Source organism: the organism of the source record quoted next, unplaced genomic scaffold, assembly GCF_019419815.1.
Source record: "Pyrus x bretschneideri cultivar Hongxiangsu unplaced genomic scaffold, Pyrus_bretschneideri_v1 Contig80, whole genome shotgun sequence".
Taxonomy (NCBI): Eukaryota; Viridiplantae; Streptophyta; class Magnoliopsida; order Rosales; family Rosaceae; genus Pyrus; species Pyrus x bretschneideri.
In genome coordinates this window covers 1,028,705-1,172,883 of record NW_025999821.1, presented here as the reverse complement: position 1 = coordinate 1,172,883, position 144,179 = coordinate 1,028,705, and the positions used below count along the sequence as shown (strand labels likewise).

Below are 144,179 nucleotides of genomic sequence, written 5' to 3'. Positions count from 1 at the left end.
TGCTTGAAGGAAGGAACTCAAACAAACATTACAACCCTGAGAGACTTGAGCTTTAAACATTCTTTGGAGCGTATTAATCAGTGATTCTTGTTTTCAAACTCGTTGCATGATCTCATTATTCTTGCTTGGTTGCTAATTAGAAGGCGTTTCATCATTTAGTTCCAAATGCTAGAACTTGCATCCATTCCAGTCAAAGCATGATTGCATAATATATATCAAGATGAAGTGTGTAGTGAAGCCGTCAACCAAACAGCCAACCCATGCACTATATATATATTGAAGGTCATAACTGATAGGAGCATATTTATACGACTTAGTTAGCTTATTTTCTTGCATTTAATTAACTAAACTATGTTAATTATAGTGTTTAAAGTTATTTTCGTGCAATTTCAGGTTTTAGTGTCAAAGTATGCAAAAAGAAGCAATTTGGAGCATTCTAGAGCATTTTTGGGCCAAGATTGGATAGTGCAAGCATGGAGGCATGAGGATGGACGAATTTGAAGGCTTGAATTCAGTTAGGGAGCTGCAAGGGGGCCTAAAAAGCTTATTTCTAGAAGGCTTTATCTATTCACACATGGTGCCTAATTCCTACCTTGTCTCCTAGCCGTCCTACCTTGTCTCCTAGCCGTCCTACCTTCTCCTAGCCGTCCTACCTTCTCCTAGCCGCCCTACCTTGTCTCCTAGCCGTCCTACCTTTTCCTAGCCGTCCTACCTTGTCTCCTAGCCGTCCTACTTTGTCTCCTACCTTGTCTCCTACCTTTCCTAGCCCTATAAATAAGGCTTTGCAGCAAGGCACTAAGGGGGATCACTCATTCACCCAATTTTCGTCCATTCATCTAGCCACACCATTCTACACATCCTAAAATCCCAGAAACACAATTCCAGCCACTTTTACCACCTTTGCCGCAACCTTCCATCCAAGCAACCATTCATCCACCATAGCCACACCTTCCCACCACCATAACCACCTTGTGCCGCCACCATTGAAGGAGAGGAGGAGTAGTGCCGTGCAGTCCAAAGGAAGGAAGAAACCTTGCACATGCAATCTGCAACTATTGGAGTGTTTGGAGTTCTTTCTTCTATTGTTTCTGTTTTCATGTTTAATTTAACTTGTTATTCAATTATGTTAAACATGTGGAACTAATTTCTTTTTAGTTAGAGGCGAATTTGAAGCCATGGACATATGTTGGTTATGATTTGATTTACTCCAGTTATGAATTCATGAACTTTAGATGTGGTTTACTTTTCTGTTTTGATTAAGAACTTGTTTATGTATGTGGGTTGAGGGTCGACACTTAATTTGCATGCCTAAACTTGATGCTAGGATATAAGGGAATTTCACTTAATCGTTATGAACTTATATTCATGAGTAGTAAAAATCGCTAGTCACGATTGTGTTTAGTAAACCCTAGGCTGGATTAACATGCGTATTCCATAGTTATGAATGCCTAGTCGATGTTTATGATTTCCGTTGAACTTAATGATCGTTGTTGAATGTCTCTATCATGCGTATTCCATAGTTAGGGACTTTGATTAGGAATAATTTGGTTGTAATGCGTATTCCATTCAATCCAATGAATCTAGGGAAATCTGAAAGTTAATTTAAGCGGACCTAATTAACTTGGAGCATTGTCATTCATCGTTTGTTGAAGTCATAACTGGGAATCAAATTATATGCATATGGTCATGTGTGGATAAGGAACCCTCTAACTAGTTTCTCATCCTTCTATTTCATCAAATCGGTTTTAGAATCTGTTTTGTTTCCAAGTTTCTATTTTAATTTTAAATTCGTCAAAACCAATCCCCCATTTATTTTAAAGTGTTAGATTAGTTAGAAATACATTTAGTTTGTGTTTTTAAGAGTCTTGAGTCAAGTTACAACTTAATTTCGTCCAAATTTGTGTTTGTACTCAAAACTGCCCAGAAAGTGGTTTTTAGGCAGATTTGAGTGTGTTTGTGCTGTTTTGAGTCTTTTAGTTTGTTTGAGTGTTTTAAACTTTAGGTTTGCATTCATTAAGTCTAGTTTAGTGTTTTAAACTTTGTTTTTATGTTTCTAAGTCATTTTAGAGGTTTTAGCAAGCCCTCCTAATCCCCGGTCTAGAACGATCCCTACTTGCATCCTTACTACAATTTGACAACAAGAGGGTTTAATTTGTGTGTCAAGTAATTCTCACATCAATAACCCCCATTGAGCCATTGTTAGCCTTTGTTCTTTGTTTACCCATATCATCCCCACCTAGCCTAGATTAAGACCACCCATACCCTTGTTCTTGAAGCATAGTAAGCATGACTTAGAGGGAATCCTTTCGAATATGCAAAACAACAAGTGTGGGGGAATTTGTGTGTGTGTGTTGATATGCCACGAAAAGAAATAAGGCATGAAAAAAAAAAAAAAAAAAAAAAAAAAAGCATTCGTGAAAAGAAAGAAAAAGAGGATCACATGTTTGTGGTAGTTGAAGAAAGAGTCCAAAACGTTGAATATGGCCCTAAGAGTTGTGTGAATTTTCCCCTTCTGTGTTTAAGTGAGTTTCTACTATCATAAGTGGTTCTAAGTGTCAAATTTCATTACTTTGCTTGCTATTGCTTAAAGAACGTTTGTTATCCTTACCTTTCATTGTTAGCCAATCACCCTTACCCCGTTACAATCCTTATGCTTCAATCTTGATCATTATGTTGTCAATAATGTGGAGTTTGGAATTGATGTAAGCATATAGTGTCCCTGGTTCTCGCATCTAATTGGTAGCATTCCATTCATGAGATCATTTCTAAACATGCTTATTAACTCCAGAAATTGCTTTCTTTGCGATTCATATATGTGAGTGTTTGTTTTCATGTTTACATCAATCTTCTCACATATGACTAGATTAGGGTGTGTAGTTAGAAAATCTGAGTGAAAATTGAATGCATATCTTGTAAGGAATTGAGCAAATTCTCTAAGGCATGTTACTACATTCAAAACATGGTTTTAAATGCTTAATTGTGAACTAGTATGTGGTGACTATGATTAAGAATGTACTTAAGTGTGAAGATGACTAAAATTTGTGGGGATAATGAATTTTTAACATGTCATGTGCATTGGAAATCCCTGAGGCAACGTTGGAAGGTTTAGATTATCTTTTGTTTGTTTTGTTTTGTTTCGTTTTGTTTTGTTTTTCTGTTTTGCTCGAGGACTAGCAAAAGCTAAGTGTGGGGGAATTTAATAGGAGCATATTTATGCGACTTAATTGGCTTGTTCTCATGCATTTACGTTGTGTTTCTTTAGTTATTTTAGTCCTTTATGCCATTTTCGTTTGTTTCTAGGTTCATATGGCTAAGGAAGCAAAAAGGTGCATTTTGGAGCATTTTGGAGCAAAATTGGGCTTGGAATGGATAGCATATGCTTGGAGCAAAAGGAATGGATGAAATTGAAGACCTAAAGATCTTATGTTTGAGCAATATCAAGGACTCCTACCTATTCTAGGTCACAACACAATGGCCCTAGCCCAATTACACTACCTTGCCGTGGGCTCAACCCTATTTCCCTTCCCTTGCCGTGCAAGGGGGAGCATTTTAGGTCCATTTTATGCACTTAAACCCTAGCCCTTTAACCTTTACAGCCCTATTATGATTTATTCACTTTCATTCATATTTTATTTCACCCTAATTCACCCTAGCAGCCACCATAATTATTACAGCCCTAGCCGTGCCTAACCATTCATTTCCAGCTTTCCCCCTTCATTATTGCAGCCACCGTTCACTCTTTAATCCACATGCATTCATCATCATTCACACTAATACACAACCTGCCATCATTCACACCATCTTCCCCTTTGAAGCCGTGCATCACACACCCATTCAACATTTCCAGCTTTTCTTCATCATTGCAGCCACCATTCACTCTTTAATCCACATGCATTCATCATCATTCACCCTAGCTTTAATTCACATGCAAACACATTCATTTCCAGCACCAAACATCACCTTGCCGTGCATCCCATTCCATTTTCCAGCTTTTCTCCTTCATTGCAGCCACACTTCCACATGCATTCCTTCTTTAATCATTCTTTTCCTAGCTGTTTTTCCATCATTATTTCAGCCACATGCACTCTCAATCATAAGAGCCACATGCACTCTTAAACAATCAGCCACATATTCTCCCATTCCCCCTATAAAAACCCATGCATTCATACACAAAAACAGATCCTTTGGCATGCAAAACAACACCCATTTCAGCACCAACTTCCTTTTGCCGTGCCTTCCCTTCTAATTCAAGCATCTTCCCTTCCAATTTCACCACTCCTCATCCCTCCAAAACACTACCCAACCATTCCCCAATCCATTCCACATACAAACACATCCCAAAACCTATCCTTAGACCTTGTGCCGCAACAAAGAGGAGGAGAAGAGTGCTTAAACGTTCATACAATTCAAGTTTGAGTTGTTGGAATTTTTAGGTGCTTTCCTCTCCTTGATTTCAATGGTTAAAATTACTTATCTTTGTCTTGTACGTATGAGGAACTAAACCTCCCTTGGCTAAGGGGGGATTCGAAATACATGTTTATGCTTGCAATATGATTTGATTACTTCCAATTGCGTTTCATAAGTTGTGAATTCAATTTACTTATCTATGTGAGTTACATTGATTTGTGTATGTTGGTTGAGAGTGCATGCTTAATTATCATGCATAAATTGGATGCTAGGATATAAGGAAATTTCACCTAATCGTTATGGAATTATATCCACAAGTAGTAAAGGTTGATGATCTCAATCGCGTTAAGTAAATTCTTGGCATACGTTTCATGCAATCATAGTAACAAGTGCTTCGTCAATGCTTATGGTTTTTATAGAACTTAATGATTCTTGCTTGTATCTCTATTATGCAATCATGTAGGGGACTTGTGGGGAATGTTTTGGGTTGTCGTATGCAATCATCCAATTCAATAACGTTAGGAAAATCTGAGGGTTAATTAGTGCAATTCACGGTTAATCTGGGGCGTTGAGAATTCATGGTTTATTGAAAAGCAATTAGAAATCGTTTTGTGTGCAAGTATAACATGTGTGGAGATGAACCCCTTAGCTAGCTTCCCATCCATTCAATTCCATCAAATTCGTTTCTACAATCTGTTCGTTTTACAAAGTATTAAGTTTTGTTTCCAAATTCGTCAAAATCAAAATCCCCCTTTACTTGGAGTGTCAAATTAGTTAGAAATCAATTTAGTTTGTGTTTTTAAGTGTCTTAGGTCAAGTTAAAACCATTTTTTGTCCAAAGTTGTGTCTAGTGTTCAAACTGCCCAGATAGTGTTTTTAAGGCAGTTTTGAGTGTTTTGGTGATGTTTTGAGTCTTTTGGTTTGTTTTGGTGTTTTAAAGTTTAGTTTTGCATTCTTTGAGTCCAGTATAGTGTTTTATATTGTAAATTTACGTTTTTGAGTAAAATCCAAGTGATTAACAATCCCTCCTAATCCCCGGTCCAGAACGATCCCTACTTACATTCTTCACTACAATTGATAAAAAGAGGGTTTAATTTGTGTGCGTATAATTCTCGCATCAAACGTTCAGATCTTCCAGATTGAGTTACATAGGGTTATGGACCCTACTGTCGATCTTTGACAGACGGTTGACTTTTAGTCAATGGGTCTCATATTATTCTAGAAAGTCCTTGGGGATGTGTTTTATGTAAGTTACATATTCTATCAATAAATTTTTTGAGACATGATTTGATAATTGTTCTGGGCGCCGATCGTTCGTGATGCCTCGATGTGTGTGCTAGGGAGTGTAGCGCGGAATCCAGATGAGTGGGCTTTTGGTTTTCTATATATATGTATATACATTTTACATTTTCCTAGAAACTATTTTAAATGTATCTATGTTTTAAATGCCATGTCAAATGCATCACATTTTTATTTATACATTAGTATATATATGCATAATGTTGCATGACACTGCGGATGCTCAGGTAAGTTTTAGGTGAGTATATGTTGATGATAGAGATTGCGGTGTATATGATTGTGATTAGATACATTTAGTACTCATTATCCTGCAACCCGGTGTTAGTGCTCCGCTCGAGGCGAGGGCCTAGCCTTCACGTGATCGTTCACCTCCCGCACCACATGCTCACCTTGGATGCAAGGCAGGTGCCAGCCTATCGTACAGACCACAATAGGTAGTTCCGATTCGTAGGTGACTTGCGATACTTCGCACAGCCGTCACGTGATCGTAGCACTTGAGCATACTTATTTACACCCAGCCTATCGTACAGACCACATTAGGTGGCTCCGACTCGTGTGCAGGAATAGATTTATGAGTTATTACTGAGATATCATGCGGTTCTGACTCGTGGTTCTGACTCTGGCTGACATATTATTTTACATTGGGTTATTTCACCTGGCTTGCATATTTATTACTAAGATACTCGACATGGCAAATACTTGGTTTTCAGTGCTATCGAGCATGATTTCTATATACGTACATATTGTTATTTTCTGAGAAATTATACAGGTTTTACAGTGATGGGTTATTATGTTTAGAAAGAGAAATGTGTTTTCAAAAGCTTTGTTTTTGCCTACTCACGTTTTCTATTTTTCACCCCTCTAGGCTTTAGCTGCTGAGCGATCGTATTGACGAGGATTCTTGGCTAATCTTAGCATAGGTGGCTACCTCTGAGGGTATAATCCTTATATACTCTACTGTACTTACTTATGCTCTGATGACACATGTGAAGTGGGTTCATTCCCGCTCACCCGCGCACTCTGGTGTTTAGGCACTCTTAGGTTTAAATTTATTCACGTTTTCCACATCACTCCACTTATTGGCTTTGTCACCTTCCATGTGTCAGCCATCACAGCTCGATTCGGAGTCCTAGTGAACATTCTGGGTCGGGATGTGTCAATAGTGGTGCTCTTAACCGTCATAAAAAATACTGTCATGTTCTAGTGCTTTTATCCGACAAGATTTATTTTTATTTTCAAACTTCCCACTTGTTTTGCATACGGAATTGGTAGTGTTGATTGTAATTGATGCAATTAGGAACTGGCCAAGTGATGTCAGTTGGTGTAGAGTATTATTGCAGTGTGTCAGATATTGGTATTGGTTTTTTCCAACATAATGGTCTCTTCCCCCTCCCCGTTTCCTTCTTCCCCTGTTTAGTTTTCGTCAGTTCTCCTTTCTTTCTCCTTCTCCCTTCTCTTCTCCTATTCTTCTCCTTCCAACAGCCTTCACCACACCTTATACCTTTTTATGTTTAGCCTCCTCCTCTTCCTCCTCCAAGTCCTTCTCCTTCAACTCTTCAACCCTTTTCCAAAAACCCAATCTTCTCTCGAAATCCAATATTTTGCTCTCCAAAAGATCCATTTTTTAAACTCAGAACATTCGATGTATGCAAATGGAGATAGAATCTCATCAGCGCTCTGGTAAGATTCACGTCATCATCGGCTCCATGTTCATCAGCAAGGCCACCATGCTACTTCGTAAAGTTCAATCCGAGAAAGGCGACGACAAGTTTGACTCCCCCACTTATTCTGTTGCATTTTTTAGTTTTGAAGTCTGAATGTTTGATAAAAATAAAAAGGTATGAATTTTCATTTGTGCTGAAAAGAAATAAATTTGTTGACTATTTGAGTGGCTATTAAGATGTTGAATGTTTGGGACGAGGATCCTCTCCGGATCTCTCTACGGGGATCCTTTAATCTTGGCAATCCACAGAAATCATGCTATCACAATTAATTTTTGTTTTTTTACACAAGCCCATGTAATCCTTCTGCCTTTGTGTCAGTTCACCCGCCCTACCGCCATCTTCTTATTCTTCTTCCATATTTGCCAACATATCCTTCAATTCTTTTATTCCCAACCATTTTGGGAAAAATACGAAGCTACAAACCATGTTTTTTTTTTTCTTTTTAAGTCTAGGAAAAACTGAACAACAATCCAAAAGCCGTCGTCGTGTTGGCTGTATACGTTGGGTTCGGCGGCTCTGACGATGGCGACACTTGCGTGTTCGCCAACCCTGACGAGTTCGACCCCACCCCTCGCTTCTGCCACCTAATCCCCATCATTTCTCCCTTTACCTCTCTGTCCCGTCGTTTACTTTAACATTAAAATCTGCAGGTCGGAGGAAGAAGGAAGAAGAAAGAAGAAGTGAGGGAGGTGAGTGCCTCATTTGGTGTGAAAGATGATAAACAAAAATTGAATTAGTTTTTGACCTGCCCCTCTATGACGTGCGATAATGATTCCTCTGACGTTACAACCTTTACCACAGCGATTCTGTTCATAGATCAAATTATTTCGTGGATTGAATTTCACTTGACTGTCTATGGCTCCATTGCATGTGCTCGGGGTAGAAGTTTTTATAAATGTCACAGACGATCTAGATTGAAGGATCCCCACAGAAAAATTTGAAGTTTCTTATATTTTATTAATGGTTTTTATATACTTTTTTAATTATTAAGAGTTAGTGGTGTCAGTTATGGGAGTATGGTATTTTATTTTGTTTATTCAAAAACTGAAATATATTTTTTATTATTAATGGTTAGTTGTGTTGGTTAGAAGTGAGACAATGCTGCTCTATCCTACAGTCTTTCTTAGTATCCAATGTTTCCTGTATCCGACAGGAGTTTCAATGTCACTTCTATCCAACACTACTATCTTTTTTTTTTTTTTTAATTTTAAAAGCTTTCTTTTTTCTTAGTGGATTAAGGGAACTAACCGACAAAGAAAGCCTTTTTGTGACGCTAACAATGTTGTCAGTTCTTTTATCCGCCATTACATGAATTTCTATCGGATTTTGTCCTTATATCCGACAAAAATGGGGTTTTCTTGTCGTTTTTTAAAACGAGACTACTGGGTACTTTTGTAGTAGTGACTTCTTCCATCATAGGTATGAGGTATAAAGTCTGCTAACTTCTTTGAATCATACCCAACTAGTTTGCCTATTGAACTTAGACCATGGGATCTCCAATCAATTAAATTAAGTTTCCGCCAGTTGATTCATTAGTTATGTTGGTTTTAGCCTCATTCCCCTCAATGATCAACTTACTCTCTATTCTAACCTTTAATAACCTTCAATAATTGGATTCACTACTAGATTGACTATCTTTAATGGAGTGCACAATCCATCTCATGAAATTATATTTCATATGAGAGTAGTTGCTTCAATGTTTTAAGTCCTCAAAACATATGTTAGGACTTACATAATAATTTGCTAACACTAGGATGTAGACTTCCCCCACAGTTAAGGTATTTGTAAGAAGATCTCTAACCTCTTCATACCGTAAAATTACTCAATAAAGGAGATGACATCTTGAATGTCTCATTCAATTAGTAAATTAATTTTAACTGACCCCCACAATTCTTTCATAATTATGGTTGAAATGCAATCTGTATGTAATTAGATGTTATATCCCTCATTTTGTGAAATGATTTGAAGACTTAATCTTCCAAATTTCTCCAAGTATATAGGTGTCTAACTTTTACACCATATTCTAGTGCCTTTCATTAGATGATGCTAAGTGGTACATCTTTTCAACAACCCCAAGCACACAATTTGGTGGAATAGGAAATACAATATTAAAAACCTCCAGGCCCTTATTCCCATTAGATTACACTAGTGTCTTTCTCATGATCAGCGACCTGGACAAGCGCAAGCACTATATGCTTCTTAAATACTCTTGGACAAATTCAAGTATTTACGCATATGCCATGCTCATGCTAATCTGAAATGGGCTAGAAACATGTGGAATATGCAAATCAATCCATTTGATTGATACCAAAATTTAATTTTCTAAACTTGCCACCGCAAGCACAATACTGCTTGGCTACTTATACATCCATTCCAATGGAAATCCATGTTTGTTTTCGGTCGACTACCAAATGCCTTTTCATGTTTGTTCTGCAAAAACATCAACCTGGCATATCAAGCCCAGATATAGCTTCGTTAAATCATGCAGTGGTTTTCATCTTCCGCATGATTTTTCTGGATCATGAAGACACTCCATCTTCAATTTTAAATAGTGGGATTCTTTAAACTAATGTAATATTGCATATCAATTTGATTCTTTTGTAGGACACTTCATAACAACATGGTTAAGAAACCATTTTTAATAGGCGCAAGCAAGACTGGACCCCATGTCTTCATCATCAAAAACAAACAATCATACCAATTGAAAACAACCATACCTCTTCGCCTTGGCCTTGTCATCACGGACCCAAACTATAGAGATCGTATAGTTTACTTTATACAAATTGGTACGTTTTCACCAACAGACACGAGTATCTGCATGAGTCAAATTCCATGAATAGCTGAACCGTTTACCAGTTGTAAATCCATTGTATATAAAACTAATTCACCATTTCTCAGGAACTTTTAACATTCTTCAACATACATACATGTCACAGTTTGGAAGTTCCTCGAAAGGAGGGTTTTCGGTGTGACTTAGGGTTAAGGTTTCTGCAACTTTTTTCGGCGGTGTGTGTTTTCTGCAATACTTTGAGTTGTGCTTCACTGAGCGAGGGGTTGTCGATCTAGTGCGAGTACTATAGTGCCACTAAAGGGCTGGGGTAAGTGTGGGGCGAGTTCGCTGAGTTGATTGTCTGTTGGGATTGCGGCGAATTGTGAGCGAAAGGACTTGGAGGAGTTAGGTTCCAAGTTTGACTCGAAACTACCATTGAAGTTCATTTTGAGTGCAAATATAAGGACAATATAGCGGCACAAGTAAGGGTGTCAAACCACAGAGACTGAGAACTGAGAAATAACTTAGTAAAACTTGACTTTAACAAATTAGCATTAGTTAAAAACTCATGTGACTTAAAATTGTTTTTGTGGTGGGGGGGGGGGGTGTTGAGTAATTTTGGAAAAGAAAGAAAAACAGAAAGAAAAGGGAAAAATTAAAACTATCTAAAAACAAACCTAAGACATGGAACAGGTTAGAAACATTTTTAGGACATAAATCTGACTTCAAATGAACAAAGGCCTTCCCCTAAACATTTCTGAATCAGTGATATGATCTTTTAACTTATCCCTTTCAAATGCACAACTAAGATGTTCACATATCTAGCATGACATATGACTAGATTGTATGAATCCTCTCTTACTTTGCATGTTAGAGGCATGGCATATACATAAAACTTATATTTGTAGGTGCAACCTAGCATGTCATATACTCAAATTTAGCACCTAGAAACTCATTAAGAACAAAGAGGATTATGAACATCACATGAACCCTAGAACATGACATTTATACTAGAACTTCATGGAATCAGCTTGTGTGATTAGTTCTGAACCTAACCACATGTTGCTAAGGAATGAAAGAAGATATGGCAGTCATCCTTATCATTCTCAACATAAAGCAAGCGTAAACAAGGTAGCTAAGCTTGAAAACATGTGCTTGAAATGATTGAAACAGAAAACTGATTCTAGCTTGCAAATGAAATTGATAAACTAAAAATGCATCATAACATTAATTCAATCATGTCTAGGGCTTCAAAGTAGCCCTAAGTATCCATAAACTAAATTAAAAACATAACAAAATACATAAAAAATTAAGAAAGCTAGAACCTAGAAACTGTTCAAGGCTGAAGACTCCTGCTCTCTCCAGATTCTGTGTTTTTCTATTTTTTTTTTCTCCTATGAAAAGGCTTAGGACTTATCTAACATCTAGCACATTTACATCCTTGAATTGACTGTCACATCCCGACCCAGGCCCCCACCACATCTCAGGCTCGACTCCACTATAGCACGATATTGTCTGCTTTGGGCCCCAACCACAATCTCGCGGTTTTGTTTCTGGGAACTCACACGAGAACTTCCCAGTGGGTCACCCATCCTGGGAATGCTCTCGCGCGAACTCGCTTAACTTCGGAGTTCCGACGGAACCCGAAGCTAGTGAGCTCCCAAAAGGCCTCGTGCTAGGTAGAGATAGGAATATACATATAAGGCTTACTGGATCCACATCCCTGGCCGGATGTGTGCCGACAAGGACATTGGGCCCTTAAGGGGGGTGGATTGTAGAGTTCGCGCGAGAGCATTCCCTGGATGGGTGACCCACTAGGAAGTTCTCGTGTGAGTTCCCAAAAAGGACTTGTGTTAGGTAGAAATGAGAATATACATATAAGGCTTACAAGATCCACACCCCTAGGCAATGTGAGATCTTACATTGACTCTCATTTATAGCTCATTACAGCCAACTTTTAGTATTGGAGTAATTGAAAACGAGCTGTTATCAGAATTTGTAACTAAACAACTCTTCTTTATTCTGTCATAACTTCTTGTCGAAACCTCCAAATCACAATCTGTAAAGACCATAAAAAAGAAGACTTTTAGGGCTTTCCAACCATATATGGCTCATTTTCGAATTCGTTCTGAGCACTTCGGGGAAAAGCTCGCAAGTTGGCTGTTCGGCAAGGGCCTTTTTCTGGCGGATCTTGGGCCACTTGTTACAATGTTCAAACTAAGATAATTTCTTCAAGCCCTTACTTCATCCTGAAATACAACACAAACAACAAAATACCTTGTGATGCATAGAGATTTTAAGTCAAAAACCTAAGTAAAAGAGGGCGTAAAAGTATAATTTTAAGCGCTCAACAAATATCCCCAAACTTACATTTTGCTAGTCCTCGAGCAAACCAAAACTAAAAGAAACAAAGACAACACACAAGACAAACATAAGTTAATCTAACACCAATTCCATTGGTGAGACGAATGCATTCAGCTTATGCATCAAGTCTTTAAACCTCTAGGCATCCCTAGTAGGAGGAGTTGTGTCTCCTAAGGGTTTAACAGTGACGGTACCCATAAACATCCAAAACAACCTACAAAACAACGATTAGAGAACTTTTCAAACTAGATAATAAGAATCAAAGCTCAACTATGCCTTACATTCCTAACTTTGACTTTACCTTTCCAGCAATCAAATCTGCATGTTAGTGAGGTGATCTAGCTCAAATTCAACTTGTTACTAAGTTACAAGCTCAAGCAAGGAAGATAAGATTTGTCTCAGCTCTAATCTCACAGATTCACTCTTCACTTGATTCCTAGGGCTTGCTCTCAACAAGTATATGTGAGTGAGGTTATGTAATGGAAAGCAAGATATTCTCACACATAATTCAATTAGAAACAAAAGAACTTTCTGGACAAATCTCATGAAAGGAATCAAATACTAAGAATAGGATAGCACACATACTTACTAACACCCATGAATACATCTTCAAAGATCAGCTAGGTCTTTCATAAGGTTGTAATGTAAGGCTTTTACGGTAAGGGCTATGAAAGGATGGATAAGGAATACTAGAACCTGAGATGTACCAAAGTGTCTTCCTTGCAAAACCAGCATGCTTTCCTCTTGAATTGATCTTCTTTACTTGTTCTCGGCGTTCAGGACCCATGGATTTAGAAATTGCATCTTTTTTTTTCTTCTAAAAACGTTTTCTTTTTCCCCCTTTTATTTTTTTTTTTTAATATTTTCAATTCCAGCCCATGTTACCTTGGTACACGCCACTTTCTTAACTTAAAGCTTGAGCATTTTGTCCTCATCACTTTGGTATCCCCCAAGCTATAAGGATTGGCTATTATGGGGGAAAATGGGTAGAGTTTAATGTGGGTGATGAAAGATGTGGCTGTGTTTGGCTTCAAAATGGGTAATGTCTCTCACAACAAAGGTAGGGAATTAGGCCATTTACTAGTTAAAACATGCACAACCTAACATCATCTCAAGGAGTTCATTCATGGGTGATAATAAGCATAAGTATCCACAAAAGAGAATAACTCTTAGTATTCGATCAAAAATGAATAATGAGATCATTTGAAATGAAGTTTGAAAGAAAATGATAGGAGTAGAAACAGTTTAATCCCTCTAAAAGAAGCAAATAGGCACAAAATTTCTCAAAAGGAAGTCTTCACTATCCTTCTTCTAAGGCTTGAACTAGTAACTTTTCACAAGTATTCTCAGAACTATGAGCAGTGGTATTATATAGTAGATACAACTTTCAAAGCATAGATAAAGTTATGATTTGTTGATTTTCAAGGAATGAATTGTATCTCATTCATTCATTATATTTTGTTACAAGAACAACAAAACATATATAGAGGAACCTATAGAAAACTAAGAGGAAAGCTACGGAAACAATGGAGAGTTAAGACCCCTCCATGACACCTCCACCTAACTTAAACCACTAATTAATCCTTACAATGATGATGAGGTCTCCACTCTACCTAACTAAACATCATCAAGGCTTGCATTATGCCTAAAGTAGATATTAAACTAAGATGCACTAAAGCATCTGATGTGAGAATTACTTGACACTCAAATTAAACCCTCGTTTGACAATTGTAGTAGAATGGATAAGTGAGGGATCGTTCTAGACCGGAGATTAGGAGGGCTTGCTAAAACCATCTAAATTGACTTAAAAACATAAAAACTAAATTAAAACAGATTTAAGACACTTGGGAACAAGGAAATAAAAAAAAAAAAGGGGTTTTAGTTTTGACGAAGTTGAAATAAACAAACAAAATGCAAAAATGGACAGATTGTAAACAAGTGTTGTGAAACAAGATGGTTGGTGAATTAGCTAGAGGTTCTTTCTCCACACATGATATTTATGCATATGAATCAATTTCCAGTTATTCCTTCATTGAATTATGAACGACAATGCCCCAAATTAACCGTGACATCACTAGTTAACCCTCAGATTTTCCTTATATTATTGGATTGGATGGCATCATTCGACAACCCAAAACATTCTCAAAAGTTCCCTACATGTCATCATAATAGAGATACAATCGAAGATCATTAAGAATAATGAAAACCATAAGCATTGACAAAGCATTTGCAACTATGACATCATGTTACTCATGCTAAGAATTAAACTTAACGCGATCGTGACAAGCGACCTTCACTACTTTCAAGTATAAGTTAGTAACGATTATGTGAAACCTTCTTAAAATTTAGCCACATATTCATGCATGCTAATTAAGTGTCGACCCTCAATCAACAAACACAAATAAGTTAATCATCAAATAGTTAAGCCAATTGCATTCACGAATCAAGAGTTCATAACCGGAATTCATCAATTCATATCACATAAATAATCATGGTATTGAAATCACCCCTAGCCAAAAAGGGTTTAGTTCCTCATATTTACAAAACAAAGAGAATTGAAATTAAACATTGAAATCAAAGAAACACCTAAACATTCCAACAACTCAAACTTGAATTGTATGAACGTTTAGGCCCTCTTCTCTTCCTCTTCGTTGTAGCATAAGGTCTAAGGATAGTTGGGTTGGGGGAATGGAAGTGTGGAATGAAGTGAGGAGTGATGGAAGTGGAAGAGGAGTGGTGCTTGGATTATAAGAGAAGGGGACTCACGGCTAGGAAAGGAATGGAAGTGTTTGTGGTGTGGTGTTGTGTATGAAATGAGATGATGAATGAATGAATGAATGCAAGGGTATTTATAGGAGTAGTGGAGGGAACATATGGCTGTTTGTTTAAGCATGCATGTGCTGAAATGTGGTGGAAAATAGCTAGGAAAGCTGGAAAGCACAAGGGAAGCAAAGGGAACCCACGGCATGGATGTTTTGGAGCATGTGTTGGCTGATTTGTTTGTTGGGGAAGCATGTGTTTGCATGTGGATGTTGTTTGTGTGAAGTGTGTGTGAATGGGTGTGGATTAAAGAATGAATGGTGGCTGAAATGATGAAGTAGGAATGTGGAAATGCATGTGAAATGTAAAGGGAAAAACTGGAAATGCTAAAGGAGTGCACGGCATTGATTGTTGTTGGTGTGTTGATGCATGTGTTGAATGATTAAGATTGTGGAAATGCAAGGGAATGCACGGGTTAGGCTTGAAGAAAAGGTGTGTGAATGGGGTAATTGAATGATTAAAATGCATGTGGGTTGATATTAAAGGATGGAATGCATGTGAATTAAGTTGGAAAGCTGGAATGATGAAGTGGGAGTGCACGGCATTGAGTGTTTGTTTGATGATGATGCATGTGATGGGTGGAAACAAAGGGGGAAACATGGCACAAGGGTGCTTGAGTGAATGATTGAATGTGCATGTGGATTAAAAAATGAGTGGTGGTGTAATGATGAAGTGAATGCATGTGGAATTGCAAGGGCCACGGCAATTGTGAAATGTGTATGAATGGAGTTGTGTTGTGTAGGGTTTTAATTGAATTAAAAGCCACGGCAAAGGGAGAATGGGAGAGTGTGGTTGAATGATGAAGGAATTAGTGGTGCATGTGCATGTGTTTTAGGTTGTGAAAGCATGTGGATTAGGTGGAAAGAGGTGGGTGTGCATGTGAGTTGAAATGCATATGTTTAAATGGTTGAAATGTGGAGATGATTATGAGTATGATAAGTGATAATTGTATGGTTATGATAAGTGATAAGTGAATGATATGTGGTGAGTGATAAGTGAATGATATGTTAAGTGATAAATGAATGATATGTGGTGAGTGATAAGTGAATGGAAGTGATAAGTAAATGGTTTGATAAGTGAATGGTTTGATCTTCAATTTCGTCCATCTACTTGGCTCCATGGATAAGCTATCCAATCCATGCACAAAAATGCTCCAAATAGCCCCAAAATGCACTTTCTTGCTCCCTAAGCCCTTAGAACCTGAAAACACACAAAAGAAGCATAAAGGACTAAAATAACTTGAGAAACATAACGTAAATGCACGAGAACAAGCCATTTAAGTCGCATGAATATGCTCCTATCAAACTCCCCCACACTTATCTTTTGCTAGTCCTCGAGCAAAACAGAATAAAAACAAATAAACAAAACGACACTAAACACGTAAAACACAACCTACACCTTCCAACAACCGTCTTAGGGATTTCCAATGCACATGACATGTTAAAAATCATCATTCTCACAGATTTTAGTCATCTTCACACTTAAGTACATTCTTAATCATAGTCACCACATACTATTTCACAATTAAGCATTTAAAACCATGTTTTGAATGTAGTAACATGCTTTAGAGAGTTCCCTCAATTCCTTACTAGGATGCACTCAATTTTCACATAGATTTTATAACTCCACACCCTACACTAGGTATATGTGAGGACATTGATGTAAATATGAATTCTAACACTCACATATGTTATATCAAAGAAAGCATTTTCTGGATTTACGACAATGACATGAATATGATCTCATGAATGGAATGCTACTACTTAGACGCGAGAACCAGTGACACCATATGCTCATACCAAGTTCAAACTCCACAAATTGAAACACATAACACTCAAGATTGAAGTCACGGGTTGTAATGGGGCTTGGGGCGTGTGGATAACAAAGAAGGGATACGGAAAACAAAGGTTTTTAAAGAAATAGTGAGCAAGGCAATTGAATCAACTTAGAATTCACTTTTGAATGAAAACTCAACTTTGGAACAAAAGGGAGAATTTAGACAATTTTGGGCCAGAATTGGTGTTTTGAACCCTTTCTTCAATCACTCATTCTTTCATTTTTTTCAAGCTCTTTTTTTCTTTCTTTCTTTCTTTTCTTTTCTGTTTTTTTTTTTTTTTTTTTTTTTCTTTTGAAACTCAAAACATACTTAAGAACAAGCATTCCTTCCCCCACACTCATTTTCTTGCATAATGTAACTCAAAAGGAATTCATTTAAGTCATGCTCACTATCTTTTAAGAACAAGGGTGTGGATTGTCCTAAACTAGGCTTGGTGAGGATAATGTGGGTTGACAAAGAATAAAGGCTAAACAAAGCTCAACGGGGGTAAAACTTACAACATATACGAAATATGGGAATTGAGGTTATGGTGGCAACTACACAACTTCATCTTGATATATGTTATGTAAATCAATAACATGCTTTGAATGAAATGGGCATGAGTTCTAGCATTTGGAACTATATGATGAAACGCCTTCTAAGTAGTAACCAAGCAAAGAATAATGAGATCATGCAACGACTTTAGAAAACAAGAAATCACAGATTATACTCTCCAAAGAACATTATAGGCTCAAGTCTCTCAGGGTTGTAGCGTTTGTTTGAGTTCCTTCCTTCAAGCATGTTACATAACTAATTTTTTTCTTTTATGATTGCATGTGAAGTCATACATTATAACCATAACCAAGCATATACCAAGAGTAAATCAAACTTTTCTCCATGTTTATAACTCTTTTTAACAGTCATGCAATTAGAAACCAAATCCTTATCATTGTGTTGGAAGGTGACCTACGACACAAAAATGACTCAAAACACTCTTTTTAGGCTTTTCAAAACATGTTTTTTAAATTTTTATGTGATTTTCGAATTTTTAAGTCAAAACACACTAAACACACTTAAAAACAGCAAGAAACAACATTTGAAGTTATGGTGGATAAAACCCTACGAATTTGCATCAAAACACTTTAGAAACTCCCCCACACTTAAATCAAACATTGTCCTCAATGTTTTAAGCTTAAAACCACACTAAACACAAGCAAACATATAAACAGCAATTAAACATACTAAAGATGGCAGAATGTATCTAACAAAGAGAAGAGTTTAGGGATGCAAATCTGGTTATGGAGTGTAAATTCCATCTTCTCCTTGGTGATTGCAGTGAGGCTTCATCTTGAGTTTTTCCACAGGCTACTCTTGAACTGAGCTGGAGATTCTTTTGGTTTCCTCCGATCGTTGATTTTCCTTTGTGCTACTCTTGAACTGGGCAGCAGGATTCTTTTGGTCTCCCCCGAAGGTCTGAGCTTACTCCTTTTATCTGTTTCTTTGTTCAATCTCTCCAATTCGTATTGAAGAGGGTTAGAGGATAGCTCAGCAAAGCTAGGTAAGCAACCAGGGAATAGAGTCTAGATAGACTCCAAGTGCCGGCTGATTGCTTCTTTCACTTTGCCATGCAAGTAATATCAAGGACAAAGGAAAAGACAGGGAAAGAGCATGATATGAGATACCTTTGCTTTCGCCCTTGATGATATGAGATACCTTTGCTTTCGAAGAGGCAGCGAATGAATCCACATGCTTCGATCCACCGTTTCCTCTTCCTCATTCGTACTGCAGGCATTTGGTATCTTCTTTGGGGGATACATCCATGTTTGAAAGTGTGTTCTCAAGAGAAGGAGAAATCTGAGCATGTTTGAGAGGGTTGGTTGCAGCTTACATTTTCGGCCGAGAAGGAAAGTTATGCGCTTCTGGGTGTATGCCTTGCCATGAATGTTCATGTATATAGGAATTGTAATGGAAAATGGCAGTGCGGATGCGGCAATGTCTTCCACGCGTCTTCTGAAAAGCCGGGAGCTTTTGACAAAGTTGCACTCGCTTTCTGGAAAGCCGGGAACTTTCGGCTTTGTCACCCACGTTTGTCGGCTAAAGTGTGCAGCTGATTTCTTGCCTTCCACGCGTCTTCTGAAAAGCTGGGAGCTTTTGACAAAGTTACACACGCTTTCTGAAAAGCTGGGATTGCGTCTGACGAGCTGGCGATCTTTACGCCGGAAATTCCGGTTTTGAAGAGTGGTGTCTCTTCATTTCTGAATCGGTGAACGCCTCTCCTTTAATAGAGGTGATCGATCACCTCTAGCATGCACACTTGAAAATTGCCCAGAAATCGTCTCCGGCCCGTCGAGATTTTTCTCCATCCAACCCTTCTCTTTTAACTTCTTGAACAATGGCTAGCTCATCCAACCCATCGAACATTTGCTTAGATTTGAGTCTAAGCAGTGATCCTGTTGCGCCTCGTCAGGGTAAGGTATGGTGCCCGTCTTTCTTATCTTCTCATGGCCCTCTTACAGATGAGGACTCTGTGATGACGGATGCCACAACGGCTACGATAGTAGCTCGGAACCTTCTCACTCCCAAAGATAGTCAGCTGCTTTCTGGACGGTCCGTTGAGTTGGCCGTTCAAGAGTCCTTGGCTCTTAGCGTTCAGTGCGCTGGCTCTGTGTCCAACATGGGCCAACGCCTTCTTGCTCGCTCCCGTCAGGTTGAATCCTTGATGGCGGAGGTGGAGAGTCTTAAGCAGGAGATCAAACAGCTTAAGTACGAGAACCGAAGTTTGCACGTGCTTGCCAACAATTATTCGACAGGCATGAAGAGGAAGCTTGATGAGCTTGATGATCGTCAACGGTTTGCAGCTTTCTTCCAGAGGCACCTCTTTCCTGGGTCATCCAACGTTCCACCAAGGTTTGGGGCCTTGAATGATCTATCTTCGATTCCTCCTGCTCCTATGCCTTCCGCTCCGATGCCTCCCGCTCCGATGACTTCTGCTCCGATGCCTCTTGCTCTGATGACTTCTGCTCCGATGCCTCTTGCTCCGAGAGTGCTGCCACGTAGTGGGGCCTCACGTACACAACCTTTGTGAAGGCTCCATCTTTCTGCCATGTTTTTTTTTTTTTTTTTTTTTTTTTTTTTTTTTTGTAATCACTCGGAAATCAATGAACAAGCGTTATTCACTGTAATGGGTTGCCTCCCATGAAGCGCTTGCTTTTACGTCTTGCAGCCGGACGAGTACTCTCTTCAATCTTCATTTGAGCCCACGGAATGGAAAGGAATGTCTTCCACCACTTGGCCCACACCATGCTCGTAATATGGCTTCAACCGATGCCCGTTCACCTTGAATTCTACGCCATTCGTTAAGCTTTTTATGTGGACTGCACCATAAGGTAAAACGTTAGTAACAACAAACGGGCCAATCCATTTAGAACGCAACTTACCAGGAAACAAACGTAGGCGAGAGTTGAAAAGTAACACTTTCTGCCCAACTGTGAAGGTCTTGGTTCGAATCATTTTATCATGGAATGCTTTGGTCTTGGCTTTGTACATCCGGGCATTCTCATTCCGAATCTCCTCAAGTTCATTCAATTGGAGCTTCCTATGAACTCCCGCTGCATCTATGTCCATGTTGAAAGTCTTCACGGCCCAATGTGCCTTGTGCTCTAACTCTACGGGCAAATGACATGGCTTACCATAGACGAGCCGAAAAGGTGACATCCCAATGGGTGTTTTGTACGCCGTACGATATGCCCACAGTGCATCATCTAAACGTAAGCTCCAATCCCTCCTTGTTGGTCCAACGGTCTTCTCCAAAATTTGTTTGATTTCTCGGTTAGACACCTCGACTTGGCCATTTGTTTGAGGATGGTAAGGTGTGGAGACCTTATGGTTGACATGGTACTTTCTTAGCAACGCCTCAATGGTCCGATTGCAAAAGTGAGACCCTCCATCACTTATGATTACTCTCGGCATTCCAAACCTAGCAAAAATGTTAGTTTTCACGAAATCTGCAACCACCTTAGAATCGTTAGTACGGGTGGCTTTTGCTTCCACCCATTTAGAAACATAATCAACGGCTAGCAAGATATAAGTGAAACCATAAGATGGAGGGAAAGGGCCCATGAAATCAATGCCCCAAACATCAAAAATTTCAACATTAAAGACAGCGGTTTGCGGCATTTGGTCCTTGGTACCTATGTTACCCATTCGTTGGCAACGATCACAAGACATACAAAAGGTTCTAGCATCCCTAAATATAGTCGGCCAATAAAAACCACACTCTAGAACCTTGAGGGCAGTGCGTTGTGTGCCAAAATGACCACCACATGCATATGTGTGACAAAAGCTTAGAATTGAGTGAAATTCAGAATCATGCACACATCTACGTACAATTTGATCTGAGCAATACTTCCACAAATAAGGGTCATCCCAAACATAGAAACGTGCATCATTTTTAAGCTTATCACGTTGGTGCTTGTTTAATTCATTTGGAAATTGTTTAGCCACCAAGTAATTCACTAAATCTGCATACCATGGTTCACTTACCTCAATGGATAGCAGCTGCTCATCGGGAAAAGTTTCAGGGATAGGTACGGCATGTTCATGCTCCTCGTGGATCATTCGGCTTAAATGGTCAGCCACTACATTCTCGCTTCCTTTCTTATCCCTGATTTCAATATCAAATTCTTGAAGAAGAAGAATCCAACGGATAAGCCTCGGCTTTGCTTCCTTTTTCGTGAGCAAGTACCTCAAAGCTGCATGATCAGAATAAACGATTACTTTAGTACCAATTAAATATGAACGGAATTTATCTAAAGCAAAAACCACAGCTAGAAGTTCTTTTTCCGTCGTGGAGTAGTTCAATTGGGCATCATTGAGAGTCCGAGAGGCATAGTATATGACATGCGGCCGCTTGTCTCTTCTTTGTCCTAGAACAGCTTCTAATGCATAGTCGGATGCATCGCACATGAGCTCGAACGGAAGGCTCCAATCTGGAGGTACAATAATGGGGGCCGAGACTAGCTTCTCCTTGAGTTGGTTAAATGCCGAATTACACTCTTCATCAAACTTGAATGGCACATCTTTTTGAAGCAATCGGCAAAGAGGGTTGGACATCTTGGAGAAATCCTTGATAAAACGCCTATAGAACCCTGCATGGCCAAGAAACGAACGTACCTCTCTAACCGAAGTAGGAGAGGGTAAGTGACGTACAAGGTCTATTTTCGATTTATCTACTTCAATTCCTTTTTTCTGAAACAATATGTCCTAAAACTATACCTTGTTTCACCATAAAGTGACATTTCTCCCAATTCAAGACAAGGTTAGTTTCAACACATCGTTTCAAAATTAAGGTCAGATTATCCAAGCAATTATCAAATGAACTCCCAAACACACTGAAATCATCCATGAAAACCTCAATGATCTTTTCAACAAAATCGGAAAATATACTTACCATACACCTTTGGAAAGTGGCCAGTGCGTTGCATAAGCCAAATGGCATGCGACGATAAGCAAATGTTCCAAAGGGACATGTGAATGTGGTCTTCTCTTGATCATCCGGGGCTATCACAATTTGGTTATATCCAGAGTATCCATCAAGAAAACAGTAAAAAGCATGACCGGCTAACCTTTCGAGCATCTGGTCGATGAATGGCAAAGGAAAGTGATCTTTCCTAGTCATGGCATTTAGCTTCCGGTAATCGATACATACTCGCCATCCAGTCTAAATGCGTGTAGGCACGAGCTCATTCTCATCATTCTTGATAACAGTTACTCCGGACTTCTTGGGAACGACTTGAACTGGAGAGACCCAACGGCTATCGGAGATAGGGTAGATCACTCCGCAATCCAAAAGCTTGATTATTTCCTTCTTCACCACTTCCATCATCGGAGGGTTGAGACGGCGTTGAGCCTCTCGGGATGGCTTAGTCCCCTCCTCAAGAAGTATACGGTGCATGCATGTGGTAGGGCTTATTCCTTTAATGTCGGCCAAAGTCCACCCTATGGCCGTTTTGTGTTCTCGCAGCACCCTCACAAGCTTCTCCTCCTCCATTGCCGTGAGACTTGATGAAATGATGACGGGCAATGTTTCGCCTTCTCCCAAAAACACATACTTTAAATGGTCCGGCAACGGCTTAAGTTCAAGCGATGGTGCCTGAACAACAGAAGGTAGCATCTTTGTGGAAACTGAATTTGAAAGTGAGAGTGGAACCTTACCATATTGTTGTGGCAATGAATCAAGGGCTGCCACAACCTCAATTATTTCTTCACTAGAACCCATGGCAAAGAATTCCTCCTCCTTGCCGTGGCCTTGCATTGGCCCAAATCCTTCATTTTTGCACTCTATAGCCTTAGTGATGGTTGTTTCCAGGGCGTCCTCGTTCAATTCTTCAAGGTATACCTGCGCCAAAGAATCGATAACATCAATGGAAAAACAAGAATGGTCATCAACGGGATATCTCATAGTTTCAGAAATATTAAAATCAATCACTTCCCCATCGAATTCCATTGTCAAGGTGCCTTTGTATACATCAATCTTCGTTCGGGCCGTCTTCATGAATGGCCTACCAAGTAGAATCGGCAAAGATGTAGAATGGGCTGAATCCTCCATGTCTAGGACGTAGAAATCAGCCGGAAAAATTAAATGGTTCACCTGCACAAGCACATCTTCCAAAACTCCTTTTGGATACGCGTTAGAACGATCGGCCAATTGTATAATTACACCATCTTGTTTTAATTCACCCAAATTCATAGATGCATAAATGGAATAAGGCATGACATTTATGGATGCACCTAAATCAAGCATGGCATGTTCAAAACGATTATGTCCAATCACACAAGGAATCGTGAAACTACCGGGGTCTTTGCACTTGGTAGGCAGTTTACGTTGCAAAACAGCGGACACATTCTCGCTTACCTTCACTACCTCTTTGTTTGCCCTTCTTCTCTTTGTATTGCATAGGTCCTTGAGGAATTTAGCATACTTTGGAACCTGTTTGATTGCATCGAGAAGCGGTATGTTCACTTGCACCTTCCGGAACGTTTCAAGAATGTCCTTCTCGCTTTCTTCCTTTTTTTCTTGCATGAACCTGCGAGGAAAAGGTACATTGGGCAGATTAGGACGTGAAGTACATGAATTTGAACTTAAATTACCTGATTTGGCCGAGTTAGGGTGATTGGGGGCCTGCGGCATTGGGTTTTTCACCCTTGCCGTGGGTGAGCTAGACACTTCCTCAGGTTGTGTCGTCTCTTCATCTACTTTCTGGGCAGATTTGGGATTGTTTGGCTCGGTCCCAACTTCTTTTCCACCCCTTAGGGTGATGGCCTTGGCGGATTCGAATCCTCCCTTTGGATTGACTGTGGTTGAGCTAGGAAGCTTTCCTTGCTCTCTAATCTGTCCAAGGAACTCAGAAATCTGCCCTATTTGTTTCTTCATATCCATCATCTCCTTCTCGTTATTTTCTATCCGGTTGTTTTGATTTTGCAACCCCTGCGAAATAGAGGTTAGTAATTGCATAGCTTGATCACTTTCCAAGGACGTACCTGAATGAGATGATGCCGAAGGTTGTTGGGGTTGTTGGAGTGCATACGGCTTGGAATAAAAACCAGGGGGTTTTGGCCTAAATCCTCCTTGTTGGGCAGCTTGTTGTGGCTCCCTCCATTTGAAGTTTGGATGGTCCCTCCATCCGGCATTGTAAGTGTTCGAGTATGGGTTGTTTTGATTTTGTCCTTGGAAACCAATTGCATTGGCAGATTCCCACCCACCATTCTCAATTAGTTGAGGGCACTTGTCGGATGGATGCCCTTGAATTGAGCACACGCCACAAACTTGGTGTTCTTGTGTTTTTGGACCAATCACAACCTGAGAAACAAGAGAAGTAAGATTAGCAAGTTGTGATTGAATTTCAGAAATAGCACTCACCTCATTTACACTTTGTTGCCGTGGGGCTTCCCTTTGGCCCACTCCTTCATATTGTTAAGCGTTGAGCGCTCGGTTGGCTATGAGAATCTTGGCATCCCTTGGTGTTTTGTCCACCAATGCTCCTCCCGCTGATGCATCAAGCATTTGACGTTCGATAGGAAGGAGGCCCTCATAGAAATATTGAAGGAGAAGTTCCTCCTTCGTTTGATGTTGAGGACATGAAGCTACAAGGCCCTTGAAGCGCTCATAATAAGCCGGGAATGTCTCACCATGATTCTGTTGAATACCACTAATTTTCTTCCGTAGGAGAATCACTCTCGAAGTAGGGAAGAATTTCTCCAAGAAAGCACGCTTCATACTCTCCCACGAAGTCACAGTTCCCGGGGCTAGTTCGTAGAGCCAATCTTTGGCCTTGTCCATAAGTGAAAATGGAAAGGCCTTCATCTTCAATATACTCCCATCCACAGTGACGGGGGTCATGCTCGAACAAACCACCTCGAACTCCTTCAAGTGTTTGTTGGGGTCTTCCATAGACAAGCCATGGAACTTCGGAATATGGTGTAACAAACTGGATTTGAGTTCAAACACCTCAGTCTTCCCCTCTGCAGCCGTGGGGTATTGGATACAAAGAGGCAATGCATTATCCAAACCCGAGGCCGAAAGCTCCTTGATGGTTCTATTATCTGCTGCCATGGCTTGTTCTTCTTCAAAAATCTGATCCGTGGGCTCTTCTTCTACACCTACTTTGTCTTCTTCAAGCCCTGGTTGTGGTGGCTCTTGTTGACTCCTCATTCTCCTCAAAGTGCGTTCAAAATCACTGTCAAAGTCGGAGATGTTCTCTATAATAGGCCGAGAGCTACAAGTCATATACAGTACCTGAAAAACAAGAAAACAAACAAACTAAGAATCTGAAATAAGAATGCACGAAAAACAAAAAAAATAAAAATAAAGACAAGGGATTAGCAAAGTTGCTAATCCCCGGCAACGGCGCCAAAATTTGATGTGAGAATTACTTGACACTCAAATTAAACCCTCGTTTGACAATTGTAGTAGAATGGATAAGTGAGGGATCGTTCTAGACCGGGGATTAGGAGGGCTTGCTAAAACCTTCTAAATTGACTTAAAAACATAAAAACTAAATTAAAACAGATTTAAGACACTTGGGAACAAGGAAATAAAAAAAAAAGGGGTTTTAGTTTTGACGAAGTTGAAATAAACAAACAAAATGCAAAAATGGACAGATTGTAAACAAGTGTTGTGAAACAAGATGGTTGGTGAATTAGCTAGAGGTTCTTTCTCCACACATGATATTTATGCATATGAATCAATTTCCAGTTATTCCTTCATTGAATTATGAACGACAATGCCCCAAATTAACCGTGACATCACTAGTTAACCCTCAGATTTTCCTTATATTATTGGATTGGATGTCATCATTCGACAACCCAAAACATTCTCAAAAGTTCCCTACATGTCATCATAATAGAGATACAATCGAAGATCATTAAGAATAATGAAAACCATAAGCATTGACAAAGCATTTGCAACTATGACATCATGTTACTCATGCTAAGAATTAAACTTAACGCGATCGTGACAAGCGACCTTCACTACTTTCAAGTATAAGTTAGTAACGATTATGTGAAACCTTCTTAAACTTTAGCCACATATTCATGCATGCTAATTAAGTGTCGACCCTCAATCAACAAACACAAATAAGTTAATCATCAAATAGTTAAGCCAATTGCATTCACGAATCAAGAGTTCATAACCGGAATTCATCAATTCATATCACATAAATAATCATGGTATTGAAATCACCCCTAGCCAAAAAGGGTTTAGTTCCTCATATTTACAAAACAAAGAGAATTGAAATTAAACATTGAAATCAAAGAAACACCTAAACATTCCAACAACTCAAACTTGAATTGTATGAACATTTAGGCCCTCTTCTCTTCCTCTTCGTTGTAGCATAAGGTCTAAGGATAGTTGGGTTGGGGGAATGGAAGTGTGGAATGAAGTGAGGAGTGATGGAAGTGGAAGAGGAGTGGTGCTTGGATTATAAGAGAAGGGGACTCACGGCTAGGAAAGGAATGGAAGTGTTTGTGGTGTGGTGTTGTGTATGAAATGAGATGATGAATGAATGAATGAATGCAAGGGTATTTATAGGAGTAGTGGAGGGAACATATGGCTGTTTGTTTAAGCATGCATGTGCTGAAATGTGGTGGAAAATAGCTAGGAAAGCTGGAAAGCACAAGGGAAGCAAAGGGAACCCACGACATGGATGTTTTGGTGCATGTGTTGGCTGATTTGTTTGTTGGGGAAGCATGTGTTTGCATGTGGATGTTGTTTGTGTGAAGTGTGTGTGAATGGGTGTGGATTAAAGAATGAATGGTGGCTGAAATGATGAAGTAGGAATGTGGAAATGCATGTGAAATGTAAAGGGAAAAACTGGAAATGCTAAAGGAGTGCACGACATTGATTGTTGTTGGTGTGTTGATGCATGTGTTGAATGATTAAGATTGTGGAAATGCAAGGGAATGCACGGGTTAGGCTTGAAGAAAAGGTGTGTGAATGGGGTAATTGAATGATTAAAATGCATGTGGGTTGGATATTAAAGGATGGAATGCATGTGAATTAAGTTGGAAAGCTGGAATGATGAAGTGGGAGTGCACGGCATTGAGTGTTTGTTTGATGATGATGCATGTGATGGGTGGAAACAAAGGGGGAAACATGGCACAAGGGTGCTTGAGTGAATGATTGAATGTGCATGTGGATTAAAGAATGAGTGGTGGTGTAATGATGAAGTGAATGCATGTGGAATTGCAAGGGCCACGGCAATTGTGAAATGTGTATGAATGGAGTTGTGTTGTGTAGGGTTTTAATTGAATTAAAAGCCACGGCAAAGGGAGAATGGGAGAGTGTGGTTGAATGATGAAGGAATTAGTGGTGCATGTGCATGTGTTTTAGGTTGTGAAAGCATGTGGATTAGGTGGAAAGAGGTGGGTGTGCATGGGAGTTGAAATGCATATGTTTAAATGGTTGAAATGTGGAGATGATTATGAGTATGATAAGTGATAATTGTATGGTTATGATAAGTGATAAGTGAATGATATGTGGTGAGTGATAAGTGAATGATATGTTAAGTGATAAATGAATGATATGTGGTGAGTGATAAGTGAATGGAAGTGATAAGTAAATGGTTTGATAAGTGAATGGTTTGATCTTCAATTTCGTCCATCTACTTGGCTCCATGGATAAGCTATCCAATCCATGCACAAAAATGCTCCAAATAGCCCCAAAATGCACTTTCTTGCTCCCTAAGCCCTTAGAACCTGAAAACACACAAAAAAAGCATAAAGGACTAAAATAACTAGAGAAACATAACGTAAATGCACGAGAACAAGCCATTTAAGTCGCATGAATATGCTCCTATCAGCATCACTTAAGTTTTAGCCGAAAGTTTGAATCCATGCATTAGCTAGCTTTCCATTATTCTATTCTTCCATGATACTCTATGATGCTTCCAACTCTTAGGAACCTTACTTCCAACCCTACTTCAAATAAACAACCATCCAATACTCCCCCTTAAGCTGGATCCAGAAGGTTGATGGATCCAAGCTTGGAGATGAGTCTTTGAAACTGATGAGAGGCCAGAGGTTTGGTGAATATATCGGCCAGCTGATCGGAGCTTTTTACATAATGTGTCTGAATCACCTGCGACTGTACTTGTTCACGAACATAGTCACAGTCGACTTCAATGTGCTTCGTCCTCTCGTGAAAGACTGGATTTGATGCTATGTGCATAGCAGCCTGGTTGTCACAAAATAAGGTCATTGGTTGAGTCGTGAACACACCTAAGTCACATAGAAGTCCTTTTAGCCATATCAGCTCACACGCGGTTGAGGCCATTGCACGATATTCAGCTTCGGCACTTGATCTTGCGATGACTGTTTGTTTTTTGCTCTTCCATGTGACCAAATTTCCACCGACAAAGGTACAGTAATCAGTGGTGGACTTGCGATCGATGGCATTTCCTGCCCAATCTGCATCGCAGTACCCCATGATTTGAGTGTTGTCATTCTTCGTCATGAGGATGCCACGACCAACGGACCCTTTTAAGTAACGTAAGATCCTTTTTACAAGGTTCAAATGCTCGATGGTGGGGGAATGCATGAATTGACTGGCTATACTCACTAAATATGAGATGTCAGGTCTGGTGATCGTTAGGTAAATCAGCTTACCGACAAGCCTCTGATAGGAGCTGATATTCGAGAGTGGTGTGTCTCCCAAGTCAAGTTTGAGCTTGCTATCGAGAGGAGTAAGTGCAGGCTTAGCATCTCTCATATTAGCATTCTTGAGTAGGTCCATGACGTATTTTTGTTGATTAAGAAATAGTCCCTTGTGAGAAGATGCCATTTCGATTCCAAGAAAATACTTCAGCACCCCAAGATCTTTAATCGCAAATCTTTGTTGAAGTGACTTTTTGAGTGTGGAGATCTCTGCAGCATTATCACCTGTAATTATTAAGTCATCCACGTATATCAACACAACTAATTTGCTTGCAGCTCCCGTGCGAACAAATAATGAAGAATCTGCATTACTCCTTTTGAAAACAACACTATGAAGAACTGAACTTAGTTTTGCATACCAAGCACGAGGCGATTGCTTCAATCCATAAATCGACTTATGCAACTTACACACCAAATCAAGCTCCTGGCTTTGAGGGTGTCCTGGTGGCAATCTCATATAGACCTCTTCTTCAAGATCACCATGTAGAAAGGCGTTCTTTACGTCCATTTAGTACATGGACCAACCCTTATTGACGGCAACAGACAATAGGACCCTAACTGAGTTCATTTTTGCAACAGGAGCAAATGTTTCTTTGTAATCTACCTCAAATGTTTGAGTGAATCCTCGAGCCACCAGCCTGGCTTTATGTCTTTCAATTGAACCATCAGAATTAAACTTGATCTTATAGATCCATTTGCAGCCCACTGCCCTTTTTCCTTTTGGAAGTTTTGTGATGCTCCAGGTGTTATGTTGGTCCAGTGCTTTGAGTTCATCTCGCATTGCTTCTTTCCACACAACTTGGTTATTAGCCTCATGAAAGTTTTAAGGCTCACTGTGACTTGAAATGGTATTAAGAAAAGCAGCATGAGATGGAGTCACCTTTTGATACGACACGCAATTGGAGATTGGATACCTCGGTTTATATGTGACAAAATCTTAAAGTCTTGTGGGCGGTTGTCTATCACGTCGAGGGTTGCGTCGAGGGTTGCGTCGAGGTACTGGGAGAGTTGTCTCATCCTCGTTCAAATTATCAGCCACACTTTGAAGATTTTCTTGGTTGCTGCTGTTATCATCATCCACAGAACCATCAGGATGAGTGCCTTCATTGTTGACTTCAGTGAGTGGTGTAGGAGATTCATCATTGTTGTCATGGTTAGAACCTCTTTCGTTTAAAACATCTGGAGTGCTGATTTCATCTGGAGTGCTGATTCTAGGTAAAGGAAGCAGATCAAAGATACACTCCCCCTGACCTGTGGCTTCAAGTGACTTGCTGAAAAAAGGGTTAGCTTCATGGAATCGAACATCTTTGGATACAATGATTTTTCTCAGTTGGGGATCATAGCACTTATATCCTTTTTGTGTTGATAAATAACCAAGAAAAATGCATTTGAGAGCTCTAGGGTCCAATTTATCTCGATGGTGTGACTGAACATGAACAAAACAGACACAACCAAAGGTTCTAAGATGTGAGAGGTCGATTTTTCTTCCTTTCATGACTTCAAGGGGAGATTTAAACCCCAAGACTCGGCTAGGAAGTCTATTGATGATGTACACAGCCGCCATGGCTCCTTGGGACCAAAATCTCTTTGGTACATTCATGTGTAACATTAATGCTCTTGTTTTTTCCAGTATGTCACGATTTTTCCTTTCGGCTACACCATTTTGTTGAGGTGTGCCAACACAGCTTGTTTGATGCATGATACCATGATTGCTCAAATATTGTGACATGAGATGAGACGTGTATTCGGTGCCATTGTCAGATCTTAAAGTTTGAATTTGAGAAGAAAAATGGTTCTTAACAAGGTTGTGAAAATCCTTAAATACTTCCATCACTTCACTCTTAGACTTTAAAAGGTACAACCAAGTGGCTCTAGAGAAATCATCAACAAAGATCACATAATACTTATAACCATCAAAAGATTCAAACGTTGGTCCCAATACATCTGAGTGAACTAGTTCGAAAACTTTACTAGTCCTAGATAAGGATGGGTTAAAAGGCAATCTAGTGTCCTTTGACAAATGACAGGTTTCACAAAAAATTAAATCATTCCCTAAATTTGGAAACAAAGATGACAAAACAGGTTGAGAAGGATGAGCTAGACGTTGATGCCACAATTGACTATCTTGGGATGGATTTGACTTGGCTTGAAATCCCCTAGGACTGCTCTTTGATATGTAATAGAGACCATCTAGATAAAACCCTTCACCAATCGTCTTCTTGGTGAGACAATCCTGAAAAATGACATTGTGAGGAGAGAAGATGGCTAAACAATTCAAGGTATTGGTGATTTTTCCCACAGATAGAAGTTGAAATGGAAAAGAAGGAACATATAAGGCTACTGACTCAATTTTGTCCGACATTAAGTGGATATTTCCCTTGCCTAAAACCTTGGAACTCTCACCATTGGCAGTTGAGACTTGAGAAGGTTGCGAAAATTTTTCAAACTTTTGAAACTTAGAAACATGATTGGTCATATGATCTGTGGCACCCGAATCAACAATCCAAAATTCATGCAACATATTTACATTAAGAGCAGTTTTGAAAGCAGTCATGATACCTTGCATGTCATCTCGGGACATGTGTTGTGTGTCCGTCAGAAAACCAGCGAACTTGCCTAACAAAGCTGTTGAGTTTCCATCTTCAAAAACGACCGTTTGATCACTCTTAACCTCTTATTTCTTGCTTTGAAGATATGCTGCAAACTCATTTATGAGTGCAGCCGGATTTGCTGTGAAGCTCTTCAGTGCGTCAGACCCATGTGAGGTTGAGGTAGATGCATTGTTGGCTCTGTGTGGTGCACGGTTCAGTCTTTGTGAGCCTTTGTTATCCTTCATGAACTCTGGCTTTAATTCTGGATGTAAAATCCAGCATGTCTCCTTAACATGGCCAGTATAATTGCAATGTTGGCACTTCAAGTGTGGATTCTTCACTTTGTATTTTCTTTCGTTGGTTAGGTAAGACCTTGCTTCAGTTACATTGGTCTTTGTGCCAATGTTCATGAATTTCCTTCGTACTTCTTCACGTTGGATTGTTGCACATACACTGGTGAAGGAAGGTAGTTCGGGGTTCATGAGTATGTGGCTTCGTAGGTCTTCGTATCCTGAATCGAGGCTTGACAAGAGTTGGAATATCTTGTCTTCTTCTGCCCTTTTCAGTAGCACGGATGCTTCAGTTGTATGAGGCCGATACATTTCCAACTCATTCCACATGCTCTTCATGCTGCCAAGAAGTTGAACAAATGGTTTTCCTTCTTGTTGCAGGTTGGAAATGTCCTTCTTTAGTTGAAACACACGTGCAGCATAGTTTTGACTGCCATACATCTCCTTGACTGTCTCCCATAGCTCGAATGATGATTCAGAATAACTGAATATTTCAGCTAGTTTACGCTCCATGGAATTTAGGAGCCATGACATAACTAGCTGATCCTTGCAAAGCCAATTTTCATATGTTGGTGAGGAAGCATCAGGAACTTCGATGCTTCCATTTATGAACCCTAGCTTAGACCTTCCACCTAGAGCAAGGCTCACTGCTATCGACCAACGTAAGTAGTTAAACTCATTTAACAAGACTGAGCTTAACCTTTGATTTGGATTGACATCCACCTCAGACATATTTCCGGAAGAAAGAACCGGTGAACTTTCAGCATCTGACCTAAGAGGATTGTCTTCAGCCATCTTGAGGATTGATCACGTTCGGATGAAACAGAAGCAGGTTATTTTTCCTGCTCTGATACCATGTTGATTTTCAAGGAATGAATTGTATCTCATTCATTCATTATATTTTGTTACAAGAACAACAAAACAAATATAGAGGAACCTACAGAAAACTAAGAGGAAAGCTACGGAAACAATGGAGAGTTAAGACCCCTCCATGACACCTCCACCTAACTTAAACCACTAATTAATCCTTACAATGATGATGAGGTCTCCACTCTACCTAACTAAACATCATCAAGGCTTGCATTATGCCTAAAGTAGATATTAAACTAAGATGCACTAAAGCATCACTTAAGTTTTAGCCGAAAGTTTGAATCCATGCATTAGCTAGCTTTCCATTATTCTATTCTTCCATGATACTCCATGATGCTTCCAACTCTTAGGAACCCTACTTCCAACCCTACTTCAAATAAACAACCATCCAATATGATTGCAAGACTAAGTTAAGCATGTATGTTCCCATTATTTAATTGCAAATAGCTCTAATCATGACTCAAAAAGACTAAAAATTCACATGATCACATTCACCTGTGCATTGTTCAAATCTTTTGGATTTGCAACAACTTTACTAGGCAGCTTACTTCGTTCTCTTTGGCTTAGCACTGCTGCAATCTGTCCAAATTGCTTGAAATGATTAAGAGACATGCAACTGAAAACAAAATAAACTAAGTTAGTAAGCAAAACTAAAAGAAAGTTGTTTAAGCACTATCCCTGGCAATGGCGCCATTTTGTTGAAGTTCCTTTCGAGTGCAAATATAAGGATAATATAGCGGCACAAATAAAGGTGTCGAACCATAGGAACTGAGAAACAACTTAGTAAAACCTGACCCTTACAAATTAGCATTAGTTAAAGGCTCTTATGACTTAAAATGGGGGGTTTGAGTAATTTTGGAAAAGAAATAAAGATAGAAAGAAAAGGGAAAAATTAGAACTATCTAAAAACAAACCTAAGACATAGAATAGGTTAGAAACATTTTTAGGACATAAATTTGACTTCAAATGAACAAATGCCTTCCCCTAAACATTCCTGAATCAGTGATATGATCTTTTAACTTATCCCTTTCAAATGCACAACTAAGATGTTCACATATCTAGGCATATAACTAGATTGTATGAATCCTCTCTTACTTTGCATGTTAGATGCATGGCATATACATAATACTTATACTTGTAGGTGCAACCTAGCATGGCATATACTCAGATTTAGCACCTAGAAACTCATTAAGGACGAAGAGGATTATGAACATCACATGAACCCTAGATCATGGCATTTATCCTAGAACTTCATGAAATCAACTTGCATGATTAGTTCTGAACCTAACCACATGTTGCTAAGGAATGAAAGAAGTTATAGCAGTCATCCTTATCATTCTTAGCATAAAGCAAACATAAACAAGGTATCTAAGCTTGAAAACATGTGCATGAAATGATTGAAACAGAAAATTGATTCTAGCTTGCAAATGAAATTGATAAACTAAAACTACATCATAACATTAATTCAATCATGTCTAGGGCTTCAAGGGCCTTTTCTGGCGGATGTGGGCCACTTGTTACAATATTCAAAATAAGATATTTCTTCAAGCGCTTACCTTTATCCTGAAATACAATACAAACAACAAAATACCTTGTGATGCATAAAGATTTTAAGTCAAAAACCTAAGTAAAAAAGGGCATAAAAGTATAACTTTATGCACTTAACAACTATGGCTGACTGAAAAGGAAGGGGAGGTGATTACAATTGATAGAAAGGTTGTGGAAGGGGTTTTGCTACGGTTTCAATATACTTTGGGTGTTGATTCATAATGTTTCGCCATTAAGCATGACTGTTGCGGTGGGGGAATCTATTTGAGGGTATATGAGTTGCGTGCGGAAGGTGGATACTTCGGTGATTAGGGATTGTATTGGTAGGTTTTTACGGGTTAAAGTCAATTTCAATGTTTGTGAGTCATTAATGCATGGGACTTTTGTGAACTTCCTAGATGATGGGAAAGTTTAGGTGGACTTTAAGTATGAGGCTCTGTCGAAGTATTGCCTAATCTGTGGGATTATGGGGCATGCTACTTGAGTTTGTAAGAAATTTCTGGATGCAGATAGGGCATGTGGTATGGTTTTTGGGAACTTGGAGGATAATCTGGTGTACTGTGGCTTGGATGCGGAGACTGATCTTTGGGGTAATCCTCTACGATCCAGATTTCGAAGTGGGGGTTCTATAGGCTCGAATGAGGGCCGACGTAGCCTAATGAGATGGAGGGAGATGAGGAGTGATGAACGAGATGGGTCACGGAGAGGTTTGCATTCTTCATTGGTACCAGGGATGAGGGGAGATGGCAATACTGGGAGTAAGGGTTCATTAAGTGAAGGTCATAGTGTTGTTAGGGAGAAATACAAATTGTCTAATGCTGGTGGTTCCTCGAGTAAGTTCCGGGGTTTTTTGTGTCAGAATAAGATTAGGGGTACACCTCTGGCGGACACAATTTGTCGTCAGAGAGAGGAAAAAGAAATGGTAATGAAGGATAGGGAGATAACCTTTGATGCAGGGTTAGTTGCCCCAGGGGGTGTGGTTACGGAGGCAACAGTAAATGTTATTCTCAAGGAGTTGCCTGCAAGGGAGGAGCGGTTTAATAGGGTGTGTATGTCGCAGGAAAATGCCAGGGAAATTGACTTGAATGTGGATGTGCAATTACCTGATGGTATTGTAGGGGATATGGAGGACATGGTGGTAGGGGTGGGAATGCAGGTAGTGGAAGATGGACTTGATGGAGGACATGGAGTGTTAGATGATGATCATTTTGACTTGGCAACCATTATTGAGGCTGCAATGAATGAGAAAAAAGGGGGAAAATGTTCATTTTTAGAGGTAGAGTATGTGGAGCTTGTGATGTGTGTTGAACAAAAAACCAACCGACCACGAAAGATGCTTTTATTTGAGGCGGATGAGACCAACCTTGAGGGGTCTCCTAAGTCCCCATGAAGCTAATCTACTGGAACTGTCAAGGTATCGGGGCTGACTTGACAGTTGATGACTTGATGGAGCAAAATAGGCTCCACACCCCTGACATAGTGATTTTATTAGAGACAAAAAATTGTAGTTGCTATGTTTATTTAAAAAGATGGCTTGGGATGGAGTTCATGCATGTTGTTGAACCAAAAGGAATTGTTGGTGGTATGTGTATTTTTTGGAAGGACTATGATCAAGTGTTACTTGTTAAGTATGTGGATTTTTTTATTGAGGTAGGAATTTTTTATGGCATAGAAAATGAGAAGTGGAGGTTGTTTGCAGTTTATGCAAGTACTGATGATAGGAAGAGAAGGGGTCAATGGAGGTTGTTGTCTTGACAACTCAAGGCAGATGGGGATAAATGCTTGGTCATTGGTGACTTTAATGACATTTTGGATGATTCGAAGAAGGAAAGGGAAATTATAGATCTGTGGCTAGTATGAGGGATTTTAGTGAGTTTACTGTTAATAATGGGCTGCTTGACTTGGGACTTGTTGGTTATCCGTTCACTTGGAGGAATCGAAGGGATGAGGGGCCTATACAAAAATGTCTGGATCGTGGTTTAGCAACAAGTGGATGGGTTAGCGTGTACCCAGAGGCAAAAGTTTTACATGAAGTGTTAAAAGGGTCCGATCACGCTATGCTTATTTTAGATATGGATGTTATGCCATTTAAACGACAGAGACGTTTCATTTATGACCCTCGATGGGATAAAGAGAAGGAGTGTCATGGCATTGTGATGGAAAATTGGAGGCATGGTTTTGTGGGCTCTCGTCCTCTTTAGGTGGTGGAAAATTTGAAATGTGTACATTGGGGTTTGTAGAATTTGGAGGCGAACTAATTGTGGTAACTCAAAGGTACGTATTCAGTCCCTGAAGAATGACCTTCAAAATGCCTATAAGTCTTCAATATTTATGAATGATGAGGTGCGGTGTAAGGAAAGGGAGTTAAAGGCTCAGGTAAATGTATTAGAAGCTTAAATCTCGAACCTAATAGATCTAGGTGGGGATAAGAATACTAAATTTTTTCATGCCCAAACAACGAAACGCCGACAATGTAATAAAATCTTGGGATTAAAGGATGATCAGGGTGTCTGGTGTACTGACCATAGTAGGGTGGATTCGATTGCTGTGAATTATTTTAAGAACCTTTTCCTCACTTGTAATCCGAGTAGGGTTGAGGAGATAACAGACTGTGTTGAGGCTCGGATATCCTTGAAGGATAAGATGAGATTGTTGCTATCGATAACGGATGAGGTGGTATGGTTAACTATGTTTCAAATCCCTGCTGATAAGTCTCTAGGCCCAGATGGATTTACGGGGAGTTTCTATCATGAATATTGGGATGTGGTCGGTCGTGATATAGTGGAGATGGTGAAGGCATTTTGGTTCTTTAGAAAACTCCTTAGGAAACTAAATCGTACTCATCTTGTTCTTATTCTGAAAGTTTCTAGCCTGAGGAATATGACTCAGTTACATTCGATCTCGTTATGTAACGTGGTTTATAAGGTAATTCCAAAGATTCTTACTAATCGCATGAAGTTGGCTTTGCCGCATATCATTAGTGCGAATCAGTCGGCATTTGTGGCTGGAAGGCAGATTCAGGATAATGTTTTGGTGGTGCATGAGATACTCCACTCTCTAAATCAACATGGTGATGTGGATGAGGTGTCCGTCGCTATGAAGTTTGATATGGCGAAGACTTATGATCGAGTTGAATGGAGTTTTCTTTTGGCCATGATGGAAGATTTGGGTTTTCCGGGTGAGTTTCGAAATAGAATAACAGAATGCATCACTACGGTTACTTATAGTGTGTTGATTAATGGTGCCTCCACTGGGTTTATTCAGCCACAGAGAGGGGCTACGGCAAGGGGATTGCCAAGGGGATGCTAAGTCTCTATTTCTATTCTTAATTTGTGCTAAAGGATTTTCAGCTTTGCTTCGGAAGAGGGAGGAGCAGGGTGTGTTGTATGGGATGCTGGTGGTGCTTGGGGGATGCCATTATCTCATTTATTTTTTGTCGACGATGCTGTAATCTTCTGTAGAGCAGAGGAGGAAGAAGTTCGAGAGGTCATGGATGTGTTACAGTGCTATGCGGAAGCCTCGGGGCAGGTTATAAATAGGGAGAAGAGTTCTCTATATTTTGGGGCTCAATGTTTGCGAAATTGAAGGAAGGCACCTACTATTTGTACAAATATTACGGGCAAAGAAAAATTTGGGAAGTACTTAGGGATAAAGGCCAATTTTGGCTCTTCGAAGAAAGCAGTTTTTTAGGGGGTTCGTGAAGCGTTGGAAGGGCGAAAAAATGGGTGGGTGAAGCAATTCCTTTCCCCTGTGGGGAAGGAAGTGCTAATTAAAGCAGTCGTTATGGCATAGCCAAACTATGCGATGTCATGTTTTAAACTTCTGGTGAGTCTGTGTAAGGAATTGGAGTTTGCTATTGCTAAGTTTTGGTGGTGAGGGAATAAGGACAAATACAACATGTATTGGATCTCATGGGAAAAAATGAAAAGAAGGAAAAAGTTTGGGGGGCTCGGTTTTAGGGACTTAGTGTCCCTTAATCTAGCTTATTTAGCAAAGATTGGATGGTGAATCTTGCAGGATCCGAGTTCGCTTATGGAGAAAATTTTAAAAGCAAAGTATTTTCCGGATCGTTTGTTTATGGAGGCTAAGGTGGGTAGAAGGTCGTCATGGTGATGGAAAGGTATTGTTCAAGGCAGAAGGATTTTGGAGAAAAGCATGAAATCGAGGGTTGGCGATGGTAGAAGTATTCGGAGGTGCATGACTCTGGTGGGTGTGAAGTTGTGGTGGCTGTTGTCTTTGCAGGACATCCAGTTAGGTGGAAGTGGCCGAGTTATGGAGTCATCAAGGTTAATTAATTGCAATAGGGCATGGTGTATTAAGACTTGTAAAGAAGGATATGGATGGGTAATGTGGGATTTTGCTGGGTTGTTGCAAGCGGGGTGGGCGGTCTGTATTTTAATACAGCGGCAATGGCGAAAGTTGCGGCGATTAGTGCGGCTTTAGTGGTGTGTCTGGAGTTGGGTTACGAGGAAGTTGAGATTGAGTCTGATTCTAACATGATAATTAGTATGGTTAATGGGGAGTGTGTGGTGGATGCGACTTGGGAATGTTATTTTCATGATATTGGTTAGTTGGTATCTCAACTACGAGGGGTGAGGTTTGGGTTTGTCAAGCGGAATGGAAATGTTGCTGCTCATGCTGTAGATTCATACATTGCCTTACATGGTGTTGCGTTTCATTGGGACGCTATTAGTCCAGAGTTTTTATTTAATGTTTTTGCTAAAGATGTAAACGTTACTATTAGAATTTAATGAAGTTTACCTTTTGACCCAAAAAAAAAAAAAATCGCGATTTCTCATCTTTCTACCACAAGTTCTTGGCCGCATGTATATCAATTAAATGCAACAATTCAAATGAAGTCCCTTCCTTGAAGAGGACCTTATCACACAGATTGATACTAATCTGCACTATTAACTATCATATGGAGCATATTTATGTTGAGTTTTATTCAAAAATTTATCAACCACATCAAAACATATAATCGCAAAACCTCAAATCAGAGTTACAAACATGATTATGTATATGAAACACAAGCATTAAACACACGACATTCATTTGTGTCATTTAGTCTCTCTTTACTAGAAGGTACTGATTTATTGCCTTAATAACTGCCAAATTTTGAAAGCACACTATGAAAAAGGCACAAATCAAGTAAAGATTTATGCTTACCTTCCTTTTTGCTACTGCATGTACATCTTACAAACACATCATCATACTGTCTAATTATTCCAAATATATTTCTATCTTTAGATTGTTGGAGCAATATTAAAAAATATGAAAGCAACAAAAGAATTTCAATGATAATAATCATCAAGAAAATAACAACATAAATGTGTACAAAATTAATATAAACAACGTAGAGGGAAAGTACGAAAAACTGACAAACTTAGAGATTGAGTTTTACATAAGTTAAATGTTCTAAAGACAAAATTTCGCCCCTACTCTGGTGCTTGTAGTTTGGTAGGCATCTGTCTCCCAGGATTCAACAATCTATAATCCGAAGTCGAAGCACTTGAATCTTCGGACTTTGACGAACTTCATATATTCTGTACTAAGTAGCCAACGCTATTCATAGTACTCATCAGGGGAACTTAACCCATACTGGCTTTTTCCTCATTTTTTCTCTCAGATCAGCAGGTAGGAGGCCTGCATGCCCAGCATTCCAGCAACCCATGAGGCACTTGACTTCCTCATCTCTCTCAATCGCCGGCCTAGCCCCCATCAGGTCCAAGAAGCCAGAAGACATGAGCCGTGCGACTCGCCTAACATTGCACCCCATCGCCTCAATTCGCGGCCCCAGCCGCACAAGCTGCCCTTGGCTTTAGCCAAGCCAAGAAGCCCAAGAAATTCACGGTTAAGATAGTAAATTCACGGTTAGGTTAACCATACTGCCTATTTAGTTAATCAAAATTTCTTTGTCTAGCCACCTTTTGATCACTTTCACAAGGGGATAGTAGAATCGAACTATGAAATGACATCCCACTACTAGAATGTTTTGAGTGTCGAGAAAACTATGAAGACCTTTAAGTTTGTGCCGTAGAGTTGGTTAGTAACTTAGCACATTTCGAGGAGGTATACCTTTGGCATCTTTTCTTAAAATTCTACTTGGGATGCCATCGAATGCGAAAAGTAGAATGCATCAGTGATTCACCTTGTTATCACCACATTTATTCTCCTTATTCCTTATCGAACTACTCCTACATCAGTTGTCCTTGTGACTTTTTGAATGGGTCCTACTTTATTGAGAGAGACCGATTAGAGGATTACCCAACCAAACACCTTATCTAGGGAACTTCAAATCTATTGGAGAAGGCGTAAGATTGACCCCTAGGTTTGTGCCTATACTTTAGCAACTTGATCGGGCGATGATTGAAAAAAAAATAAAAAAAAATAAAATCATGTAAACCTTACTCCGAATTGATGGTGTAGTCGACCAACCTTGGTAACCTGAGTTTGCCTCCATGGTCTGACGAATTCTCAGTGGTCTTATCAATAATCTTCTTATCTACTTCGATAGTGAGACCAAATTCTCTAAACTCTGTTAGTCAACTTTGTACCAGATTCCTAGATTGTAAACTTCGATTAAATTGATACTCTTCTTGAAAGACGTGATCTCGATGGATGAGATTCTTTTCTTTTCCCAAAAAGAGCTTGTAGTGGGAAAAAGTTGACATTCTCATAAGGTGTTGTGAATTCGAGATATCCTTGGTCCTGTCGACTTTATCAACAATTTGTTGGTTATTTTTTGCCTATAGTATCCTTCCTCACTTTTCGGCCGAGAAAAGTTAGTGTAGTTTGGAAAGTTGGAAATGAATAGAGTTTCTGACAACCGAACTGTTGTCTCATTTCACCATCACTTTACACTTTTCGATGACGTTCATCTTTTGGAGATTCATGACGACGTATCCTTGGATGTTTCGGCTGTATAGAGGTGGCATGACGGAGTATGACTTATATTTCCAATATGTAGAATTGTTTGGAATGAGCCATCTTATCTATGACTTAGAGTCAACATTTACCATCTTTGCTTGAAAATCACATGACATTTCTTTGTGGATAGCGTGTCCAAAATCTGTATCAACCTTAGAACTTTTTAAGTACACTTAATTGCAGAATGAGCTAAGTTTTTGACAGCGGCAGTGGAAGGACTAAATCAACATTTATGAGTGCATTATCGTGTATTAGGGAAGTAATAACTTTTGGTGTATGATCGGAGTTAGGGAAGTATCATTATACACTCTTGGTACGAGGTATTTTATACATGTAGAGAATGTGGAAATCAATAACAATGATGTTGAACCAATGCTACGTGATAACTTATATATTTCATGCATTTATACCATCCATTTCTAGTCTCTTTGTGATGTTTTTGAGTTAAACTGGTTGCATTTTACATTATTTTGTGTTAGTGTGCAGTTACATGTACTTTAGGATCAATTTGAAGGCAAAAGAAGTGAAAACATGCCCTTTTTGGAGCTGATCCTTATTCAAACGTGGAGAGAAGTTTAGTGGCCTGTTTTGGAGCCCAAATAAAGTTGTTACTTGTTTTGAAGTCCAAATAAAGAATCCAAGATGAATTAGGCTTGTTAGAAGATCAGGAATAGAATGGGAAAGGAATTAGGATATCTAGCCTAATTTGGAGGTGCCAAATCAGGCAAAAACGTGCAAAATAAGGCTAAGTTGCTGGGATCACTTTGGAATATCTTCCAGCCTTTTTTACCCCATAAAAACTTGCCTTTTAGCAACTTTTACATGCCCTATTTATTCTAGGCGAATTACACAATTCTGATTACCTATTTTTCTTCTCTTTTCATTCACTCTGAAGAACAACCCTAGCCATTCCATACACTTTCACCACTACTGAAGACTCATCGTAGAAGGCTATTCTTGGAGAAGTTCTACATCAGACTTGCTTCAAGGGTTTTTCTCCTGAATTTATATTCACTCATGTTGTTTATTTTCATTTTAATTTCTGTGAACATGATGTGTAACTAAGTTCATAGCTAGGGATTTGGATGCGGCCTTGCAAAATTGATCCATGTTTTTAAGTTAAAGTATTCAGTTTATCAATCTGCTTCCTGTTTCATTCAATGAATCTATTGTTAAATTTATTTGTTGATTTTAATGTTTGATCAACATTAGGGTTAACTACAGATCATCTAATCAGGATTATATTAAACATCATGCTTAATCTTGGTAGACATGTGAATGAATGAAGAGAATGCTATGCAAACATCCTGCCATGTATTTTCTTCGGTTCTTTAACGTTTTCTTGCATGCTAAAGACTCTTAATTAGGAATCAAAGTTGAACATCCCAATTAGGTTGCATATTAGGAGAATTTGATCAAAACCACACATCATATGGCTGATCATATTTATGTAAAACGAACTCAGAAAACAGGTTGGTAGTTGAATACGACATACTTTTATAAACATCGAATTGGTTTTGTAATGGTGAATTCGAATGCCTGGCCTCATCTCCATTGCTTCTACATCAATATATTATTCGCTACTACATTCTTGCATTTTAATTTAATTAAGTTTACAGCACAAAAACTACTCTCAATTGGTTACTTTCATTCCTTAGTTAGGGTTCTTTCAAAGTTAGTAATTTATAGAGGTCAAATTAGTCCCTGTGGTTCAACACCGTTACTCGTGCCATTATACTAACCATATTTTTGCACTAGAAAGGAACACAACAAAAGTATGGCGCCGTTGCCGAGGACTGATTTCAGTCCCCTATAATTGCTTGTTTTTGTTTAAAACCCTATCTATTTTCATTTAAAGTATAGATTCTTATATCCCATTTTATTTTTGTTTTTTAGGTAGCATATGTTAGATAAACTTGCTGAGATAGGCCAAAGACTTGAACGGTCAAGGGGCAACACCTTTGGGAACTTTGTATCAACTAGTGCTCTGATTAACCATGAAGAAGAGGACGATAGTTCTTCTAGATCAACGAGTGTAGGTGGTTATTCTGAGCACTCTAATTTGGACAGAGATGAAGAGATAGTTGACAATAATGATGACAATCAAGCTTTAGAGGATTATGCTCAACCAATTATACCAAATGCACCTTCACACATATTGCTGCCTTTTGAACCTAGAAACTATGATCTCAAATCTTCACATTTTCACATGCTTCCTTCTTTTCATGGTTTACCTAACGAAGATCCATTAGTCCATATTAAAGAATTTTATAATGTTGTGAGTGGTTTACCTTTGCAGGGAGTGAATGAAGCAAATCTGAGGATGAGGGTCTTTCTTTACACATTGAAAGATAAGGCCAAGGTTTGGCTAATGACTTTAGCACCTGGTTCGCTCACCACTTGGGATGCCGTAGCTAAGAAATTTTTAGAGAAGTTTTTTTCTACTCAAAAGACTGCCATTTTGAGAGGGCAAATCTTTAACTTTGAGCAAGATGATGGAGAACCTTTCAATGAATATTGGGAGCACTTCAAAGGCCATTTGCTGCAATGTCCACATCATAGGTTACCTCCTTACTTACAAATGAAAATTTTTTATGATGGATTAACCCAAACATGTCAATCAACTGTTGATAATGCAGCATGTAGGGCTTTGAAGAGAAAGAATGCTCAAGAGTCATATAACATCTATGAGATGTTGGGATCTAATGCTCAACACAAAGATACAAGAGGTAAACAAGTTAGAGTGTATGAAATGAGTTCTAATAATGATTTTGCATTGCAGGTGGCAAGTTTGGAAAAGAAGCTTGATTTTATGCTTAATATGGTGCCTAAGATAGCTGAGGTGTGTGCCATTTGCAATATACCAGGTCATCCTACTTATCAATGCTCAGCTAGTGAGGCTTATCCCAAATTCGTCCAAGAACAAGTGAATTTCATGAACTCTAATACATATAACCCTAGTTGGAGAGATCATCCCAACCTGTCATGGAAGAATAACAATCAGTTTCAAAACTTCTAACCAAAGCCTGCTACTACACTTGAAGATACTGTCAAAATGCTAGCTCAAAACACCGTTCAATTCCAACAAACTACCAATATTATGCTTCAACAACATTCGGCTGCTCTAACCAAAATGGAGACAAAATTAGGTTAGATTGCAGATGCTTGAGTCAAAGAGAGGCCGGAAAGTTTCCGAGCCAACCGGTGATACTTCAAAGGAACCAAGAGCAAGCCAAATCAATTAGTACACTTAGAAGTGGTAAGGTTATTAATAATGGAGTTGGCAATGAAGTTACTAATGAATTTGATGATGTGAATGCAGGTGCCACTCAAGAAGAGATTGAGAAACTGAATGATGATCCAAGCAAGGCCACTTCATCATTTGAAGCTCTAAATCTTTACAAGGCTGAAAAAACTTACACTCCTCCCATCCCATTTTCGGGAAGACTTGCCAAAAGCAAGCAAGATAAGTCATTTAAAGAAATTTTTGATATTTTAAGTAAACTGAATGTTAATTTACCTTTGCTTGATGTCATTAGGAATATGCCAGCATATGGGAAATTCTTCAAGGGGCTGAACAACCATAAGAGAAAGTATGGACCTAATGAGAATGTGATGGTATCTGAAAATGCGAGTGATATGTTTCAAAGAAAGCTTTCAGCAAAACTCAAGGATCTGGGCAGTTTTTCTATCAATATCACTATTGGAGACAAGCTAGTAGAAAAGGTTATGCTCGATTTGGGTGCTAGCATCAAATTAGGTTTGGGGGATCTGAAGGCAACAACTATTTCATTGCAACTTGCTGATCAATCAGTGAAGTATCCAAGAGGTATAGTGGAAGATATCTTAGTTCAAGTTGACAAACTAATTTTGCATGTTGATTTTGTAGTGTTGGATATGGAAAAAGCTCCTATACATGATCGTGAGTTACCTATTTTGCTTGGGAAACACTTTATGGCCACTGCAAAGACTATCATAGACGTGCAAAATGGTCTTCTCACCATGACTGTGCTAAGAGAGACTGTGTAATTCAAAGTGTTTGAATCTCTTTCTCACCATTCTAGTTCACTTGATTGTTGTTCGGTTGATGTGCTTGATTCGCTTATTTTCCCTAAATTTTCTCAGGCACAATCCAATGATCCATTGCAATCTGTTTTGAGTTAATCTCAAGATGAGTTTGACGAAGAATATGCACTCATAGAAGTGGTGGCTGTGTTGGAAGCATTAAAACCATATCCCTAAACTATTTCACATCTTATAGAGCCATTAGAACCATCTATCACACGTCTGATCCCTTCCATTGTTAAGCCTCCAAAACTTGAGCTTAAACCACTTCCACCACATCTAAAATATGCTTACCTCGCTGAACTTGAAACTCTTCCAATTATCATAGCATCTGACCTCACCCCAATGGAAGAAGATAAACTAATTAGGGTGTTAAAATAGTTCAAATCAGCCATTGGCTGGTCTATTACAAATATCAAGGGAATAAGCCCTACCATGTGCATGCATTAGATTTTATTGGAGGAGGGAGCACACCAACCAGTGAACCACAAAGACGGCTCAATCCAGACATGAAAGAAGTAGTGAGAGCTGAAGTGTCGAAGTTGCTAGATGTGGGTATCATATACCCAATTTCTGATAGTAAATGGGTCAATACTTTTTAAGTAGTGCCTAAGAGGATTGGAATCACAGTGGTAAAGAATGAGAACAAAGAGCTTCTATAAACAAGACCCGCAGCTAGTTGGCATGTTTGCACTAATTATAGGAAGTTGAGTTCGGACACTAGAAAAGATTATTTTCCTTTGCCTTTTATAGATCAAATGCTCAAACAATTAGTTGGTCACTCACATTATTTTTTTCTTGATGGATATTCAAGTTATAATCAAATTGCAATTGCTCCAAACGATCAAGAAAAGACTACATTCACCTGTCCCTTTGGCACTTTTGCATATAGGAGGATGCCTTTTGGCCTTTGCAATGCCCCAGCAACATTCCAAAGATGTATGTTGGCAATATTTTCAGACATGATTGAGATATTCATTGAGGTTTTCATGGACAATTTTTTAGTTTTTGGTTCTTCTTTTGATGATTGCCTTAACCATCTCTCTCCAGTGCTTCAAAGATGTCAGGAAAACAAATTTGGTTCTCAATTAGGAAAAGAGTCAATTCATGGTGAAACATGGTGTTGTGTTGGGTCATGTAATATCTAGCAAGGGAATTGAAGTTGACAAAGCAAAAATTGACGTCATCTCAAATATGGCAGCCCCTACATCAGTGAAGGGAGTGAGAAGCTTTCTAAGACATGCTGGTTTTTATCATCATTTCATTAAAGATTTTTCCACGATCACTTGTCCATTATGCAATCTTTTTGTTAAAGATGTTGTATTTCACTTTGATAAAGATTGTATGAATGCGTTTAATACCTTGAAACATGAACTAACCTCTTATCCTATTATTATGGCACGAAATTGGTCTTTACCTTTTGAATTAATGTGTGATGCCTCTGACTATGCTATTGGTGATATTTTAGGTCAAAGGATGAATATGCTCCCACATGTGATTTACTATGCAAGCTGGACATTAAACGATGCTCAACTCCATTACTCCACAACCGAGAAAGAGTTGCTTGCTGTTGTTTTTGCTTTAGAGAAGTTTCGTTCATATCTTGTTGGCTCTAAAGTAATTGTACTATGACCATGCAGCTCTTAGGTACTTGTTGACAAAGAAGGATGCGAAACCACGCTTGATTAGATGGGTACTCTTGTTACAAGAGTTCAACCTGGAAATTCGAGACAAAAAGGGGAGTGAAAATGTTGTTGCTGACCACTTGTCACGCATTGTTGATGAAAACCATGGAGATGGACAAATTTTATCTCTCAATGAATCATTCCCAGATGAACAGCTCTTTGTCATTCAAGAAAAAGAACCATGGTATGCTGATTTTGTTAACTATCTTGCTTGTGGTGTAATTAGAGATGATTTCACTTTTTAGGAGAAAAAGAAGTTCCTTTCAATGGTGAAACACTATGTTAGGGACAAGCCATATTTGTTCAAGTATTGCCCTGATTAAATCATTCGAAGATGTGTCCCGAAGAGTGAGCAGCAAAGCATATTAACATTTAGTCATGCATTGGTATGTGGACGACATTTTGGTGCCAAAAAGACAGCTTTAAAGGTTTTAGGTTTCTTTTGGCCTACATTATTTAAACATGCTTTTGATTTTTGTTCTAAATGTGATAGGTACCAGAAAGTGGGGAACATCAACCGCAAGAATGAAATGCCATTGAACAACATTTTGGTTGAAGCAGCACCTACATGAACTAATGATGACAAGGTTGTTTTGAATTTTCTTAAGGATCTGATTTTTTGTAGCTTCGGAACTCCGAGAGCTATCATTAGCGATGGTGGCAGCCACTTCTACAGCAAACCTTTCAAGGCATTAATGAAGAAGAACAACATCACACATAGGGTAACAACTCCATATCATCCTCAACCTCGGGCTAAGTGGAGATCAGTAATAGGGAAATAAAGAACATTTTGATGAAGACCGTCAACCCTACAAGGAAGGATTGGTCACTTAGGTTGAATGATGCACTTTGGGCTTATCGAACATCATATAAGACCCCAATTGGAATAAGCCCTTATCGACTTGTGTTTGAAAAGGCATGTCATTTGCCAATGGAGCTCGAGCACCGTGCATATTAGGCCATAAAAAAGTTCAGTTTTGATCTCAATGAAGTTGGTGTAGCAAGGAAGCTCCAACTCAATGAGTTGGAAGAGCTCAGAAATGAAGCATATGAGAATGCTAAGATCTACAAAGAACGAACCAAGCTCTATCATGACAAAGCAATTCTCCGGAAAGAGTTCCAACCAAGTATGAAAGTGCTTTTGTATGACTCACGTTTGCGACTTTTTCCAGGTGAATTGAAGTCTAGATGGGTTGGACCCTTCAAAGTGCTTCAAATATTTCCGCATGGAGCTGTGGAGATAGAGAACATCAAGAATGGCACCTATTTTAAGGTCAATGGGTAGCATTTGAAGCCTTATTTGGAGAATGTCCCAGAGAAGCAGGCCTACCAAGTTGTAGATTCTCTTGAGTTTACGAAAACTTAGACACGCTGCCAAGTCTTTCCTAGACATTAAATAAAGCGCTTGCTAGGAGGCAACCTAGCTGGGTTTGTGTTCTTTCCTTTTATTTGTGTCTTTTAGTTTTATTTTATTTTCATTCCACACGCTTTGCCCATTTGCACTGCATGCATTCCATTCATTTTTAAGCATCGAGGACAATGCTTAGTTTAGGTTTGGGGGTGTGGGATTGAAAATTTTCGTTTGGTTTTAGTTTTGGTTAACTTTTCTTTTGCTTACTAATGTGAATGTATATGAGGGCTTTGTTTACAAACAAAACTACAGTGTTGTCATGAAAAGGTTTCGTATCTTATTTTCTTTTACAAAGTTGTTACTCTTGGAATTATGATGGTAAAAGTACCATGCTCAAATTCTGAAAGAAGAATAGTGGACACTACCCTAGTGAGTTATTTTGAGGCCTATTTGCTTCTTTGAGAGGGTTTAAAGTTCTTCTACTCCTATCATTTTCATTTTCTTTCAATTTCACTTTAAATGATCTCATTATTTCTCTTTGATTGAATGCTAAGAATAATCCTATGTTGCAGATACCATGTGTTTGGTATCACCTATGAATGAACTCATTGAGACAATGTTAGGCTATGCATGTTTTAACCACCAAAAGGCCAAATTCCCAACCTTTATGTGTGTGCCATTACCCCATTTTGAAGCCAAACACTTTTAGCCTTTTTCTTTTCTCACCACTATATTTCTGTACCATGTCATCTCAATCAGAGGTACTTAGCCCATTACAACCATACCCTATAGTTTGGGGAATACCAAAGTGATGAAGACAGAGATAATAATTGAGCTCTACATCAAGAAAATGGCGTGTACCGAGGTAACATGTGCTGGAATTGCAAATTAAAAGAAGTTCCAAAATAAAAAGAGAAAAAAAAAAAGGAAAAAAAAAGATGATAAAAGAAAATGCAATTTCCAAGTCCCTTCACTATCGCACATGGGTCATGGACGCCAAGAACAAACAACTAAGGTCAATTCAAGAGGAGAGCTTGCTGGTTTCACAAGGAAGACACTTTGGTATGTTCCAAGCTTTAGTATTTCCTATTCTTTTTTTTTTGTTTTTTTTTCATAGCCCCTTACCTAGGCCTTACATTACAACTATGTGAAAGACCTAGCTAATCTTTGAGGATGTATTCATGGGTGATGGTAAGTATGTGTGTTATCAAAATTCTTAGTGTTCAATTCATTTCATGAGATCTGTTCAGAAATTGTGCTTTTATTTCATATTTCATATGTGAGAATTTTGATTCCCTTTTACATAATTTCACTCACATATGTTTGTGGAGAGACTAAACCTTAGGATCTGAGTGAAAATTTGAGTGATATCTGTGAGGCCTAGAGTTGAGGCAAATTCTATCTTTGGTATTTGAGTACGGTGTCTTTGAAGTCATGGGTCGTAGTAATATTTTTACACATGATATGATTCTTTAAAGTGGCAGACTTTTGGTTTGGATGTATGACTAAGCTTTAATTGGTTATTATTAGTTTGTTTCAAGTATGCTTTAACCAATTTGTTTGCAGAGTCTTTAGATGTTTGTGGGCATCATCATTGTAAACCCTCAGGAGACACAACTCCTCCAACTAGGGACACCTAGATGTTTATAGGCTTGTTGCACATGCTCAGTGCAATCGTTTAGCCAGTGAAAGTGGTATAGTTAGATTTTATTGTTTTTGTGTGTTTTTAGTTATAGTTTTGCTCAAGGACTAGAAAAAACCAGGTTTGGGGGTATTTGATAACTCATATATTTCATGCATTTATACCATCCATTTCTAGTCTCTTTGTGATGTTATTGAGTTAAACTGGTTGCATTTTACCTTATTTTGTGTTAGTGTGCAGTTACATGTACTTTAGGATCAATTTGAAGGCAAAAAAAGCGAAAACATGCCTTTTTTGGAGTTGATCCTTATTCAAACGTGGAGAGAAGTTTAGTGGCCTGTTTTGGAGCCCAAATAAAGTTGTTACTTGTTTTGAAGTCCAAATAAAGAATCCAAGATGAATTACGCTTGTTAGAAGATCAGGAATAGAATGGGAAAGGAATTGGGATATCTAGCCTAATTTGGAGGTGCCAAATAAGGCAAAAACATGCAAAATAAAGGCTAAGTTGCTAGAATCACTTTGGAATATCTTCCAGCCTTTTTTACCCCATAAAAACTATAACCACTTTTACATGCCCTATTTATTCTAGGCGAATTACACAATTTTGATTGCCTATTTTTCTTCTCTTTTCATTCACTCTTAAGAAAAACCCTAGCCGTTCCATACACTTTTACCACTACTGAAGACTCATCGCAAAAGGTTGTCCTTGGAGAAGTTCTACATCAGAATTGCTTCAAGGGTTTTCTCTTCTGAATTTATTTTCACTCATGTTGTTTATTTTTTTTTTTTAATTTCTGTCAACATGATGTGTAACTAAGTTCATAGCTAGGGATTTGGATGTGGCCTTGCAAAATTGATCCATGTTTTTAAGTTAAAGTATTCAGTTTATCAATCTGCTTCCTGTTTCATTCACTGAATCTATTGTTAAATTTGTATGTTGATTTTAATGTTTGATCGTCATTAGGGTTAACTACGGATCATCTAATCAAGATTATAGTAAACATCATGCTTAATCTTGGTAGACATGTGAATGAATGAAGAGAATGCTATGCAAACATCCTGCCATGTATTTTCTTTGGTTCTTTAACGTTTTCTTGCATGCTCAAGACTCTTAATTAGGAACCAAAGTTGAACATTCCAATTAGGTTGCAGATTAGGAGAATTTGATCAAAACCATACATCATATGGCTGGTCATTTATATGTAAAACGAACTCAGGAAACAGGTTGGTAGTTGAATACGGCATAACTTTATAAACATGGAATTGGTTTTGTAATGGTGAATTCAAATCCCTGGCCTCATCTCCATTACTTCTACATGAATATATTATTTGCTGCTACATTCTTGCATTTTAATTTAATTAAGTTTACAGCACCAAAACTACTCTCAATTGGTTACTTTCATTCTTTAGTTAGGGTTCTTTCAAAGTTAGTAATTTATAGAGGTCCAATCAGTCCCTGTGGTTTGACACCCTTACTCATGCCATTATACTAACCATATTTTTGCACTAGGAAGGAACACAACACTAGGCTTATGCGATGTTTCAATTGGTGGTAGCTTTACTCAAATGGAAGGCAGTGTTTTCCTAGCTCCAAAGCTTAAAGTTGGTAATGGTGACGATTTCTTTCCTTAAACTGGGCGCTAGAATCTCAACAACAAGACACTTGTGAAACCAACTAAGATAGAAAAGTGAGTTGTTATTAAATTCTCTGCACCCTGTGATCTAAAAGCCTTGTTTGTGATCTAGTCAAATGTGGAGATATAAGATGATTTAAAATTGAGGCTCCACTTGATGTGTTGAAGAGAATTCCCAGTCTAGGTGTGCCACGCCTTAGGTTAGATGACAACGGATGATTGAGGAAATGAAGTCCAAACTTCTTGGGCAACCACAATTTCTTCTTTGTTTGCTTTCAGAGGATGATGACATTATGAGAGAGCTACTTCTAGACTTATGTGCTAATTCAGGCAAATAGAAGCCCGATCAAATTATCATCTTGACGTACTTATATTTCACCGAGCTCCACGTATCACTTCCAAGTCTTTGGAAGTCTTTCTAGAGGTTATGAGTACTAGAATTTGTTTAGTATTATTTTCCACCCTTAGATTAACTATTAGTTTGAATGAGCTACTCGGACCTTAGTGGACGTGTTGCATTTTGTTCGTCCCACAAGTAGTATGATTGTAACATACCACTATCTCTATTTTGTTGCTTGTAACTACAACTACAATTTTAGTTTAGCTATGGTACCATTGGAGCTATGATGCGAACATTATAAGCACACAAATTAACCCTCTTTTTATCAGTTGTAGTGAAGAATGTAAGTAGGGATCATTCTGGACCGGGGATTAGGAGGGATTGTTAATCACTTGGATTTGACTCAAAAACGTAAAAACACAATATAAGACACCAAACTAGACCCAAAGAATGCAAAACTAAAGTTTAAAACACTAAGACAAACCAAAAGACTCAAAACAGCAAGAAACATTCAAAACTGCCTTAAAACTACTTTCTGAGCAGTTTTAAGCACTAGACACAACTTTGGACGAAAATTGGTTTTAACTTGACCTAAGACACTTAAAAACACAAACTAAAGTGATTTCTAACTACTATGACTCAACAAAGTAAAGGGGGATTGGTTTTGGACGAATTTAATAACAAAACAAACTTTTGAATTAGAACAGATTGTAAAAACGAATTTGATGGAATTGAATGGATGGGAAGCTAGCTAAGGGGTTCATCTCCACACATGTTATACTTGCACACAAAACGATTTCTAATGCTTTTCAATAAACCATGAATTCTCAACGCCCCAGATTAACCGTGAATTGCACTAATTAACCCTCAGATTTTCCTAACGTTATTGAATTGGATGATTGCATACGACAACCCAAAACATTCCCCACAAGTCCCCTACATGATTGCATAATAGAGATACAAGCAAGAATCATTAAGTTCTTTGAAAACCATAAGCATTGACGAAACACTTGTTACTATGATTGCATGAAACTTATGCCAAGAATTTACTTAACGCGATTGAGATCATCAACCTTTACTACTTGTGAATATAATTCCATAACGATTAGGTGAAATTTCCTTATATCCTAGCATCCAATTTATGCATGATAATTAAGCGTGCACTCTCAACCAACATACACAAATCAATGTAACTCACATAGATAAGTAAATTGAATTCACAACTTATGAAACGCAATTAGAAGTAATCAAATCATATCGCAAGCATAAACATGTATTTCGAATCCCCCCCTAGCCAAGGGGGGGTTTAGTTCCTCATACGTACAAAACAAAGATAAGTAAATTTAATCATTGAAATCAAGGAAAAGAAAACACCTAAAAATTCCAACAACTCAAACTTGAATTGTATGAACGTTTAGGCCCTTCTCCTCCTCTTTGTTGCGGCACAAGGTCTTAGGATAGGTTTTGGGGTGGTATTTGTATGGAGGAATGGTTGTGTGATGGTAGGGTAGTGTTTTGGAGGGATGGGGGGTGCTGGAATTGGAAGGGAAGATGCTGGAATTAGAAGGGAAGGCACGGCCAAGCTTGTTCTAAGGGGAAGATGGTGTGTTTTTGTGTATGAATGCATGGGTTTTTATAGGGGGAATGGGAGAATATGTGGCTGATTGTTTAAGAGTGCATGTGGCTGAAATAATGATGGAAAAATAGCTAGGAAAAGAATGATTAAAGAGGGAATGCATGTGAAAGTGTGGCTGCAATGAAGGAGAAAAGCTGGAAAATGGAATGGGATGCACGGCAAGGTGATGTTTGGTGCTGGAAATGAATGTGTTTGCATGTGAATTAAAGCTAGGGTGAATGATGATGAATGCATGTGGATTAAAGAGGGAATATGGAAGAGAATGTGGTGCAATGATGAAGTGGGAAGCTGGAAATGCAAAGGGGGAGTGCACGGCAACAAGGGTTGAATGATTATGGGTGCATGTGGCTGAATGATTTCTTGGTGAGGGGATGCATGGGTTGATGAATGAGAAAAGTTGCTGAATGATGAAAGGGGAATGGAAGAATGTGGTTGCAATGATGGTGTGGAATGCTGGAAATGCAAGGGGAAGCACGGCAAAGGATGTTGTTTGTGTGAAGTGTGTGTGAATGGTGGTTTTGCACGGCTTTGATGGATTGTTTGATTGGGATAGAGGTTTTGCATGGCTCAAAGGATTGTTTGATTGGGCTAGGCCCTTTGTTTTATGTCCTAAAGTGCATACAAGGCCTTCAATTTCGTCCAACACTTTGGCTCCAAGCATAAGCTATCCATTCTTAGCCCAAAAGTGCTCCAAAAGGCTCCAAAATGCACTTCTTTGCTCCTTTAGCCCTTAGAACCTGAAAACATACGAAAATAACTTAAAAGACTTAAAGAACTAAGAAATAACAACGTAAATGCACAAGAACAAGCCAACTAAGTTGCCTAAATATGCTTCTATCAAGCTAACATATAGAGATTTTACTCCCGGTACGTGATTGGCAGACATTTACTCTTGTCAGAATTATGTGTAACTGTGGTTACATTTTTGGCTATGAGCATGGCATCGTTCGAGACATGGTATAAATATTTATGCATAGAATATGATTTACAGAAGAGTATTGTGATCAGGTATTTGAATAATTGAGATTGTGACATGGAGATTTTATGATTTTGACGATGTTGCCTAAGGAGGTAGTGCGTGAGCACGATTGAGGCTTTGTTCAGGCAATGTAGGTGTATTTCCCAATGAGGGGCAATATGGTAATATTGCACCCTTGGGAATTCTATACTTGCTTGTCAAGACGACAATGAGTTATTAGTATTGTGGGCTACAGACTGTAATATCAATAACTTATTGTGGGTTCGTTAAGCAAGTGGGCAACTAGGTCTGTTTACGAGAGCATAGATGAAATCTTTCTATGTTCAATGTTTGATTTCAGTACAATTACTTTAACTTTATGTTATTACTTATTATACGTAATTTATTTTTCTACTGTCTTTTCACTACTTTTGTCTATCAAATGGTTTTAAATTTCGAGGACGAAATTTTTTAAGGTGGGTAGATTGTAATGACTCGTCCCTAAAAATTATATTTTTTATAATTTTAAAAAATGAATTTACGAAAATGCCCTTCGAGGCAAATACGCTGACTTTTGTTGACCACCTATTCATGACACGTAAAATCTGTTTTCTTGGCATATACTCGTAGTACTCGTCGCTACGGACGTGGGGGCACAAGCAAAATTGAATTTGAAGCTATAACGAAGAAGTTATTAACATTTAAAATCGAGGACAAAATGGTAAATTAATTAATTTTTGCAAGGCTCCAGATGTTTGAAGCTAAATCTAGAAAGCCATGTGTGTGGCCCAGATTAAAGAAAAGAAAAATGGGCGGTGGAGATGAGAGATGAAAGAGAGAAAAGGAGGGAGTGTGTGGCTAATTAGGAGAGGAGTGACAAATGGGAGCCTAATCAGAAAAAAGAGAAAGGAGGGGAAGGGAGAGAGAAGTGGGGCGCAGACTCATGGATCCCTTATGCAGGATCGTGACCCGACCCGTATGCCGAAGATTTCTCATCACCTTTCCATCATTTTTTTGGCGAATTGAGACCTCCCATCACTCCTAAACATCACCATAGTATCCCAGCATCCAATTGTAGCCTTAATCAATGAAGTTTCATCACGGTTTCCACGAAGAGAAACCCACGAGGCCGAAAACCCTTGGTTGGAAATCCACCATTTTCTGAAATGTTTACCCTCGATCCACATTATCAAACAACTTCTCTTAGACCTAGGAACAAGTCCCAAGCATTGGTTAGAGCATCGGAGTTGATTTGAGGACGAATCGACAAACACCTATTTTAGGTTTTTTGACGGGTTTTAGCGAAATTGGAGCTCTTCCTGGCCTAATTGGCCTTGGTCACAGGTATTAAAGTTACTCTACTCATTGAGATCTTCATTCTTGTAATTTTTGGTAATTTTTGGAAATAGTTAGATTTTTCCAGCGAGTCGAGGTGGCCGACAGCCACACACGGCGGTGCATGGCCAGGGGGCCGTCGATGTTATTCTTAGACTAAATTAGATGCCTTGAGTTTAGTTCTGGCAATCGTATGACGTAGATTGATCGTTGGAACCTAAATTCTCTACGATACGTTAAGAGGTAGTTATATGAATAGACGATCTGACCGTTGGATCATCACCAAACTTTAATACATTATAGTACATAATATTTGAGGAATATAGGGACTTATAGATGAGGAATCCAACGTACGGATCTTTTTGAATTGGATTTGTAAGTTCATAAAATAAAACGTCAGCCACCATTTGGTTTTGGCAATTGGCAGAGATCCAACCGTTAGATCATTCCGAAACTTTAGGAAGTATCGGATTAGTAATCCGTGATGCAGATCAAATTACATAGGGATGTGTTTATATAAATTATGTATTCTACCGATAAGATTTCTGAGACATGATTTGATAATTTTTCTAGGCGCCGATCGTTCGTGACGCCTCGATGTGTGTACTAGGGAGTTGTAGCGCGAAATCCAGGTGAGTGGACTTTCGTTTTCTATATATATGTATATATGCTTTACGATTCCCATAAATTGTTTTTAAATGAATTTATGATTTAAATGCCATGTCAAGGATGCATTATATTTTAGTATTTGCATTAGAATAGTTTTGCATACTACTGAATGATGCTGCGGAGGCCCAGGTAAGCTTCAGGTGAGTATATTATGATAATGGTGGCTACATTGTGTATGGCTATACGTAGATGCATTTAGAGCTCATTATCCTACACCCCGGTGTTAGTGTTCCCACCCGTGGCCAGGGTATGGTCCTTCATGTGATGTTCACCTCCTACACCGCACGCTCACCTTGGATCCAAGTTTGGTGCATAGCCCTCTCATGCACACCACAATAGGTGGTTCTAACTTGTAGGTGACCCGCGATTGTACGCACAACCTTCACGTGATCGTAACACTTGAGTGTACTTAAATACACCCAGCCCTGTCGTACAGACCACATTAGTTGGTTTCAACTCATGTGCAGGAAATTGGTTTATGAGCTATAGATGCAGCCGTACAGGTCACGTTAGGTAACTCCGGCTAACATATCATTTTACATTGAGTCATTTCACTTGGCTTACATATATATTACTGAGATACTCAACATGGCATATACTTGGTTTTCACTGCTCTCGAGCATGATTTTTTGGGAAATTATACGTGTTTTACTGTGAGGGCTTATTAGGTTTAGAAAAAGAAATGCTATTTCAAAAGATTTGTTTTTGCCCATTCACATTTTCTGTTTTGCGCCCCTCCAGGTTTTAGCTACTGAAAGTTCGTATCAACGAAGATCCTAGACGAATCTCAGTATAGGTGGCTACCTCTACGAGTATGATCTTTACCCACACTACTGTACTTTACTTATGCTCTGACGTCGTGTGTGAAATGGGTTCCTTCCCGCTCACAGCGCACTCTTGTCTTTAGGCACTCTTAAGTTTAAATTTGTTCACATTTTACACATCATCACACATTAGGGCTTCGTCACCTTCCAGGTGTCAGCCAACACAGCTTGATTCGGAGTCCTAGTGGACATTCCGGGTCAGGGTGTGTCAACTAGATTCTTCCTAGGATTTAAGTCAGGCTTAAATTATTCTGAACCAACCAAACTGTCATGTTTCAAACCTTTTTTTGTTTTTTTACTTATAATCTAACGGCTGTAATCAAATGACATCAAATCTAATGGTAAAAAAAAAAAGATTTGATGGCCCAAAATTAATATAACATCTAAAATTATTTAAATCAAATTTAACTTAAAACTTTATAAATACCTATGAACTTGTATGATTTTTTGTGACAACCCGTCCTTACTTTTACAATTTTATTAATTTTAAAAGTGTGAATTGATGGAAATGCCCTAGAGGTGAGATTTTTTTATTTTCGTTGGCCGTCATTTAGTGGCGTGTGTAAGTTACTATTTAGCGTATTATCGATGTACTCGACGATACGAATGCGTAGGTGCAATCAGAATAGAAATCGGTGTTACGGTTAAAATTTTATGGAACTACGAATTCGAAAGTTATTTTTGAAGAAATTACTATTTTAATTATCTTATACTATTTTATATTTCTGAATTATTATTTTATTCTTTTCGGATTGGATCATTTTATTATATTATATTAATTTATATTTAGCCATGGGATCCACAATCACACCAAGTCTCCTCTCCCCCTCTTCCATGTGGCACTCTCAGTACTCTCTCTGGAATCTTTCCACACTTATCTCTCTCAGTTCTCTCTCGACCTGCTCTTTGTCAACTCTCACGCTCCCCATTTCCTCTACAAACAACACCAAGGCACCACCTTACCTCGCCAACTCTGGCGTCCGTTCCCACCTTTCCTGTGAGCTAGTGCCACTATCGTCGCCTTCTTCCCTGTCTCGAACCCAGACTAAAATCTTGGAACCCCGACAGTGACAGAGGTTACTTACTATGTTCCTTCGACGAACCAACATCGAATTCTCAACGATTCCAACTAAGGTAAGCTTTGAAATGGATGACAATCATCTTAGATCATTGTTTTGTACATGATCCTTGTTTTATTTGGGAGAAATGTCGAAGTTTTGGTGCAAATTAGTTCAGGAGAAACTTTCCCCAGTTTTCAGGTGACCCGACGCCTTGCAGGCGCTTTCCCGACCACTTTTTGACCATGGCTGTGAGCTAAAGTGGTATAAATAAAATCTCTTTCTTCCTAGCTTTATTTTGGCACTTAAATGGTGAAGTTTGGTTTACAATGGAGCTTGGCTCCAGCTTTGGAAAATTCCTGCTTTCTTCTTATTGGTTCCAACGAGTGCAACTCGCAGGTCCAATAGGCTTGAAACGTTTAAAAAAAAAAAGAAAAAAGAAAGAAAGAATGCGGCTTTAGCCCAAACTCGGCCTAAGTCCCAAACCATAAACCCAACCCCTTGGGCCTATCCATTTCTGAATGGACTCAGAGTATTCTGAGAATATTCTTTGGAATATTGTTTACATTGACTTTTCTGGAATTTTCTCGGGAACCTTTCTAGGCTGATTTCGATGCCCCGAGTCCATTTTTGACATCCATTTAGTGAAATTCCAAAGTTTTAACGTAGTTGACCATTGGGGCATCTCGGTTGACTTTTACGAAAATTTGTCTGGGACCCTCCTTAGCGTATTTTGACGTGCTGATTCCGAATCCACCATCAATTTCTCCAAATTCAAACATTTTAATTGAGTTTTACTAATGGATCTCAATATTATGCATAGGTGTGATTACTATCGGAGACTTCAACTAGCCTAGTTGCTGATTAGAATTATTGAATCATTGTGGCATGACTATATTTATATTAATTGCTCATCGTTGCTGCACCGGTGATGGTACTCACACCGGCCAAGGCCAATCTTTCACGTGTATGTCCACATTGCACCGTATGCTCACTTTGGATCCATTGTAGGTGCCAATCCTGTCGTACAAGTTGCAGATGTTCTAATAAAAAATAAAAAAAAATAAAAAAATAAAAAATAAAAATCTATTAATCATCTCCCCTTCACAAATGTTCAACTCCTACCCTTTATTCTCTCTACTCCCGTCCCGCTTTAAGCTTTCATGTCGACGAGGATTCTTGGAAAATCTTGTGACAACTCATCCTTGATTCTACGATTTTATAATCTTTAAAAGAGTGATTTTTCGAAAATGCCCCTAGAGGCAAAAATGTTTAACTTTCGTTAACCATCTTAACGTGACGTGTACGGTGAAATCCTGTCCTCAGAATTTCACTATTCATTACTTATTTCGTAATTGAAATTTGTATTTTATGTTTATGCTATCTTTATAAGTCAATTTTAATTCCGTTAATTTTAGGAATTAAATCGAATAGCTAAACTTTCATTTTTAATCAAGTGAATTCCCACCTTGTGGTATGAGGCCCAATTAGATTTTGTTCAAGGACCAATTAGATTACAGTTTAAGGGGCCAATTGGGAGAGAGAGACAACACCTAGGGAAAAAAAAAAGGAAAGAAAGCTCTCAACTCTTCGACGACTCGTGCACCCACCCACGCGTGTGTCCCAGTTTTGAACCGATGTGAATTTCAACCAATCTCAGCTATTTTTCAAGCAATTTTCACCCAACCATCACCTACTACTACTATCCAAACCTTTGCTCTACCCTTTTTCTTCCAAACCTGAGCCATTATGGCTCTTATTTCATGAAGATCGAACCATGGACTTCGTGGGTGACACGATAGTAATCCGCCATTTCTGAAGTAACCATCATTGATCATCAAAACACTTCTCTAGAGACCAGGAACAAAGCCCAAGCAATGGTGTAGGCGTTGGAGCATGTATGGAAGTCGAATCAAAGCCACCCATTTCTAGGGTTTCTGGTGGGTTCATGACGATTTGAGGCTTTTTCCGGCCAAATTGGACTTGGCCACATGTATAAAACTTGCTCTATTCATTGAGATCTTCATTTTTGTAGAATTTGAGAATTTTTAGAAATAGTTTATTTCTTCGGCAAGTCGGGGTGGCCGACTGTCGTGTGCGACGACGCATGGGCCGAGGCACCCCTTAACCTTCCTAGGCTAAGTTTGATACCCCAATTCCATAGGTGAAGTTTGATTGATGAAATCTCATCGTTTGAAGATAGTTTTGATAGAGACCACCACTTGATCCTTATATAAATCAACGATCTGATCGTTGGATCGTCGCCAAACTTTAATATGTTATATTACATAATATTTGAGGATATTAGAAACTTATGGATCAGGAATCCGACGTATGGATCTTCCTTTATTGGATTTGTAAACTCGTAATATAAAACATTGACTGCCACTTGAATTTGCAATTGTAGGAGATCCAACCGTTGGATCGTAATGAAACTTTAGTATGATGTTCTAGAAGCATAATGTGGATCTTTGGATGTTACAGATCAAAAATCCAGGTGTGGATCTTCCGAATCAGGTTACATAGGGTTTTGGACCCTACCGTTGACCTTTGACCGACGATTGACTTTTGGTCAATAGGTTTCAAATCATTCTAGAACGTCCTTGGGGATGCGTTTTATATAAGTTATGTGTTTTATTGATAAGAATTATGAGACATGATTTGATAATTGTTCTAGGCACCAATCGTTCGAGATGCCTCGATATTCGTGCTAAGGAGTTGGAGCGCAGACTTCAGATGAGTAGGTCTTTTCCCGTTTATAGTATACATATATGATTAATAGTTTCCAATTATGCATTTGAAAAATAATTTCTTACGTACGCCTGAATTAGACTAAAGTTTATGAAAATTAGCGAAATGACAGAATTTATGAAACATGCTACATCCTACGGGATTCACAGGTATGCTTACAATCTTTGATGCGATAATTATATCTACGACTATTAATGTTATTATGTTGATTAGAATTATTGCATCATTATGGCATGCTTATATTCATGTGGTCTGCTCATCATTGCTACACCCTGGTGTTAATGCTCACCCTAGGCCAGGGCCAGTCTTTCACATGTATGTTCACATCTCACACCGCACGCTTACCTTGGATCCAAGTAAGAGCCAGTCCTATCGTACAAGTCATATTAGGCAACTCCGACTCGTAGGTGATCGCGATTATCGCCAGTCTTCACGTGATCATAGCACTAGAGCGTATATTATGATTACACCCAGTCATGTCGTGTAGCTCGAATTAGGCGACTTCGACTCGTGTACTAGCATAGATTGATGAGCAATAGGTCAGTCGTACAGGTCGCATTAGGTGACTCCGACTGGTGTGCTAGCATAGGTTGTTGAGCACCTAATTTTACTTATAGTATTGTTGAGATTTCGTGATTTTGGGATGTCATGCCTTATTTACGTTTTGCAGGCTATGGTAAGTACTTTCATACTGTATGTAGTATTATATTTTGGAAACTATACATGTTTTACGGCGAGGGGTTATAACGTTTTCAAAGGTCTTTATTAAAACTTTATTTTTAGGCCCACTCACCTTTATTTTTCGCCCCTCCAGGTTTTAGTAGTTGAGTCTTCGTATCGACGAGGATTCTTGGCAAATATTGGTACTAGAGATTACCCTCAATGGTATTATTCTGATCCTACTTTACTATACTCTACTTATGCTCTGTCATTACGTGTGAAATGGGTTCATTCCTGTTCACAAGCACACTCTTGTTTTTAGGCACTTTTAGGTTTAAATTTATTCACATTTCCACGTCACTACACTTTATGGCTTCATCTCCTTCCAGGTGTCAGCTAGCACAACTCGAATCGGAGCCCTAGTGGACATTCTGGGTTGGGGTGTGTCAGTTTGGTATCAGAGCATAAGTTTGGGCAGTATTGCATTCTTCACAAGCGTGATGTAATCATTCTTGGTTCTTGAACCTAAGTGTCAAACCATCCCACCTCGTCAAATACGAAAAATGTGTTATGTTTCTTTAAGTTTGGGCGGATTAAGCGACTTATTACATTTGAGAAAATCGCTTTGGCGACCGCCTCTAAACTTTAAGTGAAGAATTTCCCTACCAAGTAAAGATGTAGGTTTGAGACAAGTTGATGGCCCTGAGGAAGGGCTACCATATCGATAGTTGTGCATTATGGGGGATTTACCTACCAATTTCACTACCATCTAGTCATTTATACCAACCCTTTCAAGGATGGAAACTAGAAATAGTTTTGATTCCTTGGGAACATCCGTTAGTATATCACCTATTAGAATTCCTATGAAGTTTACTTCATCGAAATTTCTAGAAATGTCTCATGTGACAATATGGTGCTAAAGTGGTAGTACTCGACTGAAGAACATCTTGGGACAATCACTTTTTGGTCCCTAATAGCACTAATCTTTCCAAACGCACTAGTCATCATTTCGAATCTTCAGGAGGAAAATCGATTTCTGTTTAAGTCCGTTCTAAAGTAGATTACTAGCAAATTCCCCTTTTCTAGCTTTAGGACATTCTAACCAATACTAGTTTTCTGAATTTTTTTTGGTGATGTACTCGTCATTTCGACGAGCATAGGCATAGGTGTACGAGTTGTTATACCTATGGTTAGTAGAAATCCCTGAAGTAGTAAGTATTTCTCCCTAGGAACAACTAAACCACCTTACCAGATCCATTCTTTGCTAATTGTCTGAAAATATCCACCTGAGTGGGCTCTAATATGTGATCAGTCTATTGTGGCACTACCAATTGACGATAATGTCTAATATCCAGAAGTTGTTAACCAGTATTCAGGCGGTATGATTTCCAATACCAGACACATGCTAGTATCCAGGAGTGATACCCTTATGCCAGGATGCAGGTTCACAGTTTTAGGGTAGCAAACAATATCAAAATATCATATGTGCATTAATTAGCTGCACGACTAATAGGCTGATTAACAATGACTACCTAAGCTAAAGAAATGAAATCATGGAAATTGAGGAGCAAGTTTTGTTTTAAGATAGTAAACTCATAGTTGTTTTACCTTATCACCTATCTAGGTAAACAGAACCTCTTTGACTGGTCACCTTTTCGGTCATTTCCATAGGTGGACAGTAGAGTCAAAGTGCGAGTTAATTTTCCACTGTTAAAGAGAATCGAGTATCGAGAAAACTGTGAAGACCTTTTAGTTCGCATGGGATATCACCAAATGGTGAAGTGAAGTACACCATCAATCCACTTTCTTGTACTACATTAGTTTTCCTTAAGTCTTTTCGATCAATTGCTACATCATTGAGAGAACTTAGTTACTAAAGCTTACCAATTAGGAGTTTATCCAACCAAACACTTTATCTAGGGAACCTCAAACCCATCCATGAAGGTGAGACACTGAACCTTAGGGTCGTACCTAGATTTTAGTAACTCCATCGAGTGACAATTAAAAATCGTTCAAACCCTACTTCGAGTTGATGGTCTAGCCAACCAACCTTTGTAACTTGAGTTTTCTTCCATAGCCTGACGAATTTGTAGTAGTCTTTTTGACAACTTTCTCATCTACTTCGGCAGTGAGACCAAATTCTCTAAGCTCTGTTAGTCAACTTTATACTGAAGTCATCAACTGTTAACTTTGATTAAAGTGGTACTTTTCTTGGGAGACGTGATCTCCCTAAACGATATGCTTTTCTTTTTCCTAAAAGGCTGTAGCGGAAGAAAGTTGAAATTCTCACAAAATGTTGTGAAGTTCGAGATATCTTTGATCTTGTCGATTTATCGACAATTGGTTAGTGATTTTGCGGCTATAGAGTCTTTCTTCACTTACAACTGAGGAAAGTTAGTTTAGTTGAGATGAATATGAATAAAATTTTTGACAACCGAAATGTTGTCTCACCTCACCTCTGTTTTACACCTTTCGATGATATTGATCACTTAGAAATCCATGATGACCTATTCTTTGGATGTTTCGACTGTGTAGAGGCATAATGACAGAGTATCACTTATATTTTCCAACGGTTAGATCCATTCAAAATGAACCATCATATACATGACCTAGAGCCAACAGTTGTCATTTTCATTTGGAAACCGAATGGCATTTCTCGGTGGAGAAACATGTCTAGAACCTTTATCAACCTTACACTTTTCAAACACATCCTCATTTATGATGAGCTAAATTTCTAACAGCAATGATGGAAGAACCAAATCAACGTCTGTGATTGCACTATCGTGTATTATCCCGGTTGTGCAAATGTAATTACTGTTATAGTAACAAAAGACATATCTACCCTTGAACATCTTTGGTTTGTCTTATCTCATTCTAGTTGAGGTTCACGAGTATCAATTTGACGTTACCTACAAATGATCAAAAAAGCATCCAATTGGTTATAATCACTTTCTATATTCGAATGGAGATAGGAAATCTCACCTTGAGCTCATGGTACGAGATATCTTGTACTTGTGGAGTTATGATGATGTTTCAGTGTCCATCGACCGACGTGACAAGTTAGCTCATTTTCCGTTGGTCCAGAGGGACTATGTTTAGACCACTTGGTAAAATTCCTTATTCTTGAAATTATCAGATTTTTTTGGCATTTAGACCAGTGTCTATTCTGACTGTGATTCCATATTTACCCCTCTGTGCTGGAAAGCATTCCAGTCAACCTTGGGTGTGTGTCTACCCTACTACCCTTCGTATTATTTATGAGGCAGGTAGATTGTTCAGAAGAATCGCTCAGACGTTGAAATTTTAGTTATGACCATTAATTCCTTAATCACTTAACAAATACTCCGTTGAACGAATTGTTACCGTTGATGATTGAATATTTCGGAAACTACATTTGTGGTGAGATATTTTCCATTCAATCCAATTATCTTGTACTTTAGATTTGATAGACTTGTTTTGACCCTTAGATTCTTGATTATTCTTTTAGCCTTCTCGATGCAGTTTTTCGCTAAATTCGAGAGGGAAATTCAATATAAAGCTGCTCGCTAAGACATCGTGAATTACATTGTTTGACTACTTTGGTTCATATCACGATTGCATCTCTCTGTGACACGCATTTTATTTCCAATTCTTAGGAAGCCTTTTTGAAGGTTATGAGTACTAAGTTTTTGTTTAGTACCACATTTTCACCCTTAAACTAACACTTATTCTATAACGAGCTACTCAGACCTTAGTGGACAAGTTACATTTTGTTCGTTCTACAATTAGCATGGTTGTAACATATAGTTATCTTTATTTTACTTGCTTGTAACTACGGTTACAATGTTTGGTTTTTGGGTATGGTACTGTTTGAGCCATGGTATAAAGATTCTACGCACAATACATGAATGACAGTTAAGTATTGTCACTAGGTATTTGAATGATCGAGATTACGATACAGAGAATTTTATCATATTGATGATGTTGCCCGAGAGGTTAGTATGTGAGCGTAGTCGAGGCGCTAATTAGACGATGTAGGTGTCTTTCCCAAGGAGGGGCAAGATGGTATGTTGCACCCTCAGAAATTATTCACTTGCTTATCGTGACAACGGTGAGTTGTCGGTATTGCAAGCTGCAAACCATAATATTGATAACTTATTTGTTGGATTCGTAAGCAAGTGGACAGATAGGTCCGTTTACGTTAGTGTAATTATTTATTTATTTATTATATATTTACCTATTTATTGTTTGGGCTTGACCCAAAGATATTGTGCACATACCTCCAGAGTACGTGATGCTACGAGTGCGTAGGTAAAATTTTTCTATGCTCAGTTTTGATTTCAATACAACTATTTCTACGTTATTACATATACGTATTTGGACGTTATGCTTTTATATGTCTATTTTTTACCCCATGTTTTTATAAAAGTATTATATTTTGGCATCGTAATGAAGGAGAAGGAAAGTTTGAGTTTGGAGGCATGAAAGAGGAATCACTACACTCCGATCGCGACGAAATGGCATTCTCTTTTATGCAACCACCCTAATTGATATCTTCCTTACATATTTATTTTTCTGCTATCTTTTCACTATTTTTAATAACATATTATTTCAAATTTCGGGGATGAAATTTTTTTTAAGGTGGGTAAATTGTGACAACCCGTCCCTGATTCTACGATTTTATAATCTTTAAAAGAGTGATTTTTCAAAAATGCCCTTAGAGGCAAGGATGTTTAATTTTCGTTGACCGTCTTTCGGTGACATATACTGTGAAATCCCATCCCTGAAATTTCACTATTCATTACGTATTTCGTAATTTAAATTCGTATTTACATTTACATTATCTTTATAAGTTAATTTTAATTCCGTTAATTTTAGGCATTAAATCGAACGGTTAAACATTCATTTTTAATCAAGTGAATTCCCACCTTGTGGGATGAGGCCCAATCAGATTTTGTTCAAGGACCAATTAGATTAGAGTTTAAGGGCCAATTGGGAGAGAGAGACAACAACTAGGAAAAAAAAAAAAAAACAGAAAGCTCCCAACTCTCTGTCAACCCGTGCAACCTGGTTTGGAACCGGTGTGAATTCCAGCCAATCTCAGCCGTTTTTAATGCGATTTTCACCCAACCATCATTTTCTAGTACTATCCCTACCTCTGCTCTACCCTTTTTCTTCCAAACCCGAGCCATTATGGCTGTTATTTTTTGAAGATCGAACCATGGACTTCATGGGTGACACGACGGTAATCCGCCATTTCTGAAGCCAACACCATCGATCACCACTACTAAAAAACTTCTCTAGAGACCATGAACAAATCCCAATCAATGGTGGAGGTGTTGGAGCACGTATGGAAGTCGAATCGAAGCCACCCATTTCTAGGGTTTATGGCCAGTTCGTGGCGATTTGAGGCTTTTTTGGCCAAATTGGACTTGGCCACATGTATAAACTTGCTCTACTCATTGAGATCTTCATTTCTATGAAATTTGAGAATTTTTAGAAATAGTTGATTTTTCCGGCGAGTAGGGGCGGCCGACCGCTGTGTGCGGCGGCACGTGGGCCGAGGCACCCCCTGACCTTCCTAGGCTAAATTTGATACCCCCATTCCATAGGTGAAGTCTGATTGATGAAATCTCAGCGCTTGAACATAGTTTTGATAGAGACCACCACCTAATCCTTATATGAATTGACGATCCAACCGTTAGTTCATCACCAAACTTTAATACGTTATAGTACATAATATTTGAGGATATTCAAAACTTATGGATCGGAAATCCAACGTATAGATCTTCCCAAATTGGATTTGTAAGTTCGTAAAATAAAACGTTGACCGCCACTTGAATTTGGAATTGACAGAGATCCAACCGTTGGATAGTAAGGAAACTTTAGTATGATGTTTTAGAAGCATAATGTGGATCTTTGAAAGTTACGGATCGGAAATCAAGGTGCGGATCTTCCGAATCTGGTTACATAGGGTTGTGGACCCTACCGTCGACCTTTGACCGACGGTTGACTTTTGATCAATGGGTTTTAAATCATTCTAGAACATCCTTGGGGATGGATTTTATGTAAGTTGTGTGTTCTATTAATAAGAATCATAAGACTTGATTTGATAATTTTTCTAGGTGCCGATTGATCGAGACGCCTATATATTCGTGCTAGCGAGTTGTAGTGCGGACTTCAGGTAAGTGGGTCTTTTCCTTTTTATTGTATACATATATATGATTGATAGTTTCCAATTATGGATTTGAAAAAGAATTTCTTACGTATGCCTGGATTAGACTAAAGTTTATGAAAATTAGCGAAATGACGGAATTTATGAAACATGCTACATCCTACGGGATGCACAGGTATGCTTATAATCTTTGATGCCATAATTATTTCTATGGCTATGAATGTTATTATGTTGATTAGAATTATTGCATCATTATGGCATGCTTATATTCATGTAGTATGCTCATCATTGTTGCACCCTGGTGTTAGTGCTCGCCCCGAGCCAAGGCCAATCCTTCACGTGTATGTTCACCTCCCACACCGTACGCTCACCTTGGATCCAAGTAGGTTCCAGTCCTATTGTAAAGGTCACGTTAGGTGACTCCAACTCGTAGGTGACCACGATTATCTCCAGTCTTCACGTGATCGTAGCACCAGAGCGTATGTTATGATTACACCCAGTCTTGTCGTACAGGTTGCATTAGGTGACTCTGACTGGTGTGCTAGCATAGATTGTTGAGCACCTGATTTTACTTATATTACTTTTGGGATTTCATGATTTTAGGTTGTTGAGCACCTTATTTACGCTTTGCAGATTACGGTAAGTATTTTCATACTATATGTAGTATGTATATTTTGGAAACTATACATTCTTTATGGCGAAGGGTTATTACGTTTTCAAAGATTTTTATTAAAACTTTATTTTCAGTCCCACTCACCCTTGTTTTTCACCCCTCCAGGTTTTAGTAGTTGAGCTTTCGTATCAACGAGGATTGTTGGCAAATATTGGTATTGGAGATTACCTTCAATGGTATAATTCTCATCCTACTTTAATGTACTCTACTTATGCTTTGTCATCACGTGTGAAATAGGTTCATTCCCGCTCACAAGTGCACTCTTGTTTTTAGGCACTTTTAGCTTTAAATTTATTCACATTTTCCAAGTCACTACACTTTATTGCTTTGTCATCTTCCAGGTTTCGGCCAGAACAGCTCGAATCGGAGTTCTAGTGGACATTTCGGGTTGGGGTGTGTGAAATATCGATATAGGTGGTTACCTTCGATGGTATAATTCTCATCCTACTTTACTGTACTTTACTTATGCTCTGACATCACGTGGGAAATGGATTCATTCCTGCTCACAAGCGCACTCTTATATTTAGGCACTTTTTATGTTTAAATTTTTTCACTTTTTCCACATCACTACACTTTATGACTTCGCCACCCTCCTAGTGCTGGTCAACATAGCTCGATTCGGAATCGAGGTGGACATTCCGGGTCGGGGTGTGTCAGGTTTTTTACAAAGGTTTTTTTTTTTTTTTTTTTCTTTTGTTTTTTAAGAAAATGGTATTTACAAATCTACTAAATATCATATTATTTATGTATATATCAAAAGTAATCAATGTCCAAAATAACATATGCGTACATAATATTGCATATTCATAGAAATTAGAATTGTCCGCAACGATTTTTATATTTTAAAATTGTTGTATAATAACCTCGTCGCCTATACTATTAAACTCAATTAGATCACTAAAAATTTTAAAAACCGTAAGTCCCCTATAATATGTTGCGTAGAGAAGAAACGATAGAGAATTAAAGATATTTAAAATTTATTTGTTGAACAGATTTGAAATTTGGGATGTCAAAATGTATGAAATTTCAAAAAGAAAAGGAGAATAGCTCTGGAGCTTGGCTGCACTGTTAAAGAGGAATGTTTTTTAATTTTTATAATTAAAACTGAATGATTTCTATTCCAAGAAAGGCAAAATATTGCTTTGATTTTAAATGTTATTAGTTTGTATTAGAAAAATAGATAAATTATTAAATTTAACGGTGAGATAAGCTGATTGCGTTATGTTTCAGGATGGGCCTAGGCAATCCCTGGTACCTTGCTTCCTCCATCAGTGTCGCATGATATCTTATGGTTTTCATTTATCAGAAAATGAGAATATTTTGTAACACATTACACAAACCACTCACCTAAATCGATAGTTAGAACCTCGACAAGACAAGCATACTTACAATCTCCGCAAACCTCAAACCCTAGCTCTCTTTCTCTCTTTCTTTGTCCCTTTCTTTGTATATAATATATAATATATAATATATACACCACAAATGCACGGACATGCATGCAATACATGCATGGCTTCCCAGCAGCCAACATATGTTTCCAAAGTGGTGAAAAAGAACGAAATAAAAGCTCTCTATTTATAGGCATCTAAAGTCGGCATGGCATGAGCCACCTCATGCTTGCCTATAACGCCACTAATCAAAGAAACCTGTGCATTCTTCCTAATTCAACACCTCGTGCTTGTATGATTTGTAAATGACAGCTCCTACTAATAAAAACATGAATCCCAAGACACTTATCCATTATATGCAAACTAATGACACCTCCACCTTAATCCTTCCAACTCAAAACCTAGTCATGGTAATGGTGAGTTGTGAATATGCATAGCTACATGCATCATACGTAAGCAGCTATGTAAAAACTTATCTAAGGTTCATTCTAATTAAAAATAATAACAATAACCACAAATATAACTAAAAATACGAGATTTTACACTGGGATTCAAAAATTTTAGCCTAGTATTGTACTCTCACAGACCGAATGGAAGCTTTAAGGACATTTGATTGAAATCAAATATATTTTTTTGAAAAACTTCGACGATACGAAAGAAATTTTATTGATAACTAAAAAATAAAAAATAAAAAACATTTGGCCATGAGGACATAAACCTAGCTCCTCATAATACAGTAAAATAGATAAAAAAAAATACATGAAAAAGAAGGGGACATAAACCTTACCCCTCTAGAAACGAAAACAATAAAGGTACAAGGAAAACAGGGAATATGAAACCTAACTCCTCCCCCCTCTCTAAAGCTAAACTTAAAGGTCAAAACCTGCAAAATAGATCAAGTAACATCACAAGATTAAGAAGAAGAAAAAAGCGTGAGAAACTTCTATGCCAAAATGCACATTAATTTGAGAAGCGGAAAAATGAAAACGAGAGAGATTGAAATCAGATACATTGATAACGAATATCAATGTCATATTAACACCATACATTGTTACGACATATTGATATCGAACAACAATACCTCACAAATGTCATATTACTAAAGAGAGACTACAAAATAAAAAACAAGTGTTCAACTTATTTCCATTTAGATGGTAAATCACGAACTAGAGATTGAAATTTAAATGAAATTACACAAAAGGATTGCTAACTTCCTAAAAAGTTTTAAAGAAACTGTAACAAGAAAGTTAGAAAATCAAATACACGTAGAACTTTTGTCATGACCAATTGAAACAGGTTTATCTACTACTATATTTGCTTTTTGATAAATATGTCATGCTTGAGTAACTTGCAACTTATGCACAATATATACTTTGCAGTCGAGTCGTGGCCAAATAAAGCGATATTTTAAACCAATAACTCCATCTTCCAATTATTTGAACCATTGAAATTTAAATTCCAATTATTTGTTCACGGGGATTCACGCATGATACCTACTAAAAATGTTGTATATCCCAAAGTTCATATAAAAACTGTTTCACATTGTTATTTGTCGTCATTATAAAATAAATTTCTACTTCATATGATATAAAAAAATACTATCAATTAACTTTGATATTCAGTTTACACCGTGGCAAAACTAGAAGAATATATTACTACTGCTTATGCTACTTGGATACACAAAACATACCTTTTTATTGATGCACTCTTTAATATTAGGTGATATCCACGTACAATAGCTCACATGTATTAGAAAATGTATAAACAAGTATTTTAAATTCATGTGTTCAAATAGTTTATTGTATTATTATGTATAAGAACAATCCTTACATCATGATGAAAACGAACAAATAAAAACTGAAGGACTCATACTATTTAGATACACAAAATTAACACATTTGTTTACACACTCTCATATACAAGTGCGATCCTGATAAAACTTACCACTATTAAAGAGTGCATCACCAAGCATGTTGATTCTGTGTATCCAAATAGTTTTATTGAAAATGAAAAATGTAGAATCTAGTCCCCAAGCCTTCTTTTCATCTTGGCCATGCACACTGTGCTCTTCACATAGAGCGAATCTTGTACATTATCAAGCAACTGAAAATATGACTACCTCCATGTCTTCTTAAGAATTAAAAAACTGAAAACTCCCCAAAATTCGCCGACAATGAAACCCATGACTGTAAAGATATAAAACCAGATAAGCTCGACACGTTCATTGTTCACATCTTGGTCGAATTTGTTCTTATTATTTGCATCAATTTCTCTGCACTCATTTGGAAGTGGAGCACCACAAAGTTTAGGATTCCCCTTAAATGCAAAAGCATTGAAGCTCTGGAGTTGCGTGCCTGTCGGTATTCGGCCTTCGAGATTATTGTATGAGACATCAAATTCTTCTAGGAAATTAAGCCTCGTCATGGACAAGGGAATTTTTCCTGACAAATGATTCATGGAGAGGTTCAAAATCTCTAAATGCTTTAGGTTAGAGATTTGATCTGGAATGTTGCCGGAGAAGTTGTTATCTTCAAGAAACAACTCACGAAGAAGCTTCAATTGGTCGATCTCAGTAGGTATACTACCACTGATGTTATTGCCCCCTAGATGAAGGAAAAATTTTGTCCTAGCAAAGAACATGTGAGAACATTTGAACGCATAAGCAAACTAATAACACTTTAAAGTAGGCATGCATTCAAAAACAATTCTAAAACCCATGACTTTCAAAGCCTAGTGAATGGTGAACCAAAAGACTCTATAACAACATTAAAGAGAAGGAAGGATTTTGAGATTCATTACCCTTGAAGCTCAACCTTGTTTACACAAGGGATTCACCCAAGTGGAGGGCCTTCAAGTCACCTCCAAGATCCTTAGATCTTCCTTGTGATTTTCTTCCTTTTGGTACTCTTTTGCTCCTTGAGGATGTGAGGAAAGGAACTCCAAAAAGTACCAAAGGTTTGGTACCTCTAAATCTCCACACCAAAGATGTAGTGTGAAGAGAAGATGGATGACTTAGAGATAATTTTGATGCTAATAAAAGTCTCCCTAAGTGGCTGGCCTCCTCAGAGAAAAAGTTTCTATTCTTTGCCTCAAGAAAACCCTAATGAGGGAATGGCTATAAAGTTGTCTTTATACCACCGCACAAGTGAGTGGCAAACTTGTAATAAGTCAATCAACTCACTCTCCCTAATGTAGCTGGTTTTAGCTTTGTTCTTGGGCTATTTTTTCCATTTAGTTTTAGTTGTCACACAACATAAACTCAATGGGCCTTATGGACCAAAAACTCTTTTGGGCCCCAAAACCCGAAACTAATTTAAAAGCCCAAAATGAACCTTTCGTGTAATTAATTAACTAATTAATTAATCTGGATCATTCTTAATTAAACTATTTAATTGCTTATCCATCTCTTTTATATTTTCCCATTTATCCTTACTCGGTGTACGATCCATTAGGTTCCATTTAGCGAGGCAATGGGCGATTGTTACTCTTAACAATCGATTGTGAATTGAAACAACATTTCAATACTCCCTTTGATGAAGATTAGTTTTTGCTAATCTTCAGGGCTTCCTCAAACAATGAGTGACACCTCGCAGTATGTCATGGCTACCCAAGCTAAGTAGAAGTGGTTGGAGAACCTATCCAGTTACAACTACAACGCAATATGGTCATTCTCTAATACAATACTCTTGATCACATTGTTTAAGTGATAGTTTGTTTCATGTCTTCTATCCAATGTGATACTTCTCTATATGATTCAATTGAATAATTATTTGGAACATTCCTCCTAAGTCATATTCATATGCTTTGGCCAAAGATTCTCGAATCATATCTCAGAGTATTCTCTTTCCACCATGGAAGGTTAGAGATCCCTTGTTATGCATTCAAATGCCTATATGACTAGATAGCTTGACCCCAAAAATGTCGTGGGCACTCTTAATGGAATGCCTTTGACATGATCAAGGATCAAGGACCCAACCATTATACATCTATGATGCCTCAGGTTAAGGGACTAGTTTGCATATTGCAACTTACGAGTTCTTACATGACATGTATGTTCGAACTCTCTTTTGATCGTTGTTTAGTGTACTCAATTACCCTTTCGAGCACCTATGTGTTTGTCTTAGTGTCCAACACTAAATGACTTGAGACTAGTCATACTCATGATTGAGTCAACATAACACATACTAATCTTAGCGGATTGTCAATGCCCAATTGGCAATCCTATGGCTAAGAACATTTTAGGAATGAACATAAGATAAGGGTCTCATTAACCTAACTTACTTAGATCACTTATCTCTTAGAACAAATACATTCCTTGGATTCCCTTACTACTTAAACACATGATACAATAAACAGCGATTAACAATAAGCTTTGCCCTTCATTAAACAAATAATAGTTTAACATAATGAGTATTCCAAAAGCTATTACATCAAATGAGTGGCTTTTTGGGTTTAGAACACCCTAAGCCCAAGAGAAATGTTGCCATGCCAAAGTTAGAATTTAGAGATAAAAGTGTTTGAGAGTTTTTGGGAGTTTTGCAAGAGTGTGGAACTAGCTTTTTAGAGAAAAATGGGTAGTATTTATAGGGCATGGCCAGTCCCCTTTGGAGAAAAGGTGGCCGACCCTTTGGGGTATTTTTGGTGTGTAATGAGTGATAATTTGTGTGATGGGTGGTTAATTAGTATAATGGGTTATTTAATTGGTAATTAATGGATTAATTAGGAAATAAATCCATTAATTAACCAATTAACCTAATTTTTATGGAATGTTTTGTAGGTTATGGAATGATTGCTTTGTAGAGAATATGGAATGAGGAAGGATGAAATAATTTTGAATTTGTTACCTTTTTTGGGCACTTTTGACTTGGTTGAGGGATGATTGCTCGCTGCTCGCGCGTAGGAATCCCAGTATGCCTCAAGAGTATTTTTGTCCTCCTTTATCCAAAAATCCATGTGTCGCCTTGTGATTATTTTTGGCTCCACAAATGTCCCTACACCTGTTGGGCTGCTCGCAGGAAAGGGGAGTAGGTGTAGAGATCTTCTTGCTTTAGGAAACTTAAGACTGCTTCCTATTTTGATGTGGATTCCCTCTTTAATAAGAAATTAGATCCTTCTAGGAAAGGGAAATAAATTTCTCTCAAAACCTATTTAAGTCCACCTTAAGTGGGTTATTAAATCAACTTGAAAAAGCAATTTATTATATCCTACAAGAGAGAGAGAGCTTAGAGGATTTGTTCCCCCTCCTTTAGCAATCTTCTACATCTTGCCCATGCAAAGGACTATTTTTTGTTGCTTTCTTCATCTTTTCCATGCCGCACCGATGTAAGAAAATTTTAATTTTTCTTGTCTTCTTCTTGGATAGTGCTATTGTGGGGCAGCCATCAGGGTGGTGCAACACGTCGGCTGGTAGGGGCCAGGAGTCGGCTCGGTATGGGCCAAGGAAATGGCTCGACATGGGTTACGGTTTGGGTTGCCTGTCAGAAATGAGGAAACTGCTTGATTTTGATTTCTCAGCTACCATAGATGGAGCAGTCAAGGATGGAACTACCAAAATCAGAGCTGCTAAAGATGAAGTGTTGGATGAGCAAATTGTTAAGTGCAAAAAGTGGCTGCTGCCCCCTGACCATTTTGCTTCCTACTTGATCTTCAAGCGTTCGATCCTTTGAGCCATATGGCTTTCTTGCACTGGAGAGCTTACCCAGATGGGTGTCGGGGAATTAGTTTACCCTCTCGCACTGGAGAGTAATTAGTTTACCCTCTCACACTAGAGAGCAATTAGTTTATCCTCTCGCACTGGAGAGGAGACCCATATAGGTGTCGAGGAATTAGTTTACCCTCTCGCACTGGAGAGTAGTGATAAGAGCATATTTATGCGACTTAGTCAGCTTGTTTTCTTGCATTTACATAGTTAGTTTCCATTTATTATAGTGTTTTAAGCTATTTTTGTGTGTTTATAAGTCCTAATGGCAAAGTTGGCAAGAAAGTACATTTTGGAGCCATTTAGAGCAGTTTTGGGCTTGGAATGGATTGCACATGCATGGAGCAAGGTGGATGGACGAATTTGAAGATCAAGAGAGGCTAGGAATGTGCTTAATATCTGGAGAAACAAATTTGGAAGCATTGAAGATAAGGAATCAGCTACAAAGAAAAAACATTATCCAAACAACCTTATCTTATCGAAACCTTATCCAACCTTATCTTATCGTATCCTATCCTAATCTTTTCCTACCTTAGTTTCAACTACAAAGAAGACTCATTTTCACATTTAATCACCTAAATATCAGGTTCTAGAAGCCCTATTTTCGTGCCCTAAGTTTATGCCGCATGTAACCCTTCTAGAAGTTCTAGAATTTGTTGCAAGGATCATTCCTTGTCCTCCCTGGAATCTGATAGAAAGTGACCTTGTTCTTTGGTGATTTAGAGTCCTAATTCCTCTCCTTTTTAGCCCAATTTCGTGCCTTCCGTTCACCCTATAAATATATGATGCCACACCCATCATTAAGCACCACCCGCTACCACAATTTCACACCACACCATCCACCACACCTAGAGCCATGCTTGCCATTCAAGACGTTGGATTGTTGGAACGTTTCTAGGTGTATTCTATTCTTTATTTTCAATGTTTAAATTTAATTATCTTTGCTTTGCGAACATGAGGAACTAAATTCGTTTTAGTTAGAGGTGAATTCAAAGCCATGAACATATATGTGATATGAATTGATTTCATCCAATTATTGTTTCATAAATCATGAATGCGATTTACTTATCTATTTGATTGATAACTTATTCTTGTATGTTGATTAAGGGTGCACACTTAGTTTGCATGCATGAATTTGATGCTAGAATATAAGGGAATTTCACCTAATCATTATGAACTTATATTTACAAGTAGTGGAGATTGCTAATCACAATCGTGTTAAGTAAACCCATGGCAGGAGTATCATGCAGTTCATAGTTACGAATGTCATGTCAATGCTTATGATTTTCACAAAGCTTAATGATCTTTGATTGTATCTCTATTATGTTGTTCATGTAGGGAACTATTGAAGAATAATTTTGTTGCCGATGCGTATCCCATCCAATTCAATGACTTAAGGAAAATCTGAGGGTTAATTAGTGTTGTTCACGGTTAATCTGGGGCGTTGAGGTTCATGGTTTATTGGGATAACAATTGGAAATCAATTTGTGTTGCATATGTGTCATGTGTGAAGAAGGAACCTTTAGCTAGCTTATCACCCATCCATTCACCCCAATTTTGTGCAACTTAGTTTAAGTTTACAATCTGCTTGTTTTTACCTTAATTTCATCCAAAATCCAATCCCCATTTACTTTGTTGTGTCCAATTAGTTAGAATTTGTTTTAATTTGTTTCTTTTAGTGTTTTGAGTCAACATAAGTTAGAATACGTCCAAATTACTCCTTAGGTCCTGTTTTGAGTCAATTTAACTTAGTTTGTGTGTTTTGAGTCAATTTAGCTTATTAGAGTTGTTAGAGCCTAGTTTTCTGTTTTTGAGTCTAGTTTAGTGTTTTAGAGTTTAATTTGAGTAGATTAGCATCCCTTCTAATCCCAGGCCTAGAACGATCCCTACTTACACATACTACAATTATAGGGTTTGATTTGTGTGTTAGAATATATCACATCAAGCAGACCCATATAGGTGTCAGGGAATTGGTTTACCCTCTCACACTGGAGAGCAATTAGTTTATCCTCTTGCACTGGAAAGCAGACCTTTTTGGGTGTCGGGGAATTGGTTTACCCTCTCGCACTAGAGAGCAATTAGTTTATCCTCTCACACTGGAGAGCATACCCTTTTAAGTGTTGGGAAATTGGTTTATCCTCTCGCACTGGAGAGCAATTAATTTATCCTCTCACACTAGAGAGCATACCCTTTTGGGTGTCAGGGAATTGGTTTACCCTCTCGCATTAGAGAGCATGGAAATCATTATCGTGAGTCCAGCTGAGCAAAGCAGGACTGCTGGGACAGCCGAAATAATCCTTAGGCTGCCCCCGGTTCTTGGTAGTTGGGCTTAGTGTTGGAAATGTGCCCTAAAACCAATCATATGATGATACTTTACGGACATTTCAAACTAATGTAGTTTAAAGGGCAAAGATTATTGTTTGAGCCGTCTAATATAAATGTTATATGCTTAAACGATAAGTCCAAGGAATATGTGATTGGAAGAATGCGATCTAAAGAAGTTAGATTCATGAGACCATTCTTTCGTTGACACATCCTAAACGTTCCTGATCATAGGATTGTCAATTGGGCATTAACAGTCCGTTAAGATCAGTACGTGCTATGTCTTCTCTCAGGGAGAGTGACTAGTCTCGAGTCATTGGTGTGTGTGACATCAAGACAAGTACGTAGGTGCTCAATAGAGAATGAGTTCACTGAACACGATCAACGAAGAGTTCTCATATTCATGTCACATGAGAACTCATGGTTGGGATAATGCAAATTAGTCTTTTGACCTGAGGCATCACAGTTGTCTTGTGGTTAGGTCCTTAATCTTTGATTATGTCAAAGTCACTCTATCAGGGTGTCCACGGCATCGTCGGGGTTAAGCCACTTAGCCATGGAGGCAAGTGAATGCGCAACAAGGGATCTCTAACCTTCAAACTGTTTGAGGGAGAATACTCTATGATATGATTTGGAATCTCTGGCCAGAGTATGAATGAGATGTTGGAATGCGTTCCAGATCACATTCAAGGTAATCATATAAGCACAAGATTCACATTGGATAGTAGACATGAATAAACTATCAAACCAAACAATGTGGTCAAGAGTATTGTATTAGAGAAAGACCGTATTGCATTTGTAATCCTAAACTGAATAGGTTCTCAACCTCTTCTGATTAGCTTGGGTAACCATGATATGCTGCTAGGTGTCACTCATGGTTTGTGGAAGCCCTAAAAGTGTATTATCACTAACGGGAGAATTGAAAGTAAGTTTCAATTCACAATCGATTTGAAAGAGTTTGAATCGCCCACTGCCTCGCTAAAAGGAACCTAATGGATCGTACACCGTGTAAGGTAGAGTTTGAAGATTCAACGGAGATGAGTAAGAATAATTAAATGGTTTAATTATTTATGGCAAGGATTAATTAATATGATTATTAATCAAACGAATAAATTCGTTGAAGACCTCGGGATAGTTTTGGACCTTAAGGCCCAATGGGCTTCGAACGTCAAGCCCATTGACTTAAGTTGTATGACAACTTAATGAATAATGATTCACAAAGGCCCAAATAGCCCAATTAATCCCCATAGGCCGGCCATTTAGAGGAGGGTAGTGAACTTGGCTTAATTGCAAGTTTGCCACTCCATTGTGAGGTGGTATAAAGACATCTTTATAGCCATTTCATCCTAAGGGTTTTCTAGGGAGTAAAGATGAGAACACAAACCTCCCTTTGCTCTCAAAGAATTCGGCCAATCTAGAGGGGAAAATCTAGCAATCTTACTTCCTCTAGGTCACTCATTTCTTCTTCAATATACCTTGGTGTGGAGACTTAGAGGTTCTCAATTTTGGGAACTTGGAGAAACCTTTTCATCCATCCAAATCCATGGATCCAAGATGCAAGGAATGAAGACCCTCTCTTTGGGTGATTAGCCTTTGCTTATGCAAAGAGGAATCTACAAAGGTATTGATTTCTCAACTCACTTTATTTTTGAGTTGAGTCTTGATTCACCTATTTACTAGGCTTTGAATTTCATGGGTAAATGTTTTGTTTTAAGTGCATACAAGCATGATTCCGCCTTTAATTGTTAATTGCATGCTATTGATGTTGCTTAAATGAACATGTTTTTCACAAATTTTCCTTCAAGTGGTATCAAGAGCCTAAGTCTAGTAGTTGGTGAATCCTTTTGGGTTTTGTAGTTCATAGTTTGTGATTTGAATGTTGTAATTGTTACAAGCTTTATTCTTGCTTCTTTGAATGTAAATTTTGTTAGAAAATTTGCCATCTCAAATGTTGTAGATGTAGTTCATATGAGCATGAATAATGGAACTAAAAGTTGGTGCCAAGTGTTTTGGGATTTTCGGCCAAATCCAAAGGGTGATTTTTTGGGTTCATGTTAGGCTTGTTAAAATGGTTTTAAAGTGCTTTTTGGAACCCCTAAGTACCCTAGGATATTAACCCTCTTTTGAGTTGTGAAAATTTGAGTTTTTGATGAAAGAAAACATCCATGGAGCTATTATGAGTTTTCATGTATGTTCTTCATATTTCTTGAAGTTCTTATCAAGAACAAAAAGTTTTGAAGTTTTGATTCAAAAGTTTTATGTTTTACATAAAGTTTTGATTATTAGTTGATGGGTGATGATTATGTCAAAGATATAATTTTGATTATTAGTTAATGGGTGATGATTATGTCAAAGATATAATTTTGAATATTAGTTGATGGATGATGTTTGTTGGTAAGAAATAATTAAATGTTTTTAATTATATCAAAGTATATTTTCTTTTCAAACCATCCCCACCATCTTTAATCTCACCCACCAAAATCCACTTACAAAATTCTTTTTATCAAAAATCTCTATGTTACTATCCTATGGCCGGCCACCCCTATAGTGGGGTGCTTTTGTGCAATTAAATAAAGTTTTGATACTTTTGTGTATTTGTATTTTGACCCAAAAGTTTGTGTTTTAGCAAAATGGCCCAAATAGAATGAGAACAAAAATTGTTTTGTCTCTTTAATGAGAATTGGATTTTCATTATATTTAGTTCCATTTAAATCAATTCTATGGATACAAAAACCAAATGAAAATGTTGCATTCAAGTTTAATTAGTTAAAGCGTTAATTAATTAAAGAAAGGGTGATTATGAACCTTAGCCTACGATAATTGAGCTATGTGAAAGGCCGTTTCAAATTTGTTTGAACCATGGGAATGTGTAGATTAAATTTTGGTTGTAATTTGATATGATCAATTGTTGTAAAAGAGCATAAGCTCTTCTTTACTTTAAAGTAATTTGATTTGATCAATTGTTGTAAAAGAGCATAAGCTCTTATTTACTTTGAAGTACTCATTTCTTGTTTTATTCGATATGCATGAAATTGGAGTAGTTGGGTCCAACGCCCAATAAGACAACACGCCTTAATGTGATTAAACGCGTAACTAAAATCAATCACCATCCCTAGACCGAGATTCAACACTAGGCTCGTGTTTGAATCGAATCAAAGGTTCATAGTCATCCTAAGGCCCTAAGGCAACTATATAGTCCATCAATGAATGCAAACCTTATGTTAGTAGTATCATATACTCTTGCTTTAAAAACCGTTTTAAAAGCTTAGTGGGAGTATTATATACAACTAAATCAATCAAATGGACCAATAGTTGTAATAGGATCAAAATGTTTTAATTAGATTAAAATGTATGTTTATATGTGATGAGACCTAAAACCCTCAACAAATCAATATTAAGTTGATAAGCGAGAGATGCTTTGAATATCTCTTCGTGGCCTTCCACCGTGGTAGGCTTCAATCGTTTGTGACTTGTACACCGGCTTCACCCTATCATGGGGGAGTACAAAGTGCATGCTTACACTCAGGAGGAGTCTATACGCATATGATGAGGTGAGTGTAGGCAACGAGGATAGCCAACATCGTATCATCGTGAGGTTATTCTTGAACCCCTACATAAACTAAGCATGGTGGGAATAACTTAACTAAGTGCAATAGTGCCAACATCGTATCATCGTGAGGCAATATTCTCTAGAGGCCAAACAAGATGGGTAATTACAAACGTTGTAAATGAGTAAAGCGTTATTCTCTCATCATTATTTTTGCTAACCAACATCGTATCATCATGAGGTGGGCTTGGTAATAGTGAGCCTCCCATACCCTACTAAGAGTTTCCTCCAAAACTCTCGAATTCCGATGAGGGATATGGAATTTGCCAAAAATAGTGGGTGGTGCTAATTGATTTAAAGACCCGAATCAAATAGCTTAAAATCAATCAATTTATATTCGTTATGTATTTGTTTACCAATATATTTGCAAACGCTATCCAAAACTTGACAAAGAAAAACCAAACGCTTTAATTTCCGGACTTAGTTCTACAATCCCATAGATTGTCTTTAATGGCTTGTAGATGTAACTAAGTAGTCTCATTCTCACAATCTTCCTATTGATAATGTATCATTGGAAGAATATGTTAGATAAGTCTAACATGAGAAGGACAACACTTTTAATGTCATAATTCTTCAAATACAAATGTTGTATGAAGAAATAAGAGTTGCTTTGAACAACCCTTAATCAACACAAACTTTAGTGCTTGTCTCTTTGTTACACGAATAAGGAACTTGAGAAGTAAGCACAAGGGCATGGACACTTTATGTGCCATGATTCTTCACTTACAAATTGTTGTATGAAGAAATGAGAGTTGCCTTGAACAATTCTTGAAAGTTTGTTATTATGTTTAGAACATAATGGTTGGTTGACAAAAATAGTCCATTTATATGGACTTATGATGATTTTGAATCATTGAGTGTTGAAGTGTTAAACCACTTAACGAGACGGAAACTAGGCAAGGACTTTACCTTTGTGTCCCTATCCTAATGGTTCACTAAGTTTATTGTAAACTATATAGTGAACAATAACCGCACGCTCTCCAAATCGTTTGATGTGTATAACACATTTGAAATGAGTTTCAAGAGAGATAGTGGGAGTTTAGGGACCATGACTATTGTAATCAAAAGGGAAGTCAAATGAAGAAGGCAAAATAACTCCAAGGGAACAAACTTTCTTTATGAAAGGATGGACATTGGAAGGGGTATTTGCAAGAAATGTCTTGCAAGTGTCAAGAACACACCTTTCGAAGGTGTTGTAATATGTTCTTGAAATAGTTCAAAACAGTTGGTTCTTCTACTTGAATGCTTGATTCCGTATTAGTAACTATGTTTTACAATTGTTTGTAAAAGTGTGCTAATAAGAAGTAGAAGATTAAATGAGAGAAGAGAAAGTACTTCACATTCGGAAAGTGAATAAAATATAGATCTCTGCGAAAGCGGATTGTACTTACTTCCTCATATGAACTACCAAAGAAATTGGAAAATACTAAAGATTGTCTTTACATTCCAATTTTAAGGAACTTAAATCCGTCACTATAGTAGAGATGGATAAATGTTTTGTTTGACAAAAACATTGTTCTTTATTAATCAATAAATTAGATTATTGTAATTTAATTGGTTGTCTTTATAGTAGAGATGATGTGGTAGTTTAACTGTTTAGAATACGATGATGCTTAAAACCCAAAAGGTTGCAAGGTAGTGACTAATCCCAACTGAGTTGTGATACCTCTAAAACATAAGTTACGAGTTGGTCATAGATGGATGCTTTGGATCGTTAGATCCGGATCCAAGACCTTCTTGTTAAAAATTGCATAGAGGCGAAATGTTCGAATCTTTATTCTTTTGGAAAGAAGAAAGAATCACAAAGTTGTTGAGGTTAATTCACTTAGATGTTAGTGGCACTTGTCCACAACATAATACTACTCATGTTGTATGACATTCACCGAAGATCACTCTCGGTTGGATTATAGTTTATTTTGAATAAACACAAGTCCGAATACTTTGCAAAAGGTTTCAAAGAATTCAAGAAATGTAAGTAGATGAGTAAGACGTCTAAAGTATTTACCTCCTTAGATTTGATCCAAGGAAAAAGTAACACTTTAGATTAATTTCCTTGAAAAATATCAAGGAAAGTAGCATCGTAAGATAATGTATTTCTCCATTAGGAGAAGAATGAACATAAATAAGATTTAGTTCGTTGGACATTATCAATTACCCATATATATACATGATATATACTTCTAAGACATGTTAGTTGTAGAGATCCATCCATCATGGATCTTAGCAAGCTAGTGGGAGCCATAAGCGTCTTATGAGAAAAGATAAATTGTTTGATTTCTCATAAAGATGTAAATGAATCTTTTGTTTACTAGGTTTACAAAAGATTAGTGGGAGTTGATCATATTCCTAAATTTGAATATATATACATGATATATATTAATTTTGAAAATGAAAGGAATTCTTCATCGTTAAAGTTATGACTTTAAAACATTCTATAATGATAGAATGAATATGGGAGACATAGTCTATATACATGGGATGGAAATCTATAATGATAGATTTCAAGATATAATTGGATTATATCAATCCCTAAAATAGACAATGAGATGCTAGAAAGTTTCTCATATGATGATAAACTTCAATTAGAATGACAATTCTAGTGAGACTAGGAAGTTGTTCTTCTCAAAGGGAAAGTACCCTTTGACTCCCAAAGAAATAATGCGTAAATAGAATCCTTTATGCATACGCAGAAAGGTGATTTATGTATTTCATATTGTATGAAAACATTGATATAAGTCGTACCTAGAACGGTACAAGATGATATCAGTGCAAGCCCAGGATCAGAACCATGGCAACTGTCAAGTGAATCCTTAGGTATTTAAGAAATACTAAGGATGGATTCCTCAAGAATGAGGAAGAATTAGAGTAACGTAATGGAAGCGTAAATGTATTAGATTATGAATCTAATCCATCATAGAATATCTCTTCATTATGAATGAAGTGATAAAGAGATATCTCTTTATTATGACTAAAGAGATATTTGGGTGGAAACGTTAAAAGTAAATGACTTTAATGTGTTTCATCATGTATGCAAAATATATTGCCATATAGAAGCTTACAACAATGTTGTTTGGATGGGAAAGTTCATTCATGAACTCTTCATTCGGTTCCAACCAGAAAGTGTATGACACTAATGGGGCGATAGCTCAAGCCAGGGAATCAAGGTCTCATCAAGGTCCGAACTAAATGAGAGACTGAACCACATGATTGAGAATCATGTATAATGGTGAAGTCGTTATTCTCAAGGTTGCTTCTATGGATAACATATAGATATCCATTGTTTAGGCCTACTACTCAGCCATTTATGAAATGAATTACAGAAGAGGTACAATCATATGATGACTAAGCTGATTGGCTCTAGTGCAAGTGGGAGATTGTTGGAAATGTGCCCTAAAACCAATCATATGATGATACTTTACGGACATTTCAAACTAATGTAGTTTAAAGGGCAAAGATTATTGTTTGAGCCGTCTAATATAAATGTTATATGCTTAAACGATAAGTCCAAGGAATATGTGATTGGAAGAATGCGATCTAAAGAAGTTAGATTCATGAGACCATTCTTTCGTTGACACATCCTAAACGTTCCTGATCATAGGATTGTCAATTGGGCATTAACAGTCCGTTAAGATCAGTACGTGCTATGTCTTCTCTCAGGGAGAGTGACTAGTCTCGAGTCATTGGTGTGTGTGACATCAAGACAAGTACGTAGGTGCTCAATAGAGAATGAGTTCACTGAACACGATCAACGAAGAGTTCTCATATTCATGTCACATGAGAACTCATGGTTGGGATAATGCAAATTAGTCTTTTGACCTGAGGCATCACAGTTGTCTTGTGGTTAGGTCCTTAATCTTTGATTATGTCAAAGTCACTCTATCAGGGTGTCCACGGCATCGTCGGGGTTAAGCCACTTAGCCATGGAGGCAAGTGAATGCGCAACAAGGGATCTCTAACCTTCAAACTGTTTGAGGGAGAATACTCTATGATATGATTTGGAATCTCTGGCCAGAGTATGAATGAGATGTTGGAATGCGTTCCAGATCACATTCAAGGTAATCATATAAGCACAAGATTCACATTGGATAGTAGACATGAATAAACTATCAAACCAAACAATGTGGTCAAGAGTATTGTATTAGAGAAAGACCGTATTGCATTTGTAATCCTAAACTGAATAGGTTCTCAACCTCTTCTGATTAGCTTGGGTAACCATGATATGCTGCTAGGTGTCACTCATGGTTTGTGGAAGCCCTAAAAGTGTATTATCACTAACGGGAGAATTGAAAGTAAGTTTCAATTCACAATCGATTTGAAAGAGTTTGAATCGCCCACTGCCTCGCTAAAAGGAACCTAATGGATCGTACACCGTGTAAGGTAGAGTTTGAAGATTCAACGGAGATGAGTAAGAATAATTAAATGGTTTAATTATTTATGGCAAGGATTAATTAATATGATTATTAATCAAACGAATAAATTCGTTGAAGACCTCGGGATAGTTTTGGACCTTAAGGCCCAATGGGCTTCGAACGTCAAGCCCATTGACTTAAGTTGTATGACAACTTAATGAATAATGATTCACAAAGGCCCAAATAGCCCAATTAATCCCCATAGGCCGGCCATTTAGAGGAGGGTAGTGAACTTGGCTTAATTGCAAGTTTGCCACTCCATTGTGAGGTGGTATAAAGACATCTTTATAGCCATTTCATCCTAAGGGTTTTCTAGGGAGTAAAGATGAGAACACAAACCTCCCTTTGCTCTCAAAGAATTCGGCCAATCTAGAGGGGAAAATCTAGCAATCTTACTTCCTCTAGGTCACTCATTTCTTCTTCAATATACCTTGGTGTGGAGACTTAGAGGTTCTCAATTTTGGGAACTTGGAGAAACCTTTTCATCCATCCAAATCCATGGATCCAAGATGCAAGGAATGAAGACCCTCTCTTTGGGTGATTAGCCTTTGCTTATGCAAAGAGGAATCTACAAAGGTATTGATTTCTCAACTCACTTTATTTTTGAGTTGAGTCTTGATTCACCTATTTACTAGGCTTTGAATTTCATGGGTAAATGTTTTGTTTTAAGTGCATACAAGCATGATTCCGCCTTTAATTGTTAATTGCATGCTATTGATGTTGCTTAAATGAACATGTTTTTCACAAATTTTCCTTCACTTAGTGTGTCCTTTTGGTACTCGCCTGCCCTTGGCGTGCCATTAGGCTGAGCTGTTACATTTGTTGGAACAGATGTAGTCTTTATATCCAGCAATCTATATGAGGTAGTCCCGTCTGCTCAATCTTATCATTGAAAGATGACTCGCTCATGTTGGTCATGTCTTATCGGATCGCCTTGTCAATAGCTTCGTTGCGCGGGAAATTGCGCAATCACTCGGTCAGGAGCCTTTCTACTTCTTCCTGAATTTGCCTTTATTGGGAGTGGCAGAGCTCTTGGCCACCCCAATCTTGACCTGCTAGTCTAGGTTGCTCTTCTACGTGCTCGGCTTGTCTATGCCGCGACAACGGTGCATGTGGTGGATTCCTAACAAGCGAGGGATTTCGCAGGCTACTGGTTGAACTTGAGTCAAATTGAGTGACTACTTCTCTCTGCCCGTCATGCTGCCTACCCCGATGTTATATGGAAGATGCTCCTTATGGGCCTAGCCGAGAATGAACACTTCGCTTGGAAGGCTGCTCATGTTGATTATCGGAGTGTGACCCCAATCATAAGTGTATGCTCGTCCGTGGGCCTAGTCAAGAATGCACGCTCCTCCACGCGCTAAGAAGGGAGTATACGCTATCTTGAGGGCCCAATCGGGAGTGTACTCTGCCCAAACGCTCAGTTCGTGGCTGCTTGTCGGGATGCTGTTGGAAAGGTTCTTTGTCTGCCATTGTCCTTCTTCGGGACACCTTGTTTGGAACCCATTGCATCTTCGTGCACTACAAGAGCTGGTTTACCAAGGTTGTTTGCTGTGCTAGGGCGCTCGTCAACTCTATGACTTGTTGAGACAAGTGTTGTTCACCATTTGGATTGGAAGAGCTTGGAAGGAATGTTTCTCCTTGAGCAATGGAAGTGTGGTAGACTCTGGGAGCAAGATTTGAGCTGGGAAATGTTAAATCCGCAGAAAAATATGGTGAAAATACTCCCGATTTGATCATCAATCCGAAAATTTGGAGCAGGGATGGTTGAACTAGTCTTAGACCAATTTGGCCTGCTTGGAAGGCCACGGGAGCAGACTGGGCTGCGGGAGCAAGCTGGGCCACGGGAGCAGACTGCTCGGTAGAAGCAAGTTGGACCACGGGAGCAGGCTAGGCCATGAGAACAGACTACTCAGTGGGGGCAGGCTAGGCCACGAGAGCAGGCTGCTCGATAGGAGCAGGAAGCAGGCTAGGCCACAAGAGGTGACTGCTCAGCAGGAGCAGGCTGGACCACAAGAGTAGGCTGCTCGGTGGGAGCAGGTTGGACCACGGAAGTGGACTGCTCTGCATGTGGCACACGTGGGTGCGAGGCTAGGGCTCGGTTTGGCAACACGTTGGGCTTGGAGTGACATGGCTTGGGTCATGGCCTTGGTGCCATGAGCCTTGGATGGCATGGCTTGGGCTTGCATTGGTGGCACAGCTCGGGCCATGGTAGTGGTGCCATGGACCTCGCCGCGGGTGGCCACTGTGGTGGTTCCCTTGTGATGGTGGTGCCGTTCCCCCTAGGAACACATTTAGTCTCATGGATCATTACGGTCCCATTTCTTGAATATTGGAATTTTCATTCATGGAGTTTTCTAAATTTCTAGCCATTGTATTTCTCTTTTTCATTTTATCAAATAATCTTTGCAAATAAAAACTTCTAATAATAAGAATGTACGAAAAATATAAGTGGAAAAGAAAATAGAGAAAAAACCTTTTTATGCGAGAGTTCTACGAGTGTGAATTTCAACTCTCAATGAAAGCACCAATTTGTGGATGTAAATTTCTTCCTCCTTGATCTTGGACAAAATTGCACCTACAAAACAAATAATACCTTAGGTCAAGGTCAAATGCCTCATGCGCCCACAATGAATTGGGGGGGGCCTTTGGCCAAAGAACCTCCGATGCCAAAGTTAGAATTTAGAGATAAAAGTGTTTCAGAGTTTTTGGGAGTTTTGCAAGAGTGTGGAACTAGCTTTTTAGAGAAAAATGGGTAGTATTTATAGGGCATGGCTGGTCCCCTTTGGATAAAAGGTGGCCGGCCCTTTGCCGTATTTTTGGTTTGTAATGGGTGATAATTTGTGTATCGGTGATTAATTGGTATAATGGGTGATTTAATTGGTGATTAATGGATTAATTAGGAAATAAATTTATTAATTAACCAATTAACCTAATTTTTATGGAATGTTTTGAAGGTTATGGAATGATTGCTTTGTAGAGAATATGGAATGAGGAAGGATGAAATAATTTTGAATTTGTTACCTTCATTGGGGACTTTTGATTTGCTTGAGGGATGATTGCCCACTGCTCACGCGTAGGAATCCCGGTATGCCTCAAGAGTGTTTTTGTCCTCCTCTATCCAAAAATCCATGTGTCACCTTGTGATTATCTTTGGCTCCACAGATATGATTGAAGACAAGTAGATGATGGAATATACCCAGAAAAGGTGTTGTTGCTGAGATTGAAACTAGTCAAATTCCAAGCTTGTTGGAAGAAAGCAGAAGAAATTGCACCATAGAAGTGATTGCTTGACAAATCTATGGTATGAATATTTTTGGGTGGTAGAGGAAATGGTATCTCTCCAGAAATAAGGTTATAACTCAAATCAAGAATCTCGAGGCGATTCAAGAACAAGAAGAATGTAGTTTCAAGTGCACAATAAAGTGAATTGTGTGAAAGGTTCAATTGGGTGAGATATGTGAGATTTCCAAGTGAGGACAGAAACATACCTCTTTGGAACCCTTTGAAGGGTAAGAGCAAGTGGGTGACCCAACCCTCATGATTACAAGTGATGCTGTTCCAACGACAACAATCAACAGAACTATTCCAATTTACGAGAAGAAACGATAGAGTGCAAGCGAAGGCCATGAGAGAAGTGTGTTCAATTTGGTTGCATGCATGAATATTTGTTGTAGATATAATGAAAGAGAATAAGAAGAGGAGGAGGAAGCCAAGAGCCATACTTAGATATTGCTTGCAGTACCAGATTTGCATATGATACAGATATATATATAAGAGCAAACAAAGGTAGGTATAATGACGATTATTATATTTGTTTCCTAATAGCTTTGAATTATTCAAACGCCAATATACGTTTAAAGAGAATTTGTATGGAATGGATGAAACTAAAGGGCGAAGACCTCAGTCGGTCATGGCTCATAAGATGGGCCCGCACATGAAAATAATTAAATAGATGGACATATTCGGTAAAAGTATTAAAATTGATCTATTTATTTTGTTATAATCACTGTTCTAAAAATTCCCGCCTAGGCGCTAGCTGGTTGGCCACCGCCCTGATTAGTGCCTAAGATTTTGAAGATTAAGAAAGTGCGCCTAGACCCGCTTAAGTGTCCGCCTAACCCACCTAAACCCTTCTAGGTTGCGACTTTCACTTAGATATAAAATCGATAACTTTCATTTCGTATTTTATTTTGTCAATAAAATGTAAGGGACTTGTTGAATACTTAAATGAACACTTATGCTTGTTCTCCATGTTTTCAATATGTTCTAATACTTTGTCTATATGTCATTTTATTTTTCAATTTATATATCCCAAAATAATTATGTGTTTCTTTAAGTATAATTTAGGCACTTATTTATACAATATATGATAAATTTACTTAAATCCACTTAATCCGCCTAGGCCCTTACCTACACCCCGTCTAGTCGCCCCAACCTGCCACCTGACCATCGCCTAGCATTTTTTAGAACTTTGGCTGTAATGGATTTGACTAAACAACCTTAGTTTCAATTATTATTTTTTTAATAAAAATTGATCTTTATAGAATGATTTATAATATGAATGGTTCCAATTATAAACACGAAATTTGTGAATCAGTCACCAAGTTAAACTTGAGGAGTCAATTTTGTTCTTTTAAAACTATTAAGTGGTGTACATGGTATGCAAGGTAACAAAAATTCGTCCCTACAGGAATACATACAAGGTATGTCAATGGAAAACGAAAAAAGGTTGAAGATGAATTTCTTATTAAGAAAACTCATCATTTTTGTGATAACCCGTCCCTAATTTTACGATTTTATAAATTTTAAAATGTGAATTTACGAGAATACCCTAGTGGTGAGGGTATTGATTTTCGTTGATCGCTAGTTCATAACGCATATGAACGATTACCTTACTGTATTCCAAAAGTATGTTGGTAAGGATTGTTATTTATTATTTCATTCATTTCATATTATTATTATTATATTTATTATTAAGGGTGGTTCAAAAAGAAAGAGAGAAAGAAAAGGAAAGGGGGTCTACGGGGAAGAAGAAGAAGGGAGAACCGGAGGAGAGAAGTAGAGAGGGTTGCTGCCCTATCAAAAAGAAGGAGATGAGGATTGGACGAATTAGGAGAAGGGAGAGGAAGAAACTGCCCAATCAGAAAGAGAAGAAAAGAGGGAAAGGAGAGAAAAGAAAAGGAGGGAGAAACGGGCTCACCCGTCGATCTGTGTACCCGGCAGTGACCTGGTTTCATTTCGGCCGATTTCCACCATATTTCAGTCGAAATTCACCATTCCTTCACCCAAAATCTATTCCACAACTCCCTATCTACCACCTTAGCTCAAATTTGAGGGACTTGGAGTTTAATTTCGTGAAAGAAGAAGCATGATGTCGATGACATGATTGACGGCGATCCACCATTTTTTAATGAAATTCCATCGATCTCCACCATCATTAGCCTCCTCTTGAGCTCTGGAACAAAGCCCAAGCATTGGTTGGGGCGTTGGAACGGTTTTGGAATTGAATTGAAAACACCCATTTCTAGGGTTTCCGACGGGTTTGAAAGAAATTGGGGCTTTTCCCGGCCAAATTGGCCTTAGCCGCAGGTATAAAATTTTGATCTACTCTTTGAGATCTTCTTTTCTGTAATTTTTGAGAATTTTTAGATATAGTTGTGTTTTTCTGGCGAGTCGGGGCGACCAACCTCCACTCACGGCGGTGCATGGCCAGAGGATCGTCAATGCTATATTTAGGATAAATTAGATGCCTGGAGTTCATTCCTAAGGATCGTATGACGTAGATTGATCGTTGAAACCTAAATTTTCTACAATACGTTAAAAGGTCACTATATGAATTGACGATCCAACCATTGGATCGTCATCAAACTTTAATACTTTATAGTACATAATATTTGAGGACTATAGAAACTCATGGATCAGGAATCTAACATACAAATCTTCCCGAATTGAATTTGTAAGTTCATAAAATAAAATGTTGACCGTCACTTGGTTTTAGCAATTGGTGGAAATCCGACCGTTGGATCGTAATGAAACCTTAGGACGTTGTTCTAGAAACATAACGTAGATCTTTTAAGTAATAGATCGGAGATCCGTTATGCAGATCTTCCGGATTGTATTACATAGGAATATGTTTTATGTAAATTATGTATTCTATCGGTAAAAACTCTGAGACATGATTTGATAATTGGTCATAGGCGACGATAGTTCGTGATGTCTCGATATTCGTGCGAGGGAGTTGTAACGTGGACCTAAGGTAAGTGGGTTTTTTTCCTTCTATCGTGTGTGTGTGTATGTATAAGATTGACATCTCCACAAACGTTTATAAATTGAATATTTCATATAATTTCTGTGAATGCTTTGGAGGACTAGTGCGAACTACGAATGGCTTGATCCCTGTTTACGGTACATAGGCAGTCTAACGAGATGTTAGATGCAACCATATAATAAATGAGACTAAATAATTGAGACAATAGCCTTGTTTGGGGAATTGAGCAATGTGAAGGACATTGGTGGAAAATGTGAGATTTAGCCTTATGATTTGGTGGTTAAATGTTGGTCATAAATTAATGTGTGAAGAAGCAAGAAATTGAAGTAAGGAGATGTAAGTAATGATAGTTAATTAAACTAGTATCTAGTTGGGCTTATCACCGATAATTATTCCCGAAAATAATAGTTTGGAAGTGGGGTGTTATAGATTATGCATTTCACGCCATGTTGTATATATATATTTGGAAACACTATGTTATGGTTGAGTATTAGATTGCATCATGGCATACCCATATGTATATTATCTGCACATAATTATTGTGAATTCTTTGGTGTACAAAGGTGAACGTAGGACACACTGGTAAGTTCAAGTGAGTTTATGATATTAGTTGAAATGATGGAGTTATGGGATGACTACATTTATATTTTAGGCAACTCTGACATTGTCATACAGGTTGCGATAATAGGAAACTCTGACCTTGTCGTATAGGTTGCCCATGAGTTGTACATGTTATATTAGATGCAGTTAGAGCTCATAAACCTGCACCCCGGTGTTAGTGCTCCTGCCCATGGCCAGGGCACAGTCCTTCACGTGATGTTCACCTCACGCACCTTACGCTCACCTTGGATCCAAGGTAGGTGCACAGTCTTGTCGTACAGACCACAATAGGTGGTTCCGACTCGTAGGTGATGTGATTCAGTCGTACATCCAACCGTACAGGTCACGTGAGGTGACTCCGGCTAGCACGTTGATGAGCTATTTGTTCAACCATACAGCCCACAATAGGTGGATCCAGCTGACATAACATTTCATATTGATTTATTTCACATGGGTTACTTATTCTTGTTGAGATATTTGACTCAGTATAACTGTGAGACTGTTATTTTGGTTATGGTTTTGAGTTATAGTCACGCCTATTATTTTCTGGGAAATTATACAGGTGTTATGGCAAGGGACTACTACCTTTGGTAATTGAAATTGGTTTGAAAAGTTTTGTTTCACTCACTCGCATTTTCTATTTTTGCACCCCTCCAGGTTCTAGCAGCAGAGTTATGTATCAACGAGGATTCGTGGCACTTTTCAATACAGATGTCTTCTTATGATGGTATAATCATTATTTTACCTTACTATACTAAACCTATGCTCTATATCACGGGTGAAATGGGTCCAGACCTGCTCATCACGCACTCGTGTACTTAGGCACTTTTAGATTTTAATTTATTCACATTTTATACATTATCACACTTTATGGCTTTGTCACCTTCCAGGTGTCAGACAGCACGGCTTGATTCGGGGTCCTAGTGGACATTCCAGGTCAGGGTGTGTCAGTTTGGTATGAGAGCATAAGTTGGGCAATATTGTGTTCATCACACACGTAATGTGAGCATTCTTGGTTTTTGAGTCTAATGTTCGAATCTTGCCACCTCGTCGAATATGAAAAAATATTTTAGCTTTTCTTCAGTTTTTGGCAGTTTTGTGGTCTTGACGACATTTTAGAAAATCATTTTGGTGTTTGTCCTTAGAATTAAAACGAAGTTATTCCTTGTGGAAGAAATGTGTAGATTTGAGGCAAGTTGATGTCTAAGTTAATGTATTGATAACCGTGTATCACCAGAGATTTTACCAACCAATTCCATCATCATTCTTCTGTTGTTAGAATTGATCCTTTTGAGATTAGAAATCTTAGCTAGTTTTGATTTCTTGGTAGTATTGTTAGAATATCACCTAATAGAATTCTTGCAAAGTCTACTTTTGTTAAGACTCTAGAAATGTCTCATGTGACAATGTGGTGTAAAGTTGTAACACTCGACGGAAGAACATGTTGGGAAATTACTTTTAGTCCCTGGTAGTTTAATATTTTGTGATGTTACCTTTCGATCATCAAGAAATCTTGTTAGTTTATTCTTAAATTTTACCTCTCTATTTTTGGCTTGGGACAATGTCGGAATTGTTTAGTTTTTTTTTTTTATCATAATTCATCACTTTTGAAATTGTTCGACTTTTTGATATTAGTCTGCATCAGCTCTGTTCGTACCCTCCACTTTACCTCCTGGTATTAAAGGTAATTGGGTTGATTTAGAGTCACCAATCTGTTTCCCATATCATTTCAGATAGGAACAAACTGCCCAGGAGGACCACTTAGACATTGAAATTGTACATTTAGTCCAGATATCTTGTACTCTAGATTTCATGAACTTGTTTTGACCTACAAATTCTTGAGTGTTCTTTTAACCTTCTTGACATTGTTTCTCGCTTGGTTAGTGAGGAATTCATGATAGATCGACTTGGCGGGTGCTTCCGCCACTTTCGTATCAATGCTAGCAGGAACCATTGAAATATAATCTTATTGCGAGTTTACCAGACTTACCAAAAAGAATTATAAACAACTTTGAGTTGTGGGAATGTGAATGCTGAAACACTTTAAGTAGCCGAATTGGTGCACCTTGGGATAGTACGGTATCGTGATCGAGTTATGAGTTAGACAATTTAGGCATATTCACACAAGAGGAACAAAATGATATTTTGGTATCCTCGGGAACTTCTCACTAGTTGTTGAGATGACGATAAGTTATCGGTGTTACGGGCTGCAAATTTAAATGTCAATGGTCGAATTGTTAGGTTCACTAAGCAAGTGGGCAAGACTGCTCATTTTCGGCAACATTTACTAGTTAGCTATGGTTCGAACTCATTAGCGGAATTCGTGACACGACGAATGTTTGGTGAGGTCCATTTTCGTTTTGGGCTTTGATTTGTGTCGTGCAAATATTTTTCTTACTACATTGTTTTATTTATACGGGTATTACACTATTATATAGGAAGAATGTGTGAGCTTGGGGGCATGAAAGATGAATAATTACATCCGATTGCGACAGAATGACATTTTTTTATGCGACCGTTATAACTCGATTTCCTTCTTCCGTATGTATTTACATACATATTTTCTCCCTATTTTCAAGTATTTTATTGTAGCAAGTTATTTTAAAATTCGGGGACGAAATTTTCTTAAGGGCAATAGTTTGTGATAGCCCGTCCCTAATTTTACGATTTTATAAATTTTAAAATGTGAATTTACGAGAATACCCTAGTAGCGAGGGTATTGATTTTCATTGATCGCTAGTTCATGACGCGTATGAACTATTACCTTACTATATTCCAAAAGTATGTTTGTAAGGATTGTTATTTATTATTTCATTCATTTCATATTATTATTATTATATTTATTATTAAGGATGGTTCGAAAAGAAAGAGAGAAAGAAAAGGAAAGGGGGTCTACGGGGGGGAAGAAGAAGGGAGAACTGGAGGAGAGAAGTGGAGAGGGCTACTGCCCTATCAGAAAGAAGGAGATAAGGAGAGAAAAGAAAAGGAGGGAGAAACGGGCTCACCCGCCGACCCGTGTACCCAGCGGTGACCCGGTTTGATTCTAGCCGATTTCCACCATATTTCAGTCGAAATTCACCATTCCTTCACCCAGAATCTATTCCACAACTCCGAAACCATACATCTCTTGGAAAAAGGCAACTTGGTAAATTCTCAAGTTGCAACATTCCAAGAACTGCGTTTGATTTTTTCTCATTCATACAATTATTTCATAGAGGGAGACTCTAAATAGTTTCTTAGCTGAGGGTGATGACTTATTTCTAGACTCCACTGCCTCAGAAGAAGGAAAGTCCAAGGCCACACCCCTTGCAACCACTGAAGAAGTAGACAAAGAAAAAGATGAAGATGAAGAGGGAAACGACATAAACCAAGTCCGGAAGCAACTTAAAGTCACTTGTGGCCAGAAGGTAGACTCAACCACCCAAAGTCACTCGTGGCTAGAATGGATATAACCCCCTATGCACCTAATCTTGGTTGCCTGCATTTTAGATTAATTTAAAGTAGAATATCGTTTGTATAAAAAAATAAAATAAAACACAAATTTATTTTCATTTTGGGTAACTTGTCTAAGGTTTTTTATGTTTCTAGAGCAATAGTGTGGCCCCCTCAAGTGATAATGAATATTAAGTACTAACTCCAATTTGCTTCAGGTCCAAGAGTTCAATTCTGCTATTCAACAGGGGGAAGTGATTGCAGGGAACAACCCAGCAACATCAGATGTGGCCGTGACAATTGATACAACCATTACTGATTGTGCGACAAATGATGCAACCGCATTGAGCCAGGTAGAATCTACAACTCTTCCTCTGCACTTCTTGACTCATACCAAACCCAAATGCAATATTCATGTTTGGTGCGTCAAAAATCACGAGAAGAAACTAGGACGGGCTGCAAGTAAAAAAAAATGAGTTTGAAGGGAAAAAAGCTCAATTTTCTTTCGAATTTAAGGCATATTGGTTTTTAAATCCCTTTTAATCTGTGAACAATAGGATCCGCCTAACTATCTAAATTTTATTTATTAATATAGACCTCCTTTAATAGCTTGGGTTATGACTTCCAGTCTAATATTCAGGATTCTCAATCCATTATTGAGGCACAACAGGACGTTGAAATCACCAGCTTGGCTGCATTTCGTATTGCAGACCCTACTGGGGCTGCAACTTAAGCCATAGGGCCAATTCATCTAAACCCATATACCACTGCCAATGTAGCTGATCAGGTAAAACAGATTTCTCTGGTTGACCTTCCTTTAATTTCGTGTTCCAAAACTAATATTCCTTGTTTCTCGTTTCCAACCGAGGATTGTAAGAATATGAACATGAGTTCTCCCTGAAATGGCATTAGCTATTTGGACCAATTAGAATAAGAAAGCCTTATAGGAAGATGAATGTGAGTTCTTGTTGATAGAGGAGTCTATCATAGTGGTGAACTGATGTGGATTATGAGACATAAGTTGTTTCCTGCAAGGATTTTAATAGGGAATCCTTATTGGATTAGGAGAGATATATGTCTATATATATATATATATATATATTATGACCTCTGCTCTCACAGATATGCGCTCAATTAAGAACTAAGTCCTATTCTTGGTTAGAGCTTAAATTGATCTGACAGAGAGGAGAAGGATTGCAACGCACTGAGATTGAATGGCAGCAGCTAAGGCATATTCCAATGGCAGTTCATCAGGTTAGTGGTATTGTAGAGTTCTTTACATATTTATGTAAGAGTTTTCATGCTTTCTTGTTTGTGATTTAAGCGACTTAATCTTGTTCCTGGCTATATAAGTGGTATCAGAAAAAATAAATAAATAAATAAAAAAGGAACCACAGAAAATCACCATAATCAGGTTTCGAAGCCGATTCTAGGTCTCACAACAATTTTTCCTAAACGGTGCGTTTTGTTAAAATAGGGTTGGTTAGAATATTATGACTGTTGGTTATTCGAAGTCTATTAAAACCATGAACTGAGATGTATGGAACAAATCATTACAAAAGGATGGTTGTTCCTGATTACATGGTGATCGGTCCATGGTTTATCTTGAAACCCTTAATCCTATATGCGCTTATCAACTGTTTGTTGTTAAGATTGTATATATGGATATTGGTTATAAAGCTTTGATGTGCAATAGACTGTGAAAACGAAATCAGAACTCTAAATGTTTATATGGTGATTTCATGTTCATCAATGCCTGCAATATCGATGAGAAGCTTAAACTTGGCAAATATTCTGATCCTTACTGGTGGTGGCAACTATAAAAAGTGGAGAAGGGATATCAATTTACTATTGACTCTCAATGAGTTTGACATAGCAATTGATAATCCTAGGCCTGTCATAAGTGATCAAAGCACCAGGGCAAAGAGATCAGATTTTTAGAGGTGGACAAGGGCCAACAAAGTATCACTTTCCATATTAGAAGTTGGGATGACTAATACCATCAGAGGAGGAATCAAGAAACCAGAACTGGCTATGGACTATTTGGCTGCAATTGAAAAGAAATTTAAAGAGTATGAGAAAGCAGAAGTGAGCCAATACATGTCTTTGCTCACTACTTACAAAATAGAAGGCACTGGCTCTATAAAAGATCATATCATGAAAATGATAGATGCTGCCGAAAAGTTGAATTCCATGGATGTAAACATTGGAGAGAAGCAGCTTGTGTTTATGATCCTTCAAGCCCTCCCCACAAAGTATGGTCAGTTGAAAGTCTCCTATAATACACAAGAGAAAAATTGGGACATAGATGAACTAATTGCACAATGTGTGCAAGAAGAAGCCTGGCAAAAGCAAGAGAAAGGCAAGGAGATTGAAGAAGCAAACTATGTGCAATCTGGAAGAGAGAAGAGAGCATTCAACAATGGCGATTTTTCTAGTCCTGGTAAGAATTCTAAATTCACTAAGAATTCTAACAAATTCAATATATCTGCTAAAGTAAATGACTCCTCTAGAAAATCTATCAAATTTAAGGCTAAACCTAAAGATGTGTCTAAACTTAAGTGTTTTTGGTGCAAGACCAAAGGGCATTTAAAAGTTAATTGTGAAATTTTTAAAGATTATGTTAAGAGCAAAGAGAAAGAACAAGTACATGTCTGTGTTGAGTCAAATCTTTGTGAAGTACTTGTTGACTCTTGGTGGTTTGATATTGGATGCTCAGTACACATAACTAACTATTTGAAAGGTTTTAAAAAACAAAAGGAAATTGGAAATGCTTTGTATCATGTCTATGTTGGGAAAGGGACTAAGGTTGCAGTGCATTCAATAGGGATAGTCAATTTGAAACTAACTTCTGGTTTTGTTTTACAATTAAAAGATGTGCTCTATGTGCCCAAAATGAGAAGAAACTTGGTTTCCACTTCTAAAATAATAAAGGATGGCTTTGCATTCTCTGTTGATGATGTTTGTTTGAAAATCTTTAAGAAAGACTGTTTTGATAAGATTTGGGGAATTGCCCTCTTATTTGAAAATCTCTGGTGTTTAGAGTGTCTAGTTGAGTATGTTGACCACTCAGTTTTAAACATCAGTACAAAGAGAATGCTAGAACAAGATACTTCTTATATTCTTTGGCATAAGAGATTAGGGCACATCTCAAAAGAAAGAATTCTTCAACTTTCTAAAGCTGAATTGATACCAAAATTAGATCCTACCACTGCAACAGAATGTGTTGATTGCTTAAAAGGTAAAATGACCAACTTTAGGAAATTAGGTGCCAAGAGAAGTCAAAGGTTGCTTGAAATCATACACACTGATATTTGTGGTCCTTTTCCAATTAAAACAATATGTGGAAACAAGTATTTTGTTAACTTTTTAGATGACTTCTCTAGACTAGGATACACTTTTCTTATTAGTGAAAAGTCTGATGCCCTTAAGTGCTTTATTATTTACAAAACTGAGGTTGAAAAACAGTTAGGTAAAGTCATTAAAATTGTTAGATCGGATAAGGGAGGAGAATACTTTGGCAGGTACACTGAATCAGGATAACAAAAGGGACCATTTGCACTTTATTTGGAGGAAAATGGCATTGTAGCTCAATATACAACACCGGGCACACCTAAACAAAATGGAGTCTCAGAGAGAAGAAATAAGAATTGGCATGGTGAGAAGTATGATGACAAGATCGAAGTTGCCAGGATTCTTATGGGGAGAAGCCTTGAAAACTGCCAACTACATTCTCAACCGAGTTCCAAGTAAATCAGTCTCTTCAACACCTTTTCAAATATGGCATGGTAGGGTTCCTAATTTTGGCTATTTTCATGTTTAGGGATGCAAGGCAGAAGCTAGATTTTACAACCCAAATGAGAAGAAGTTGGATCCCAGAACACAATCTTGCTATTTTATAGGTTATCCTAAAAAATCAAAGGGGTTTCAATTCTACATACCTCAGGGTCATACAAGAATCCAGGAGACACACAATGTAGTTTTTCTTGAAGATCAAGATGTTTTCGAATTGACAAAAGAAAACTTTAATTTTGAAGAGGTGGATAAGTCACATGATATCTTTGAAGCTACCAACTACAACCAGGTCCCATTATTCCGTCAATCATCATTAACTGAAAGAGAAGAAATAATTGTAGATTTGGAGTCTCCTATATATCAAACTATGGAAATTGATCACCAAATACCTGCACCTGCATCTATTTCAGATTCAAAACAACTAGTTTTGGTTGAGAACCAAACTTTGTTTGAACCAAGAAAGTCAACAGAGTTGGGAAATCAACAGCTGTGAGTGATTATATCTACTTGCAAGAAGCAGATTTTGACATTGGTGACATTGATGACCCTCTTTCATACTCTTAGGCCGTGGAGAGTTCACAATCAGCTCTATGGCAGAATGCAATGAAGGAAGAGCTAGATTCGATGTACAAAAACAATGTTTGGACACTTGTGGAGTCTAGCCCTCAAATCAAGCCCATAGGTTGCAAGTGGGTATACAAAACCAAAAGAGGTGCTCTTGGTCGAATTGAGAGATACAAAGCTAGATTAGTTGCAAAGGGCTTCACTCAAAGAAAAGGTATTGATTACAATGATACTTTTTCCCAAGTGTCTTCTAAAGATTCCATGCGAGTTGTCATGGCTTTGGTTGCACATTTTGACTTAGAGTTGCATCAAATGGATGTGAAAACAGCTTTTCTGAATGGAGACCTAGAAGAGTGTATTTACATGAAGCAACCAGCTGGATTTGTTGAAAAGGGGAAGGAAAACATGGTTTGCAAGCTCAACAAGTCGATATATGGATTAAAACAAGACTCTAGACAATGGTATTTAAAGTTTGACCAGATTGTTTCTTCTCAGGGATTTGCAGAGAACATATTGGATGATTGCATTTACATCAAGTTTTCTAGTTCACAGTTTATTCTTTTGGTGCTTTATGTTGATGATATCCTTCTAGCAAGCTCCTGTCCTCAGTTGTTACAAAGAACCAAAAGAATGCTCAGTGAAAGTTTTGATATGAAAGATCTGGGAGAGGCACACTTTGTGTTGGGAATTGAGATTGTACGTGATAGACAGAAAAGATTGCTTGGCCTATCACAAAAGGGTTACATTGATAGAGTATTGCGCCGATTTCATATGGAAAGTTGTAGTTGTGGCCAAGTTCCAGTTAACAAAGGGGATAAGTTCTCAAAGAATCAATGCCTGAGGACTGATTTGTAAATAAAGAAAATGCAATCTAAGCCTTATGCTTCTTTAGTAGGAAGCCTTATGTATGCAACCATATGTACAGGGCCAGACATTGCGTTTATAGTAGGAATGTTGGGAAGGTTTCAAACAAATCTAGGAGAAGCACATTGGATATCTGCCAAGAAGGTTCTAAGATACTTGCAAAGAACTAAAAAACTTTATGTTGGTTTATGGCAAGAGTGAATCTTTGGAACTTGAGGCGTACAGTAACTCCGATTTGGCTGGTGATGTGGATGACAGAAAGTCGACAGGTGGTTATATTTTCACGTTGAATGGTGGAGCAGTTTCTTGGAATAGTGCTAAACAAACTATCATTGCTACATCTACTATGGAAGCTGAATTTGTAGCTTGCTTTGAAGGAATGAAACAAGTTGTTTGGTTGAAGAACTTTCTGTTAGATTTGAAAGTTGTAAATTCAGTTCAAAAACCTGTGAGAATGTTTTGTGACAACAATTCAGCCTTGTTCTGTGCCAAAAATAACAAAAGAACTTTTGCTTCGAGGTTAATGGATGTAAAATTTCTTAAAGTGTGAGAACAAGTAAAGAAATGGATGATTGAAGTTCAGCACATTAATACTATTTTGATGATTGCAGATCCTTTGACTAAAGCACTGCCTATTAGAGATTTTCATAAACATGTATCTCGGATGGGAGTATTGGAGAGTCTAGATCAGTGGGAGTAATTGGTCTGTTTCAGAAAATGTATTTTTTTTTTTTTTAATAAAGTGTCTTTATCTCGAAACTTAGTGCTTTGGTTTTGGAGTATTGTGGTTTTGATGATGGACTTGTTAGATTCATATGATACCTTGAAAAACAATTTGTTTGTTTTGTAAGGTTTATAGTTTATGAATTTTATTCAGTCATTGAAATGTTGCTTTTCAATGAAGATTAATATATGTTATGATCTTTTGAAAGGCGGGAGCATATTCTGGATTGGTTCTTTTTGTTAATCATGAGTCATATTTGCATATTGGATACATGTGAGTCTTGAGTCAAAGCTGTTTTTGGTTATAGTCTGAGATTCTTGGTTTCTGTTTTTTGAAATGTAATGGGACATTGGTCATGATGATAAAATTTGAATAAGGCTATGTGATCACTTCTTATAATTGGTGAAGGTTGTGCTTGTTCTATGTCTCATGTTCAAGTGGGAGAATGTAAGAATATGAACATGAGTTCTCAATGAACTGGCATTAGCTATTTGGACCAATTAGTACAAGAAAGCCTTATAGGAAGATGGATGTGAGTTCTTGTTGATAGAGGAGTCTATCATAGTGGTGAACTAATGTGGATTAGGAGACATAAGTTGTTTCCTGTAGGGATTTTAATAGGGAATCCTTATTGGATTAGGAGAGATATATGTCTATGTCTATATATATATATATATATATATATATATATATTGTGACCTCTGCTCTCACAGATATGCGCTCAATTAAGAACTAAGTCCTATTCTTGGTTAGAGCTTAAATTGATATGATAGAGAGGAGAAGGATTGCAACACACTGAGATTGAATGGTAGCAGCTATGGCATCTTCCAATGGCAGTTCATCAGGTTAGTGGTATTGTAGAGTTCTTTACATATTTATGTAAGAGTTTTCATGCTTTCTTGTTTGTGATTTAAGCGACTTAATCTTGTTCTTGGCTATATAAGTTAACAAGGACTCAATAATCAACAAGCTGATCAGGTACTTGAAAATTTTGTTCTATCCATGTCTTCCTTCATTTCTAAACTTCAGACAATATTTTGTTTTGTGATAGGAGCATATTTATGCTACTTAGTTATATTGTTTCCTTGCATTTAGTTACTTAATTACTATCTATTTTAGTCTTTTAAGCTATTTTCGTATGTTTTTAGGTCCTAATGGCAAAAGGAGCAAGAAAGTGCATTTTGAGGCTATTTGGAGCAGTTTTGGGCATAGATTGGATAGCTTAACTATGGAGCAATGTGGATGGACGAAATTGAAGTCAAGAGATGCTAGGAAAGGCTAAAAATCTGGAGAAAGAAGTCCAAATGCAAAGAAGATAAGGAAAGAGCAAGAAATAAGGAACCTTATCCAAATTTCCTTATCTTATCCAAACCTTATCCAACCTTATCTTATCTTATCCTATCCTAATCTTTTCCTACCTTAATTCCAACTTCAAAGAGGACTCCTTTTCACATTAAATCACCTAAATATCAAGTTCTAGAAGCCCTATTTTCGTGCATTAAGTTTATGCCACATGTAACCCTTCTAGAAGTTCTAGAATCTGCCACAAGGACCATTCCTTGTCCTCCTTGGAATCTAATTGAAAGTATCCTTGTTATTTGGTGATTTGGAGTCCTAATTCCTCTCCTTTTCAGCCCAAATTCGTGCCTCCCCTTCACCCTATAAATACATGATGCCACAACACTCAAAAACCACCACCCTCTACCACAAATTCACACCACACCATCCACCACACCACAAGAGCCTAAATTCACACAAATCCCCATTGTTGGCAGCAAGGAAGGAAGGAGGAGCCACCTGGAGTGTTTCTAGGTGTATTCTATCTTTGTTTTTAATGTTTAAGTTTAATTATCTTTGTTTTGTAAACATGAGGAACTATTTTTGTTTTGGCTAGAGGAGACTTTGAAACCATGATTATATTTGCAATATGAATTGATTAATTCCAGTTGTGATTTCATAAATTGTGAATGCAATTTACTTAACCGTTTGATGGATAACTTATTCTTGTTTGTTGATTAAGGGTGCACACTTAATTTGCATGCTTGAATTTGGTGCTAGAATATAAGGGAGTTTCACATAATCGTTACAAACTTATATTCACAAGTAGTTAAGGTTGTTTTCACAATCATGTTAAGTAAATTCCTAGCATGAGTATCATGATGTCATAGTTACAAGTGCTTTGTCAATACTTATGATTTTCATAGAACGTAATGATCTTTGATTGTATCTCTATTATGATGTCATGTAGGGGACTTTTGAAGAATGCTTTGGGTTGTATGATGTCATCCAATCCAATAACTTAAGGAAAATCTGAGGGTTAATTAGCGATGTCACGGTTAATCTGGGGTGTTGAGGTTCATGGTTTATCGAAAAGCAACTGGAAATCAATTTGTATGCAAGTGTGTCATGTGTGGAGAAGGACCCTCTAGCTAGCTAATCACCCATCCATATCCCCAAATTCGTCCAAACCTTGTTTAAGTCGTTTAGTTACTTGTTTTTATCTTAAATTCGTCAAAAACCCAATCCCCTTTATTTAGTTGTGTCAAATCTGTCCTAAAGTGTGTTTTTGAGTCTTTTGAGTCAAAACCAATTCTATTTTCGTCCAAATTGAGTCCTAGAGTCTAGTTTGAGTCTTTTTGATTGTTTTGTGTTGTTTTCAGTTTCTTAAGTTCGTTTTGAGTCATATAAGTTTAGTTAAGAGTCTTTTGAGTTTGTTTAAGTGTTTTGAATCATATTTTTGTATCTTTGAGTCAGTTTTCATTAGATTAGCAATCCCTTCTAATCCCCGGCCTAGAACGATCCCTACTTATATCTATACTACAATTGTCAAAAAGAGGGTTTAATTTGAGTGCTATTATATATCACATCATTTTGCTGGCTCAAAAGTCGCAGCCATCAGTTCCACAACCAACTGCATCCGTTGGGAGTGTTATTTCTGCCTCAACCAACAAGATTGCTGCTTCTAAGTCTAGCAATCCAGCATTGGTGCAATCAAGACCAACCTCAAATACCAACCAAGATTTCATCCCAGACGTTAAGGTAATCTATTTCATCTTTGATTTGTACGTGTGTGTGTGTTTGCGTGAATCTTCTTAACCTGCTTTATTTGAACCTTTTCGTTAACAAATTGGTTTGAACATAGAGTCAAGAGAAGGAAACTGGGCCTACCTCGTTTGTGCCAGAAAATGGTAAAGGCAAGATTGTGGTTCAAAGGGATGTTGGGACAGAAAAGGTATGTATACAACGTTCTTTAACTCGATGACCTTTAGGTTACATTTATCTACGACCTCAATATCTGAACTGTCTACCTAAAGTTTATATGCATATATATATATTTTTTTTCAATTTTCAATTTTCTTTTTGTTTCTTTAAATATGCCGTCTTTAATAGTTTGGGTATGACTTTCAGTTTCAGATTCAAGATTCTCCATCCATTATTCAGGCACAAGAGGGTGATGCAACCACCATATTGGCTACATTTTCTATTACAGACCCTAGTGGAGCCGCATCTTTAGCCAAAGGGCCAATTCATCTAAACCCAAATACCTATGCCAATGTAGTTGATCAGGTAAACCATAAAACAAATTTCTTTGGTTGACCTTGATTGGAGCATATTTATACGACTTAGTTAGCTTGTTTTCTTGCATTTAATTAGCTAAACTATGTTAATTATAGTGTTTAAAGTTATTTTCGTGCAATTTCAGGTTTTAGTGTCAAAGTATGCAAAAAGAAGCAATTTGGAGCATTCTAGAGCATTTTTGGGCCAAGATTGGATAGTGCAAGCATGGAGGCATGAGGATGGACGAATTTGAAAGGCTTGAACTCAGTTAGGGAGTTGCAAGGGGGCCTAAAAACCTGATTTCTAGAAGGCTACATTAGAGCCACATGCATTTCCAACCCACATGCCCCTTTAATCATTCAAACATGCACCCTTTATTCTTTCATCATTCCAACCTAATCCACATGCATTCATCATCATAACCTAGCTGTCATTCCACTTCATTGCACATGCATTCCCTTCATAAATCAGCCACATGCACACTCAATCACTCAACCCATCATTGCCGTGCACATTCCCTTGCATTTCCAGCTTTCCTCCTTGCAATTCCACATGCATTTCCAACCTAGCAACACCCCTTTAATCATTCAACCTAGCTGTCATGTTCCCTTGTTTAATCATTCATCTACCTATAAATAAGCATCCATTGCAGCCACAAAGGGGATTCTCATTCACTCTTCCATATTCAGAAATTCACCAAAAACTTCCCTTTGTGCCGTGCCCATTTCCACCATTCCAGAAATTCATACACACTTCACACCATCACACAACCATTCCTTAGACCTTGTGCAGCAACAAAGAGGAAGAGAAGAGGGCCTAAACGTTCATACAATTCAAGTTTGAGTTGTTGGAATGTTTAGGTGTTTCTTTTCCTTTGATTTCAATGTTTAATTTCAATTCTCTTTGTTTTGTACGTATGAGGAACTAAACCCCCCCTTTGGCTAGGGGGGGATTCGAAATATATGTTTATGCTTGCAATATGATTTGATTACTTCTAATTGCGTTTCATAAGTTGTGGATTCAATTTGTTTAACTATTTGATTGATAACTTATTTATGTATGTTTATTGAGAGTGCACGCTTAATTTTCATGCATGAATATGACGCTAGAATATAAGTGAGTTTCACCTAATAGTTATGAACTTATATTCACAAGTAGTGGAGGTTGCTTATAAACAATCGCGTTAAATGAATTCTTGGCAAGAGTATCATGCATTCATAGTTACAATTGCCTCGTCAACACTTATAATTTTCATAGAACATAATGATCTCTCATTGTATCTCTTCTATGCATTCATGTTGAGAACCATTGGAGAATGATTTGAATTGTCGCATGCATCATCCAATTCAATAACATAAGGAAAATTTGAGAGTTAATTAGTGCATCACGGTTAACTTGGGGTGTTGAGCATCATGGTTTATTGAAAAGCAATTGGAAATCGTTTTATATGCAAGTGTAACATGTGTGGAGATGAACCCCTTAGCTAGCCATCCCATCAATTCTATTCCATCAAATTCGTTTTACAATCTGTTTTGTTTCCAAGTTTCTGTTTTAATTTCAAATTCATCCAAAACCAATCCCCCTTTACTTTATTGTCCAAATTAGTTAGAAAGTGTCTTAGTTTGTGTTTATAAGTGTTTTGATTCAATTTGTTGCACAAATTCGTCCAAATTCACCAAGGTGCTCAAAACTGCCCAGAAAGTGTTTTTAAGGCAGTTTTGAGTGTTTTGGGTGATGTTTGAGTCTTTTGGTTTGTTTTAGTATTTTAAGCGTTTAGTTTCACATTCTTTGAGTCTAGTTTAGTGTTTTAAACTTTATTTTACGTTTTTGAGTCAGTTTCCAAGTGATTTGCAATCCCTCCTAATCCCCGGTTAAGAACGATCCCTACTTACATACTTACTACAATTGATAAAAAGAGGGTTTAATTTGTGCGCGTATAATTCTCGCATCAGACCTTTAGTGACTCAACTTCCTTATCCTACTATTGTCATTGTTTCCAACCAAGGACTTAATAATCAACAGGCTGATCATGTACTTGAAAACCATGTTCTATCCATATAGATCTTCCTTCATTTCTTAACTTCTGATAATATTTCGTTTTGCTAGGCTAAAGACATGCAGCCACCAGTTCTACAGCCAACTGCAACCACAGGGGTTGTTATTTTGGCCACAACCAATGCGACTGCTGCTTCCGAGTCCAGCAATCCTGCCTTGGTGCAATCGGAGCCAACCTCAATTGCCAACGAAGATTTCACCGAAGACGTAGCTGAGGTAAACAATATTTCATCTTTGATTTATGCGACTGCGTGTGCTCATACATTTGTTATAATCTTCTGAGCCAGTTTTATTTAAACCTTCTTTCATTAACAAATTTGCTTAAACACAGAGTCAAGAGAAGGAAACTGAGCTTACCTCGGTTGAGCCAGAGAATGGAAAAAGCAAGGCTATCGTTCAAAATGAATATAGGACGGGAAAGGTATGCACACAACTTTCTTTAATTCGATGACCCTTGGGTCTTGTCAAGTTTGAAGGTATTCCTCTTTGCTTGTAAATAAGAGGTCTTAAGTTTGATTCTCACCAAATGCGAATTTGAACTACATTATTGTTAGCCCATTATGAGGCTATGTCCACCCCCACTCTCTTAGTGTAGATAATATTGTTTTTTCAAAAAAAACAAAAATTTCCTTCAAATCTATTCTATCTTCTAGCTTTGACTTGGACATAATTTGGAAGTTGGCATCCATGTCTTCATTTAACATACATCATATATGTGTATTCCATTCCAGTTCTTGATACTAGCTTAAATAGGCCTTATTAGTTTTCTCCAACGTCTTTCTATTGTAAAGTCACAAGTTTTCAGAAGTTGTGGTGATGAGCTCCCATAAAAGACTCCATGAACTTTTAGACCGAGCGTCTACACCCAATACACTGGCCATCTCCTCCAGTTCTACTCCCACCATAGACTCGCAAGCCATAGTGACAACCAAAGCTACTTCAGAAATGGACTTTATTACTATGGCTGGTGAGGTTGAACGAACTCACATGATTTCATGCATCCCGAGCTTGGTAGATTCTAATTGCTTTCCCACTGGAACCAGACCAATGATTTTGGCAGTGTTGAAGCAGCTAAAGCAATCTGTTCTAGCCTACTCCGAAGCCTATTCTGAGTATGATATGGGCAAAAACTTGACCGACCAAGTCGAAGCTACAAAACAGCTTATTCAACCTAAGGTTCAGTTTTGTGATAGCAAGAGTAGAGATTTTCTAGAACTTGAGGAAAAGAATATGAAGATTAAAGCCAGGCAGGCTGAAATACTTATGGAAATTCATGGGGCCGTCAAAGAGACTGAACCGATCCAGGCACATCTCGAGAAATTGCTCCTACAACAAAATCAATTTAAAGAAAATGAGGGTAATCTCAACAACATCTTGGATATTGGAGATGACCTCTGGACAACCTTGAAGAGCATAATTCACCGCCATGTCCCAACGTAACTTCCTTCTTAGGGTTGCATTTGGGCTGCAGTGTTTTTTTCCTTTTCTTTTTGGTGTTGTATTGGCTCGCATTAGTCAGTGGACTCTTTTTAGGGAGAGATTTTTGAGTGTACCGGACTTGTTTCTCGTACATCAAGTGTCATCATATAATTGGTTGAAATTTGTTTTTTATCAAGTTTTCAACCCGTTGTATTATTAGATTTAATGTACTGAGTCGTATTAATGGTACACGGAAAAATCTTATTTAAGGCCGCATTTTGGTCTTTTGTACTTTATAAATGGAATTTTTTTTTTTTTTTGATGGATGTTTCAAATCAGCAATAACCCATTTTTCTTTTTAATAATTTATTTAAGATTTGGTCATGGCAAGCTTTTATATTTCAGTCATGGTTAATATTTAGGAAGGTTGGATATAACTGTAGGTTCGACTCCGATAGATTCTTTGTTGAAGTTTTTCGGGCTAACTATATTTATTATTTTATACCCTTAAGTTTTAAGGTAATTTTCAAATTAGGCCATGACGTTTTAAAATTGGCCCTTAAAACTTTGAAATTGTATTAACTTACACCTGTTGTTGAACGTCTATTATACATTAAATGAAGAGTTTTTTTGGATCATGGGCTATAAATGTGGTTTATATATCAACTCAGTTACGGATTTTATGCCCATCATGTCATCAATTTAGTAGAATTCAAATAATTTTTTGGGTAAATTACATAAAACTACCTCAACTATTGGACCAGTGACAGTTTCATACCCCATTTTTAAAAAATGTCAATGTCATACCTCATCTTACGAATTTGTGACAATTTCATATCTTCCGTCAGTTTGTCTATCAATCTTCCGTTAAATAGTGACGTGACTTAAGAAGGGACCCACATTCTATTAAAAAATTAATAAAAATAAATTAAATATTAAAAACTAAAAAAATAAAATCTTCTTTTTTTGCATGGGGAACCCATGTGACAGCTCGTCCCGAATTAATTGTACCGCAGGTGTGAAATGGCAATAATGCCCTTGGTGGATATTTGCCATTTTGGTGTGTAGTTTTGTTGTTTTTGGTGGTCGACTCTACAGAACACACACATACACCCATACTATACACTCCCGTGACTCCCTCTTTCTTCTTTCTCTCGGATTTTCTTCCATTTCCTTTGCAAGTGTATGGACGAACTTCAAAACCGGCCTTTCACGCACGGATCGACGTCTAGAAGGTTTCAATGGATTTTAAGGTCTTTGGGAGCTTTAGAATACTCTCACGAAGCTCGGGGAGCAAGTTTGAAGGATTTTGGACGTCAGGATAGCAAGTTCTAAGGTTGGCCGGATTTTGCGAGGTTTCTCCGACGAGATTCCGTGAATTTCAGGGCTTGAAGTGGTAAGGTTTTGTTCTACTTGTTGTAAGCTTCATTTTAGTACCAATTTCATGGAATTTGGTTTAGAAATGAAGAAGATATGAAGTTTTGAAAACTTTCCAGTTTTTGGCGAGAATTCGAGTTGCAAACAGCGGGGCTGACGGCGGCGGACAACGGCGGCTGGAGAGACTTAGCGGAGAAGACAAGGAATATTTCGTCAATTTTGACGGAATATACTAACGGTGTCAAATATATATAACGGTATATTCAATTTTTGGACGAAATATTCTCTAACGCCGTTAGGGTTACCACACGTGTGCCAGGCATGTGCCCACGCATGGCTGGGGCGTCTGGTCGTACCTTGGCCAGCACGTGGGAGGTTAGCAAATTATTTTAAAAATATGGGGATGTTCATAAGGTTGAGTAGATCACGTTGGTGTATCCAAACACCCCATTTGAGCATTGTATAAGAAGTTATTACCTAGTTTTGGTTATGTGCTTTAAATTGACGTTTTTATAGTTGTTTCGCATATAGGTAGACCTATCCTGAGGACGAGCGCAGGCACTTGAGGCAAGGGGGTTACGACCCTTCTACATATTAGTGAGTGGGCTTTTGGTTTTCCGCATATACCTATATACTTGTAGTTTTTCCCAGAAAATGAAATGGAATGTTTTATATGTTTTAAATGCCATGCTTAGCATTTGCCTATTTATTTATGCATTAGTAGTTGCATATATTTATGATTGGTGCTGCGGACGCACAGGTAAGTGCCAGGTAAGTTTATAGATTATGATTGTGAATTAATGGTTATGTGAGATACATAGAGAGCTCATAACCTGCACCCCTGGTGTTAGTGCTCCCGCACCACACGCTCATCTTGGATCCAAGTTAGGTGCACAATCTTGTCGTACAGACCACTATAGGTGGTTCCGACTCATAGGTGACCCGCGATTATTCGCCCAGTCTTCATGTGATCGTAGCACTTGAGCGTATTTATTTACACCTAGTCCTGTCATACAGACCACTTTAGGTGGTTCCGACTCGTGTGCAGGTATAGTTAATGAGTTGGGGATTTGAGCTCTAGATTCAACCGTATAGGTCATGTTAGCTGACTCCGGCTGACATGTTACTTGCATTGATTGACATTACCTGGGTTACTTACATTTTATGTGGAGGTGTTTGACATGGAATATTTCTGAACATGTTTTCTATATATGTGTATATTCTATCTTTTGGGAAACTATACAGGTTTTACGGTGAGGGGTTAGAACTTTTGATAATGAAATGATTTTGAAAAGCTTTGTTTTTGTCCACTCACACTTTCTGTTTTGCACCCTCTATAGTTAGAAGTAGCTTTGGTGGTTCACGAGGACTTAACAGTGGTTCTGATAGAACATCACAAATGTAGGATCACCTTTGGGTGTTGTGTAATTAGTATTCTTCTTTTGGACTGCACTTAGGTTTTCTGTGCTCTGATTATGTTTATCACACTTAGTCTCACACTGGTGTGTTACTTTAACTAGTTTATTTAGTAGTTTGGTTTTTATTTATTCGTACCTTTATTATTATCTTTTGCTTCCGCACTGTGCACATGGCTACGTCACCCTCAAGTGACGGCCAGCACGCCCTGATTTCGGTCGGGGCGTGTCAACCCACTCCCTATCTCCCTCGCCCTTTCTTCTCCATCCATCCGTGCTCCCCCCCCCCAACCTACCTTCAACGCCAAACCAAACCCCCTCTCCCCCGCGACGCCCTTTCTTCCTTCATCTCCACCTCCCTCCCATGGCGCTCATCCCCCTTCTCCTACACACCCGTCTCCCTCACCAAATTAATCCATGTAAATACCCTAACCCTAACCCTAAAATTTGAATTCGCCGATTTAAAAAAAAAAAAAAAGAAAATCTTTTGCATGTCCCCCACGCGAATAAGCTGTGACACAGAAGAGCGCGAGCAGGTTGAGGACGCGGGTCTATAGTCTTATCGAAGGGAATGCAAATTTTTCTCTGAGACCGCAGCTTAGTGGGGGTTATGCAGGCATTTGGGTGTCAGGAAGTCGTCGAAAGAATTTGAAGTTCTAGGTTTGATGGAGGGGTTGAGAGTTGGAGGTTAAAGGGAATGGGTGCTTTGATTTCCAAGACGCAGCAAGTTCAAAGCTTGCTGTGATTTTGGGTTGAAGGTTGCAGAGATTGCTAAAGGTTAGGGCTGAAGGTTGCAAAGATTTTTGGAGGAGGGGGGACGGGTGAGATGGGAAGAAAGGTGTGAGCGGTAAATTTTTTATTTTTATTTTTATATTTTTTAAGTTTTTAATAATTTGTTAATTTTTTATTAATCTTTTAAGAGAAAGTGGGTCCCTTCTTAAACCACGACACTATTTAAAAGGAGATTGACAGACAAACTAACGGAAGGTATGAAATTGTCACAAATTCATAAAATGAGGTATGATATTGACATTTTTTAAAGATGGGGTATGAAACTATCACAAGTCTAATAATTCAAGTAGTTTTATGTAATTTATCCTAATTTTTTAGATAAAATATATAAATTAATACAATTTAAGAATCTCAAGGGCACTGCAAAGAAATTGAAATCTCATGCCCAATTTGAAAATCCCGGGTGCAAAATATAATTAGCTCAAGTTTTTCAATACATTACATTTCCTAATTTATTTTTATGTTTTTGGGTAAAAACCCCAATAGAAAATTAATGTTTGAAAAAAAAATAAAAAGCAAAAATTATGGGGGAAAAAAGGGAAAGAGAATTGGGGGATTTGCCGAAAGCGGGATTCAGCGTTTCGCCGACTCTGCAAAAAGATGAGTGTTGGGTACCTGCAGCAATCTGCGAGTTCAGAATCTAAAATTAAAGGATGGTGTTTGTAGGTAAAATCTCCTCATCGTATTAAATCTGTCGTTTGAATTAAAAAATTAGGGTTTTTGCTTATCGATTTTCTGAGCAACAAATTTGAATTTTTGCAGCTGCCGTCTGCAGATTCTGTGCATTTCCTTCTCTTCGGATCAAAACAAACCGACCTGAGTTCAAGGTTTCGGTTGCGGTTGTTGATGTGATATATAATAGCACACAAATTAAAGCCTCTTTTTGACAATTGTAGTATAGATATAAGTAGGGATCGTTCTAGGCCGGGGATTAGGAGGGATTGTTAATCTAATGAAAATTGACTCAAAGATACAAAAATATGCTTCAAAACACTTAAACAACTCAAAAGACTCTTAACTAAACTGGTATGACTCAAATCAAACTTAAAAGACTCAAAACAACACAAAACAATCAAAAAGACTCAAACTAGACTCTAGGACTTACTTTGGACGAAAATTGAATTAGTTTTGACTCAAAACACTTAAAAACACACAATAGCTCAGATTCTAACCTAATTGACACTCAAAACAAAGGAGGGTTTTGGTTTTGACGAATTTGAATTAAAACAAAACAGAAACTAAACTAGACAAAGTTATGAACGAATTTGGGTATATGGATGGGTGATTAGCTAGCTAGAGGGTCCTTCTCTACACATGACACACTTGCATACAAATTGATTTCCAGTTGCTTTTCGATAAACCATGAACCTCAACACCCCAGATTAACCGTGACATCACTAATTAACCCTCAGATTTTCCTTAAGTTATTGGATTGGATGACATCATACGACAACCCAAAGCATTCTTCAAAAGTCGCCTACATGACATCATAATAGAGATACAATCAAAGATCATTAAGTTCTATGAAAATCATAAGTATTGACAAAGCACTTGTAACTATGACATCATGATACTCATGCTAGGAATTTACTTAACATGATTGTGAAAACAACCTTAACTACTTGTGAATATAAGTTTGTAACGATTATGTGAAACTCCCTTATATTCTAGCACCAAATTCAAGCATGCAAATTAAGTGTGCACCCTTAATCAACAAACAAGAATAAGTTATCCATCAAACGGTTAAGTAAATTGCATTCACAATTTATGAAATCACAACTGAAATTAATCAATTCATATTGCAAATATAATCATGGTTTCAAAGTCTCCTCTAGCTAAAACAAAATTAGTTCCTCATGTTTACAACAAAACAAAGAGAATATAAATTAAACATTGAAAATAAAGATTGAATACACCTAGAAACACTCCAGGTGGCTCCTCCTTCCTTCCTTGCTGCCAACAATGGGGATTTGTGTGAATTTAGGCTCTTGAGATGTGGTGGATGGTGTGGTGTGAATTTATGGTAGAGGGTGGTGGTTTTTGAGTGTTGTGGCATCAAGTATTTATAGGGTGAAGGGGATGCACGAATTTGGGCTGAAAAGGAGAGGAATTAGGACTCCAAATCACCAAAGAACAAGGATACTTTCAATCAGATTCCAAGGAGGACAAGGAATGGTCCTTGTGGCAAATTCTAGAACTTCTAGAAGGGTTACATGTGGCATAAACTTAATGCACGAAAATAGGGCTTCTAGAACTTGATATTTAGGTGATTTAATGTGAAAAGGAGTCCTCTTTGAAGTTGGAATTAAGGTATGAAAAGATTAGGATAGGATAAGATAAGATAAGGTTGGATAAGGTTTGGATAAGATAAGGAAATTTGGATAAGGTTCCTTATTTCTTGCTCTTTCCTTATCTTCTTTGCATTTGGACTTCTTTGTCCAGATTTTTAGCCTTTCCTAGCATCTCTTGACTTCAATTTCGTCCATCCACATTGCTCCATAGTTAAGCTATCCAATCCATGCCCAAAACTGCTCCAAATAGCCTCAAAATGCACTTTCTTGCTCCTTTTGCCATTAGGACCTAAAAACATACGAAAAAAGCTTAAAAGACTAAAACAGATAGTAATTAAGTAACTAAATGCAAGGCAACAGCTTAACTAAGTAGCATAAATATGCTCCTATCAAATTCCCCCACACTTAGCTTTTGCTAGTCCTCGAGCAAAACGAAATAAATAAAACAAACAAAACACAATCTAAACCTTCCAACAATTGCCTCAAGGATTTCCAATGCAACATGGCATATTAAAGATTACCACTCACATAGATTTTAGTTATCCCTACCCTCGAGCATATACTTAACCATAGTTACCACACACTAGCTCCCATTTGATCAATTAAAACAACATTTTGAATGTAGTAACATGCCTTGGAGAACTCCTCAATTCCTCACTGGATATACTCTATTTTCACACATTTTCCGACTACACTCCCTACACTAAGTATATGTGAGAAGATTGATATAAAAATGTAGACTAATACTCACATATGTATAATCAAAGAAGGCACTTTCGGGAATTATTAACATGTATATGATCTCATGAATGGAATGCCACTACTTAGACGCGAGAACCAGGGATACCATATGCTCAAACCAATTTTAAACTCCACATATTGAAACACATAACAATCAAGATCGAAGTCTAAGAGTTGTAATGGGGCTAAGGTATTGGCTAACAAAGAAGAGTAAGGATAAACAAAAATTCTTAAAGTAATAGTAAGCAAAGTAATGAAATAAACACTTAGAATTCACTTTTGAATGCAGAAATCAACTTTGAACACCAAGGGACGATTCACATAAAACTTAGGGTCAAATTCAAACTTTTGGACCCTTTCTTCAACAATCAACACTTGTGAGTTCATTCTCACTTATTTTCAACTCTTTTTTTCTTTCTTTTCTTCTTTTTTTTTTTTTTTCATGCCCAATTCTTTTCTTTGGCACATAAATCATCCATCCCCCAAGATTCTCTGTCGGTTTTGGTTTTTACCTTGAAAACACGGTTTGTTTTTCGGTTTTTACCTTAAAAGTTCAGTTCGGTTTACGTTGTTGTGCTGAAAATCCGGTTCGTTTTCGGTTTTCACCTGGAAAGAACCGACTTTGGTTCAGATTTTGTCGCCAAAAACAGGTGTGATTTCGGTTTGTACAGTGTAGAACCTGGCCGGTTTCGGTTTTTACCCTCAAATCTTTCTAAGTCCCTCCACTTATCCCGTATGATTTCCATTTTTACCATAAGGAATCTGTCCGATTTCGATTTTACCTTGTCAGAACCGATCCTATTTCGGTTTCATCTTTCAGATTTTACCCTTCTTTTTCGGTTTTACCTCAGACGAACGGGTCTCGTTTTGGGTTTAACCCTTACCCTTTCTCTCCATCCATTCCATCGCAGCTATTCAATTAGATTCACTGGACGCTGCACACATTAATCGAACCGTTGATGTCTCCAAAACCCAGGTCACACCGACGACTTCATTAGACGCCGGAAAGTTGTCGGATTCCGTCGCCTGCTGTGATCTAGCGGAAGAGGACGAAGGTGTTGTGGGTAACTCACGTTATGTTTGAAATTAAGTAAGGGCAATATGGGCATACTGATAGGAGCATATTTATGCGACTTAATTGGCTTGTTCTCGTGCATTTACGTTGTGTTTCTTTAGTTATTTTAGTCCTTTATGCCAATTTCGTGTGTTTCTAGGTGCATATGGCTAAGGAAGCAAAAAGGTGCATTTTGAAGCATTTTGGAGCAAAATTGGGCTTAGAATGGATAGCTTATGCTTGGAGCCAAAGTGTTGGACGAAATTGAAGCCTTGTATGCACTTTAGGACATAAAACAAAGGGCCTAGCCCAATCAAACAAACCCTTTTTAATCCACATGCATTCATCATCATTCACCCTAGCTTTAATTCACATGCAAACACATTCAATTTCAGCATCCACAAGCCCTTGCCGTGCATCCCATTTGCATTTCCAGCTTCCCACTTCATCATTGCACCACATTCTCTTCCATATTCCCTCTTTAATCCACATGCATTCATCATCATTCACCCTAGCTTTAATTCACATGCAAACATATTCATTTCCAGCACCAAACATCACCTTGCCGTGCATCCCATTCCATTTTCCAGCTTTTCTCCTTCATTGCAGCCACACTTCCACATGCATTCCCTCTTTTAATCATTCCCTCCTAGCTGTCATATTCCCTCTTTTAATCATTCATCCATCTATAAATAAGCATCCATTGCAGCCACAAAGGAGCATTCATTCCACACCTCCATTCACCACAGAAATTCTTCCATAATCTACACCATCTTCCCCTTAGAACATCTTGTGCCGTGCATCCCACTCCAGTTTTCCAGCATTTTCTCCTCCATTGCAGCCATTCCAACCATCAAACACTCATTCCTCCATACAAATACCACCCCAAAACCTATCCATAGATCTTGTGCGACAACAAAGAGGAGGAGAAGAGTGCCTAAACGTTCATACAATTCAAGTTTGAGTTGTTGGAATTTTTAGGTGTTTCTTTTCCTCGATTTCAATGGTTAGATTTACTTATCTTTGTTTTGTACGTATGAGGAACTAAACCCCCCATTAGCTAGGGGGTGATTCGAAACCATGTTTATGCTTGCAATATGAATTGATTACCTTTGGTTGGAATTTCATGAGTTGTGGATTCAATTTGTTTAACTGTTTGATTGATAACTAATTTATGTATGTTTATTGAGAGTGCACGCTTAATTTTCATGCATGAATATGACGCTAGAATACAAGTGAGTTTCACCTAATAGTTATGAACTTATATTCACAAAGTAGTGGAGGTTGCTTATAAACAATCGCGTTAAATGAATTCTTGGCACTAGTTTCATGCTCATCATAGTAACGAATGCCTCGTCAACACTTATGGTTTTCAAAGAACTTAATGATTCTTGCTTGTATCTCTATTATGCAATTCATGTAGGGAACTTGTGGGGAATGCTTTGGGTTGTCGTATGCAATCATCCAATTCATTAACTTAAGGAAAACTTGACGGTTAATTTAAGCGGACCTAATTAACCCGGGGTGTTGAGTTTCATAATTCATCGAAAGACCAACCGAAAATCATCTTGTATGCAAGTGTAACATGTGTGGAGAAGAACCTTCTAGCTAGCATTCATCCATATTTTCATCACATTCATATTTACATTTTGCCCTTAATTACAATCTGTGCATTTTAGTTTAATTTCGTCAAAACCTCAATCCCCCCCCATATTTTGTTAGTCTTACTCTATCTTATTTTGTGTTTTTAAGTATTTGGAGTCTTGTGGACTTATTTTGAGTTTTCGTTAAGTGAATTAAGTGTTTAAAGGTTAGTTTTATTTATTTAAGTCAAGTGTTTAGCACCCCTAGTTAATCCCCGGTTAGAACGATCCCTACTTACATCATTACTACAATTGTCACAAATAGGGTTTAATTTATGTGTCACATTCGTAACGCATCAAATTTTGGCGCCGTTGCCGGGGATTAGCAAAGTTGCTAATCCCTTGTCTTGAGTCTTGTTTAAATTGTTTGGTTTCTGTTTTGTTTTAAATTTTGCACCGTGTGTATGTGTTTTGTTTTTGTGCTGTGTGTGGCAACTTATTTTCTTACTTGTGCCGAGTCTATTAAGTGGGTTACTTATCTTGTTTGCTCTTGTGTGTAGGTACTAGTTTATGACCCGTAGCTCACAACCTGTTCGTGAGCATATCTCCGACTTTGACGGCGATTTCGAGAGGACTTTGAGAAGGAAAAAGAAATTGCAAGAGTCTAATCCTCCTAGTCCCGAACCTGAAGTAGAAAAGCAAGAAGTTGAGGTTGAAGAGGAGGCCACGGCAAAGTTTGAAGAGGAAGTACCAACCATGGCAGCGGACAATCGAACCATCAAGGAGCTTTCTGCCTCGGGTTTGGCCAATGCCGCACCATTATGCATTCAATACCCCGCGGCTGCCCAAGGCAAGACCGATGAATTCGAGTTGAAGTCAAGCTTGTTGCACCACATTCCGAAATACCATGGGCTTTCCATGGAAGATCCCAACAAGCATCTCAAGGAGTTCGAGGTTGTTTGTTCGAGCATGACACCCATAAATGTCGACGGGAACATTCTGATGATGAAGGCTTTTCCATTCTCACTTTTGGAAAAGGCAAAGGATTGGCTTTACGAGTTAGCACCCGGAACGGTTACATCTTGGGATAGTATGAAAAGAGCTTTCTTTGAGAAGTTTTTCCCAACTTCAAGAGTCATTCTCTTGAGGAAACGGATTAGTGGCATCCAACAAAATCAAGGTGAATCGTTTCCTTCTTATTATGAACGTTTTAAATCACTTGTTGCTTCTTGTCCACAGCATCAAATGAAGGAAGAGCTGCTCATTCAATACTTCTACGAAGGACTCCTTCCCATGGAACGCCAAATGCTTGATGCCTCGGCGGGAGGTGCGTTGGTGGATAAAACTCCGGGGGCTGCAAAAGTTCTAATTGCCAACCGAGCACATAATGCACAACAATACGAAGGTGTTGATAAGCTCATATTTATATATATTTTATATCAAATTCACTTGTCTTTTCTTAGTTAGTTCCTTATATTTTTGAGTTATTTACCTTGTTTTTGTGTTTTTTAGGATTTGTCAAGTAAAGAAAAGAAAAATAACACAAGTGGAATGTTAAGTAATAAATTCGTCAAAACTGCCTGTGCAGGTCAGCTGACTGTGGAAGCAAGTTGCGGACAGCTCAGAATGAATTAGAGAATGAGCCTTATATGCTTGGAAAGCTACGGATGTCTATTTTCTGGAGCATTTTACAGATTGTTAATATCATTTTTCTAGAAAAGGCTATGGCCGTTCAAACACTGAAAGGTTCCCAGGAGGCTGAGCAGTTTGTAACTGACAAAGAAGCATTGAAAGCAATAAATCCCATAAAACTAACAGCCAAAACTGATGCAGCCAAGAACAAGCCAGCTAACACCTATTCAAATATCAGAGGAAATGAAAAATTAAGTGAGAGTAATGGGCATAAAGGCTGCCCAAAGAGTTACAATTGTTTTGGCATTTCCTCCCACTTATTGTCATCACTAAATGGCTATTAGTGGGGTGAGTTATGGAGAAAAAACTGTGGCAGCAGAAAAGAAGAAAATACCTACAGGTTGCAGCAACAAAGAGGAGAGAAAAAGGGTGAAAAAAAAAGATAGAAAAAAAAAGAAGCAAAGCAAGGGAAAAAGGCAAGGCTGCTGCGTTGGGGAAGGAAGGAAAGGAAGGAGGAAATCTTGGCATTCTCTTCTCTCGGTTTTATCTTCTCAAACTCATGTCTTTCTTTTGGTTTAATTTGAGAATTATGTGTAACTAATTTTTAGTAGTTAGGGGTTGTTTTGAAGCCCCTAATATGATTGCAAGTTTGTTATGACATTTCGTTTGAATTACTTTTACGAATGGATGAAAATTGGTTCACTACTTGTCTCATTGATGAATTCTTTATGTGTTTTCTATGGATGCATACTTAGTAAGCATATCTAGGATTCTAATGCTATGAATATGTGCGTGCCTGCCCTTGTCGAATGAGGACCTACATATGTTCTAGAGTAGTACTTGTTAATTGCGATTAACATGTGAATCAATTTCTAGGATAAGTAAGACAACGCTAGTACTTACGATGCCTTGTGATGACTCAAACTCTTTTCGTTCTTAATGATTTCTACTTGTTAAATCTATGAACACACCATTCGAGATTGCATGTTAGGGACTAAGTTAAGTTGAAAACGCCATTCTCTTAACATACTACATAAGAAAGAGTAATAGGTTGAGTTCTAACATTGAGCCAACTTGAGCATCTTCATCCGAAAATGAAAGGAATTTGAATGAAACATAACATGTTTGCATGATTATTTGGTGGTGGATAGCAATTCCCCTAACTTGTTTTTCTTAATTTGTGAACTACTTAAAAATCTGTCTCTGTCTTGTTTTTGTTCGATTTAATTTAAATATCAAATCAACTCCAAAAATCCCAAAAATTTGTGTGAGTGTAGCTCAGTGTGTCTAGTATCTGTATATAAAATTTCGTAGACTTTAGATAAGTGTAAGTCGGTCTAATAATTATTTTTCGGTGGCTGGTCATTAAGGACAGCAGCCCAGTTTTTGTGACATTTTAAGTAGTTAGATAAAACAATCTTCTGCGGGAAAGACCCTTATTTTCATATGCTACAATTGACAAATATTAGTGTTAATAAGGAAAATCAATAGGATATTTGTGTGCTACTTTGTGGTGTGCTTTTAATCCTATCAAATTTTTGGCGCCGTTGCCGGGGATTGTTATTTCTAATTACTTATTTTTTTTTTATTGTTTTCTTTTCTTGTCTAATTAGTGTTTTTGTTCTTGTGTTTATTTCAGGTACTCTTCGTAGTATATGCATACTCGAAGGTCCAAAAGCATTGATCTAGATTCCTACGATCCTGAGGTTGAACGAACACTTCGAAAGCTTCGAGGAACAATCAAGCAAAAGCGTGCATCGGTGTCTTTACCACCATCTTCTCCACCACATTTGAGTTCGGAAGAGGAGGAAGAACCACAAGAAGGCATGGCTGATAACCGGACTTTGAGGGAGTTGGCAACGCCTAATACGGATCAACAACCATTGTGCATCACATATCCAAATGCAGAAGGAGGATTTGAGCTTAAGTCCGGCATGATTCACTACTTGCCTAAGTTCCATGGCTTCTCAACAGAGGATGCCAACAAGCATCTCATGGAGTTTCATATGGTATGCTCGGGAATGAGACCAGCCAATGTGGATGAGGAGCAAGTCAAGTTGAGGGCATTCCCATTTACATTAGAAGCTAAGGCAAAGGAGTGGCTTTACAATTTACCTCCGGGATCAATGAACACATGGAACCAGGTGAAGCAAGCATTCTTGGAGCAATATTTTCCGGCCACAAAAGCTGCAAGCATAAGGAAAGACATATGTGCAATCCGACAACAACATGGAGAGCCCTTTGGAGATTACTATGAGTGATTCACACATTTAGTTGCATCTTGTCCTAATCATCAAATTTCAGAGCATCTTTTAATACAATATTTTTATGAAGGATTGTGTGGTACTGATCGTGTAATGCTTGATGCAGCAAGTGGAGGAGCATTCATGGACAAGACACCAACAAATGCTAAGGCATTATTAAAGAACATTGCTGGCAACACACGACAATTTGGAGGGAGAGATGAGCTACCTCTTAAGAAAGTTAACGAGGTAAGTGCTAACTCTAGTATTGAATTACAATTAGCTAACTTGACTAATCTTGTGCAACAGGTTATGGTGGCTCCAAAACAGGTGTGCGGTGTTTGTTCAATGAGGGGACATGCCACAGATATGTGCCCTTCGTTAATGGATCAAGGTGGTCTTGAGCAAGCTAATGCGTTAGGAGGGTTTCAGGGGCAACAAAGACAAAAGTATGATCCATACTCCAACAACTATAACCGTCCACCTGGCTTCTTTCAAGCAAGACCGCAGGCACCGTTTCAGCCCCAACAACAACAAGCTCCAAGTAAGTCTCTTGAGGATTTAATTGCTTCTTTAGCTAACTCTACTCAATCTCATCAACAGAAAACAGACAAAGCAATTGAAAACCTTGAGCGCCAAATGAGTCAGTTAGCAAGTTTGATGGGGCAACAACACCAACCAGGAAGGTTGCCTAGCCAAACCGTGGTGAATCCAAATGCGGAGCAGATGAATGTTGTGACTTTAAGGAGTGGAAAAGAAGTTTTTGAGCAGCCAAGGATTTAAAAGAGGACTAGAAAAGATACAAATGAGCAAGGGGAGCAACAAACCAAAAATCTTGAGCAAGATGAGGCTTCAACAGAAACTGAAAAGTCTCATAAAGATACAGAATTAAACAAAAAAGATTCTGATAAGGTAAGTAAAGAAGTTCAAAATTCATTTAACTTATGTGTCCCTATTCCTTTTCCTCGTAGGTTTATGAAGTCTAAGAAGGAGCAAACTGATAAGGAAATCTTGGATACTTTCCGACAAGTCCAAGTGAACTTACCTCTTTTAGATGCCATAAAACAAGTGCCCAAGTATGCAAAGTTCCTTAAAGAGCTTTGTACGAACAAGAGAAGATTCAATGATCAAGAAACTGTGGCATTAAGCGAGGAAGTATCAGCTGTTTTGCAGAGAAAGCTACCACCGAAGTTGAAGGATGCCGGTAGCTTTACCATTCCATGTGTAATTGGAGGGAAAGAGTTTGGAATAGCATTGTGCGATCTGGGGGCATCCATCAATCTGATGCCATATTCAGTGTATGAATCACTAAACCTTGGAGACTTAAAGGAAACAAAGGTAGTAATCCAGTTAGCAGATCGTTCAAATAGATATCCCAAAGGCCTATTGGAGGATGTACTTGTGCAAGTGAATGAACTTATTTTTCCCGCTGATTTTTTTGTTCTTGAGATGGAACATGACCCTATGCCTACTGCCCTTCCTGTTATATTAGGAAGACCATTCCTTAGAACGGCGCGTACGAAGATTGATGTCTACGATGGTACTTTAACCATGGAAATTGATGGAGAAAGCGTCAAGTTCAAAATCTTCAATGCTATGAGGTACCCTAGTGATTTTGAATCTTGTTTGTCTATTGATGCGTTTGACTATTTTGTGCAGGATTGTTTTAATGAAGGTGTGGGACAAGACAATTTAGAGAAGGCGTTAGTGCATAGCATTACACATAGAAAACTTAATTATTCCGAGCACATTGAAGAAGAATTAATCCAGACAGTGGCAGCCTTGAGTCTCTTTCACCAATTCATGGTAAGTTTTCTTCCTATTTTATTTCTCTTCCTACTTTTAACGAAAAAATACTTCCTTCTGTGATTCAGGCACCCAAATTGGAGCTTAAACCGATTCCTGAACATTTGAAGTATGCATTTTTGGGAGAGGATGAAACATTACCGGTCATCATATCATCACAACTCACAGCAGAAGAAGGGGAGAAACTGATCCGGGTACTGAAGGATCACAAAACTGCCATAGCTTGGAGCATTGCAGATATCAAAGGTATAAATCCAGCTACATGTATGCATAGGATTCTGCTGGAGGAAGGTGCAAAACCTACAAGGGAAGCTCAACGCCGTTTGAACCCACTCATGATGGAGGTCGTCAAGAAAGAGGTTATCAAGCTTCTTGATGTTGGCATCATATATCCTATCTCGGACAGCAAGTGGGTGAGCCCTGTTCAAGTAGTTCCGAAGCGATCCGGAGTCACAGTTGTTAAGAATGAAGCTAGTGAGCTAGTGCCTACACGTGTGCAAAATAGTTGGAGAGTCTGTACAGACTACCGGAAGATAAATAGCACCACACGCAAGGATCACTTTCCAGTTCCATTCATTGATCATAGAAAGGTTAGCTGGTCATTCTCATTATTGCTTTCTTGATGGCTATTCTGGATATAATCAAATTGCAGTTGCTCCGGAGGATCAAGAAAAGACGACTTTCACATGTCCATTTGGCACATTTGCATACCGGAGGATGCCGTTTGGACTTTGCAACGCCCCCGCCACATTTCAAAGGTGTATGGTAAGTATCTTTTCTGATATGATTGAGAAAATAATTGAAGTGTTCATGGATGATTTTTCAGTTTATGGTGATTCTTTTGATACATGTCTACATAATTTGTCCTTAGTTTTAAAACGTTGTCAAGAAACTAATCTGGTCTTAAATTGGGAAAAATGTCATTTCATGGTTTCACATGGATTAGTTTTAGGGCATATCGTATCTAAAAATGGAATTGAAGTTGATAAATCTAAAGTAGAAATTGTTAGTTCTTTACCTCTCCCTACTACTATCAGGGAGGTTCGTTCTTTTCTTGGACATGCAGGTTTCTATCGTAGGTTTATGAAAGACTTCTCAATGATTTCTAGACCCTTGTGCCGTTTGCTTCAAAAGGATGTAATATTTGATATGAATGAAGAGTGTGTGGTAGCATTCAACAAACTTAAGGAGTTGTTATCCACGGCTCCTGTGATCATGCCACCAGATTGGAGTTTACCTTTTGAGTTAATGTGCGATGCTTCAGATTATGCTGTCGGTGCAGTTCTAGGACAACGTGTCAACAAAGTGCCACATGTCATCTATTATGCATCACGAACACTCAATGATGCACAGTTGAATTATTCAACAACAGAGAAGGAGCTTCTAGCTGTTGTATTTGCTTTAGAAAAATTTAGATCTTATCTAATTGGAACTAAAGTTATTGTGTTTTCTGACCATGCAGCTTTGAAGTATTTACTCACAAAAAAAATGCAAAACCGCGACTCATTCGATGGATACTTCTGCTTCAAGAGTTTGACTTGGAGATCAAGGATAAGAAAGGGAGTGAGAATGTTGTAGCAGATCATCTTAGCAGACTTATGCACTCAAACATAGAGGAAGATTTCATCCCTTTACGTGAGAGTTTTCCAGATGAGCAATTGTTTTCATTAAAGGTTACTGACCCTTGGTATGCAGATATTATCAATTACAAGGTCACCAAAAAGATTTCGGATGATTTTACACGTGCTCAGAAAGATAAGCTTGTCAAAACCGCCAAATACTACGAGTGGGATGATCCTTATTTGTGGAAATATTGCCCTGATCAATTGATTAGAAGGTGTGTCCCTGAATCTGAGTTTAAATCTATTCTAACTTTTTGTCATTCTTATGCATGTGGCGGCCATTTTGGAGCAAAAAGGACAGCCCTTAAGGTGTTAGAGAGTGGTTTTTATTGGCCTAGTTTGTTTAAGGATGCGTACGAGTTTTGTGCAACATGTGATCGTTGTCAACGAACAGGTAACTTGGGCCCAAGAAATCAAATGCCACAAACCCCTATTTTGATTGTTGAGATCTTTGATGTATGGGGCATTGATTTCATGGGACCTTTTCCATCTTCAAATGGTTTTCTTTACATTTTATTGGCTGTGGATTATGTTTCTAAATGGGTGGAAGCGAAAGCCACCAAAACTAATGATTCAAAAATTGTTTCAGATTTTACTAAGACTAACATCTTTGCAAGATTTGGGACACCTAGAGCAATCATTAGCGATGGAGGGAGTCACTTTTGCAATAGAACATTTGAAGCGTTGCTTAGGAAGTACAATGTCACACATAAGGTGTCTACACCTTATCATCCGCAAACTAGTGGTCAAGCAGAAGTATCAAACCGTGAGGTAAAGCAAATTTTGGAGAAAACTGTGAGTCCTAGTAGGAAGGATTGGAGCATGCGCTTGAACGATGCATTGTGGGCTTATAGGATTGCTTATAAGACTCCTATTGGAATGTCCCCATTTCGATTAGTTTATGGGAAACCATGTCGTCTTCCAGTAGAATTAGAACACAAAGCTTATTGGGCTATCAAAGCCTACAACATGGATATGAGTGTTGCCGGACAGCAGAGGAAGCTTCAATTGAATGAGTTAGATGAGATTCGGAATGATGCATACGAGTCTAGTCGAATATACAAGGAGAAATCAAAGGCATTTCATGACAAGATGATATCAAGGAAGAGCTTTGCCATTGGACAGAAAGTTCTTCTATTTAATTCTCGCCTTCGGTTATTTCCAGGTAAGCTTCGTTCTCGATGGGTTGGTCCATTTGTTATAACTAATATTTTTACTCATGGTGCAGTGGAAATCCAAAGTGCAAAGACCAAAAACGTGTTCAAAGTGAATGGACATAGACTCAAACCATATTACGAGTCTTTTGCGGAGCATGATGTGGAGGTTGTACCCCTCCAAGAACCAGCTTCCCTTGAATGCTTACTCTTGGTACCGTCCGGCTGGGGATGTAAAAGCAAGCGCTTATTGGGAGGCAACCCAATATTTCTATTCATTGTTTTTTTTTTTTTTTTGTCATTTTCAATTTTTCGTTTGTTTTGTTTTCTGAGTTTTCATGCGTGCTAAGCTGAATTATTTCTTTTCTTTGTAGGAATCTTTGGTTATGTCCACCCTTGGAGTTGATTGCAGAATTGAAGTTTGGGGGTCATCACTTGATTTTATTGCAAATTGGGGAAGTTTTCAGTCCAAATGTTTTATTTTGTTTCTTACTATTTTATTTGATTTTTATTTTTTATTTTATGCATTATTGTGTTTTATGACATTGGGGACAATGTCCAGTTTAAGTTTGGGGGTAAAGATTGAAAAAATGACCAAATTGAAAATTTTCGTCCCTTTGACTAAGAACTGGTTTAATTTGTTTCCTTGTTGTTTTTTTTTTTTTTTTTGGTTTTCTTAATTAGTTTTGTTGACTCTTAAAAAAAAAAAACCCAAAAAAAAAAAAAAAAAAGAGAAAATTTTGAAAATATGAAAAATCCAAAAATAGTCTTATTTTATTTATTGTTTTGAATTAGATTTTTGTTAGTTTCCCGACCCAATGATATAACTGGATTGAATTTGAACCACGGTGATCAAGAACTTAGTAAGCATGTATTGTGTGAAGTTCCTTATTCTCTTGTTAGCTTTGTACATGTTTAATCATCTTTGAAAAACCAAAAGCACATAGCCTTGTTGATGTGAAACTAAAGCATGATTTAAAGCTTCATATGTGAACATAGTGACCATATACAACCTATGTGAGTTTTTGAGCCTATTGAAAGTGTGTGCATTTTTCATACACTCCTATTCTTTCATGTGTGATGAACTTATGTGACTTACATCTCTAGAACTTGCATAACGATCTTTCGAAATGTTTGTCATTGATTGCATGAACTTGAAAATGATAGAGGCATTAGGTTTATCACCATGGCCCAAATAAGCATGTTTCCTAAAGAAAAATGATATCATTAGATTGCCAATTTGAGCCGTATATGTTAAGCCTTTTATTTCTTATCACCAGATATGTCTGCCCTTATACCTTAAACATTTTTTTTCCTTACCCTTTCCAAGCTAGCTAGTGAGCAATGTGAGATTGTCTTATGAGAAATGTTTGTGAAGTACTTTGAAAGAGTTTGGCAAAAGAATAAGTGTGGGGGTATTTCATGTTTGTATTTAGTTATGTGCGAAAATTGGTTCAAAAAAATAAAAAATAAAAAAATAAAAAAAAAAAAAAAAGAAGAAGAAGAAGAAGAAGAAGAAAAAACAAAAAAAAATTGTATACAAAGCAAATAAAAACTTTAGGGGTGTGATTGGAGGTATTAGTAGAGTGGTTGGAGAGCTTGAGTTCTTATAAATCTCAACAAGAGAATTGCTTGCAATGTAGCTTGGAACTTGTGTTTACCTATCCTTTCATTTCTATAACCCCCTCCCTAAGCCTCATTACAACCAATAAAAGTCCTCTTGATTTTAGTTTTGCAATTATGATTGTGGAGATGAGATCTTTATGCAAGCTTATGGTAGATCTTTCACATTTGATTCTTTGAGCAAAACACGTTAAACTAAACATATGTGTGATTGAGTGTATGTCCCGTGAGAAGGTCACTAGTTTGCATGTAGTGTTGTAAAACAAAACTTGAAATTGCATTAGCATGGCTATTACACACACTACACTTCAAGGATGATTAAAAGGTCGCTGTTAACATTTGAATAAGGAAGATGAGCTTGGATTAGCTTGCTTGGTGCTAGCTAAGGTTCTTGATGATTTGTTTTCTTGAATGAAATTCTATGAGGGTGACATAGTGGGGAGCTAATGTTTTTCATGTTGCTACTTTTTCATGTTTTCTTTGTTTTGCTCGAGGACTAGCAAAAGCTAAGTGTGGGGGTATTTGATAAGCTCATATTTATATATATTTTATATCAAATTCACTTGTCTTTTCTTAGTTAGTTCCTTATATTTTTGAGTTATTTACCTTGTTTTTGTGTTTTTTAGGATTTGTCAAGTAAAGAAAAGAAAAATAACACAAGTGGAATGTTAAGTAATAAATTCGTCAAAACTGCCTGTGCAGGTCAGCTGACTTTGGAAGCAAGTTGCGGACAGCTCAGAATGAATTAGAGAATGAGCCTTATATGCTTGGAAAGCTACGGATGTCTATTTTCTGGAGAATTTTACAGATTGTTAATATCATTTTTCTAGAAAAAGTTATGGCCGTTCAAACACTGAAAGGTTCCCAGGAGGCTGAGCAGTTTGTAACTGACAAAGAAGCATTGAAAGCAATAAATCCCATAAAACTAACAGCCAAAACTGATGCAGCCAAGAACAAGCCAGCTAACACCTATTCAAATATCAGAGGAAATGAAAAATTAAGTGAGAGTAATGGGCATAAAGGCTGCCCAAAGAGTTACAATTGTTTTGGCATTTCCTCCCACTTATTGTCATCACTAAATGGCTGTTAGTGGGGTGAGTTATGGAGAAAAAACTGTGGCAGCAGAAAAGAAGAAAATACCTACAGGTTGCAGCAACAAAGAGGAGAGAAAAAGGGTGAAAAAAAAAGATAGAAAAAAAAAGAAGCAAAGCAAGGGAAAAAGGCAAGGCTGCTGCGTTGGGGAAGGAAGGAAAGGAAGGAGGAAATCTTGGCATTCTCTTCTCTCGGTTTTATCTTCTCAAACTCATGTCTTTCTTTTGGTTTAATTTGAGAATTATGTGTAACTAATTTTTAGTAGTTAGGGGTTGTTTTGAAGCCCCTAATATGATTGCAAGTTTGTTATGACATTTCGTTTGAATTACTTTTACGAATGGATGAAAATTGGTTCACTACTTGTCTCATTGATGAATTCTTTATGTGTTTTCTATGGATGCATACTTAGTAAGCATATCTAGGATTCTAATGCTATGAATATGTGCGTGCCTGCCCTTGTCGAATGAGGACCTACATATGTTCTAGAGTAGTACTTGTTAATTGCGATTAACGTGTGAATCAATTTCTAGGATAAGTAAGACAACGCTAGTACTTACGATGCCTTGTGATGACTCAAACTCTTTTCGTTCTTAATGATTTCTACTTGTTAAATCTATGAACACACCATTCGAGATTGCATGTTAGGGACTAAGTTATGTTGAAAACGCCTTTCTCTTAACATACTACATAAGAAAGAGTAATAGGTTGAGTTCTAACATTGAGCCAACTTGAGCATCTTCATCCGAAAATGAAAGGAATTTGAATGAAACATAACATGTTTGCATGATTATTTGGTGGTGGATAGCAATTCCCCTAACTTGTTTTTCTTAATTTGTGAACTACTTAAAAATCTGTCTCTGTCTTGTTTTTGTTCGATTTAATTTAAATATCAAATCAACTCCAAAAATCCCAAAAATTTGTGTGAGTGTAGCTCAGTGTGTCTAGTATCTGCATATAAAATTTCGTAGACTTTAGATAAGTGTAAGTCGGTCTAATAATTATTTTTCGGTGGCTGGTCATTAAGGACAGCAGCCCAGTTTTTGTGACATTTTAAGTAGTTAGATAAAACAATCTTCTGCGGGAAAGACCCTTATTTTCATATGCTACAATTGACAAATATTAGTGTTAATAAGGAAAATCAATAGGATATTTGTGTGCTACTTTGTGGTTTGCTTTTAATCCTATCAGGTGTTGGACAAAGAGACCCCCCACGGCCACAAGTGAATGAGGTAAGTTCTATGCCCGGAATTCAATCCCAATTAGCTAACCTTACTTCTATTGTTTCTCAGTTGGCCGAGGGAATGAAGATTCATGGACCAAGTGTGTGTGGCGTGTGCTCTATGCAAGGACATGCCAACGATCAGTGCCCTAAATTAATTGAGAATGGGGGTTGGGAATCTGCCAATGCCGTGGGTTTTGGGAACCAAAATCAACCATGCCATGATCCATACTCTAATACCTACAATCCGGGGTGGAGGGACCATCCAAATTTCAAATGGCGGGATCCTCAACAACCCCAAGGAGGATTTAGGCAGCAACCACCGAGCTTTTATACAAAGCCATTCGTCCCCAATCAAAACCAAGTGCAATCTGCCCCAACAACCTCAGGTATGTCTTTGGATAATGATCAAGTTGTTAAGTTACTACTTTGACGCAGGAAGTACAAACTCAAAATAAGGAGAGACAAATCCAAGACAAACGGGTGGACAATTTGGAGAAGCAAATGGGTCAAATTGCCGAATTTATGGGGCAAATTAGAGAACAAGGCATATTGCCTAGTTCAACCGTTATGAACCCAAAGGGAGGATTTGAAACCGCTAAGGCCATCATGTTGAGAAGTGGTAAACAGGTTGGAATGGACTCAAATACATCCAAATCAAGTCAAGACGAGGAAGACAAGTTGCTGCAAGAAGAAGCACAGGGAGCAAAGCCCACGGCCAAGGATGACTAAACCTTGCCGAATTCATCTAGTCCTCCTAAACCATCCCAAACCACCAAGGTAAGTCCCAATTCGACTTTTTCTAGTTCTATTCCACTAAATGTGCCCTTTCCTGGCAGGTTTAGGCAATCAAAGAAGTAAGAAGCCGAGAAGGACATTCTAGAGACCTTTCGGAAAGTTCAAGTCAATATCCCGCTCCTTGATGCGATTAAGCAAGTCCCGAGGTATGCTAAGTTTTTAAAAGAACTTTGTACAACAAGGAGAAGGATTTCGAACAAAGAGGTGGTTCAAGTAAGTGAAAATGTCTCTGCTGTGTTACAAAGGAAATTACCCCCTAAATGCAAAGATCCGGGTAGTTTTACAATTCCGTGCGTTATTGGTAATACTAAGTTTGAACAATGCATGTTAGATTTAGGTGCTTCTATTAATGTTATGCCATACTCTATTTATGCATCTATGAACTTAGGTGAGCTTAAAAATGATGGTGTGATAATTCAATTAGCCGATTGTTCTAATGCATATCCAAAGGGTGTTTTGGAAGATGTTTTGGTGCAGGTTGGTAACTTGATTTTTCCAGTGGATTTCTACGTGCTTGACATGGAGGATTCACCCCATTCCACCCCATTGCCGATTCTATTAGGGAGGCCCTTCATGAAAACAGCCCGCACCAAGATAGATGTGTTTAAAGGAACTTTAATGATGGAATTTGATGGGGAAGTCATTGATTTCAATCTTTCTGAAAGTATTAAATTTCCTAAGGACAATCATTCTTGCTTTTCTATTGATATAATTGATGATTTGGCATAGGATTTTCTCGATTCTTTGGAGAGGGATACACTTGAAACAACAATTGCACAAGGAATTGGGCAAAAATCTGGTTTTGCCGTGCCTAGAAGTGTGGAGGAGGCCGAGATAGTGGCTGCCCTTGAGTCACTACCTCAACACCATGGTAAGCCTTCTAACCCAATTTCAATTTCAGTTTCCACTAATAAGTTGTTACCCTCAGTGATTCAGGCACCCGTACTTGAGCTTAAACCGTTGCCCGATCATTTAAAGTACGTCTTTCTGGGAGACAACGAGACATTGCCCGTCATTGTCTCCTCATCACTCACGGCCATAGAGGAGGAGAAGTTGATCCGAGTGTTGAAAGAGCACAAGACGGCCATTGGGTGGACTTTGGCAGATATTAGGGGAATTAGCCCGACTACGTGCATGCATCGCATACTTCTAGAGGAGGGGGTTAAACCAACTCGAAAGGCTCAGCGCTGTCTCAACCCTCCAATGATGGAAGTTGTGAAAAAGGAGATTATCAAACTTCTTGATTGTGGAGTGATTTATCCGATCTCTGATAGTCGTTGGGTATCACCGGTGCAATGTGTTCCAAAGAAGTCCGGAGTGACAGTGGTGAAGAATGCCGAGAATGAGCTTGTGCCAACTCGTATCCAAACAGGTTAGAGAGTGTGCATTGATTATAGGAAGCTCAACGCCACCACAAGGAAGGACCACTTCCCTTTGTCGTTCATTGATCAAATGCTTGAAAGGTTAGCCGATCATTCTTTTTATTGTTTCCTTGATGGTTATTCTGGATATAATCAGATTGTCATAGCGCCGGATGACCAAGAAAAGACAACTTTCACATGCCCCTTTGGTACTTTTGCTTATCGTCGCATGCCTTTTGGTTTATGCAATGCTCCGGCCACGCTTCAAAGGTGTATGGTAAGTATCTTTTCAGATTTTGTGGAAAAGATTATTGAGGTATTTATGGATGATTTCAGTGTGTTTGGTGATTCATTTAACGGTTGTTTGGAAAATCTCACAATAATTTTGAAACGATGTGTAGAAACTAACCTTGTGCTTAAATGGGAAAAATGTCACTTTATGGTTAGACAAGGCATAGGTCTAGGGCATATTGTTTCAGAAAGAGGAATTGAAGTGGATAAATCGAAAATAGATCTTGTACGCTACTTACCCTCTCCTACTTCGGTTCGAGAGGTTCGTTCGTTTCTTGGTCATGCAGGATTTTATAGACGATTTATCAAGGACTTCTCCAAGATCTCAAACCCTCTTTGCCGTCTCCTCCAGAAAGATGTGGCGTTTGACTTCAACGAGGAGTGTGAGAAGGCATTCAATCACCTCAAAGAAATGCTAACTTCGGCCCCTATCATAGTTCCACCGGATTGGAGCCTTCCTTTTGAGCTTATGTGCGATGCTTCCGATTATGCATTAGGAGCTGTTTTGGGGCAAAGGAAGGAAAAGAGGCGGCATGTTATCTATTATGCCTCTCGGACTTTAAATGATGCACAATTGAATTATTCTACCACTGAAAAAGAACTTCTTGCTGTTGTATTTGCTTTAGATAAATTCCGTTCTTATTTGCTTGGTACTAAAGTTATTATTTATACTGACCATGCAGCATTGAAGTATTTGTTCACCAAGAAGGAAGCCAAACCACGACTCATTCGTTGGATGCTTCTTCTCCAAGAGTTCGATATCGAAATCCGGGACAAGAAGGGAAGTGAAAACGTGGTGGCTGACCACTTGAGCCGTATGGTGCATGAGGAAGATGCCGTGCCTATCATAGAGACATTCCCAGATGAGCAACTGATGTCCGTCAAGGTAAGTGAACCGTGGTATGCTGATTTGGTGAATTATTTGGTGTCTAAACATGTTCCTAGTGAATTATTTAAACACCAATGTGATAAATTGAAGAAAGAGGCACGGTTTTATGTGTGGGATGACCCGTATTTATGGAAATATTGCCCTGACCAAGTTATACGTAGGTGTGTGCACGATTCTGAGTTTAATGTTATTCTAACCTTTTGTCACACTTATGCTTGTGGGGGACACTTTGGCACTCAAAGAACAACACTTAAGGTGTTAGAATGTGGTTTCTATTGGCCTACCATCTTTAGGGATGCTAGAACATTTTGCATGTCTTGTGATAGATGCCAAAGAACGGGCAATATTGGTCCTAAACAACAAATGCCACAAACCCCCATTTTTAGTGTTGAAATCTTTGATGTTTGGGGTATTGATTTTATGGGTCCCTTTCCTTCGTCACATGGGTTTCTTTATATATTGCTTGCTGTGGACTATGTGTCGAAATGGGTGGAAGCAAAAGCCACCCGAACTAATGATTCTCGAGTGGTTGCAGATTTTGTGAAAACTAACATTTTTGCAAGGTTTGGAATGCCACGAGTGCTAATCAGTGATGGAGGTTCCCATTTTTGTAATCGAACCATCGAGGCGTTGCTCAAGAGATACAATGTCACGCATAAGGTGGCCACACCTTATCATCCTCAAACGAGCGGGCAAGCCGAGGTTTCGAATAGGGAAATCAAGCAAATTCTTGAGAAGACCGTGGGGCCTACAAGGAAGGATTGGAATTTGCGCTTAAACGATGCATTGTGGCCGTATCGCACTGCCTACAAAACCCCTATTGGGATGTCACCTTTTCGGATCATCTATGGGAAGCTATGCCATCTTCCTGTCGAGTTAGAGCATCGTGCACATTGGGCCGTCAAAACGTTCAATATGGACCTTGATGCCGCAGGTTTACATAGAAAGCTTCAATTGTGTGAGCTTGATGAAATCCGAAATGAAGCATATGAGAATGCCCGGATTTACAAGGAGAAAACGAAGGCATTCCATGACAAGATGATTCGTGCCAAGACGTTCTCTATTAGGCAGAAAGTGTTGTTGTTCAATTCTCGCCTTCGGTTGTTTCAGGGTAAGTTGCGTTACAAATGGGTTGGTCCTTTTATTGTCACTAATGTTTTCCCTCATGGTGCAGTGCAAATCAAAAGTTCAAGGACGCAGCAAGAATTCAAAGTGAATGGGCATCGATTGAAGCCCTATTACGAGACGTTTGAGGAGCATGTCATGGAGGAGGTACCCCTCCATGCCGTGGAACCTAGTCAAGCTTAAACGGAGGTACCGTCCGGCTGGAAGACGTTAAAGCAAGCGCTTCTTGGGAGGCAACCCATGTGTTGAAACACGAGAAGAAGGAACTTTCACTCCAAACCCAGATTTGGGTCCCTAACCTGACACACCCCAACCGAGATCAGGGCATGCTGGCCGTCACGTGGAAGTGACGTAGCCATGTGCACAGTGCGGAAGCTAAAGGAAGTAATATAAAAGTACAAATAATTTAAAAACTAGCATACATAAAGTGATAAGATAAGTGCTAGCGTAAGTGAGACGCTGAATTCAAAGCCTAAAGTCTACAGCAGTCCAAAGGAAAAGATACAACAATAGTGCACCCGAAGGTGACCCTACATCGGTGAGTGTCTGTCAGAAATGCTGGGACGTCCTCTGGGAAAACCATCGAACCCGCTAAGCTACTAGAACCTGGAGGGGCGCAAAACAAAAGCGTGAGTGGGCAAAAATAAAGCTCTTTGAAAACCATTTAGTAAAATACAGTCTAACCCCTCGTCGTAAAACCTGTATACTTCCCAGAAATAAATATATATACGTATGTATAAATATGCCAATGATGCTCAAATATATGCCATATCGGAACCTCAGAATGAAATGCAAGTGCTCAGGTATAAATCACATCAATAGCATAACATCTGGCAGCCGGAGTCCCCTAAGTGACCTGTACGGCTGAATCTAGAGCTCAAATCTCAATCTCAATCATTAAACCTGCCCACGAGTCGGAACCACCTATAGTGGTCTGTACGACAGGCCTGGGTGTAATACATATAAATGCTCTAGTGCTACGATCACGTGAAGGCTGTGCGAATAATCACGGGTCACCTACGAGTCGGAACCACCTATAGTGGTCTGCACGACAGGACTGTGCACCTAACTTGGATCCAAGCTGAGCGTATGGTGCGAGAGGTGAACAACACGTGAAGGACTGTGCCCTACTCTGGGCGGGAGCACTAACACCGGGGGTGCAGGTTATGAGCTCTCTAAGCCTCTCGAATCACCATTTAATGCAAATGTTAAATAACGCTTACCTGGCACTTACCTGCGCCTCCACAGCACCAAATATAAATATGTAAATGTATGCCACTACTAATGCATATGATAATGCATAAACAATAAGGATATGGTGCATGGCATAAAACGAATAACCCTTTTAAACTATTTCTGGGAATATAAATGTATATAGGTATATACGGAAAACCAAAAGCCCACTCACTGGTATGTGGAAGGGTCGTAGCCCCCCTGCCTCGCGTGAGCACGCTCGTCCTCGGGATACGTGTCACCTATATGCGAAAATACTATAAAAACGTTAATTTTAAAGCACATAACCTTCCGTTCAAAATAACTTCTCATACATTGCTCAAAATGGACAATTGAATATACCAACGTGCTCTACACAACCTCAGGATCACAACCATATTTTTAGAAAAATTTTCCTCTGTCGCACGCGCCGCCACGCGCCGACCACGCGCAGGCACGTGTGGCGCACACGGATGGCGTCAACTGACACCGTTAGGAATATTCCGTCAAAACTGATAGATTCCGTTAACGGCATCAGGAATATTCCGTCAGAATCCTGACGGAATATTCCGTCACCTTCTCCGGCGAGACTCAGGCGCCGTTGCCGGAAAACCTGCAAATCGTGTTTTCTCACTCGTTTTTCCACCATTTTTCATGATTCTTGCACCAAATTAAAGCTTAGGACTAGTAGAACACGATCCTACAAGTTTTATGGCCTAAAAATTACTAAATCATACCTGTCCACAAACTCCAAAACCGGCCAAGCTTGAACCCAACGATCCCGACGTCCAAATTCGTCCAACGAAGCACTCCGAGGTTCCTGGGAACCTCACTAAGACATCTATGTGCTTCACAAGTCCAAAAACATGCTAAAATGAGTTTGCATGAATAGTGCTCAAATCGGAAAACCTCGAATCGACGTGAAAATAGTGGTTTCCCTACTTGAAAATGGTACGCCTGTGTTCCCCTCGACCTCACGATCACGACTGCACCCTTGGTTTCCTCGATCTGCTACGGTTTGAGGGAGTTGTGTGTTTGTCCGTACGTTTACAGAAGGAAGAAGAAGAAGAAAGGGAACTCGGGAGAGAGAGAGACAGAGACAGAGAAAATGACAAAGGGAGAGGGAGAGTGAGACAGTGTGTGTGTGTGTGTGGCCCAACACTTGCCAACACCACACAAACAACCAAACAACATAACAAAACAAACTAGGGGTAAAATGGTCATTTCACCTATGCGTTTCGATAGTTTCGGGATGGGATGTCACAACCTACCCACCTTAATAGAATTTCGTCCCGAAATTCAAAACAACCAAATAACAACCCTTAGTGACCAAAGAACAATCTAGGATACACATCCCTCATCCGATCTTCTGTCTCCCACGTAGCTTCCTCGACTGAATGATTCCTCCATAAAACTTTCACTAAACTCACCGTCTTGTTCCTTAGAACTTTTTCCTTCCAATCTAATATCGTCACTGGTTCCTCGTCATACGTCAAATCTGGGTTAATCTCTAACGGTTGTGGAGGTATCACATGAGATGGATCAGCAACATAATGTCGGAGCATAGACACGTGAAACACATTATGCACTCTGGCTAGTTCCGGAGGCAACTCCAACCTGTAAGCTACCTCACCAACTCGCTCCGTGACCATGTAGGGTCCGATGTACCGGGGACTCAACTTGCCTTTCTTCCCAAATCTCACTACACCTCTCCACGGTGAAAGTTTCAAAAATACCCAATCTCCGACCTCGTACGCTCTGTCCGTAGCATGCCGATCCGCTAAACTCTTTTGTCTGTCCTGGGCTGCTTTCAGGTTAGACTTAATCACCTGAACATTCTGAGTAGTCTCCTCAACAATCTCCGGACCCACTAACACTCTTTCTCCAACCTCTGACCAACATAACGGTGTGCGACAAGCTCTACCATATAATGCCTCAAATGGCGCCATGCCAATACTCGAATGAAAACTATTATTATAAGCAAATTCCATCAAATCCAACCGCTGGTGCCAAGCATCACCAAACTGCAACACCGAAGTTCGCAACATATCCTCCAAAGTCTGAATAGTCCTCTCTGACTGCCCGTCTGTCTGAGGATGATACGTCGTGCTGTAGAGTAGTCTCGTACCCAAAGCTTCTTGAAAAGCTACCCAAAACTTAGACGTGAACCGTGGATCACGATCCGAGACAATACTCACCGGGACACCATGATATTTCACAATCTTCGAAATAAACAACTCCGCTAAACGACTCAAAGAATACTTCTCCCTTACTAGAATAAAATGTGCGGACTTAGTGAGTCGATCAACAATCACCCAAATGCCATCAAAACCGTTATGTGTACGCGGGAGCTTGTACACAAAATCCATAGTGATATTTTCCCATTTCCACTGGGGAACGGGAAGCGGCTGCAACAACCCAAACGGCTTCTTCCTTTCTGCTTTAACCTGCTGACAAACAGCACATCTACTCACGTACTCAGCTATTTCCCTCTTCATGCCCGGCCAATAATAGAATGGTCGAATGGTATGATACATTTTTGTAGCTCCTGGATGCATGGCGTAAGCTGAAATATGTGCTTCATCGAGAATATCTTTCTTTAAATCCAGGTTATTTGGCACGAACATTCTTCCCTCTTGCATCAACATGCCATCCGATTCACGCACTCTGAGGTCTCTCCTCCTTCCTTGTTCTCGAGCTTGAATTAATTCTTGAGTCTGTTCATCAGCCACCTGAGCTGCAAGCACCCGATCAACTAAGATTGGCCTAACTTGAAAATTAGCAAGTAAAGCCACATCTCGATCTTCTGCTTCTAACCTCACTCCCGTAGCACGCAAGTCTGCCAAAAGGGGAATGCGACTTGCGTACAACGCATTAATGCGGCCTTGAGACTTCCGACTAAGTGCATCAGCAACTATATTCACACGATCCGGGTGATAATCAATCGTGCAGTCGTAATCGCTGAGCAACTTCATCCACCTCCGCTGACGAAGATTAAGTTCCTTCTGAGTAAAGAGATACTGGAGACTCTTATGATCAGTAAAGATCCTACACTTCTCACCATAAAGATAGTGTCTCCACAACTTCAACGCGAAAATGATAGCAGCCAACTCCAAATCATGAGTAGGGTAATTCAACTCATGAGGTTTCAATTGACGGGAAGCATAAGCAATCACCCTACCATGCTGCATCAACACACATCCCAGACCATTCAAGGAAGCATCGCTATAAACCTCGAAATCACCACTATCGTCCGGGAGTGCCAAAACGGTTTTTAATCGTTACCCGATTCAATTGCCTGTAATCAATACACAGCCTCAAAGTTCCGTCTTTCTTCCTCACAAACAATACTGGGGCTCCCCACGGAGAAGTACTAGGCTGAATGAAACCCTTGTCCACTAATTCCTGTAGTTGTACCTTCAATTCCCTTAATTCAGCAGGTGCCATACGATAAGGAGTCAAAGAAATAGGATTAGTACCTGGAAGCAACTCAATAGTAAACTCCATGTCTCGATCTGGTGGTAAACCAGGCAAATCCTCGGGGAAAACATCTGGAAAGTGTCGGACAACCCTCACGTCCTCAACACTGCTAGGAGGAGCCTCATCCAACACCACATGGGCTAAGTACCCCTGACAACCTTTAGACAACAACCTTTTAGCTCTCACAGCAGAGATAACGCCATGTCTCACCCCACTCTGCTCACCCACAAAAGTAACCACAGGCAGTCCAGGACGACGAAACGTAACTATTTTCCCGTAACAATCAATATTGGCACGATTGGGGTGCAACCAATCCGCGCCCAAAATCACATCGAAATCAAAAATATCTAACGAGATAAGATCAGCTGGCATAATAACACCCTCAACTATCACTGGACACCCTGGGTACACCCGATCTACAATACATCTCTCTCTTCTAGGCATAGCGAACTCTAAATCGAACCCTAGAGGTGTGGGGCGAGGTTGCGTCACTTGAGCAAATGTATGAGAAATCACAGAATGTGTAGCTCCGCAAACAATTAAGACTCTAGCAAAATAACCAAGAACATTTAACGTACCCATGATCAGATCCGGGTTGTTCTAAGCATCCTGCAGAGAAATGTTGTGAATACGCCCCTGGCCCTGCTGTCTTCCGCCACGACCTCTGCTCGCCTGAGTACCGCGACCCTGCGTACCACGCCCCTGACTGGGCTGACCAGTCTGTCTCGAAGACCCTGCACTACTAGTAACGATCTCTCCTGGCTGAAACTGTCCTCCCTGATACCACTGAGAACCGCCGGCTGGAGCTGGAGGATACGGCATATAGTCGCCCGAATACTGAGGGTAACCACCCTGGGAATAGGGGTCCTGGGGATACTGATACTGTCCCGGGGCATAAGGAACAGCATCACCCTGATAGTGATAGGCACCACCTCGACCTGCCTGCCCATAACTACTCGGACCCTGAATCTGTTGAATAGGTGCAGGTGGTGGCAAGAAAGTCTGCTGCGGCTTCTGCTGCTGACTCTGGGGGCATTGCGCGGCTCCATGTCCCATCTGCCCGCAAGTAAAACAACCACTTCTGCCCCGCCTACACTCGCCAGTGTGCCGATTATTACACCTTCGGCAAAATGGGGCCCTACCTCGGCCACCATCACCTTGTCTCTGGCCTCGAGCGCCACCAGTAAATCTACCTCCTCGTCCCTGACCAGTGGCACTGAAACACCACTAGAAGAGCTAGAGCTATTACCACCCCTCTTGAAGTTTTGAGTCTGACGAGGCCCGAGCGACGCTTGACCTTTACCCTTGACATCTTTCTTCTGATTACCATTCTTCTCATCGTCATCACTCTCGCTCGTCATGTTCTCAGAGTCCTCAACTCTCAGCAAAACCTCGTAGAACTCCTGATAAGTATCACAATGAGTGGAGGTCGACATTGAACGCCACTTCTTCTTAGTGCCAATGCGAAAACGACGAAGCATCTCTGCTGGATTACCAGCAATCTCAGGGTGGTAGCTAGACAGGTCGGTGAACTTCCGATAGTACTCGTTCGCAGTCATCTTCCGCTGTTTCAACTCAGTGAATTTCTGCTTTTTACGATCAATGTACTCAGGGGGCACAAACCTCCTCTTGAATAACCTAATGAAAACATTCCAGTCAGTCTTCTCGACTGGAGTCAAACGACGAAGCTCCTGCTCCCACCAGGATGCAGATTCCGTACCCAGAAACCATGAGGTCGTCTCGACCCATCTCTCAACAGGAAGATTCCCCTGATTATTCAATACTCGGAAAGTTTTCTCAATATGCTCTAACCAACGCTCTGCTTCCTCGTGCCCTTCATGACCGTGGAACTTATCCAATTTCAGATTGTACATAGTCTCCAGAGGAGTCCTCTGGGGAGGGCGAATAACTGCCTGGATAGCGGTAGCAATAGCTTCCCCCAGCTGAGTGATATCGAGGAAACTAGACTCATCGGAGCGACGTGGTTCCCGACGAGGCGGCATAATTCTGATAGAAGACACCAAAACCATTAGAGTACTCACAAAAGACACAGGACTGCCAAACCTAAGCTCTGATACCAAACTGTTACATCCCGGCCCGGGACGAATCACTTCCCGGGCCCGCTCTACCACCATAGCACGATATTGTCCGCTTTGGGCTTACCATTCCCTCACGGTTTTGTTTTTGGGAACTCACGAGCAACTTCCCAGTGGGTCACCCATCATGGGATTGCTCTAGCCCCCTTTCTCGCTTAACTTCGGAGTTCCTACGAAACCCGAAGCCAGTGAGCTCCAAAAAGGCCTCGTGCTAGGTAGGATGGGAATATACATTTAAGGATCAGTCCCCTGGGCGATGTGGGATGTCACAATCCACCCCCCTTAGGGGCCCGACGTCCTCGTCGGCACACACGCGACCAGGGTTAGGCTCTAATACCAAACTGACACACCCCAACCGAGATCAGGGCATGCTGGCCGTCACGTGGAAGTGACGTAGCCATGTGCACAGTGCGGAAGCTAAAGGAAGTAATATAAAAGTACAAATAATTTAAAAACTAGCATACATAAAGTGATAAGATAAGTGCTAGCGTAAGTGAGACGCTGAATTCAGAGCCTAAAGTCTACAGCAGTCCAAAGGAAAAGATACAACAATAGTGCACCCGAAGGTGACCCTACATCGGTGAGTGTCTGTCAGAAATGCCGAGACGTCCTCTGGGAAAACCACCGAACCCGCTAAGCTACTAGAACCTGGAGGGGCGCAAAACAAAAGCGTGAGTGGGCAAAAATAAAGCTCTTTGAAAACCATTTAGTAAAATACAGTCTAACCCCTCGCCGTAAAACCTGTATACTTCCCAGAAATAAATATATATACGTATGTATAAATATGCCAATGATGCTCAAATATATGCCATATCGGAACCTCAGAATGAAATGCAAGTGCTCAGGTATAAATCACATCAATAGCATAACATCTGGCAGCCGGAGTCCCCTAAGTGACCTGTACGGCTGAATCTAGAGCTCAAATCTCAATCTCAATCATTAAACCTGCCCACGAGTCGGAACCACCTATAGTGGTCTGTACGACAGGCCTGGGTGTAATACATATAAATGCTCTAGTGCTACAATCACGTGAAGGCTGTGCGAATAATCACGGGTCACCTACGAGTCGGAACCACCTATAATGGTCTGTATGACAGGACTGTGCACCTAACTTGGATCCAAGCTGAGCGTATGGTGCGGGAGGTGAACAACACGTGAAGGACTATGCCCTACTCTGGGCGGGAGCACTAACACCGGGGGTGCAGGTTATGAGCTCTCTAAGCCTCTCGAATCACCATTTAATGCAAATGTTAAATAACGCTTACCTGGCACTTACCTGCGCCTCCACAGCACCAAATATAAATATGTAAATGTATGCCACTACTAATGCATATGATAATGCATAAACAATAAGGATATGGTGCATGGCATAAAACGAATAACCCTTTTAAACTATTTCTGGGAATATAAATGTATATAGGTATATACGGAAAACCAAAAGCCCACTCACTGGTATGTGGAAGGGTCGTAGCCCCCCTGCCTCGCGTGAGCATGCTCATCCTC

General features: G+C 38.6%; 1 protein-coding gene, 1 non-coding gene and 1 pseudogene across 2 annotated transcripts; 1 reads left to right on the top strand and 2 right to left on the bottom strand.

Moving 5' to 3' along the window:
- Positions 1–23,747: 23,747 nt before the first annotated feature.
- On the bottom strand, positions 23,748–24,245 carry LOC125473265 (the record flags this gene model as incomplete). Its single annotated transcript, XM_048575846.1, has 1 exon — positions 23,748–24,245. A coding segment is annotated over one exon (498 nt), but the record flags the coding sequence as incomplete, so codon positions are not given.
- A 19,852-nt stretch (positions 24,246–44,097) lies between these two features.
- On the bottom strand, positions 44,098–44,204 carry LOC125473275. The gene has a single exon (XR_007255143.1). It is a non-coding gene; the product is annotated as a small nucleolar RNA R71 (small nucleolar RNA).
- A 2,607-nt stretch (positions 44,205–46,811) lies between these two features.
- LOC125473266 lies at positions 46,812–134,595 on the top strand (annotated as a pseudogene).
- Positions 134,596–144,179: the final 9,584 nt, after the last annotated feature.